This window comes from Carcharhinus amblyrhynchos, chromosome 7, assembly GCF_965287045.1.
Source record: "Carcharhinus amblyrhynchos chromosome 7, sCarAmb.v2.hapA, whole genome shotgun sequence".
NCBI lineage: Eukaryota > Metazoa > Chordata > Chondrichthyes > Carcharhiniformes > Carcharhinidae > Carcharhinus > Carcharhinus amblyrhynchos.
In genome coordinates, this window is record NC_137330.1 from 65,539,890 (window position 1) to 65,664,008 (window position 124,119).

Here is a 124,119-nt window from a genome sequence, read left to right on the forward strand (position 1 = left end):
TCCTAATAAGGCACTAGAAGTTACTTTAAGATGGCATTATTTGATGTTATTAAGTCGAATTCACGCAAGTGAAATGTGATTGCCAGATCTGATCTTGGGATATCCTTGAATTCCATTATTCTTGCATTTAATCAGAATTAGAAATCAACAGTGAAGCTCAGTGGGAAGATCCTTGCTTGTCATTTGAACTGGTGCTGGTTTAGATGCAAATTAAAAAGATTGCTGTTGCAAGATCCAAGATGGCCATCCACAGATCCAGGCAGTGTACAGTTGAAGGTGTTGCTCAGCCTGAATATCTGCCTCCCCACTCAGGTGTCGCTGAAGAGGGAGCACACATCATGTCCAACGGCACACTTGAGACCTTCATGACTGACGTGCACGAGAGGGTCTTAATGAATTGTCAGAACCCAAGACCAAATTTTAATTTTCTTTAATGTGTGTTTATAGAACTTCCACTTTCTTAGTGCCCCATGAATAGGACACTTATCCCTTTAAAATTTGTTGACATCAGTCATCCAAATTGGCAACGAACAAGAAAAAAAAAGTTTCTTTGTGCATTATCTGAATTTGTTATGCATGTTCACACTTCAGCAACCCATTAGTTTTGATCAGATTCCAAATTTTCCACTTTTGAAATAAAACATGGGCAGAACTCGTTGAAAACAAAATCTATGCTATGCATTATTTTGGCTAAAATGCAAACTCTTGCTTTGACTGTGATCCCAAAATGTTAAAGATCAGGTCTGGTTACTTTTGTTAAGTGGCAAAGTCAACTTGGGAATTAGTGTGAAATACTCCAGTCTGAGCTGAATTACAATCGCCACCTCTGCAGATATTAATTGCCAGAAAAGTTGTGAATAAAATTTCCAATTAGATATAATCTTAATGAAGTGACATGTATAGCACAGAAATATCCCTTGAGATGAGAATCTTCATTGAGAAGGGAACAGGAATATCACATAGTGCAGAGAAAAGTTTGCTTCTGTAATTGAGGTTTTAAGACAGTATTAGGACAATGCAAGGAGTGCAAACATTGCCAGAGGTCCCCATCATCCATGATTATAGCTTAGTACTGCTAACATGTGCAAAATGGAAAAACAGCCCTATCTCCAGCAGTGTTATCTTTACCCCAGATCAATTTTTTTTCTTTCTTGAGTTGTACATCACAGTGCTTAAAGCCAACTCTTTGGAAGTTATTCTGGGAATGGCGTAGTAATATGGCCAAGAAATACTTTGTAGCATCATTCCCAGTTTCATGGTTGTTCAGTATCTTGATGCTAGTTACGTGCTATTGCTTCTCACTGCAGAGCTTTGAGAGGACCTTGACACATCCGTTGTTATCAATGTAAACAAGGCGCTTTTCTTTTTTCACGTAAACATACCAGTCTGTGATCTTTTCCTCTGCTTCTTACAAATGTAATAGATAGGAAAGATAAACAAGCCTATCAAAAAAGAAAAGAAAATTGCATTAGCAAATTAATAACTAGCGAATGAAGGAGAAGCAACAAAAAATAAAAAGCAATATATTTGGAAACTAACTTCTTATAGTGAATTACAATATTATTTTTACTACACTGTGAATGGAATACACAAAATATTCTTTGATTATTGTTATACTTTGAGGAGTGAGATACATAATCTAAAATGTGGAAAAAATGTGAAAAAAATCAATGCAATAAAAATATAGGAAGAGAATTTTATTACTGTTCTCCTCCATCTAAGATACTTCCACTGTAAAACTAGAAATGGTTCAGGTCACTTTCTCTGTGGCCAGAATTTTCTGGCTCTGCCATTGTGGTATCTACCATGAGAGATGTGGCAGGCCAGCCAAAGGTCTTTTGACTTTCAATGGGATTAGACAATCCTGGTGGTGGGTGGGGCTGGAAAATCCCACCTTGCTACCAGTTAATGTACAGAAGTCACCACCTGGCAGCGCAAAATACAAAGTTGTTCTGTAAAATATTTACTTTGGATTTGTGGCATTTATTAGCTTGCTATTTGGAGTCTGGTAAACAAAATAAAAAAGGCCTTTGCGTTCATTCCTTCAAAGTCGCCAAATTCGATTTAACCCATAACAGATTTGCAGGTTATTTCTTTACAAAATAGTTTTAAAAAAGATACTCTGAAGCACAGTTCACATTCTGTGGGATTTATCACAACATCACTGGGGACATGCAAGGCCGTTTAACCTATCTAAAGAACTCCTCCAGCAAAACAGCAATGTAGCTTTTCATTATTTCAAACGATTCCAGGATTTTTGCTTTCATTATTTTACCAAGTAGCTTATTCCACACGTTGACCACTTTTTCATGAACAAGAATTTCTTAATATCGATTCAAAAAAATCCATCTTCTTCACAACCTGAAACATTTGTTCTGTTATGGCAGTTAAGAGTAACAATCACAGTTAAATTTACATATATCACTAAGATGATCTTTTAGTTATTTTCTATCCAAACTATAAAGTCCAGGTTTCTCTAGTCTCTTCTCATATAGCAGAGTTCTACAGCCCCCACTGCAGGTTTGCCAACTCCCTGAACCTGTCCTCAGCTTTTCGGGAAAGACCTGGAGTAGCCCAACTGCCCTTGCCTCCATCAGGACCCTTAAATGGCCAATTAAGACTTGTTCTCCATCTTGGCCTCAACTTTGAGACAGGTGGAAGTCAGAGACAGGGGAAGCCGGCAGATCTCCCTGCTTGGGCCTTTGGTGGGAAAAGAGGGTAGCACCAATATAACCAGCCCCCTTTCTTTATTGGGCACACTCCAGACCCCCTTTCCCTCGATGGGCTGATCTCTGGGTGCCCTCTCTTCATTCAACTTTGCCATCCGGCCACTCTCCATGAAACCCACTTACCTCCAACTTGGCCCAGGGGCTAATCTGGAGACTGCTTGGAGTCACAGCAGTGGCCACAGTTCCCAATGATGCTGCTGGGATGACAAAGCTGATAACCTACCCTTGGGGCATTAAATGGCTGCAAAATTTATTCCCTATTGACTCTCAGATGGTGCAGCAGTATAACCAATGATCCTTAAAATTTTGCCCATCATTTATCAGCCTTTTGGTGCTTCTTTGCACATCTTCCTGCACTTGAATGTTTTGGGCAATGAGAACTGGACAATTGAACACTTCACATTTTTCACATATATATGGACTCTCACAATCTGCCCATAGGCAGGAACAGATCAAGTTAGAGTCAGGTTATAATTCCACATGCACAATCTCTGAAGTCAGGGATAGCCTTATAAGAAACGCGCTTTTTTCGTCTCTCTTCCCCTCCCCCCAATTATTTTGGTCAATTCTTACAGGTTTTGGAAACCAAACTTATTTGAAAGTTTGGAAAGCTTGGGGCAAGTCCACCAAGGAGTCAGAACATTCTGACGAGTGAGTGTAAAATGTTTTAAGAACTTTAAATGTCTTTATTAGATACTGTATTATACATTAGATGCATTTTTATGATTGATCATAAGGCTTGGTCCTGTAAACATTTCATTACATTTCAGCGTTGTCTAAGTGCTGAGATGCATTAGAGTACTTTTTCCATTCAGAGTGTGTTATTACAGATTCACAACTGAAGAAAACAGTGCTTAAAAACTCTGTCATGATTTGAAATTATTTAAATATCTAAAGTACTTCAAATCTGAAAAAAGCCTGCAGCTTTTATTCAGGTAAGAAAAAGAACAAACAATCTGCTCGTGGACTGCTTTGATCGACACGATATAGGGTATAGCTTAGAAAAAAACATAGCTATCTGTTTTTCAAAAGGCTTCACTGTCTGAAGCAGTAATAGTTTGTATGAAAGCAGAGCCAAATATGAATGCTTGGTTGAATTTCAAAAGCTTATGAATCACTTATCTCAACAGACAAAAAACAGAAAATGCTGGAAAATCTCAGCAGATCTGTGGAGAGAAAGCTAAGCTATTGTTTGGATGACTCTTTGTCAGAGCATCAACAATGAGTTGTTTAAGTATTCTGATTGACAGTTTTAAGAATTATTAAAAGAAGCATCTGTCTTTAATGTGGTTATGGAATAGACGGTTTTATTTGTTGTTACAATTAAACAACTACATGAGAGGATTTAAGTATTTTCTGAATGGGTTTGGAGTTTTTTTTTCCCCCCAGAATGAACTGTTGTGTTTTCAAGTGACAGCTCTATTAAGTTGTTAAAAGTTTACCTTTTCTCATGCCCATTTCATAGACTTACCTTATTGTTACATGGCTGCTGAGGACTGTACATATTGTATACAGGATGAGTGGATATAGAGAACACATATGGTCATGGTGGGCCACAGGTACATTGGGAGTATAAGGGGCATGGAGTACAAGGTGGGATAAGAACGATGTGGAAAGCTGGGCCAATGTCCAAGCAAACTGAGGTGAGCCTGACTCAACACCTGCACTCCTTAGACAACGCCTCAGGAGTTGGGAAATCCAAGCTCTACATTGCCCAGAGATGAAAACATGGTGGATGTGGGCAAAAACAATGGGTTGAGTTTTCCAAAATCAAGAAATGGTCTGATTCACATTTCCCGAGTTTAAAATGAAAAATGAAGCACAAATCGTACAGCGTGTGTTCTGATTAAAGTACTATAAAGTAATTTTCTCTAACTCATATTCCATCATTTGGATATTAGCTTAATTGTTATTTTGTATTTGTAAGACATTTTAAAGTTGAGCCGAAGAGTCTTTTAACATCATTCATGACCTACACGTGTTGTCTATTTTTTCTTCCTATGAATAACACCTAGACTCAAATTGCTGGCTCTATTCTCTCCCCATAGATGCTGCCAGACCTGCTGAGATTTTTCAACATATTCTGTTTTTGTAACAGATTACAAAATAATTCACATTGTTTACTTTAAGATCTGCATTAAATTTCATGACATTGTTCTGTCTCGTCGCCCTCAGTAATTTTTAAAAAAATGTTTGAGATATAAAAAAATGCAACATTTGGCATGTAGCCAAAATAAATAGGACACAATAAGCACTTACATAGCATTATTTTTAAAAATTGGCATAGTTAAATATGGGCATTTGAGGTTTCCCAAAATCCTCCCATTGCAGAGGCAAAGAGAAGTGTTTTGCCCTCCAGTGCCTATTGCTCCATTCGTTACAACAACAAGACTGAAAGCCCTTACAATTGTGTATTTAAAATTACACTTTAATGATAACCCTGTTGGTGTGTTTGCACACCTACTTCACTGAAATGAGGCACATATTGCATTACATAAACATTATAATTATCTTTTCTATTTACAGTCGATTGAGAATTTATATTCCTTCCTACAAGACTTTTAATCAGTAACCATCAACATAAGGCTGGCTAGAATAATTTTAAGGGACATCAGATAATCAGGAGCATGGGACATATTTTCACTGCCTGAGAAATTATTGTTAAGCTCAAATACAATAATAATTTACAAGAATATTTCATTTTATATGTGTATGCATACACACACACACACACTAGCCAGCCAAATGCTCTTATTCCTTCCTGTGTTGTGTTGAAATTGCCTCATTTCATCACTGTCAAATTTAGCTGATGTTCGGTCATTCACTCAAAAATTATGGAACGCTCTACCAACCCAACCACAAACCCCCTCAACTTCTTTAAGTTTCCTTTCTTGCAAAAATCTATGGAGTATTAAAAAAATAGAATTGAACTACTTCTTGATTCAGCTCAATTGCTTTTGTTTACTTTAAGATCGATGTTGCGCTTTATTTTTTTAATGATTCTTGGCCCTTCACACAAACATCACAGTAAAAATCCCATTAACAAGCCTTAGAATCTACAGGCATACAATATTGTTAGTATTCACCATGTCCTGTCACCAAGGCTTTGAACAGCTTACTCACAAAATGGGCAGAATTTTCTGAAGCTCTACATCATCAGTAGATCACTTGCAGTATTTGATATTCTGCCATTGGTGCAGGGCCCTGGGAAGTTATGCTTGCTATGCAAGCCTGATATATACAATAATTCACAACAAAATCTATGGTATGGATGTGGTCTGAAAAAGAATGGCAATTTAAAGAATGGTCACAGAATTCTCAAGACTAACACACACACATTCCCCTCCCTGTTTGCGCACCCCCCCCCCCGCCATTTCGCCTAACTCACTGTTCTCTCACCCCTTTTACACACACACACACACACAAACACACACACCCACCCTCTTATGTACACAGACAGACAAACCCTCAATCCTCTCTCTCAGATGCCAGTGATTCCCATTTGTTCCACACCCCAACCCTTACCATGACCACCTTGCCCCCACTCCCAACTGCAGGAGAAGGTTACTGACACAGCCAAGTACTCGCTCAAATAACAGATCAGAGCAAAGCATGACATGCAACTGAGAACAGTGGTGGGCAGTTTAGCAAGCAACTGGAGAAGATCCCGAAACAGTCCCAGCATCATGAGTGCAAAAGGACAAATCTAATGATTGAGCACTGCACCATTGTAGATGCTTATCTTTAGCCACTTTGATTCACTTCATCCATATGACATTAAGAAACAGCTGAGTGCACTGATTATAGGTCCTGACGATATATTTGTTGCATTGAATATCTGCACACTAGATACAACCAGCTGCCTCTTTCCCTCCTGCCAAACTATTCCAGCACAGCTATGAAACTACCCATTTGACTATCAAACAGTTGGAAAATTGGCAGCATGTCATATCCACAAAAGGGGCACAAATCCAATATGTCAAATTGTCTTCCAATCAATATCCTCTCAATCATCCACAAAATAATGGAAGAGCCACCAACAGTGCCGTGAAGCAGCAGCTATTTATTAGAAACCTGCTTAGCTAAGTTCCCATCAGAGTCACTCAGCTCCATACCTCATCGCAATATTGATTTTGGCATAAATACAAAAACTGGATGTATCCTTGACATCAAGGCAAGTGTTTGACCAATATGACAACACAGAACTGAAATCAACAGGGGAATTGAAGGCTGGGAGGGGAGGAGGGTGGTTAGAGGAAAACCCTGCTGGATTTATACTACAGACAGGAAGTTGATCATAATCAACACTGCAGCCCCATGAGATCCTCAGCGCATCATTTACAGCTGAACCATCTTCATCAAACAATCAGGACCAAATGTCATCGGATTCTTAAGGAAATGACTGTGAATGAATTATTTTCAGTAGTTCACTTGGAATTGGAAGTTCACTGAGAAAAAGGAGGGAGGTGTCAGATGGCTGGGGAAAGGTGTATGTGGTGCTTTACTTACAAAAGGGATTAAAATCACAACCTAGAAACTGTAGTCCTGTTGCATTGATTGATAAATTCAGAATACTTGAGCTTGATAGGGTAGGCCCAACGTGGCTTCAGGAAGCAGAGGTCATATCTCAAAAGCTTTACGCCATTTTGTTTTGAATTAGTTACTAAGTCCTGAATGGGGGGAGTCACCTACATTTAGCTGAAGTTAAATGTAGCTGGAAGAGATGGAGATTTGTGACTGATCAATGACTATTACCTAAAGGCTCAAGGATAGCGTCAGAACTTAAGAGAATCCTGGTGGGTACAATTGAAAACTGGGGACTCATTAGAAAGATTGTACACGTGAGGCCTCATAAGGAGTACTCTGTCATTTTGATCTTTACACCTTCAGAAGCTTTAGAAGGGGCACAGGAAGGAGTAGAAAAAATGATGGCTGACAACTGTACTGCAATTACTTTCTGTAATTATATTGTCATACATACTGCTTATTAAAATGATTACTGCTTTTATGGAAGTGTTTGCTAATTTTTTTTATTTCGAGGGGAAAGTAGCCAAAGAAAGGCCATTATATCAACAGGGATTATGATCCATTTCAATACAAACTAAAATTTTATGTTGTGCATTTGGACAAAAAAAAAGAGGTTTGCTAGATATATGCAAAAAGGCAGTACCACTTTAACAAAATAGGGAAAATTATTTCTGGAAATGGCGCTTGTACAATTATCCTTAGAAAATATTTTAAAAATCAATACATAATAAAGAACTAAGTTTTGTCACTGATTATACAAGACTAGGGAAAGCACAATTTCTCTTGCAGTAGATGGCGCAATTGCAAAATTACTCTTTTTCTATTAGAACAGTAACTTGACAAACCCACTCCTGTCACAACCTCAAAACTCTGCCTGTCTCCCTTCTTTGCATAATCTTAAGATTTTTAAAACGCACATTTAATTATCATTTAATGATTTGTCTGGACTTCCCCCTAGACTTTTCAATCTCAATAGTGTCCTTTACTATAGAATCTAACATTTAACTATGGTTCCTCTTTAAAAGAGGATCTGTTCACCCAGAATTTGTAATGGGTCTGCTCTGCTGTCAACTTTTCTTCAGCTCCACTCCTGGTGCTCAGTACTCAAAACAATATATTTTAATCATTTGTTTTCACGTTCCCCATAGAATATTTCTTTCTATTCCTCTGGAAAGGGGTAATTTTACAAATTAGAGATTTTCCTGTAATTCAAGTACAATTGTCCCCAACAACATATTAAAAAAACTGAAGAAAAATATGCATCTTTACAGAGCTCTCCACCACCTCAGGTAATCCCAATGTTTACAACCCATTAAGTACTTCTGAAGTGTATTCAATTATTTAACGTAGGAAACAATAATAACATCACAACTTCCAAACATGATGAAATAAAACTTCAATTCTTTGTTTTACATGTTAGTCCAGCATTAAATATTGGCCAGGAACACTAAGAATTCATGGAATAATTCACATATACATGAAGCAGTAAGCAGAGGTTCAGCTCAACTTCTTATCAAAAAGGTCAGCATCAGTAATGCTTTGAGGTGTCAGGCTTGGTTATGTGCTCAAGTTGCTGTAGGGGGCCTTGAACACATGTCATCTGGCTCTCAACATTTTTAAAATATTCATATTCAGGAGTGTGAGCATCAATGACAGAACCAGTGTTTGTTGCCCATTCATAAGTGTCCTTAAGAAGTTGGTGGTGAGTTGAGCATTCAGCACTGAGCCAAAATGAGAAAACTATTTGCAAACCATTTATTTGACTGGGACCAACAATCTAAACTTGGTCTTACATTATGTGTTCTAGCAATGACAAAGATCATTTAAATAAAGGATGTATAGAGAATGGTACAGTACTGCTAAGATCAGAATGAGAAGGAATTACAAAGTTAGAAAAATTAAATGGTTGCACAAAGCATTCAATACAAAACTGCAGACTAGGAAACATTAAAAGATAATGATTAATGAAAATGCAGCTTAAGGAGCAATAAAAGGGTGACAATAATAATTAAGGATTCTATCTTGATGTCTGAAAGAAAGGATATTCTATGGTTGTGCTAAGACAGAATCAAGTGGACAGATTTAAGGAATAGGAATGGAGATAGCACAGTTGTTGATATGTATTATCAGTTACCAAACAGTAAAGATGAGATAGAGGGGGGGAAATGTGCAGCCAGTTCAGAGACATGGAGGATACACATTTGAAATGCCATAATTCGTCTTCCCTTTACAGATGTTGACTGACCCAGTGTGTTTCCTTGAAGTTTCCCTCTTTATTTCAGGAAAAAAAGCATTGCTTGATATAGTTCTATCAAATAAAATGGACCAAAAAATTAACATGAAACTAAAAGAACAACTGGAAAATAGGTTGGCTGCACAAACAGACAATAACAGCTTTCCTGACCAAACACATTCACAAACAGAAATACTAGGCCAGTGTTGCTCATGGACTTTTTATTACAACGTTGGCACAGTATCCTGCCAAGGACTATACACATTCATGCTCCAACATACTGCATTGTTGAATAACAATACCACTATGTGTTGTTGCCATGCAAGAATGGCTATTTTCTCAGCAACAGCAAGAAAAATAAAACTGCAGGGAAAAATCACCAAACTTGTGCTACCAGTTAGGAGAGTCAAAGAATATCGGTTGTGCTACCAAATACATTTGCAGATCTTGATACTATACCCAGCTGGCAGAAATAATAGGAAATTGTACTTTCAGGCCTCCAGTCAACATCAAAGCAAGTGTAGAGTTATTTGACCAGCTGCTAGGTCAATGCAGCTGCATCAGCCTCGTGCCAGGCAAGCTGCTGTGTCGATTAACAGTTATAAAACAGTACCAGCGTTCTTGCGACCATCTCATTAGGCATTACTTCCACTTCGGTGGCCAGGCATTCTGATATCTTGCACATTTCTGTCATGTTTTCTTCCTTTGTAAGTTTAAAATTGGTCTTAGCTTTATAATAGTGTTAAAACATAACCAGTTATGAAGTTGACCAATGTCCTGAGCTCAGAACCAAGTGGTAGGAACATGGAGTGAGGAGGATATTGGATAAAGGTTTTTAACTGAAGACCTAAATGGAACTTTTTAAGAAAACAACTGGACATGGACAGGTACGCACGCACAGTTCAGGACATACCACTGGAGTGGTGGTTTACCAGCAGATACTCCGATTATAGAAAATGACTCAGACAATGGCCTCTCGAGTACGCGTGAATGGCTTTCTTCCTGCCTTACCAAGATACAGAAATCACATCCATTTCAGGCAGGTACCTGGAAACACCCCCAAGAAATGACCACGTGCAGGGCAGAATTGATAATCCAGTCAGATGACTCAACTGAATACATCACCTTATCTGTCAAGAGACCAGATCAGAAACAGATATAAAGTAACAGCCCCAAGGGCATTGGGGCTGCAGACAGAAAATGTGACTTGGTCAGTCACTGGAAGTTGTGTGGAAGAATTTGTTCAATGGGCTGACCTCCCAGGAATGAATTCCTGCATGCAGGTCTTATTTAACTAATAAAACAAAATAAACTAGTGATGCAAGTATATATTATTGCTTAGTTGGTTAATAAAGGATTTCCACATAAAGTGAACATAAGAAATATAGAAATAAGAACATAAGAAATAGGAGCAGGAGTAGGCTATCTAGCCCTTCGAGCCTGCCCTGCCATTCAGTAAGACCATGGCTGATCTGAAGTGGATCAGTTCCATTTTCCCGCTTTCTCCCCATAACCCTTAATTCCCTTGTCTATCAGAAACCTATCTACCTGTGACTTAAATATATCCAGCGAGGTAGCCTCCACCACTCTCTGCTGGTTGGAGTCATACCTGGTACGTAGAAAGACGACTGTGGAGGGTCAGTCATCTCAGTTCCAGGACATCTCTGCAGGAGTCACTCAGGGTAGTGCTCTAGGCCAACAGTCTTCAGATGCTTCATCAATGAACTTCCCTCCATGTCAAGGTCAGAAGTGGGGATGTTCAACACTATTCATGAGTGCTCAGAAATGAAGCAGTCCCTATTCAAATGCAACAAGATCGGGACAATATCCAGGCTTGGGCTGGGAAGTGGCAACTAACGTTCACGCCACACAAATGCCAAGCAATGACCATCACCAATAAGAGACACTCTAACCAGCACCTCTTGACATTCAATGGTGTAGTCAGCACTGTATCCCCACAGTCAACATCTTGGGGTTACCATTGACCAGAAACTGGACTCACCACATAAACACAGTGGCTACAAGAGCAGGTCAGAGGCTAGGAATACCGTGGCAAGTAACTCACCTCCTGACTCCCCAAAACGTATCCACCATCTACAAGACACAAGTCAGGAGTGTGATGAAACATTCCCCACTTGCCTGGATGGGTGCAGCTCCAATAACACTCAAGAAGCTTGACAAGGACAAAGCAGCTCGCTTGATTGGCACCACATCTACAAACATTCAATCCCTCCACCACAAGATGCACTTCAGCAATTCACCGAAGATCCTTAGATAGCACCTTCCAAACCCACAACCACCTCCATCTAGAATGTCAAGGGCAGCAGATCAACGGGAACACCACCACCTGTAAGTTCCCCTCCAAGTCACGCACCATCTTGACTTGGAAATATACTGCCATTCCTTCACAGTTGCTGGGTTAAAATCCAGGAATTCCCTCCCTAATGGCATTGTGGGTCAACCCACAGAACATGGACTGCAGCGATTCAAGAAGGCAGCTCACCAGCACCTTCTTAGAGGCAACTAGAGATTGGCAACCAGCAACGCCCATATCCCAATGAATAAAACAAAGAATGTTCTGGACATGACATTTGGCTAACTCTCTACATATTCCCTGTGGATCGAGAATTGGTCTGTTCAGTCACATGAAGAGCCATAGGGAAATTCTGCAATGCTGAGTAGACATCATGCTCTGGTTGAGGGATGTCAACAATGCATATACCCAGAATTGTATGTGAAGCTTTGAACAAGTATGATTACGAACTAGCCAAACTGGAGGCTAAACATCAGATGAGATCTTCATCTGTTTCCAGCCATTCAAATCTAAACTATACCTGGACCAGAAAATCTAGTCTGAAAAGTTTTAATTATCCTGCATATTTTTTCCTGAGCAAATTGCAAAACAAAAAATCCTATTTGTTCCTGGGGAACATTTAGAGATGAACAACCAAACATATTCAATGTTCTTTACCTGAAGTCCACACAAAAGTATCTATGGTGAACAGGGTCAGAAACTGTGTTTGACTTTCTATCTGCTCCTTTGTGCCAATTATGATCAACTAAATAGATTTCCAATGCAACGTGGCAACTTCTGACTGTATGATTTAGTACTTGCTTTCTAAATTCATTGACATCCAGTGGATGATACCTGATAGCTCTTCAATCTATTATGAGATTTGATATTTGCAATCAGACAGCCAGAATCCTACTTATGGATGGCTATTGCAATTAAACGATCCCATCAGGTGAGTAAACTACTCCACCCTTCCTAGAACAATCTTGGAGCCAACTTATCGTGATTAAAACAAGACATGCTTGTGCACATTCGCAATGACTCATGGAGCTGTATCCATTCAGGAACGTGGTGAATATTCCATCAAAATACAGAATAGCAAATTACAGGTGGTGGAGGCACTTTGGGAAGTCAGGCAGCAAGTCAATCCCCACAAAATATCCGCCTTGAACCTCACATGACAAAAGCATTAATATGTTTCCAGTCAATGCTGATCTCCATTATGAAAGGCTTTGCCATGGCAAGGCCAATTAATGTTACAAAATGGTGGTGAATTCATGCACAAGTGCCATTGGATGACCATCTCCACCCAGAGTGTTTAACCACCTCCGTGTAATATTCAATTACCATTGATGAATCCCCCAAACACCAACATTAAGGTAATTGTTGACATGAAAACTTGACTGGAGCAGCCACACAAATTCTGTGACTAAAAGAGCAGGTAGGAAGTTGGATATGCTGTATCCAGTAATTTGCCTCTCAATTTCCCAAAGCTTTTCCATAAGACACAAATCAGGAGTGTGATGGAGTATTCCTTACTGGATGGTTGAATGCAGATTTAACACTCAAAAGCAAAGCAACCTATTTGATTGGCATCAGATTCATAAGTGGCACACAGTGGCAGCAACATGTACCCTCTACGAGATGCACTGCAGCAACTCGTTGAGGCATCTTTTACAACACCCCACAAATGCACAACCTCTACCTCCTAGAAGGATAAAGGCAGTGGCACCTCATTACCTCCAAGCCACACATAATCCTAACTAGGAACTGTATCACCATTCCTTCATTGTCATTGGGTTAAAACCTGGCATTCTGCCTCAAACAGCATTGTAGGCATTACCGGCACTGTATGGACTGCAATGATTCAAAAAGGTGAAATCTTCTCAACGCCAATTAGGGATGGGCAACAAATACTGACCCAGCTAGCAAAGCTCACATCCCATCAGTTTTAAAAAAGGCTCTTGTTTATTCAAATTGGTCATCGCTTGGTACATTGGAGTCATAGATGTTACTTTCCACTTAGCCCAAGCCTGAATGTTGACCAGATTTTGCTGTATGCAGGCACATACTGTTATGTTACCTGAGGAATTATAAGTGGAACTGAACACAGCAATCATCAGTGAACAGTCCCATCTCATTTTTCTGACAGAGGCATAACAAAAACCTGACACCCTTACTATCATACTTACAGCAGTACTGTAAATACAGCCGACAAAAAATATTGAAGCAGCTCAGTCATCTGCATTCCCACTAGTTTAATGGCTAGTTGTGGAGACAGTAAGCTAAAAGATAAGAGGAAGTCAGCACTACTTCATTTTGCTCTTTTAATTTCTGTCAGTTAAGCCCAGACGCTATGCCGTAGTTTACCGATACCTTTGTTCTCTGGTTTACAGATTTCCATAATTGACTACAAGTTGAGAAAACAAGCCATTCTAGTGATGTATGTCGTGAAGTCTATCGTTTAAAAAAAACTCCTTTTAAAACACGATCAGACATGAAACTTGCTGTTAATAGCAGGAAGCCACTCTTTAAACGTTAGAATTTCCTGTTTGCACTTACTCCAAAACTAGTGTTAGTTGTGAAAACATTTCAAGGAATCAATGCTGCTTCTTCCCATTTTTCTGTCTTTTTTTTTAAGAATTGGGTTTTATTGAAGCCTGGCTATACAAAGTTCCTTGCATCATAAAACAAAAGCTTGGATCCCAAATCATGCACAAATGCAAGAATTAAATCGACTCAAGTGCATCTCAATATCTGCTATGCAGTCACCTGTGGTTTAAATTGGAAATATTGTTCAAGCTTTCTCAAAATATGTAGAATAGTTTAAGAAATAAATAAGGACAGGATAAACCAATAATTGTTCTAAATAGTATCACCAACCTCCTCATCAGTATTAAGAAAACAAAAGGCAGTATGTTATCTAATGACGACTTGGCATTTTACTCAATTGAAATTACATTACTTTCAGAGCAATATATCATCCTTTAATTGTCTGAACACAAGAGGTAAAAATTTTTAAGCGCTCTGGATATTTTCTGGATGTAACAGGCATATTTCTAGGTGCCACAGACAATTTACTCATGATATGGGCCTTCTGTGCAGGTGCCAGTGGTTCAGGCCAAGAATATAGATATGGCGAAGGCCCAGATTTAGGATATCAGCCCATTTTGCCACATACTGAAATGGGCCCAGACAAAATTTCTTTCGAGTTCCCTTTGCACCTTTCAAAACTGCAGAAACGGTGCTTAATAAGCATTTGCAACAACAACTTCCACAAATGTCTTAATAAAAATAATAATCTCCAATTCAGAAACCACAAAGCTGATAATTGTCCTGAAATGAATAAATATGAGTGAGTGAAACACATTGAACTTGCACAATAATTGTTACAATAATTGTTACAAAATCTCTGATCTGAAATCAAAGTGTTTCAACTTCCAGATAATTTATAAAAATACAAATTTAATATTAACTGCATCAATAAAATTACAAAATAAAAGCTCTATGCCTTACCTACTACAAATGTTACAGCTCCTAGTACCACCACCAACACCAGCATCAAGGGAACAATAAGTAACTTTCCAACTGTAAAACAAGAACAGTCATTAGAAAAGTTTTTATACAGGCATATCCTTCCTTCCCTTGATTATTCTAGAAATATGACACAAACCTATTTAAAATTGCAAAGGACCGGTACTATTAGAACATGGGTGCACACACACAAATGCAGTGGTCTTGGCATTACATTTCAGTTCATATATCAAAGATAGTGGCAGTTAAAATATGCCTTCATAATCTCTGCAGTAAAATGATATTTCAAATATGAAAAGTGGTTTTTGCCTCTTTTAAAAAAAAGCGTCAACCTGTATTCTGTAAATTGTGCTGGAGAGGGAAGAAAATGCTTCATCTGCGGGACCTACAAGAATTAATGCAAGCATGTCCTCTTAGTCACCTACACAAAACTAAACCAGTACTGTTTTTTATTTTACCCTTTATCTCTTCTCTCCTATTCTTCTGATTGCACTATGCCATATTTGAGTCATTTTTTTTAAACAGGTTAGCCTGGGTGGTAAGTTTCTGCAGGTCATTTTGGAGAAAAGGTTGAGAGAGAGCATTGGGACTAAGTTCTTTCAATCCTCACTTATCCATTTCCCAGTGGTGGGACAACAATCAGGACTAACTACCCAATGGTACTATTATTAGTTAGCTCAGTGCCAACCAGGATTTGAACTTGGGCAATTTGTGATGTTAATGTACCTTTTAAGATTAAAAAAAATCCTGTTCACTGCAGCTATAAGCAATTTTGATTTCATTGCTGCTGGGCCATCTGCTAGAAATCCTTTTATTGCTCCTTCAGTGGTTTAAATGGGTTTTGTTTATTTATACTCCAGGATTTTTTATGACCCTGCATTGTTAAGAGAAAGACTGGTTGGCAGGTCATGTGTTTTGCATAGTTTATTTCCTTCCTAGTGAATTTAAGGTTTCATTTTCTGTTTGTATTTAACAATACTTAAAATGAAAGGAAAGAATTCTAATTTCTAAATGATCACTATTTCTGTTGCTTGCTTGGAACTGTCTCCCCACATAATCACACCTCACTGAGAAACAGTTAGCAAAATCGGGCATACTTGCTTTAAATTGTGGTAACAGCCATGAAGGTTCCAAGAAACCTTTCAGAGAAAGAGACGGAGAGAAAGCAGCTTGTCGGCTTCTATCTTTAAACAGCCTCCTTCAGTAACTGAACACAGGAAAAAAAACTATTCTCTGCTACAAAGCTACCCACTTGTATCACATGACTATATGACCCTATATACTAACTCACCTTCCATTACTTAATTAAAAAAAATCCTGGTTTCCTCACTACTTATAAACCAAAAGCAATTAGCTACATTCTAAGTAAACACATCAAGACTAAAATGAGTTACCATCCTGCTTCCCAGCATCTGCCGAGTTCCCCCAAACATGCCAACTGCTTTGAGAAAAACACCGAACTTTAACCACTCGACAGAAACAAAATATATCAATAGCACAGTATCACCACAAGACAAGTAATTTATAAAGAGACAGAATTAACTCACTAAAGTCGGAGGAGTTGCAGACAGTGAGGATGGATGTTACGGTTTGCAGAGGGACACAGATAAGCTGCAGAGCTGGGCTGAGAGCTGGCAAATGGAGTTTAATGCAGAAAAATGTGAGGTGATTCACTTTGTAAAGAGTAACAGGATCACAGAATATAGGGCTAATGGAAGGACTCTTGGTAGTGTCGATGAGCAGAGGGATCTCGTTGTACATGTGCAAAGATCCCTGAAAGTTGGCACCCAGGTTGAAAAGGTTGTTAAGAAGGCATACGGCGCGTTAGCTTTTATTGATAGAGGGATTGAATTTCAGAGCCGTGAGATCATGTTGCAACTGTACAAAACTCTGGTGTGGCCGCACTTGGAGTACTGCATACAGTTCTGGTCGCCGCATTATAAGAAAGATGTGGAAGCACTGGAAAGGGTGCAGATGAGGTTTACCTGGATGTTGCCTGGTATGGTGGGAAGGTCTTATGAGGAAAGGCTGAGGGACTTGAGGGTGTTTTCATTAGACAGAAGGTTAAAAGGTGACCTAATTGAGGCAAAGATGATCAGAGGATTAGATAGGATGGACAGTGAGAGCCTTTTTCCTCGGATGGTGATGGCTAACACGAGGGGACATAGCTTTAAATTGAGGGGTGATAATTATAGGACGGATGCCAGAGGCAGGTTCTTTACTCAGAGGGTAGTAAGGGCGTGGAATGCCCTGCCTGCAACAGTTGTGGACTCGCCAACTTTAAGGGCATTCAAATGGTCAATGGATAGGCATTTGGATAACATTGGAATAGTTTAGGTTAGAGGGTCATTAGATTTAAAAAATATAATTAATATCCAGTGAATGGAGGCATGACAAGCCACCTGAATCCGTGGAATGTTCACCATGCTCCATGTGTGTACTCCAGGACGCTTCTTGTATCCTGGCAATCACTTGCAGGAATTATCTGCTGGAAGAGTTCTAGCTGCAAGTTTTGTGTTTCGTGGATGCCATGCAACATAATGATGTGCAAGCAGAAAGGGACTAGATGATCATCAGACAATCAGGAAGGATCAAGCAGGTAGTGCCAGAGTCCTGAATGCATGTCACACTCCACCTGTGTTCAGCTCTGAATACTGTTCGGGATGGTGGTCCATCTGGGAGATGCAGCCAGAGCCAACCACATCACAACACAAATTGCCCAGCTGTACAGGTGGACAAGGAGGAAGATGGATCTGTCTCAGGTAATGATCAGCAGGCAAAATCATAACAGAACCATAGGCTGCCTTCTAAGTGAGGAAATGTTTTGGGTACAATCAATGTACATTCCCAAGGGAGAAAGATAGGACAAGCAAAACCAGAGCTTACTGGATGATGAAAGAGATAAGATGGCAAGACGACACAGAAAAAGGGGACATATGATAAATGTCAGATTGAAAACAAGGCTGAATATGGGTGGCACAGTAGCACGGTGGTTGGCGCTGCTGCTTCACAGCTCCAGGGACCTGGGTTTGATTCACAGTTCGGGTCTGTAGAATTTGCACATTCTCCTCGTGTCTGCGTGGGTTTCCTCCGGTTGCTCCAGTTTCCTCCCACAGTCCAAAGATGTGCGGGTTGGGTTGATTGGCCATGCTAAAATTGCCCCTTAGTGTCCTGAGATGTGTAGGTTATGAGGATAGGGCCTGGGTGGGATTGTGATCGGTGCAGACTCGATGGGCCAAATGGCCTCCTTCTGCACTGTGGAGTTTCTACGATTTCTATGTTCTATATTCTGTTCAATATTTGATTTACTACATCACAAGAATTGATTTACTTTATTCCCTGCCACTGAGCCCTGTTGAGATACCATCAATTAATTAGGACCCTTTGAATGCTTTTGTTTTCCACTTAAATAATTAGATTGTGTGTGTGAAATATTTCACATTTGATATGCCATTCACTGCCTAATCCTAAGCATATTCAAAATCCTGCTGTCAAGTTCTTTAGAAAGGTCATCGAACTGAAACATGAATTCTATTTTCTCTCTCGAGATGTTGCCTGACCTGAATACTTCCAGCATTTTCTGTTTATATCCCTCCTAACAACCATTTACTTATTCATTGTAACACATTTCCAATGTTTCCTGCTTTCCTTATTTTTAGTACCAGCCTTTCCAGAAGAACCATCTCAACAGCTTACTGAAATCCACGTACAGTTAGATCCAGAGATCATGGATTAAAAATAATTGGCAAAGTATCAAGAGGGGAGTTGTGGAAAACTTTCCCCTTCAGAGAGGAGGTGTCAGGATCTTGAACGCTCTCTGAAAAGGTGGCAGAAAAGGAGTCCAAAAATCATTTTCAAAGAGTTGACGAGTAATTTTAGAATGAGGAACCTACAGGGCTACAGACAAAAAAGAAGGGTCATAGCAAGGCCTTGAGACTAAGCATGGCTTGTCTTTCAAGGAGCTTGTACTTCCTTGCAATGCTGCAAGTTTCTGTATCAAAACACACCATTTCTACTAGCTTACCTCCAGCAAGCTCTTTTGTCTCACCCCCAAAATAAAACCATTAGATTGGCAAGTAATTAATTTCATCTTTTGGAAACGTCACTGTTTTCTGGAGGCATACAAGCAAAGCATGGATAACCAGTTAATCGGATTTTAGTTGTACTGCTTGAGGGGAAAGCCTGTCTTTAGAAAAATGTGCAGAGAGCTTTAACATCAAACTGGACACTGCTTCAGATTAACATTTTATCCAAAAGACAGCAACTTTAACAATTCAACGTTAATTCAGTACTGCACTGAAGCCGTTCAGACCCGTAATCTTCTGATTCAGCTACAATACTGCTATCAATAGAGTTAAGCTGATATCCATTTTTGCTGAATTAAATGGGTGTCTTACTCGTTAAATTTTGAAATCCTTCATGTAATTACACTTTAAAGCCTAGCCAGGTAAAGTATGCTGGAGCTTTGCTCAACTCCTTGAATTTGTTTTGCAATTTCTGCACTTTCAGAAAGAAATTATGGATGTAAATGTAACTGAAACTTCAGTAGCTTTTGCCTCTTGCACTTCATCTGGAAATTGCAATTATCTACACAGCATCAGCTAGCAGGAATTCTCATGACCACAGAAGAAAAACTGGAGGGTAGAAGATTCCCCGGTAATCCTAATGTACTTTTTGCCAACTTAGGTGTGAAAGCTGCAGAAGGTGCGGAAGTAGAAGCCTACTGCCAGCCCTCAAACTGTGAATGATGCAAGCTGTATGGAAACCTGACACACTGAACACAAGACAAGATTGCATATTCACCACTCTCACTCAAGAGTGGCACTCACAGGGTTACTGGTTTGGAAAACGCAAGTATCATTTTTATTAATGGAAAAACCAAGATTTCCTCTTCCAGCTCTCCCTTGCAAACAAGAGTACCTAAGTGGGAAACCCCAGTAATTTATTACAATCTCACTGCAATATCTCAAGTTTCTATATCAAAAAACACCATGTCCACTGGCTTACCTCCAGCAAGTGTTTTTGTCTCACTGTCAAAATAAAACCAATAGATTGACAAGAGTTTAATTTCATGAAAAGTGTATTGGCTATCTTTTGGAAGCGTGGTCACTGTTTTTTGGAAGCGTCCAGCAGTTAATCAGATTTTGGCTGCTCAGTGCAGGTTTTAAAGGAGGTTTTAAGGATATGAGATGAGGGAACTTTGAAGAATGATTGAATCACGTCAAAATCCCTTTTGGTTGTCTTGTTTGCTCAGTCTTTCCTATATTTCCCACCACAGTTTTGAAGAATTATTAAGCCAAAAAACATGATCCGCCAACACACATGGGACCTGTTGTCATTAGTCTTATAGGATATTATTTTCTAATTAGAATCACAGAAATACAGCATATTTCATCTCAAATTTAAAAAAACTTGTAATTGTATAGTGCTTTTCACAACATAGGACATACCAAAGTGCTTGACAACAAATTAACTACAGTACTTTTTGAAGAGTAACAACTGTTGTAATGTAGGAAAGAAAGCACTGTTGTTTGTCTAAATGTAATTATTAACTTAGTAGACCAAAATGCTATCCCAATATATTTCTGGTTAGCAATTATGATTCACGACAGATTCTTTCTTGCTGAGGAACTGAATGAAAACAGTAACCTAAGCTTATAACTCATATCACCCAGAAGCATTCCATCTTTCCAAAAAGAGAAAATGCTGATGAACTTCAGCAGGTCTGACAGCATCTCAAAGTGGAAAGAGAATAGAGCCAACCTTTCGGGACTCAAAACATTGGCTCTATTCTCTCTACACAGATGCATTTTCTGTTTTTGTTTCACAATCCAGCACCTACAGTATTTTACCTTTTATTCTATCTTTCCTCTTGAACATTGAGGGAGCTGTTAATTCCCTCAAGTTACGTGCATGGTTAGAATTCCCTGGATACTAAACATCAACTTACACATTCTTTTGTCAGCAGTCACATGCATCTGACCGTTGAGTGTGTAAGTATTTTCTGTTGATAAAAGGGAGGATACTGACAGCAGGCTCACAAACGTTCATATGAGTGCAATCATTGAGACCTTATAGTGTTTAGAATGCCAAATGACTGGTAAAACTGATCTGCCTTTCCTGTTTTTATGTATTACTGGTGAATTGGACACATGCAGATATGCAGTGGATGGCACAATAACACTCTAAAACACTGAACAGAGTGAATGAACTTGAAAGATCCGTGTCAGTGCCTGGACCAGCCAATGTGGCAAGAACTAAGAAGAAAACAGACAGACGTTTCCATGGCCGCAGGCGGAAGTCCAGGGTGATATCTTGCCTCCCTGGTCCTAGGGTCAAGGTGGTCAAACAGCTTTCAGAGTACTCAGAGGGTGCTAGCAGTCGTGATCCACATGGTAGCAATTACGTAGGTAGAAAGAGGCTCAAGATGCTGCAGTCAGAATTTAGGGAGCTAGGTAGGAAATTAGCAATCAGGACCACAAAAGTAATAATTTCTGGAGCTGGTACTATGTGAAAGTGAGTATGTAAATTGGAGGATAGAGCAGTTGAATGTGTGGCTAGGGCAAAGGTGAAGAGAGAAGAGTTTTGGATTCCTGGGGCATTAGGATCAGTTTTTCAGGGGGTGAAAATTGTACAGGTCTGTTGTTGCACCTGAACAGATCCAGGATTAATTTCCTTGCCAGTGCAACTGGGGAGGCCTTAAGCTATCTTGGCAGAGGTATGGGAACTAGAACATAATACTACACACAAAAGGTGCAACGAATATTGGGAGAGACATAATATATCAAAGTAGGAAATAGTTAGGTAAAGTATTAGGTGGGTTCAGCACAAGAAGAAAAGTAACAAAGTTGAAATGAGGGTTACAGTTCATGCATGTGAATGTGCAGTTTGTAGTAAATAAGATTGCTGAGTTCCAGGTGCAGATAGCCATGTGGAAATATGATCCTATGGACCAAAGAAGGGTAGGAAGGGATATTGGAAGGGTCCATTTTGCTCTCGAATCGGGCACGGAGGAGGGAGAAAGTGCCTCAGCTTGCTGGATTTTTGTTCCAGGCCCACCACCCCCTAGGAACAGCGTGAAGACAGTCACAGGATGGAGTGGCATAGTGATATTGTCACTGGATGAGCAATCCAAAGACTCGAGATAACATTCTGGGGACTTGGGTTCAAATCCCATTATGGCAGGATGCGAAATTTGAATTTAAAAATCTGAAATTACAGAGGCACTGGACATTATTTTTTCAATCTTTCTTAGACTCAGGGAGAATTGCAAATATTACACCTTTACTTAAAAAAGGGTGCAAGGATAAATCCAGCGATCACAGGTTACATTATCCTTGGTATGGGAGATATTTTACACCATAATTTGGAACAAAATTGATAGCAACTTGAGTAAGGAAAGCCATCATGTATTTGTTACGGGCAAATCATGTTTAACTAATTTGCCGGGATTTTTTGATGAGATGATAGAGAGGGTTGATGAGGGTAACGCTACTGATGTGGTTTACATGGACTTCCAAAAGGCATTCTGGGTCCACCACCTGGGGGTGGTGGGCCCGTAACAAAAACCCAGCAAGCCGAGGCACTTTCTCCCTCCTCTCCATGCCCGATTCAAGACCAAAACAGGCTCTTCCAATATCCCCTCCTGCCCTTCTTTGGTCCATAGGATCATATTTCCACATGGCTATCTGCACCTGGAACTCAGCAATTTTATTCACCACAAACTGCACATTCACATGCATGCACTGTAATCCTCATTTAGACTTCACTACTTTTCCTCCTGTGCTGAACCCAGCTAATACTTTACCTTACTATTTCCTACTTTGATACAATATGTCTCTCCCAACATTCGTTGCACCTTTTGTGTTTAGTATTACATTCTAGTTCCCATACCTCTGCCAAGATAGCTTAACGCCTCCCCAATTGCACTGGCAAGGAAATTGATCCTGGATCTGTTTAGGTACAGTCCTGTACAATTTTCATCTCTTGAAAAACTGATCCTAATGCCCCAGGAATCCTGTTATACTTATATGGTGAAGTGCTATATAACAAGTTTGCGAACAAAATTAGAGCTCATGAAGTAAAAGAAAAACATGGATACTAAATTGGCAGTGGCAGCCACAGGGAATAGAGTAGCTAGTGAACAGTGTTTTTTTTTGGGCACAAGAAAGGACATTTCTCTCCCTAATGTATATCATTGGCCTAGGCCTTGGTGTACAGGGCACAATTTCAAACTTTGCAGATATTTGAAGTATAGTGAACCATGAGCAGGGTAGTGTAGAACTTAGAAGGAACATAGATATGTTGGTGAAATGAGTGGCAGATGAAATTTAATGCAGAGAAGTGAGAGATATTTCACTTTGGTAGGAAGAATACAGAGAGACAATATAAAATAAAGAGTAGGGCACAATTCTAAAAAGAGGGTAGCAGAGCAGAGGTACCTGGGTGTATATGTGCATAAAATCATTGAAGATGGCAGGTTGAGAGAATGGTTAATAAAGCAAATGGTAATCTTGGCATTATCAAAGGAAGTTTGATTAAAATTGTATAAAACACTGATTCAATTTCAAATGGATTATTGTGTCTCATTCTGAGAACCATACTACGAGGACGACATGAAGATATCAGAGTCGGTGCAGAAAAGACTCACAAGAATGTATCCCTCATACCTTGAGCCAGTCAAGTGGAAAGATTGGAGAAGAGAAAGTCGAGAGGAGATTTTATGGAGGTATTCAAAATCATAAAGGGTCTGGAAAGAGTGCATAAAGATCAAGTACCAGAGAGGATAGATTTAAGCTAATAGACAAAAGGAGCAATCGCTACATGAGAAATAAATTTTCCATGCAGTGAACGGTTATTATCTATGACGCAGAGCCTTAGAGAAACAGTCAATAGAGATTTTTAAGAATGGAATTGGATCACTAGGTGAAAGAGAAAAAATTGCAGGCTTGCGAGGGAACCAAAAACAGGGAGCGGCACTAGATGAATTTCTTCTTCAGAGCGTCAACACAGAGTTAGCCAAATAGTCCCCCTCTGTGCTATAATTATTCTATGAAAACTGCAAATGCAGAGCGTTTTTTTCTGATAATGTCATCTGCATGTTGCTTTTCGGATGTACATCTGATTCCAGAAGCTGGCACTGGCCTTAGACTGTGTTGCTGCTGAGTTCCAGCCTCTTCACATATGACTGCTTGCTAAGATCAGGTTAGGTGATAAAGCTGATGGCTAAAATGGACTATGAGATGAAATCAAATCTCCAGTATCCTGGTGTTATGTAAAGTGTTTAGCTGACTTGTTGATAGTTCACTGATTTTGATCAATTTTCAGATCAGCAATTTGAGGTACAGAAGTTGGTCATGCTGCTGGCACGTTAAGGCCACACTGAAAAAACACTGGATCATATTCAGCATGTGTTTTCTTTGTGTGTTGCTGTTAACACTACACTTATACTACCTCTTTAATCCATCTGAAATCGCTTTGCAGCAAAAACAGCAGCACAGCTGGCTTATAATTGATTTCAATGACATAAAATATCTTTTGTTTACCAAAATTACATGGCTTCTACTATTAATTCCAACTCATGTGTTCACTTAGATATACAAAATACTCAAGACTAGCAGAAAAGATACAAATTATCAAATTCGCTATAATATTACACCTGCAGAATTAGCAAAAACCTTGTTTCAGTAAGTCAACGCCGAACAAGATTAGAAAGAGATCCCAGATATTTAAAATACAGACTGAATGTACGTACATTTATAGGTAGTGCAAAATTAATTGTGTTAAGGCACAGTCCAATAATTAAATATTAATGTGATTTTTTTTTGTATTCAATTACCCCACAACCAAATGGTATATTTATTTATTTTCCCTTATCAAGGGTTTAGGCAAGGCCTCAAGATAAGGTGGGGGGGGGGGGGGGTGCAGTTTAGAACAGAGTTGAGGAGGAACTTCTTCACTCAAAGGGTGGTGAATCTCTGGAATTCTCTGCCTGTTGAAGTGGTGGAGGCTTCCTCGCTAAATATATTTAAGATGCGGGTGGATATGTTTTTGGTAGGCAAGGGGATTAAGGGTTATGGGGAGAAAGCGGGAAAGTGGAACTGAGCCACTTCAGATCAGCCATGATCTTATTGAATGGCGGGGCAGGCTCGAAGGGCTAGATGGCCTACTCCTGCTCCTATTTCTTATGTTCTTATGTTTACAGGACTATACCAACAAATCCAATTAATCAACGTCCATAAACATCTGACTTTTTATAACAAGCTTGGATTTATATAGCACCTTTATCATAATAAAACAATTCATGGTGTTTTACAGAAGTATTGTAAAACAAAATTTGACACTGAGCTATATAAGTTGTTCTTAGGCCAAATGGATAAAAGCTTGATCAAGGAGGTATGTTTTAAGGAGATTCTTTAAAGGGAAGAAAGAGTGATAGGGAGAGAATTTCAGAACTTTAGAGTAAGGTAGCTTAGAAGTCATCAAAGATCGTCAGGGATGCTCAATGAGCCAGAATTAAGGAAGCCCAGATATCTTACAAGGCTGTGGACTGAAGGAGATTACAGAGATGGGGAGTCTGAGGAAGCAAAATGATTTGAAAACACAGATGATAATTTTAAAAACAATGCACTGCTTGACCAAGAGCCAATGTCAGTCAGCGAGCACTGGAGGAATGGGTGGATAGGGGTTGGTGCAAATACAAGAGTGTCTGATATGTGGATGACCTCAAGTTTACAGGGGATAGTACTTAGCAGGTCAGCCAGAGATGCATTGAAATAAATCAGTCTATCAGTAATAAGGTATAGGTGAGGGTTTCCGCACCATGAACTGAGGCAGGGTCAAGGTGGATTATGTTACAACATGGAAATTGGTAGCCTTAGGTGATAGCATGGATATGCAGATCGAAGCTCACCTCAGGATTAAACGTGACATCAAGGTTGCAAACTCCAACACAAATTACTCATAACAATATAATTTATGAACTAAGAAATAAATTTGAAGAAATTGACCGACACAATCAGATTTTGGAGCCCAATCCCATCCTACTGTCTCTCTCCTACGTCAAGCCTTTGGGCACCAAATGACAGTTCAACTGGGAAGGTTCCATTGCCTTCAGTTCTCCATTACAAACACAATTCCCTCGTCACTGATGGAGTGGCAGTTTTCCTGGCAATTGTTTGAGGCTGAACCAAACTGTTTGCATCCTTAGCGTCGTATTTCATTCAAGAAAAATCACCCCTTATAACAATATCTATCCACCAGTGGCTCATTGCTAAGTATTTACTGATTATGAGTTTCAGTGTATTGGACTGGGAGCAGTGGAGGTGACTTGCTGCCATAGTTCCTTCAGTCCTATACAAGATGAACTCCAAGTAAGTAAGTCATAGTAAATATCAGTCTGTTCTTGCATAATAATTGTTTAAGCATTCAATAATCACTATGTCCAAAGAAGAGAAAGATGGACCAGTCAAGACTCCAACAAGAAGCAAATCAATAAGATTATGTACCATAACAGATTAGTCAGATTAGCATTGTACCAATGAGCATCATATAAAATGAGCTGGCATCACAAGATGCAAACTAGGTTAACATTCTATTGATCAACTGTGCACTACAGGAGTGGGTTCTCCGTTTGCCTCAGAACAAAATCTAAACCTAAAAGATTGAGTTTACAATTTATTTTTAAAGACGTATTTAATACAGAAAGGAAATTTCCTTCCCTTTCTCTAGAGCCTAAAACAATTAAGATTTTTTGCTTACCACAGACAGAACCCCGGACTAATCTTCGTAAATGTGGCCTGTCAGGGAGGTAGCGATACTTGCATCCAAAAATACTTAGGTTTGAAGTATGGTCACCAAAGAAACGAAGCTGCCGATACATTTCCCCACAACGGTAGCAAAAGTTAGTGTTGCACTGCGAGCAGTTCATGTGATCGCAGCCTTCTGTCCTCTGGATATGAATCTTTTATTGCAAAAAAAAATTAGCAGCATGCATTAGGACACAATTTTAAACAAGAATCATAGAAACCTGTTTAAGGAGTTAGACTATATGTCTACAGCTCTCAAATCCATGTAATGTGTCAGTTTGGTCAGTTCATTAAAGCCATTAGAGATGGACAAGCAACTTTTGAATCTCTCCCTATACCACTGAAAAATTTTGGATGCATACAGCAATGTCTCCAAGAGAGATGGTTCTGTAAAAGTGTTTCATTTAGCAGCCAAAGGACCACGGGTGGTAAGCAAGCTTACTGAGGGAGTGCAGCTTTATGTAAATTAATAAGGGCACTCTAAATCATCACTCAGGAGTGTAAATGCCCAACATATTAAGGTATGAAATTTGGGGGAGGGCAAGGAGAACTTTGGCTGCAATCAATGAAAGATGCAAATTTTACTCAGAAAAGTGCTTTACTTATCCTCAATAATTTGAAGAGGAAACAAGAGTCTGAAAAAGATTCTAAACTACTTATGCGAGTGGAAAAAATGGCAGCAAATGGAATATAACATGGAGAAATTTAATGTTATCCATTTTTATAGGAGAATAGGAAATCAAAATATTTTTAAAGAATGAGAAATTATTAAATGTAGGTGTTCAGACATTTTAACATTCAGATACAGCAAATAATTAGGAAGGTATTGGGTACGTGGCCTTTCATTGAAAGGTGGTTGGAGAACAGAGTAAGGAAATCTAGCTGCAATTGTGCAGTGCTTTGGCGAGACCACACCTGTAGTATTGTTTCTTTTTAATACAAGTTCTTGGATGTCAGTGCCACTGGCAAGACCCACATTTGTTGCTCATTTCCAATTTCCCTCCAGAAGATGGTGGTGAGCCTCTTAAATGAAGCGCTGGAAATCCATGTGGTGTAGGTATACCGACAGCGCTACCAGCAAGAGAATTCCAGGATCCTGACACAGCGACAGTGAAGAAACAAAGATACAAGTTCCAAGGCAGAACAGCATGTTAATTGGAGGGGAACTTGCAGGTAGTTGTTTTTCTATGTGCCTGCTGCCCTTGTTCTGGTAGAAATCATGGGTTTGGACAGTGCTGACAAGAAGCACTGTGGGTGCCGGCGACGTAAGCAAAATGCAGACTGAGGATCTGGGGAGGGAGTATGAAAAGCTGGGAATGGAATTAAAAAGTAGAACCGACAAGGTGGTCATCTCTGGGCTACTGCCTGAACCGTGTGCAGATGGACGTAGGGTTGACAGGATTAAGGAAGTGAATGGGTGGCTCAGGGATTGGTGTGGGAGGAATGGGTTTGAATTTATGGGGCATTGGCACCAGTATTGGGGTAGGTGGGACCTGTTCGGGCGGGATGGGGTTGGTCTGAACCGTGCTGGGACCAGAGTGCTGGCGAATCGAGTAAGGAGGACTGTAGACAGGGCTTTAAACTAATTAGGGGGGGGGGAGGGTGCGAGGGTAGGTGATGGTACAAGGTCTAAAGTTAAGGAGAGTGTACATGTAAGGGAAGAGGCCGAGGATGTCCCAATAATAGAGGGATTAGGGGGCGTGAGTATAGTTGGTGGCGTTGCGGCAAATAGGGTCCAGGTGAAGGCTGGGATGAAAGCACTTTATCTGAATGCACGAAGCATTCGGAATAAAGTGGATGAGCTGGTGGCGCAGATCGACACAAATGGATACGATCTGGTGGCCATTACAGAGACGTGGCTGCAGGGTGACAGGGACTGGGAGCTGAATGTACAGGGCTATCAAGTGTTTAGGAAGGATAGGCAGGAGGGAAAAGGGGGGGGCGTAGCTCTGCTGATTAAGGATAGCATCACGGTGGTAGCAAGGGATGATATTGGAGCCAAGGAGCAGAGGGTGGAATCGTTGTGGGTGGAGATTAGGAACAGCAAAGGGAGGAAGACGCTGGTGGGTGTCGTCTATAGGCCTCCGAATAATGATCTGGAGGTGGGACGGGCTGTTAACGCGCAAATAAGTGCGGCGTGCAGGAATGGGACGGCCGTAGTTATGGGGGATTTCAATCTGCATATTGATTGGTGGACCCATGTTGGACGTGGGGGGCTCGAGGAAGAGTTCTTGGAATGCTGCTGGGATAGTTTCCTCGAACAGTGTGTGTTGGAGCCGACGAGGGAGCGAGCTATCTTGGATCTGGTGCTATGTAATGAGGCGGGTAGAATTAGGTACCTTGTGGTGAAGGATCCTCTTGGGGAGAGTGATCATTGTATGGTAAAGTTTCTGGTGCAGATGGAGGAGGAGAAAGTGGGTTCCCGGACACGCGTCCTTTGTTTGAATACAGGGAAGTACGGTAGGATGAGAGAAGAATTGGCGAATGTGGACTGGGGGTGCGCGTTGGAGGGAGGGTCTGTTAAGGAGCAGTGGAGGATCTTTAAGGAGATCTTTCTTGGTGCTCAGCGGAAATTTATTCCGATGGTCAAAAAGGATAGTAGGAGGAGAGGTAATAAGCCGTGGATAACGAAGGAGGTGAAGGAAAGTGTTAAACTAAAAGCGGAGGAATTTAGAGTAGCTAAGAGTAGTGGGCGAGAAGAGGATTGGGAGAGGTTTAAATGTCAACAAAGATTGACAAAGAAGTTGAAAAAGAAGGGTAGGAGAAACTATGAAGCTGGGCTAGCGCTTAATATAAAAAAGGATAGCAAGAGTTTTTATAAATATATAAAAAGGAAGAGGCTGGCTAGGGTGAATGTTGGTCCTTTAGAGGATGAGAAAGGGGACCTAGTGGTAGGGGATGGGGATATGGCTAAGGTATTGAATAACTTCTTTGTTTCTGACTTCACGGAGGAGGACATGAATAATTTGCTGGGTGTTAGCGATGGAAAGGTGGTAGGACTGGAGGGTCTTAATGACATTACTGTTACTAGAGAGGTGGTGCTCGACAGACTGGAGGGGCTGATTGTGGACAAGTCCCCAGGACCGGATGGAATGCATCCGAGGGTTCTGAAAGAAATGGCGGAGGTTATACTGGATGCCTTGGTGGTTATTTTCCAAACGTCGCTGGATTCCGGGGAAGTGCCGGATGATTGGAAAACGGCTAATGTTACGCCGTTGTTTAAGAAGGGTGCCAGGCAAAAGGCGGGGAATTATAGGTCGGTTAGTTTAACGTCTGTGGTAGGTAAAATGTTAGAATCTGTCATTAAGGAGGAAATTGCGAGGCATCTTGAAGGGAATTGCTTGATAGAGCAGACGCAGCACGGTTTCATTAAAGGGAAGTCGTGTCTGACAAATTTACTGGAGTTCTATGAGGATGTGTCTAGGGCGGTGGATAGAGGAGAGCCGGTGGTTGTGGTCTTTCTAGATTTTCAGAAGGCGTTTGACAAAGTGCCTCACAAGAGGTTATTGCAGAAGGTCGAGGGACATGGAGTGGGGGTAGGGTGTTAGCGTGGATAGATTGGTTGTCAAATAGGAGGCAGAGAGTGGGGGTCAACGGGTGCTATTCGGATTGGTGGATGGTGACTAGTGGAGTGCCCCAGGGGTCGGTGCTGGGGCCTCAGCTATTTACCATTTATATAGATGATCTGGAGGAGGGAACCAAGTATAGAGTGTCGAAATTTGCTGATGACACCAAGATTGGGGGAACGGCAAATTGTGCGGAGGGTGTGGAGAGTCTGCAGAAGGATCTAGATAGGCTGGGCGAATGGGCCAGGAAATGGCAAATGGAATTTAATGTTGGCAAGTGCGAGGTGGTCCACTTTGGTAGGAAGAATGGTAGGAAGGACTATTACTTACGGGGCAAAAAACTGCAGCAGGCGACGGTGCAGAGGGACCTCGGGGTCCTTGTGCATGAGTCGCAAAAACCCAGCTTGCAGGTGCAGCAGGTGGTCAGGAAGGCGAATGGGATGCTGGCCTTCATAGCAAGGGGGATTGAATATAAAAGTAGGGAGGTCTTGCTGCAGCTGTATAGGGCATTGGTGAGGCCGCAGCTGGAGTACTGTGTGCAGTTTTGGGCGCCGCACCTGCGCAAAGATATTTTGGCCTTGGAGGGAGTGCAGAGGAGGTTTACTAGGCTGATACCGGAGTTGAGGGGGTTGAGCTATGAGGAGAGGCTGAATAAACTGGGCTTGTACTCGTTAGAGTTTAGAAGAATGAGGGGAGATCTCATTGAGACGTATAAGATGATGAATGGGATGGATAGGATAGAGGTGGAAAGACTCTTCCCGCTCAAAAAAGACAGTAGGACTAGGGGGCACAGCCTCAAGATAAAAGGGGGGCAGTTTAGAACGGAGTTGAGGAGGAACTTCTTCACTCAAAGGGTGGTGAATCTCTGGAATTCTCTGCCCGTTGAAGTGGTGGAGGCTGCCTCGCTAAATATTTTTAAGACGCGGGTTGATGGGTTTTTGATAGGAGAGGGGATTAAGGGTTATGGGGAGAGGGCGGGAAAGTGGAACTGAGCAGCGACAGATCAGCCATGATCTTATTGAATGGCGGGGCAGGCTTGAAGGGCTGGATGGCCTACTCCTGCTCCTATTTCTTATGTTCTTATGTTCTAAGCATGGCGAATACCTGCAGTGTATTTTGTTTGTTCATTTATGAGACGTGGCTGCTGCCAGCTAGCCCCATCTCTAATGCCCCTTGAAGCTGGTGGCGAGCAGCCTTCTAGAACTGCTGCAATCCATGTGGTGCAGGTATACCCACATTACTGTTAGGGAGTTCCAGAATTTTGACCCAGTGAGAGTGAAGGAATGGCAATATATTTGAATTAGAAGATGATGAATGATTTGGAGGGGAACTTCATGGTGATGACGTTCCCACACATCTACTGCACTTGTTCTTCTAGATAGTAGCAGTCATGGGTTTGGAAGATGCTGACTAAGGGGCCCTGGTGAGTTGCTGCAGTTATTTTGTAGATGGTACATACTGTTGCCACTGTTTGTTAGTGGTGGAGAGCGTGAATGTTTGTGGAAGGAGTCTAATTATGTGGACTGCTTTGCCCTCAATAGTGTCAAGCTTCTTGAGTGATTCATGCAAGTGGAGATTAGTCCATCACTCTCCTGACTTGTGCCTTGTAGATGGTGGACAGATTTTGCTGAGTCAGGAAGAGTTATTTACCACAGGATTCTGAACCTCTGATCTGCTCTTGTTGCCACAGTATTTATATGGTTAGTCCAGTTCAGTTTCTGGTTAATGGTACTCCCAGGATGTTAGCATTAGGAAATTTAGCAATGCCTTTGAACGTCAGGCACACAGTTAGTGAGGGGAGACTTTGGCCCGAGTGAAACAGAGGCTAAGTGAATATATTTGAGAATTTGGTGTGGGGGGGTGAGGGGGTGAGGGGTGAGGTGGGGAAATAGGTGCTTTAGGTAGGGTTTACTACAAAAAGTAAAGTACAAGGATCGGTGAAGGGCAGAGAGGAGGTGCTTTTTCTTGTACTTATTTGCCATAGGCAGCATGTACAAGTTGGACCAAATGGCCTGTTTCCATGCTGTAAACCTCTGACTCCAGTATTTGATTCCACATTGGTGCAGACTTTTATCAGTTCTTTATTGTTTTACCACTATCATAAAGTTTACTGGCAGTGTCAAAACCTATTGAGAGGTGCAGGCCTTACTAATTATAAATTAATTAGCAATTATTAATTAATTAACACACATTATAAATGGCAAGGCAGGTGACGTGCTGCAATTGCAGGATGTGAGAGGTTCTGGATACTAGTGTGATCCAAGGCAAACAACTGTGTATTTGCAGCTGCAGGAAATTAGGCTCCAAGAGCCCAATTGAGCAGAGGCCAAGTTACAGTCACTGTTGCACATCAGTGAGAGGAAAGTTAGCTGGCCATTTTATTCCAGGAGGTGGTCACATACCTTAGAATAGGGTCTTCTGGTTTGGACAGTGATCAGGTTTAAGATTGTGAGACTGCAAGTGAGGAAAGTAAGGGGGCCCCAGAGGGCAGGGGTGCAGGAGACCCAGCCCTTGCAATTGTCCAACAGATTTGAAATTTTCAGAGCATGGTTGAATGGGTGGTATTGCAGGGTGGATGAGCTAACTGGCCACGGAATTGTGGTATAGGAAACCGTTCAAGCAGGGGAAGTTACAAATAATGTATTGGTAGTAGGGGACAGTATTGTCAGAAGGATTGACACCATTCTCTTCAGCAAAGTATGAGTGTTCAGACAGCTGTATTGCCTGACCAGTACCAGGGATTAGGACATCTACTTGGGGCTGGAAAGGAACTTGCAGTCGGAGGCGGAAGGACACATTCATCATGGTCTATACAGGTACCAATGACATAAGTAAGACCAGTATGAGGAATGAGATAACAAATTAAGAAACAGAATCTCAAATGATCATAGTCTTTGGATTATTAGCCGAGCTACTTGCAAACTTGCATTAGGCAAATCAGATTAAAAGGAGAAGATGACATGATTCAAAGATCAGTGTGGGAGAAGTTTGTAGGGCACAGATACCAATCTGTACCTCTGGAACGTCGACACCTGAACTGTGCTAAGAGTGGTGTTTTTGTGAGTCATGTAAGTTGGAAAGTACAAAAGGATTTTAAACTAGATAATGGGGACAAGGGATCAACTTTGGGAAGATGTTGTATCTCAAACGAATAGGGACACAGCAAAAGAGAAAGGTATTTTTGTGTGATGATGATAGTAGTGCAATTGATATGGATGTATATATTGCTTTTTTGTATTTAAAGGGGGATGTTTTAAAAGTTAGCTTTATTTACAGGTATGTCTGAAGGGACGGAGCTCAGATTTTGGGAGAGCAGGATAATTACTCATTTCAACCTTGCATGTGGTTAAGTAGAGTTGATGGACTTTTGTTTACTTAAGGTCCTATGCTATTTCCAATTAGAGTGATTTACAGTGTAATGTGATGATATGATTTGTGTGTGTAGAAGAAAGTCTTTTGCAGAAAGGAGTTGTGAGTTTGGCAATTCTGGTTGAAGTCAGGAGAATTTTGATGGATTTTCAAAGTTTTGTATCTCTCCGAAAACTCCAAGGCTGTCTACATTTACAATAGCAAGTATATTTGTGGTTGCTAACTATATTTAATGTGGCCTTTAAGTCTTAGAGGAATGTTGTTTATTTGGAACTGAAACAGTGATAAATTAGAAATTAAAATCGTTTCATTTTAAAATATTGTTCAATTTTTAATAGTCAAGTTGCTTTATTTGTTACAGTTATATTTAATCAGTGATCTTAAATAGAGTTTGTTTTACTATAAACAATCCCTACTTAATCAATGGATGCATTCCTGGAGCAAAGCATCTTTTCTTCATGTAATGTCAAAATAGAAAAATTGTTGGGGTTTAGTTTGGCATCATAATTTGCCTTGGGGTTCTGGTCCAGGATGCTAACAATGGGAAATGAAAAACAGACAACGACAGGAAAGGAATAAGGAGATTACAAATTTAACAGTAAATTAACAGATGAGATTAGATGTTAAAAATAGGATAAAAGGCTCTGTATTAGAATGCATAAAACATTCAAAACAAAGTAGATGAACTGAGAGCAGAAATAAGTATGAAGGATCATACACAGAATAGATACATTCCAACAGGCAAGAAAAAAGTCCAAGGGACAGATCCATGGTAAACGATTTGATAGCCATTATAGAGACATGAATGCAGGAGGACATGGGTTAAGATCTGAATATTGAAGGGTACAATATATTTAGGACAGGAAGAGAGGAAAAAGGTGGTAGCTAATTTTTGTGTCAGCCAATCCCAATAGCGGGATGATTTAAGTTCAGGAAACTAGGATATGGGACCGGTTTGGGTTGAGATGAGAACTGGTAACGGTAAGAAGTCACTAATGGGAGTTGTGTACAAGCTCTCTTTTAATAACTATATGATAACCAGCACCTCCCACAGTCCAAAGCTGTGCGGGTTAGGTTGACTGGGCATGCTAAAATTGCCCCTTAATGTTCTGAGATGTGTAGGTTAGAGGGATTAGCGGGTAAATGTGCAGGGATATGGGGGTAGGGCCTAGGTGGGATTGTGGTCAGTGCAGACTTGATGGGCCAGATGGCCTCTTTCTGCACTGTCGTTTCTATGATTCTATGATAGGAGGAATCCTAAAAGGAAGAAATAGTCAGAGCTTGTCAGAAAGGCATGGCAATAATCATGGGAGATTTTAATCTTCATATAAGTGAGAAAAGTCAGATGAGCAAAGGTAACCTAGATGAGAAGTTCATGGAATGTTTTTCAAGGATAGATTCTTAGAATAGCATGTTCCTAAACCAACTAGGGAGCCAACTATACTAGACATGATAATATGCAATGAGATCGGAATAATGATTTCATAATGAAGATTGCCACAACGACAATATTACATTTTACATTAGTTTGAGGGAGAGAGGAGCGAGTCTGAGACTAAGTTAAATAAGGGCAATTATGAAGGCAATCAAGTAGAACTGGCTAATGTGGTAAATTAAGTTAAGGGATAGGTTAATTGAGATGCAGTGACAGACATTCAAGGGGTCTTTCTGAATACAAAATAGATACATTCCAACAGGCAAGGAAAAGGTCCAAGGGACGGATCCATGGTTAACCAGCAAGGTTAAAGGTAATATCAAACTTTAAGGAAAAGCAGGGTTTTTATGAATCAAAGACAGGGTTACCTTACTCTTTTAAAAAAAAAAGGGCGGCACAATAGCACAGTGGTTAGCACTACTGCTTCACAGCGCTAGGGACTTGGGTTTGATTCCTGGCTTGGGTCACTGTCAGTGTGGAGTTTGCACATTCTCCTTGTCTGTGTGGGTTTCCTCCGGGTGCTCCAGTTTCCTCCCCCAGTCCAACGATGTGCAGGTTAAGTTGATTGGCCATGCTAAAAATTGCCTCTTAGTGTCCTGAGATACATAGATTAGAGGGATTAACAGGTAAATTTGTAGTGATATGGAGGTAGGGCCTGGCTAGGATTGTGGTTGATGCAGACTCGATAGGCCAAATGGCCTGTTTTTGCACTATAGGGTTTCTATGAATCATGTAATTGTGTAAAATTAAGTGGAAGGTCTGAAGATTGGACAGAATGTAAAGAAACAGCAAAGGATGACTAAACAATTAATAGGGGGGAGAAACAGAGTACAAGAGAAAGCTAATTAGAAATATAAAACAGATAGGGAGAGCTTCTACAACTACTTTAAAAAGAAACAAATTACCAAAGCGAGTGTTCCTTCTACAGAAAGTGAATCTGGAAGATTGATAATGCAAAGGAAGAAAATGGCAGATTAATGGAACAGATATTTAACTTCAGTTTTCACTATAGAGAAAGGATATACTTGCACTGGAGGGGGTGCAGAGGAGATTCAGTAGGTTGATTCCGGAGTTGAGAGGGTTGGCTTCTGAGGAAAGACTGAGTAGACTGGGGCTATAGTCATTGGAATTCAAAAGAATGAGGGGAGATCTTATAGAAACATGTAAGATTATGAAGGGAATAGGTAAGATAGAAGCAGGGAAGTTTTTTCCACTGGCGGGTGAAACTAGCACTAGGGGGCATGGCCTCAAAATAAGGGGAAGCAGATTTAGAACTGAGTTGAGGAGGAACTTCTTCACACAAAGGGTTGTGAATCTGTGGAATTCCCTGCCCAGTGAAGCAGTTGAGGATACCCCATTGAATGTTTTTAAGGCAAGGATAGATAAATTTTTGAACAGTAAAGGAATTAAGGGTTATGGGAGTGGGCGGGTAAGTGAAGCTGAGTCCATGAAAAGATCAGCCATGATCTTATTGAATGGCGGAGCAAGCTCGAGGGGCCAGATGGTCTACTCCCGCTCCTAGTTCTCATGTTAAGATACAAGTAACATCCTAGAAGCAGCTATAAATTGGGAAGTGGAAAGGAAGGGGGAACTCAGGAAAATTACAATTAACAGGGAAGTGGTACTGAGTAAATTGTTGGAGCTGTGGGCTAATAAGAGCTACGGTCCTGATGGACTTCATCCTAGAGTCTTAAAAGAAGAGACAAGTGAAATATTTGATGAATTAGTTTTAATTTCCCAAAATTCCTTAAATTCAGAAAAACTGGAAGATGGCAATCATAATTCCATTATTCAAAAAGGGAGCGATATAGAAACTGGAAAACAACAGGCCTGTTAGCTTAATATTTGTCATAGGAAAAATGTTAGAATCTATTATTAGAGAGGTTATAGCAAGGGACTTGGATAAGTTCAAGGAAATCAGGCAGTGTACACATAGTTTGTGAAAGGGATATCATTTTATTGGAGCTTTTTGAGGAAGTATCTGTGCAGCGGATAAAGCCGAGCTGGTGGATGTACTGTACCGAGATTTCCAGAAGATATTTGATAAGATGCCACATCGCAGGTTATTGTGGAAAATAAAAACCCATGTTACAAGGTTAACACACTGGCGACCAGGAAGCAGAGAATTGGCATAAATGGGTCTTCTTCATATTGGCAAGATGTAACGAGTGGTGTGGCACAGGAATCAGTGCTGGGATCTCAATAATTTACAAAAATGAATTGGATGAACGAATGGATGGTATGGTTGCTAAATTTGCTGATGACACTAAGATAGTATGAAAGCAAGTTGTGAAGAGGACAAAGAGGCTCCAATAAATATGTATAGGTCAAATGAATGGTCAAAGATATGGCAAATGGTATAAAAAGTGGGAAAATTGTGGAATTGTCCATTTTGGCAGGAAGAATAGGAATGGCATATTACCTAAGTAGTCAGAGTTTGCAGAGCTCTGACGTGCAAAAAGATCTGTGTCTTAGTTATTTTAAAAATTCATTTGTGGGGCATGAGCATCACTGATTAACCAGCAACTACTGCCCATTCCTATTTGCCCTTGGAGGGAAGTTGAGAGTCAACAACAGTGCTGTGGCTCTGCAGTCACATGTAGGCCAGACTAGGTAAGGACAGCAGATTTCCTTCCTTAAAGGACATTAGTGAACCAGGTGGGTTTTCATAACCATCAACAATGGTTTAATAGTCATCACGAAATCCTTAATTCCAGATTTTTTTTTTTAATTGAATTTAAATTCACCCATCCGACATGGTGTGACTCAAAACTAGGTCCCCAGAACATTAGCTGAGTTTCTAGATTAATAGGCTAACAACAAATACCACTAGGCCATCACCTCCCCTTAGGGTCATCCATTTAAAACAGAGACAAGTCAAACATTTTCTCTTAGAGGGTCGTGAGTCTTTGGAATTCTCTTCCTGAAAAAGCAACAGAAGCAAAGTCTTTGAATATATTTAAGGCAAAGGTGGATTGATTCTCAGTAAGTAAAGGATAGGGGTGATAGGTTATAGGGGGTAATTGGGGTATACGGGGCAAGTGGGAAATAGATTTGGGGTTCCTTTTGGATCTTATTAAATGGTGTAGCAGACTTGATCTTGTTTCCTTACCTAAGGAAAGATATACTTACCTCAGTTCATTAGATCGACTCTTGAGATGAATGGGGTTTTCATGGGGAGAAACTGAGTAGCATGTGCCTATACTCTCTGGAATTTGCAAGGAGATGTCAACACATTTAAATACAAAATTTTGAGGGGGCTTGATAGGGCATATGCTGAGAAGCTAGATGTCATTTGTACATAAAATTATGATCCTTTGGGTCAGTTGCACTGAAAAAAAAGCACAGAGCAGAAACTTCAGGCTAAGATATCACTCCTCACTCTACAAAACCACGGTGCACAGTTAATGAACTACAGACAATTTGAAAAATAACCCAATATTTTGTGCACAGGTCATACAACACATGGATAATTAGCCTAGTTTTAAACTCACCTTGCATTTTGGGCATTTCTGAGCATTTCTTTGCCCATGTTCAATTTCACTGGCCCAGTGACGTAACAGCTTATCCCCCTTTCTATATTCTTTACAGTTTAAGCCGTCATGCCAAGGGGCGTGGCACTTAAAGCACCAAACAAATTGGCAAACTGGACACTGAATCTGCAAGATCAAGGCACACAATATATTAGAACAATCACACTTTAAGGAAGGGAGAAGGGAAGATTTTTAAAATGTTTCCCAAGGAAGAATCAAGGCTACAAGCATGACCTTTAAAACGAACAAAAAATATGCTCTGTCTGGCATATCAAGCTCTTAGTGTCCTCTAAATCTGGTCCTGACATAATTCGGAAGGAGGGGCTTTATAGTTTAAAAAAGTCAGTCGGAACACACAAAAAAAAACAATGGGGGGAGCATTCCATCCTCATTTTCGACATGAGAATGGCAGTGGGATGAACAATTGAGGGGTGTCCCAAAACGTCTTTCACCCAAGCAGGATTTCCCCACTCGATTGCCCCCAGTGACCAAATGGGGTTCTCACTATGAAGGGTTGAGAACCCCAGTACTACATACCTACTGTGCCTCCCCAATGTGTCTTCCCTCAATGTAGGGATTCTCCCTCTCTCCCCCACACCCACATGATGTTACATTTTCTTTAAAAAGGCACCCCGATCTGTTGAAAGTTGAGGTTGCTGGTGGCACAGGCTCATTCAGAGTACCAGTGTGACATCGTGGGACCCAGCTCCAACATTTTATAAAACTAAGTTTCAAATTATATGGCAGGCAAAGCCAGCAATTGAGCCAGTGGGCAGCACACTGCATCTCCCGCCCGAGTTGATACTTAGTTAAAACATGAGAAAATTCCGCCCAATAATATTCAGATCTGGGAGCATTTTCATGAGCACCCAACTTGAGGTGCAATGCACAGAATTACCCTTTCAACCAAAAGAACTCTGCGCATTCCCAAATAGTTCACTGAAGCGCTGCTTCAAATTGACAAATTACAGCAAGACTTCATTGGGCAAACATGCTTATTTTTAATGAAAGTAGCTGTTGTGCACCATGAAAAGCTGGCTAAATCTTGGACTACACAGGCAGAAAGATAGAACATAGAACATAGAACACTACAGCACAAACAGGCCCTTCGGCCCACGAGTTGCGCCGATCACATCAACACCTACCAACCTACAGACCTATCTATAACCCTCAATCTCATTAAACCCCATATACTCATCCAGAAGTCTTTTAAAAGACCCCAGCGAGTTCGCCTCCACCACCACTGACGGCAGCCGATTCCATTCATTCACCACCCTCTGAGTGAAAAACTTACCCCTAACATCACTTCTGAACTTCCCTCCTTGCACCTTAAATCTGTGTCCTCTCGTAGCAACCATTTCAACCCGGGGAAATAGCCTCTGAGAGTCCACCCTATCTATTCCTCTCAACATTTTGTAAACTTCTATCAGGTCGCCTCTCAACCTTCGTCTCTCCAGGGAAAAGAGTCCCAGCTCCCTCAACCTAACTTCATAAGGCATGCCTCCCAGTTCAGGCAACATCCTTGTAAATCTCCTCTGTACCCTCTCAATAGCTTCTACATCTTTCCTATAGTGAGGCGACCAGAACTGCGCACAATACTCTAAATGAGGCCTGACAAGGGTCTTATAAAGTTGCAGCATTACCTCCCGACTCCTAAACTCAATCCCTCGATTAATGAAGGCCAGTACACCATACGCCTTCTTGACCACCTCCTCCACCTGCGAGGCCGATTTAAGAGTCCTGTGGACCCGGACCCCAAGATCCTTCTGCTCTTCAACACTACTCAGACTTCTACCCTTCATAGTGTACTCGTTCATCCCGTTGGTTCTGCCAAAATGGACGATAAAGTGAAATATGCCTTGGAATTTAAAGCACACAGGCAGGAAAAAAAAGAAATCAAACTAGATGGGCTCGCCTGCCAAGACTGCTTCAGTTAAGATGGTAACCTTTGATGACTGAAACGCTAGGCAAAATTCTCGTCACTGAGCTCGACAAATCCCGACAAAGTTCGGCCCTGGGGCTGAAAAATTCATTGGAAAAATTGCCGGGTCCAATTTGGTTCTCCCTCAACACCATTCGTCTATCTGCTATTTCTTATGCCAACACCCTTACTGACATCAAGACAGCCCTCGGACCACAGCGAGAGGGTCTAAATGCTGGAGTCCAAGCTGACTGTGGTAATTAAGGTGAACATGTTGCTGCAGGTCAAAGTCAGTGACTTGGAAAACCAGTCATAATGATAAAACCTACGCATTGTTTGGACTACCAGAAAAGACCGAGGGCTGAACCCCAACACAGTTTATGTCGATTTACTCAAAAGGTGGTGGTTGAGGAGATTTTCCCCAAATCCCTCAGAGCTAGACAGATCTCACTGTTTCTTTGATGAACGATGCCATTCGGCTCATCTGGTCTGCACCAACTTTGCATCAGAGCATCTGACCCAAGCCTATCTTCATAGCCCCAAATGTTTATCCCACTAATTCCCCTAACCTACACATCCTGAGACACTAATGGACAATTTAGCATGGCCAATCCATCTTTGGATTATAGGAGGGAATCGGAGCACCCAGAGGAAACCGACACAAACACAGGGAGAATGTGCAAATCTATACTGACAGTCATCCAAGGCCGAAATTGAACCCAGGTGCCTGGCACTGTGAGGCAGCAGTGCTTGCCACTGTGCTGCCTAACTGTATCAATTCTGCTCACGTATCATTCCTATTCTTACTGATATAAATTGGTTTCTTGTCCTTTAGTACCTTAAATCTCAAGTTTTCATCTTTAAATCCCCAATTCCAAAAATATGTCCTTCACTGCCTTAGTGTTTTCCCAGAATTGGAAGTTCAAATTCTTCAAACACATCAGATTTCGAAATGTAGGACTTGCTGACGAAAGGCTTTGAGCCAGAGCTTTTCAGCAGCCCTTAGCATTCGGTAGGAAAGTGTTGTATTGATGTAGAAAGGCGTACTGTAAATATACATATTTCTGTCCTTTAGGTGCTGTTTGGGTTATTAGCAGGCAGGGAAACAATACACCAGCAGAAGTGCACCTTTTAATTCACAAGAACCTCATAACACCTTGCCACTGGCTTCTAATCAGATCTGGTAAATGAATTCTTGTCATATTTCTGCAGCAGTAAGCTTGAAAGGATTATATTTAAGTAAACTTGTCAGACCACATCAACATGTGCACAAGAATTGCAGTACAGCCAAGCTTGATCATTCAATGCTTTGGTCTGTTTTCCCTGCAAATGGCAAACAGGTGATATTAGGTGGCTCTATGTACCAAAATCATTTTGCTTTGATAATAGGAATTTAATAATTATGGAAACCAGAAGACCTCCACCCTAAAGGATTCCTCACCAAATGTTCTTCAGTGACAATGTGAAGGGTTTTGGGATGCTTTACAACATTAAAAGGTGCTATGTAAATGCAAGATCTTGTACAAAATTTAATTTGTAACAAGATTAAATTGTACAACTTAACCCACTGTCCCCCCCTCCCCAATTTTAACTATGCTTTATAATATAGTAACAATTTCAGGCAGATGGAGCTCTTCAATCCATCTAGCCTATATAGTCACAATATTTCCTTAGTCTATTTGTTATAATCCTGAAAATTATCAATTACAATCCTTCTTGAAACCCACTAAGGTTGAAATACATCAGCCAACACAGTAATTCTGCTTCAGCACCTTATAAGCATTATGTGGCTCATTTATCATGTGGACTGGGATTCTCAGATCAAATCTTCCCACCAGAAAAGTATTCCTTTAGAAGTGGTCCAGCAAGATGGTAAAAGAAAAATACTAATTTTGGTGCTAATGTTCAAGAACGTGCAGGCCACCTGGATTGATGATAACAATAAAACCCTATGTTTTTGAGAAGTTCTATCCCGTATGTGCCAGCTTACCACACAGCCCTGATAAAAAGTAAAAATGTTTTCATATCTCAAGAACGTTCATATTGTTACTGCATTCCTTTAGGAGACACACCTTCATGCTATTGGTCACACCAGATTATGTAAAGCATGAGTTGACCAAGTGTTTCATTCCAACTTTAATGGTAAAGCTGGGGGGAATGACAAACTTGATTAACAAAGAATATAGCTCTCTCCTTAGAGCTGATTTCTGGAGGATATTATAAAATAGCTAGTTGCACACTTTTACAAACCCCTGTAGTGTTGGTGAATGTTTATGCTCCTAACTAGGATGACACTAAATTGGTTACATCGTTTCTATTCTCCCTTCCAAATCTAGACAGCCACATCTTATTTTTGTAGAGGATCTACACTGTGTCACAGTCCAAAGTCTTTCACCTCTTCTGGCACGTCCAGGCATCTCTCCATACTTTTGACTTAAATGGGTTATGTTGCCCCTTTGTGTTTCCTTCACCTAATCACAAGGGATTTTTCCTACTTCTCTTATTTCTACCAGGCTTACTTACACATCGACTACTTTTTCTTCAATACAGATCTTCTTCCCATAGCTAACACAGCTGACTATTCTATCATTGTTATATCAGACCACGCGCCATACTCCTTTGACCTGACATTTAGGCCAAAACTAAAGCTCAATCTCTTTGGAGATTTAACACAACTTTGCTATCTAACAAAGATTTTTGCAAATCTATATCCACCAGCATAGATGTTTTTATGAAAACAAATAAATATGATCCTTTGCTCCATCAGTACTATTGGAGACCCTCAAAGTGATCTTTTTGTGGAACATATATTGAAAGAAAATTGGAACAAGAGTTGGAAAATTGAATGTCATCCTCCTTTGACACTCTCCAAAATTCTAGATTTTGGCTTGCTACCTTGTCCTTTGATAGATATATTTAGTGTCGCATCTCTCTAAGATTAAGGCAGATGTCATCACATTTACTTCATTGATAGCCCCATAGGTGGATTATATCAACTTGGAGGTTCCCCCAAGCCACCCACCACTTCAGTCTGGTTGGAAGACTTAACGCTTTTCTTTCTTTGGAGAAGATTAAATATACCACACAAATATCCACTGTGAATTTTTTTTATATCACAAATGGAAGCCTTATGTCTGTTACTTTAAAGAGTTAATTACTGTTAATTTAAATTGTTTTTTTTGTTTGCACAGTTTTTGACTGGGAGGGGGGAGCAGCTATGTCATTGTCCTGTTCTTTGGCTGTCCACCACTCAACTGTTTTTGAAAAATCAATAAAAATATTTTTTTAAAAACTGGACATTCCTGCAAGTCAAGCAATCATTTGATCTTTTTAACATAATTGGCAGTGATATCCTCAACTAATATAGCAAACAGCATGAGGTAACACTACTGAATTTCAGCTAGTTTTCAAAAATTTACATACTCAAAATTGAACATCTTTATTGGGGATAGCTAGACAAAATTTCCACCCATTATGGAGACGTGCTCTGAAACAGACAGATTTCCTGCCTGAGAGTCATTAGAATTTTGAAAGTGGGCTTCACCACTGTTATCAAGGAGACTCCTGCCAGCAGAACCAGCATCTTTAAAATAACAGTAAATGGATGAAAGTGCACACAATTGTAAATAGGCACAGGGCAGAGATGTCTAAATCCACGGAAAATTGCTGGGAAGGCCTGAGGAAAATCTAGGCCTGTAAATCAACTATGAGAATAACTACTTCGAAAATTTAAAATACTTACTTGTTTAATGGAGCTTAATTTCCTCTGATACTCTCCTGATTAATGCATGTGTCTAGAATTCTTTTTTGCACTATTTTAGTGAAATTAACCCATTTCAATTAAATTGGGGAACAATTGTACTTGAATTTTACATCAGCATGTTAATTTCCCCCTGTACTGCATTGATTAAATCCCTAAGTGTTTCATCTATTTGGTCACCCAATCCTTTCATAAACTTTGGAACTTCCCTAATGGCTGTCAAAAAATACATTGTGAAGTACTGAGCCGTACAGATACATGCTCTGTGCTGAATCAGTTCTTACTCAGAACAGTAGTAGACTGCTATGGTCATGACTAGTACACTCAGGGTAGGATGATCCAGGAAGTTTGGGGGGTTGGAAATCAGTCAGCAATTCAACTTACCACTAGGAGCATCAGTAAATTTTTTGCGTGCACACACGTGCGTCTGCACAAATAAGAGCAAAATACTGCAGATGCTGGAAATCTAAAATAAAAACAGAAAATGCTGGATAAACTCAGCAGATATGGCAGCATCTGTGAAGAGAAACAGTTAATATTTCTGGTGGGTAGTGACCAGGATATCAGGTGCAACCATAATTGGTTCCAGACTCATTCAGGGAGAATAAACAATACTAATCCAAGTCTGTTAAGACAGAACTGTTGGGGCTCTCACACACATGTAATGACAATTTAGCGAGTCTCCAAGAGTCACCGACTCCTGCCGGCTTCACAACTTTGCTACATAACAAGGTCTAGCCAAATAAGATGGAAGCCAATCAGCAACTGGGTCCAGTGCAAGACACAATAAAGATGCACTGACCAGGGTTCACGAATCCTTAGGTGTTGAGAGACATGTGTCATCGAGAAACTGGCCCAATTGCGCAAAATCTGCAGAGTGGCTGGAGGTGTGGGGAGGGGAACAATGACTATTGTGTACCACACCACAATTACGGACCAGTTTAGGAGCACAGATGCAAGAGTTTACTACCTGTACCTTTATCCAATGCTTGCAAAAACTGCAGGCATTAGGAATCTTGAAATTTTTAAAAGCAGATCTTCAGAGTTAACCCAACTCTGAAAATCTGGCCCCAAGACTCGCAAGACTAATTTCATTTGATAGGCCTGCTACACTACACAACTTGTACTGACAAATGAAATTATCCTTGCAGCACCAACTCATTTACCTGATGAGACTCCTGGCTCTTTGGCCAAATGATCTCTACCTGCTCCTAAAATTTCTTTTTGCATTCTGGTCTAATTTATTGCCAATTTTCTTCTGTTGAAAATCACATTAGATTTTCAAATTAAACACCTGTTGAAAAAATATAATTTCCCCTGTAATAAATAAATCTGACCATAGTTCTTTTTAGCTTATTGAACTGTGTTATTGAACTTCTTTCTCAATTGCTTTAGCTGAAGCTAAACCAAAAATCCACCTCTTGGACAACTATTTTTTCATTTGCAACAATTTTTTTCTGCTAAAGTTGTACTAGAACATACTCTTCAGTCAGGAAGGCAACGTGCTGTAGCATGGATATATCAAAGAAGCTCTTGTTTGATTCAAATGAAGAAATTTCTTGATTGCCAACCAGTCTTTTCACTTATTTGCCAGACACCCTTCCAGAAACCATTAAAAATTTCTCAAGCACCGCCATTCTTTCGAAGGAAATGGTTAAGAAAGAATTTACAGTTTCAAACTCAGGGTATTACATTTAAGAATCCAGCTCTTTCCACTCTTATTTGGAAACATTCCTCGAACACACCAAATCAAGCTTCACCCATCAGTTAACTTTATTCTTAAAATGGTTTTACCAATTATTTTGGCTGAACTTACCAGCAATCTACAGCAGACCTCTTCTATTTAATGACTAAACTCTTGATTCTAATCCTACAAAGAGCTAGGGCAGAATGAGAGAATGGTGCTCACTTTGAACTTGTTCTCTGTTTTTGAAGGGGTTGGAATGTTGCTCTTCCGTCTGAAAGTAGTGAAATGCTTGCACTGTGGACATGGTTTAGTGCTGGAATCCACCCTGCTGAGCTCCAGGAAGTAACTGTACTTGACAATATCGTCATGAGGCAGATTGGAGATGACAGTGCTTTCCTCCAGGTATTTGCTGCATTCTGTAATGGGGCATTTTATCTCTGCTCTTCCCAGCTGCACCTGCACATAGATAAGACATTGGATTGAAAGGATATATTTATCAACAGAGCTCACTATTTCACTAAGAAAATAAATGGCTGAAAAGGGTAGGCCTGTTATGCTACCCAATTTGCACTGATAGCAAATGAAATTATCCTTGCAGCAGCCACTTGATGATAAAGTGACAGGTCAGTCAACTTGACTAGTGACAGGTAAAATAGTGGCAGGCAAACTGGGACATTATAGCTTGACTGTAACCAGCACAAAGCAAAGCTTGCTACAATGCACCATCTGGGAACACATTAAACAGATTTTTAATATTGAAGTTGACATTCCCATCAGATCTTGCTGGTTTTAAAATACCCTTTGATGCAGATAATGAGCTCATGCAAATACATACATAAAAGAACATGCTGAACTGTTTTTTCTAGGTTAGTAATATTAGCAAAGTTAGCAATATAGTTCTTGGTCACCGAATAGGCAATGGTCTTAAAGAGTAGTATGATCATCCCTTGGTGAGGAAAGATAGCATTAAATCAAATGTGTAAATTTTATTAAATATAAAAGCAAGTCTAATTTAGAAATTTAATTTTTTTTTCCAACGCAATTCCTTAGGTAATGAAATCGTCCATGTCCACATGCAGCAAGACCTGGCCAACATTGAGGCTTAGGCTGATGAATGCTAGATCACATTCATGCCAGGTCATGGCCAACTCCGACAATAAAGAATGTCTAATAACTGTTAAACATTGGAGAATTGACACTAAGAAGCACAGAGGGTTACAAATGATGGTGCTTTATTTAGAGGGTGGTCTTCACTTTAGCAGTTTCCCCACCCCAAGCAACCTGTGACATCATTTCTGAATACATGAATATATTAGTACGCTGACTGCAGCTGCCAAGAAACAATACTAACACATAACATTTCCTTCCCTCTTTAAACTGAACATTCTCAACAAATTCAAACAAGTACAACATGAACAATAATCATTGAACATTAAGTTATAAGTCAGAGAGCCTGGAGGTTGCTGCTTGCGGAACAGTTGACGGTGAATCTCTGGTGTCTTCTTCTTTGCACCGGGTGAAACCTCTGGCATTTTCACCTTTGGACGAATGGCATCAGTGGTTCACTGAGAAAGGCGAGAGAGGAAATTGCTGTGGCATCGACAGAAATCTTTGTATCCTCACTGGCTTCAAGGGGGTTCCCAGAGGATTGGAGAATAGCCAATGTTGTTCCTTTGTTTAAGAAAGGTAGCAAGAATAATCCAGGTTATTACAGGCCGATGAGCCTTACATCAGTGGGAAGGAAATTATTGGAGAGGATTCTTCGATACAGGATTTATTCCCACTTGGAAGTGAGTGGACATATTAGTGAAAGGCAACATGGTTTTGTGAAGGGGAGGGCATGTCTCACGAACTTGGATCAAGTTTTTTGAGGAAGTGACAAAGATGATTGATGAGGGTAGGGCAATGGATGTTGTCTACACGGACTTCAGTAAGGCCTTTGACAAGGTCTCTCATGGCAGACTGGTGCAGAAGGTGGGATCAGAGGCGAGTTGGCAAGGTGGATGCAAAACTGGCTCGGTCAAAGAAGACAGAGGGTAGCAGTGGAAAGATGCATTTCTGAATGGAAGGCTGTGACAAGTGGTGTTCCTCAGGGATCGGTGCTGGGATCTTTGCTGTTTGTTTGGAGGAAAACGTAACTGGATTGATCAGGAAGTTTGCAGTCAACACAAAGTTTGGTGGATTTGCGGATAGTGATGAGGACCATCAAAAGGATATGGTATGATATAGATCAGTTGGAGACTTGGGCGGAGAGACGGCAGTTGGAGTTTAATCCGGACGAATGTGAGGTAATGCATTTTGGAAAGGCTAATACCGATAGGAAATATACAGTGAATGACAGAACCCTTAAGAGTATTGATAGACGAAGGGATCTGGGTGTACAGGTACACAGGTCACTGGAAGAGGCAACGCAGGCGGAGAAGGTAGTCAAGGAGACATATGGCATGCTTGCCCTCATCGACCGGGGTATTGAGTTTAAAAATTGGCAAGTCATATTGTAACTTTATAGAACCTTGGTTAAGCCGCACTTGGAATACAACGTTCAATTCTGGCCGCCACACTACCAGAAGAATGTGGAGGCTTTGGAGAGGATACAGAAAAGATTTACCAGGATGTTGCCTGGTATGGAGGGCATTAGGTACGTAGAGAGGTTGGAGAAACTTGGTTTGTTCTCACTGGAGCAACAGAGGTTGAGGGGAGACCTGATAGAAGTCTACAAGATCATGACAGGCATGGACAGAGTGGACAGTCAGAAGCATTTTCCAAGGGTGGAAGAGTCAATTACTGGGAGGGGGGGGGGGGGGGGGAGGGGGGGTAAGGTTTAAGGTGTAAGGGGCAAGGTTTAAAGGAGATATATGAGGCAGATTTTTTTTTACACAGAGTGGTGGGTGCCTGGAACTCATTGCCAGAGGAGGTAGTGGAAGCAGATATGGTAGTGACTTTTAAGGGGTGTCTTGACAAGTACATGAATAAGATGGGAATAGAGGGATACGGTTCCCAGAAGGGTAGGGGGTTTTAGTTAAGTCGGGCAGCATGGTCGGTGCAGGCTTGGAGGACTGAAGGGCCTGTTCCTGTGCTGTAATTTTAGAACATGGAACATAGAACACTACAGCACAAACAGGTCCTTCAGCCCACAAGTTGCACCGATCACATCTATACCTACCAAGCCATAGAACTATCTGTAACTTCCAATGCCATTAGATCCCACATACTCATCCAGAAGTCATTTAAAAGACCCCAGCGAGTTCGCCTCTACCACCACCGACAGCAGCCGATTCCACTCACTCACCACCCTCTGAGTGAAAAACTTATCCCTAACATCTCCTCTGTACTTGCTTCCCAGCACCTCAAACCTGTGTCCTCGCGGAGCGACCATTTCAGCCCTGGGAAATAGCCTCCGAGAATCCACCCTATCTATTCCTCTCAACATTTTATAAACCTCTATCAGGTCACCTCTCAACCTTCGTCTCTCCAGGGAGAAGAGACCTAGCTCCGTCTACCTATCTTCATAAGGCATGCCTCCCAATCCAGGCAACATCCTTGTAAATCTCCTCTGCACCCTCTCAATAGCTTCCACATCCTTCCTGTAGTGAGGCGACCAGAACTGCACACAGTACTCCAAGTGGGGTCTGACAAGGGTCCTATAAAGTTGCAGCATTACCTCCCGATTCCTAAACTCAATCCCTCTATTAATGAAGGCCAGTACACCATACGCCTTCTTGACCACATCCTCCACCTGCGAGGCCAATTTAAGAGTCCTATGGACCCAGACTCCAAGATCCTTCTGCTGTTCAACCCAGCTAAGACTCCTACCCCTGATATTGTACTCCTGCATCCCGTTGGTCCTGCCACTACATATTTATCTGCGTTGAAGTCCAAATTTTCTTTGCTCTTTGGTTGGTTTGACCAACTTTGACGTTGTAACTAGAGTTTGACATTGTGTTTGGTCTACAGGTGAGATGCTGTTTTCCTCAACAAGCACCTGTCAGCGTTAAGGTTACAGGAAGGTTTTGGTCAGGACTTTATACAGTTGAACGTGGATTTTCAGCAAGTTCCACTTCCAGTGGATCAGTTCTCGTACCAATACCTGGTCCATTTACTTCCTTCAGGTGACATCATCTCTGGTCTGGACAGCATACGAGACAGAGCCAATCTGTGCAAGGATTATGGCAGGAACCCATTTCTATCCTTAGAACTATAGAAATGATACAACATTAAAAAAAAAGAGGGCCATTCAGCCTATCTTGTCCATGCCATCCCAAAGACATCTCTTGCCCTTTCTAAACGCATCTTCTTGCATGTGGCCCATTACCCTACAGCTTACAACATTAAGGTGCAGATACAGCTACTTTTTAAGTAGGTCCAGGGTCTCTGCCTCCACCACCAACTCAGACAACGAATTCCAGACACCCACCAACCTCAAAGTAAGTTTTTCCTATGAAGCAACTCTTTGCCAAAACTCCTTACTCTTGGTGGTTCTCTCTGTTCTTGTTATATGATTTCATTTTTTGAGATTTCATTAAGCCAAATTCCTACCCCCAACCTACCCTCAGAGTGCATTTGAGAATCAACCACATAGCTGTGCGCTGTGGATCTGGAGTCACATGTTGACCAGACTGGGTAAGCAGGGCAGCAGGATTTTTATGACAATGTTTTCATGTCTTCATTAGGCTTTTAATTCTACAAGTCTTTGTTATAGCCACAAATTGGACAACTGATTCTCCCTCTTCCCAATTTATTTTGTGGAAACTGAAACACTCTGCAACCACCAAAGACTTCTGCGAAAAATGTGCTTGCAAATATCTATGGATTGTCCATGATTTAGTGCCTGGCTTCTTCAATGACCTGCAAATTTGTATGAAAAACAGTTGTTTTTTGTTGCTGGTGTGCGAGTATCGCTGACCATTTTTGCCCAGTCTTAATTGTCCTCAAGAAGCCATCTTCTAGAATTGCTATAGTCTGTATAGTGAAGCTAGATCAAACATTTTTCTCCCATTACATTCAGGAAACTGGCACCCTGATATCTTCAAGTGTTTTGCTTGCCTATACAAAATACTGTCTTCTTGACGGCAATGAAGGCTGGGCAAAAATGGTCAGTAATACCCACACACCATCAACAAATAAAACAATTGTTTTTCATACAAATCTGCAGGTCAAAACATTCAGCTTTTCTTCAAATAAAAGGACAAAGGTTAGAAAGCAGAAATTATAGCAGAGAATGTGGAAGTGCAGATTAGGCAAGTCAGTATTTGAAAGAGAAAGACAGACAATCTTAACAATGTGCCTCAGAACTAGCTTCTATTTTAAACTAAATTCAGAGTCACAGGAACTGCAAGGGGAACACATTTCCAAAAACAACAAACACGGAATGTGACCTCTCTATGGAACGCAAGTACACCAAAATACTTCAAAAGATCAGTTGGTTCCTGAGTAGTTCACATCCATGGTTGGAAGTGCTTACAAACATGAAATTCCTGCCAGTAATAACACGAGGCATAAAGAAGCTAACATGGCCTGCTAAAATCTTTAAATAAAATGTTCTTTGATGGGATTCTTTCCCTGGTCTAATTTTACAGCATACTTTAAGAATCTTGACAGTGCTAGCTTAATTCTCAAAAACACAAATAAAGCAAATTCTACTCTGAGCAGACTCAATTCAAGAAAAGGCAAAGCTGAAATAAAAATCAAAATGTTACTGGAATATTTTATATGTATTTTTACTGAAAAGGGAGTCTATGGGTGGTTGGAGGGCAAACTAATGGAAAGGGAATATTTGTGAAAGTTAAAAAGTGGTGGCACAATGGTTAGCATCCTGCCACAGAGTGCCAGCGCTACAAATAACAAACATCTACATCATTGATATATACACTTGCTGGACTTTGGTGGTGAAGTACCACAAACTCAAAGTCTAAATGTAATGGGGACAAAGCAGACAGACAAAACAGCATTGCACTTTTTGCTAAGTAACCTGCCAGTAAATAAACTTTGATCAGTAAATTAGTAACAAAATCAAATTTTAAAAGTTTATAACCCCACATTCTTATACTTTCCAGTATTCATTTGTGGTTGCCTGTCAAAGATTTTACTATAGAATCAAACAAGTCAAGGAAGCACTGTAAACTTTGAAGTCATCCAAAACTCTGCTACCATATCCAAGCTCACAATAAATCCCATTTACCCATCACGCCTGTGCTTGCTGACCTATGCTGGCTCCAAATAATGCTGAGCTTCAAAAATTTTAATTCTTGTTTGCAAATCCCTCCATGGCCTCACCTTTTCCAATCTGTGTAATCCAAACCAGCTCCATAACCCTTTGAGATGTATGCACTCCTCTAATTCCAAGCATCCATGAAATTATCGCTCCATTATGGGTGGTCATGCCTTAAACTGCCTAGGCCGCTAACTGGCTGGGGAAGCATGCAAAATCCAGCAGGTGGCCTTGTTTTCGCCTATACACCCACCTCCGACTTGTCTAAAATTTTACAAGAGACGGGGAGATGGCCTGTGGCTTATTTACTCTTGGATCTGTTGAGATCAATTACCGGCCACTTAAGAGCCTCATCCCACCACACGTGGTATTTGCTACAAGAGGAGAAGGGCTTGCCATCTGGGAAACCCAGCAGCTTCAGCTACTTGGGTTGGTGCCAAGCAAACAGAGGAGAACATACATGCCCAAAGGGCCAGAGGCAGAGGCAATCATTCTCCCACCCCATCCTCCACTCCCACCAAGGTCATCCCCTCACCCACAGCAACTTTGTCGTCTCTTAGCTGCCGTCTGAAAAGGCCCAGCAAACCATCCAGTTCAAGGGCAATTAGAGATGGTTTTGCCAGCGATGCACACATTCCGTGAATAAATAACCCAACCACCCCCCTCCCATTTTGAGCAGTCCCAACGGTGAACGTATCACCATGGAAGAAATGCAGTACTGTAACTGAATTTTACAATAGCATCACTAATTTAAATGGTTCAATGAATACCTGATGAGAGGGGTTCAGCAAAACTTCCGTTCCTGTAATAGTTTATTCTTAAAACTACCAGAGTCAGGTGGTTGGCTGTGATAAAGACTGTTTCTGTGAAACTTAGTATTTTTATCCAAAATTTTGTTACAACTCAGTGAAAAAAAACTCACCTTATTTCAACTCATCCAGCTAAACATTTTGAAGACAGAAGTCACTAACTCAGCCCCTGCTAGAAACTATGCTCACTTCCACTAATTCCATCCTTCTCTTGGCACCATCTGCAAGCACAGCCTCCCGCTCAATATAAAGCCGTACCTGGCCTTTATAATTGCTTCACTGCCCACATTTCTCTCTGTTGCCAACTCCTATCCCAACCTCAATCCATCCACCACTGAAACTCCAGCATATGTTTTGCCACTACCAGCCACAAAAGGCCTGATTCTCCCAAAAATATTCTAAGTGCTGAATTTGCAGAAAACTGGTGTAAATCATGACTGTTTTTGTGAGAATTCAGACTCAAATCTTCCACACACTGTGCAATGTAGAGCTCACAATCATGAATATCATTAAAGGTTCAGGGGCAGGGCCTATTCACACCGGACTTTGACAGTTCTGGAGCTTTGTGCATGCACAGTGGCCCCGATCTGACAGCCTGCAGTTTTGCTCCCTAGCTGGCCAGCCTGGGATCTCCTCAGTGCTGCACCTCCAACCCCCCTGCCTGGTTGAGCCCCCCCCCGACCATTCCCAGGCCAGGTCCCCACTCCCCCTCTTCCCCGTGAGAGACAGACAGACAACCACTCCCCCACCTCAATCACTGGCCTCCCTTCATCCCTGACCGATCCCCATGCAGAGTAGCAGCGGGACCCTGCCCGCCCATGGAGGAGAATGGCAGCGGGACCCATCCCCCACCACCACCCCTCATGCAGAGTGGCAGCAGGACACCCCCGCCCCCCCCCATGCAGAGTGGCAGCAGGACCCTCCCCCCCCCCGCCCCCCGTCCATGGAAAACGGCAGCGGGACCCTCCCCCCCCCGTCCATGGAAAACGGCAGCGGGACCCTCCCCCCTCTCCATGGAAAACGGCAGCAGGACCCTCCCCCCCGCCCATGGAGAATGGCAGCAGGGACCCTCCCCCCCCGCCCCTGGAGAATGGCAGCGGGATCCCCCCCCCAACCCCCGCCCATGGAGAATGGCAGCGGGATTGACCCCCACCCACAGAGAATAGCAGCAGCAGGATTCCCCCCCCCACACCCGCCCATGGAGAACGGCAGCGGGACTCCCCCCCTCCACCCCACAGAGAATGGCAGCGGGTCCCCCCGCACTGATTGCCCCTAATCTCTGCCCACAATAGGCCCGTCCTTTGGCACTGCCAAGGTGCCCCCAGGCATGGGCACATTGCATCTTGGGCAGTGGCAAGGGTACAGGCTGGCACTGCCAGGGTGCCCATGCCCAGGGGGCACCATCCCTCATCTGACTCCCTGTGGGTCTCCCACCAGCTCCCCAAGTGTGGGGAGTACTCTAAATCCTGCCGGACAGAAATACTCCTGGTGGGGTGGGAGATGCTATCGGGCCCAGAGAATTCAGTCCCGGGCCTGATAATGACATTTAAATTAAAATCAGATTAAAGTAACTTACCTGGTCTTCCCACTGGTTTCTAGTGTGGTCTCGACCACATATGCTCTCTGCCAGTGGTATCTGCGCATGCGCAAATCCTGTGAAATGGCCGATACAGGTATCTCCCAACCTGACAGTCCACAACACATCTGAAACAATGTGGCATGTAGAAATTCGGACTCACTTGAACCATGCCCAGGTCTGCCTATGGAATTGAGTGGAAACCACCAGCAAACCTGGACTCCAGAACATCACAGGTAGATCTTCCAGATTCCAGAATTTGACTGAGTTTTTTGAAGGGGTAACCAAGAAGGTAGATGAGAGCAGCTGATTTTGTCTACATGGACTTTAACAAGACCTTTGACAAGGTACCACATAGTAGGTTGTTGCAGAAGGTTAAGTCTCACAGAATCCAGGGTGGGGTAGTCAAATGGATACAAAATTGGCTTGATGACAGAAGACAGAGTGGTTGTAGAGGGTTGTTTTTCAAACTGGAGACCTGTGACCAGCGGTGTGCCTCAGGGATCAGTGCTGGGTCCACTGTTATTTGTCATTTATATTAATGATCTGGATGAAAATTTAAGAGGCATGGTTAGTAAGTTTGCAGATGACACCAAGATTGATAGCTTAGTGGACAGTGAAGAAGGTTATCTAGGATTCTAATGGGATCTTGATCAATTGGGCCAGTGGACTGACAAATGGCAGTTGGAGTTTAAGTTAGGTAAATATGAGGTGATGCACGATGGTCGATGGAACCAAGGTTATTGGTAAGGTGTTGTGAAGAGTTATAGAACAGAGTGATCTAGGGGTACAAGTTCATAGCTCCTTGAAGGTGGAGTCACAGCTGGGCAGAGTGGTGAAGGCGGCATTCGGCATGCTTGGTTTCATTGGTCAAAACATTGAGGACAGGAGTTGGGACGCCTTGTTGAAGTTGTGCAAGACATTGGTACGGCCACACTTGGAATACTGTGTACAGTTCTGGTCACCCTATTATAGGAAAGATATTGAACTAGAGAGAGTACAGAAAAAAAATACTAGGCTGCTACTGGGACTTGATAGTTTGAGTTATAAGGAGAGGCTGGATAGACTGGGACTTTTTCCTCTGGACTGTAGGAGGCTTAGGGGTGATCTTATAGAGGTCTATAAAATAAATGAAGGACATTGATCAACAGCATAGTCAATTTCTTTTCCCAAAGGTAGGGACTCTAAAACTAGAGGGGATAGATTTAAGGTATAAAAGGGTCCAGACGAGCAATTTTTTCACATGAGTGTCTGGAACAAGCTGCCAGATGTAGTAGTAGAGGTGGGTACAGTTTTGTCTTTTAAAAAGCATTTAGACAGTTACAAGGGTGAGATGGATTTAGAGGGATATGGGCCAAACGCTGGCAATTGGGACTAGTTTAGGGGTTAAAAAGGGGCAGCATGGACAAGTTGGGCTGAAGGGCATGTTTCCATGCTGTAAACTTCTATGATTCTATGACTCTATTCAGTGGATATCCATTATCCAGTTTCAAAATGTTCCTGGGGTCCATCTTCTCCAGGAGGTCCATCTCCTTTCTTGATGTTGAATGCCTTTTTAATATAGCACCCTGATCTGATGGTAGGACTCATGCTATCGTGCCTTCCCCACAACAGAACAGTGTTAAATGCTCAGGTGCATAACTAGTGAGTTCAGGATTGGAAGCTATGGAGTGGTATTGTGCCAGCACTCACCTGAAAAACATTCCACATTCTAGCCCCTGCCTCAGGACTTAATTCCAAGTGGAGAATTACATCCATAGTTTGTGGTAATAATTTTTTGATTTATTGTGGAAACATAATTTATTTTCCTAAAATTACTATTTCTATGTGCCGGAGTGCAGTGTTTTGCAATTTCAATGATATATTAATACATAGAAATTTAAAGAGCAGTATGTTGCTGTATCTACTTGGAAAACTATCATGGGAATTAAAATATGGCAAGGAATTGGCTTGAAATACTGCATTTCCATAATAAATTTCTGAAGAGTAAATCCAATCATAACTGAAACATGTCTAAGTTATGTAAGTTAATTTGTTGATTCTAATTTAAGAGCACTGCTGAGGCTCTCTCAGCTTTATTGAGCAAATGATTTTTCTGGTACGATGCTGGATAAATTACTGAAGTTTTCACAGTCACAACTACATTAAATTTGAGTCAATGATTAGAAGCATAGGGCAAAACAAAATACAATTTAACCAAGTGAAGGCTTTGCAAAGCAGCATTCAAATATTTGCTTTTTAATGACGATGGTAACTGACACTGTTGAGAAAGAATACCTTAAGCTGGCCTGGTATCATGGAGACAATTTAACTCAAGGGCCTCAGGAGTTACCACAAATATATTAAATGAATACCAGGTCTGGTACATGGAGAATATGGTTTTGTTATATGCACTCAGTGTGACAAAAGGTCCAGAGGGATCAGATAAAGACCATGTGCTATCAGCCAGGCCAAGTACACACATCTTAGTTTTGCATTAATTCAACACATTTGAGAGTGTGGGTGTGGGGAATAATGTACCCTTCCAATCAAAATGAAACACTGAAGCCAACTATAATGCTATTGGAATTGGAAAATACAACTTCTCCATTTTTAATTATATAATTGGAGTATGGGCGGGGGGGAAATAAGAGAAAATAGAATGCCTAATAGTTTAAAAAAAAGATTTTGAAATATTACATTGAGCCATTTGTTTTTAGCATTGTTCAGAGTAATATAAATTCCTTGACTTACCAATTCAGTTTATATATGTAACACATACATTGGGATTTTTTGATCAATGGTAATGTGTGTGGCGTAAAATGGTGAACTTTTGAAGAAGGCTTATTTCACAAACAAAAAAAAAAGCAAACGGTGGAAATACTCAGTCGGTTTGGCAGAACGTGTGGAGTAAGAAACTGAGTTAACCTTTTAGTCGGTGGCCCTTTGACAGAAGTCAGATTTGAAACATTACTTCTGTTTTTCTCTGAATACATGCTGCCATCCAACGTGCTGACTATTTCTAGCATTTATCATGTTTTTAATTGGATTCCCAGCATCTGCAATATCTTGCTCTTGTATTGTTGTTTGTAGCGGTTTTAAGGTTTGCAACAAAAATATTCAATTAAATTTTCACACAGTTAATGCACTCAAAGCTGAGATTTGGACTGCCCTATTTTGTAAAATAATCACAGCTGTACTGATCCTGAGAACACAGGATTAGTACAACATTGAATAGTTTGCATCATACAGCACTACAAAATGAGTAATTGGATAAGTTTTTGATTAGAAAGTTGCTTGGATTACAATACAAAAAGACCAAATAGCAGTAGATGTTATATATTCTGTATTACTAATTCTTTCATTGGATGGATTTACCAACCTGATTAAAATTACATAATAGGGGTTATTTCTGCTGGTTTCCTCCCCTAGATTCCAACACAATCTGTGCGATATTGGCCAAACCAGCACAAAAGATTGAGAAATTTATGTAGGTGAGTTACACCCCAAGCTATTGATGCTTATGTTTTCTATAATCTTTTACACTGGTTGAAGATCTAATTCACCCGAATCATACCCAAATCTACAGAACTAGCCATGCCAGCCGCATCAAAATTGCAAGATTCTGCTCATTGTATTGGCTTGTGCTCATTTGATGCACAGGTTGTAACAGACAATAAAAAAAATATAATTTAAAAAGTTTTTTCATAAAGGTATAACTTACTAAGGCCTTTGTGCACACAAAAGTATAAACTGATTCGGTATAGCTTTAAAAGCCATTTTCTGAATTTTAAAACTGGTTATGCAACAATGGTGGACTGTACATTTAAAATGCTCATTTTTGGCAACAAACATTTTTAGCTGCATTAATAAAATTTTACTCCTTTTAAATCAAGGAATGGAAAAATCAAATTCCAATATGCTGCATGACTGCCTTGATTCATGAAGGAATTTAAGCTTACAGTCAAGTTTTTTCAAAAGTCACATGCACAAAGTGTAATCTAACCAGTGCTATTCCAATTTCATTTTGAGCACAAATTTCTGATTGCGCTCAAAGCTAAATGCTCATATTCATGAATTGAAATGGATCAAGAAACCCAGGTGTGTATGATACAAAATTAAATGCTTTTTGTTATTAGTTTTAATTTAATAAAAAATCTTTATTTGAAAGTGCCTCCTACTCCATTAAATTCTTTTCCAGGGCCTCTATTTTTGAAACTTTAATTCCCAAGCTTTATTTCCTATAGTCTGTGAGCCTTGAAAACTCAAGCTTGGTATCCCATAATCAATGCTCTTTGATTTACTTCCTCATCTCTACTCCTTACCAGAAATGCAATCATTTCTTTGAAATGTTCTTTAATGTAGACTGAGGAATATACTGCTTTACATAGATTAGAAACAAAGTATTGAGTGGATAATTAATTAAAATCCATCCATTAAGAGGTGCTTAACATAGAACACTACAGCACAAACAGGCCCTTCAGCCCACAAGTTGCGCCGATCACATCAATACCTACCAAGCCATAGAACTATCTGTAACTTCCAATGCCATTAGATCCCATATGCTCATCCAGAAGTCTTTTAAAAGACCCCAACGAGTTCGCCTCTACCACCACCGACGGCAGCCAATTCCACTCACTCACGACCCTGAGTGAAAAACTTCCCCCAAAAATCTCCTCTGTACTTGCTTCCCAGCACCTTAAACCTGTGTCCTCTCGTAGCGACCATTTCAGCCCTGGGAAATAGCCTCTGAGAATCCACCCTATCTATTCCTCTCAACATTTTATAAATCTCTATCAGGTCGCTTCTCAACCCTCGTCTCTCAAGGGAGAGGAGGCCAAGCTCCGTCTACCTATCTTCATAAGGCATGCCTCCCAATCCAGGCAACATCCTTGTAAATCTCCTCTGCACCCTCTCAATAGCTTCCACATCCTTCCTGTAGTGAAGTGATCAGAACTGCGCACAGTACTCCAAGTGGGGTCTGACAAGGGTACTATAAAGTTGCAGCATTACCTCCCGACTCTTAAACTCAATCCCTCGATTAATGAAGGCCAGTACACCATACGCCTTCTTGACCACATCCTCCACCTGCGAGGCCGATTTAAGAGTCCTATGGACCCAGACCCCAAGATCCTTCTGCTCTTCAACCCAGCTAAGACTCCTACCCTTGATATTGTACTCCTGCATCCCGTTGGTCCTGCCAAAATGGACCACTACACATTTACCCGCGTAGAAGTCCATCTGCCACTTCTCCGCCCAGTCTTGCATCCTATCTATGTCACGCTGCAACTTCTGACATCCCTCCAGACTATCCACAACACACCAACCTTCGTATTGTCGGCGAACTTACTAACCTATCCCTCCACTTCCTCATCTAGGTCATTTACGAAAATTACAAACAGCAAGGGCCCTAGAACAGATCCCTGGGGCACTCCACAGGTGACCGACCTCCATGCAGAAAAAGATCCATCCGCAACCAGTCTCTGCCTTCTGCAGGCAAGCCAGTTCTGGATCCACAAGGCCAAAGCCCCTTGGATCTCATGCCCTCTCACCTTCTCAAGAAGTCTTGCATGGAGGACCTTATCAAACACTTTGCTGAAGTCCACGTAAACCACGTCCACCGCTCTTCCTTCGTCAATGTATTCAGTCACATTCTCAAAGAACTCAACTAGGCTCGTAAGGCACAACCTGCCCTTAACAAAGCCGTGCTGACTATTCCTAATCATTCTAAACTTCACTAAATGCTCATAAATCTTGTCCCTCAGAGTCCTCTCCATCAACTTACCAACCACTGAGGTCAGACTCACCGGTCGGTAATTTCCTGGGCTATCCCTGTTCCCTTTCTTGAAAATAGGAACCACATCCGCAATCCTGCAATCCTCCGGAACCTCTCCTGTCTCCATCGACGATGCAAGGATCATCGCCAGGGTCTCTGCAATCACTTCCCTCACCTCCCACAATAGCCTGGGGTACATCCCATCCAGTCTCGGCGACTTATCTATCTTGATAGAGTTTAAAAGTTCCAACACATCCTCTCTCTTAATATCCACATATTCAATCTTTTCAGACTGCCGCAAACCTGTAGTACAACCTCCCAGATCACTTTCCACCGTGAATACCGAGGCAAAGTACTCATTAAGCACCTCTGCCATTTCTTCCGGTTCCACACAGACTTTTCCCCCTTCACCTTTTATTGGTCCTATCCCTTCCCTCTTCATCCTTTTACTTTTCACATATTTGTAGAAGGACTTGGGATTCTCCTTAATCTTACCTGCCAAGGCCTTCTCATGACCCCTTCTGGCTCTCCTAATTTCCTTTTTAAGCTCCTTTCTACAAGCCTTATACGCCTCTAGATCCTTAACATCTCCTTTTATACACCTTTCTTTTCTTCCTGACCAGGTTCACCACAGCCTTCGTGCACCACGGCTCCCACGACCTACTAAGACCGCCTTGTCTCATCGAAACGTTGTTGTGCAGAGCTCCAGTCAAACATTCCTTGAAAATCCGCCACCTTCCTTCAGTACTTTTCCCCAAGAACACCTCCTTCCAGTTTACTCGTCCAATTGTCCACTTGATGTCATCATATTTCCCCTTAATCCAGACAAACACCTTCCTAGCTTGCCTGATCCTATCTCTTTCCAATGCTATCATGAAGGAGATAGAATTATGATCTCCATCCCCGAGATGCTCTCCCACCAAGAGATCCGTCACCCATCCTGGTTCATTAGCCAGCACCAGGTCAAGTACGGCCTCTCCTCTCATAGGCTTATCCACGTACTGTGTCAGGAAACCCTCCTGAACACACCTAACAAACTCCTCCCCATCCAAACCCCTTACCCTAGGGATATTCCAGTCGATGTTTGGGAAATTAAAGTCTCCCATCATGACAACTCTGTTATTACTACATCTCTCTAGGATCTGTTTCCCTATCTGCACCTCAACTTCCCTGTCACTATTGGGCAGCCTATAGAAAACACCCAAAGTTATCAACCTTTTGCTGTTCCTAACTTCCACCCACAGAGACTCTGTAGACAGTCCCCCACAGCATCCACCTTCTCTGCAGCCATGACACTGTCCCTGATCAACAGTGCCACTCCGCCATCTCTTTTGCCCCCCCCTCCCTGTCCTTCCTGAAGCATCTGAATCCGGCACCTGAAGTACCCAGTCCTGTCCCTGAGACATCCAAGTCTCTGTAATGGCCACCACATCACATTCCCAAGCAGCAATCCACGCCCTAAGCGCATCTACTTTGTTCACTACACTCCTGGCGTTAAAGTAGACACACTTCAGACCCTCGGTCTGGGCACTTCCCTTCTCCATTACCCGTCTAACCTCCCTCTCATACTGTCTACAGTCCTTCTCTACCTGGGAGCTAACGTCCTCGCTCTCAGTCTCCTCATCTCTATTCCCTCCCCCCAACCTTTCTAGTTTAAAGCCTCCCCAGTAGCCCTAGCCAATCTCCCCGCCAAGGTGCTATGTAAAAAGTAGGAACTTTTTTGATATTGAACAATTCAACAAGGAGAACAACTTTTCCAATTCCTGGCTTGAGTCACTGTCCATGCAGAGATTGCATGTTGTCCCCGTGTCTGTGTGGGTTTCCTCCAACAGTCTGAAAGGTGTGATGGTTAGGTGTATTGACCATGCTAAATTCTCCGTCAGGTGCCTGAAGGGTGGCAACAAGGGGATTTTCTCAGTAACATCATTGCAGTGTTAATGTAAGCTTATTTGTGACACTAATAAAACTTATAAAGGTCCTCTTAATAGATTATTTTTAATTAATTACCCACCCAATTTTCACTTGATATATTGTTTCTATTTAGGTAATGGACAAGAACAATTTTCCAGGGTCAACAGAATATCCCCGTTGTTCAATGATATTTTGTACATTAATGCTCGAATTCTAAAAGAACTCTATTAACTCAGATCATTAGTGTAAATACTTTGTTCTAATTGTTGATGGCAACGAGACGCAAGAAGGATTATTATGGTCTCAGCTAAACTAAAATAAATATTCTCAAAATATAGCAAATTTTATGGGTCTCTTAATTGTACAAAAGAGACTTCAACTCCAGACAGCCATTTTAGAAGAATAGGCTGATGATTTGGGGCTGCTCTGGAACACAAACCAGTAAATTGCAAAGACAAAAATCGCAATTTATAGTTTTTTTTTCAAATCTAGATGATATTTCAAGGCCCAGGAATAAATTTTGCCATGAGCATCAGGGGTCCAAGAGGGATAATTTCCAGGTTGTAAAGAGGAGTCTTTGCTTTCATGCTCTCAGTAGTTTCACCATTTGACTCAGGCACAACTGATAAAGTTGGTTCTTCTTCTGCTTCTACAGGTGCTGTGGCATCAAATGGTTTCGCATCTGCGTTCAACTCAATCGTGATCGTAGGTTCAGGGCTCTTTTTGAAAATGAGGATTTGATCTGTGCGCCTTCTCCGAACTCTCTCCATCAGTTTGTATCATAAGAAATTTGAAAGTATTGTAGCAGGTACCCACTTGTCATTTGAAAATGTAGTTTCTCAGCAATTGTTCTCCTTGGTCAAAGCTTCTTAGTTTTGATGTCTGTTCATGCGAGTAACTTGGTTTTGTTGTTGATCTACTATGGCAGAAGTGGTAGATGGTAAAAGCAAATCAAATTTGGTTCTCAACTTCCTCTTTAAAAACAATTTTTCCAGCAAGTTTTGGATTCTCATATGGGCTATGTTTCCATAGAATGCGAAAAAGTTGTTTACGCTTTGGGCTATCAGTCCTTCGTCTCTGATGCTTTAATTGCATTCTTTAAATGACTATAACAACCTCTCCATCAATCCATTACTGGAAGTATGAGAGATGCAGTTCTCACATATTATATGCTGAGATAATTCATGAAGTCTGTTGACCTAAACTGAGTTCTGTCATCACTAAGTAATTGCTCTGGGCTACCAAATCATGCAAATACTTTGTTGAGTCGTTTGATTGTCTTTTCAGTAGTCATCAACTTCATCATCATGATTTCAGGCCATTTGGAATATGTATTCACTAGGAGGAGAAACATGTACACCTCAATTGGTCCTGCAATGTCAATATGAATGCTTGGCAAGGTTGTCGCAGCCAATCCCATGGGTGAAGTGATTGAAGAGGTGAGTAGCACAAGTCTGCCACTGTCCTACTTTTTCTTCAATTGAAGAGTCTAGTCCTGACCACTCAGAAAATAACTCCGAGTTCTTTCATGCATGCAACCCCTGGATGTCCTTCATATACAACTCCAGAAGTATGTAGGCATGATTACATTGATCCCCCATAACACAGTACTCAATTTTGTATCACTAACTCAAGTTCCCTTGTTTGGTAATGGCTTGGATTCCTCCTCTGTCTATACAATGCTATCCCTTTCAAGATCATGTCCATGATCTTCCACATCATCAGATCTGATCTAGTGTGTCTTGGCACTTGAGAAACTGTAATAGGTACCCTATCAACCTGGGAAAGCACGAGGTGTTCACAAAGTTCTCCTGTGATTCAGCTTTGTCTCAAATTGGTAGACAGCATACAGCATCAGCATTCGCAAGTTGCTCAGATTTTCTAACTTTTGTCTCGTAAATATGCTTGATAAAACAAGGGACCATTTCTTCAAATGACTCACAGCTAGATGGTATTCCTTTGTATGGATCAAAGATCAGCATTAAAGATCTGTGGTATGGGATACTGGTTGACACACAGTACTGGGTTTAATTGTCACCACAAATTCTTAGAGCCATCTAGTTTAATGACAGGGACGACTGAAGTTCCCAATCACTTGTGGTTACAACCTGATCACTCCATGTTTGGTTCCATTTCAATTTTTGACTTGATAGCTGAAGGCACAGTTCTTGCCTTGAAGCGTTTTGGAGAACCATCAGGTTTTATCTTAAATCGCACATCAACTTCCCCTCAATTATTTTCAAATATGTTTCCTGTAATGTGTTCTTTCCATCAACCAGTTGATTAATTGCTTGCCAATTCAGTTTGATTGGGTTCAACTACGCTCTTCCAAAACGTGCAGAAAAATTTCCTTCACACCATATAATGACAATTTTCCAGATTCCTTCACTAGAACCACCTCTTCCATGCAAGCTCTCAGGATTATATCAGACTGTTTTGATGGTACATTAAGACTTTGTTGACATACATTTTCAGAAGTAAGAGATGAATGGCTCCCGTATCTACTTCCATTTAATTTCATTCCCATTCAGTTTTGGATCGATCCAAAATCTGTGCGTTGCCTCGCGTCAAAAATACACTGGTTTTAGTTGAGTTCCACAGACATCGGATCTTTCTGGGAACCTTCAAGACAATGTCTCGATTTGGGTGCTTTCTTGCATTTACACTTCTATGAGGTTTGAGGATTCTGTTGGGTCCAATACATCTGTTGTTTGACATTTCTTGCCACAATTACGACATTTATTTTCTCAACACAATATTTCTGCGGAGAGTGCCCCACCTAGACACACCTATGGCATGCTTGCGTGTGGAGGGGTTTTCTTTTCCAAGTATTCATCATACATTTTGCTGCTAGCTCTGATTTTGGAGGCTTCTTTAGCCAATTCAATGGACACTGCAATCTCAACAGCACTTTCAGAGAGCAATTGAATTCAATTGTCTTACTGTCCACCAAGAAGTCTGTCTCACAGAACATCTTTAAGGGTTGGGCCAAACTCAGAATTCTTTACTAGTTTCTGTTGTACAGCTGCAAATTGTGGAATATTTTCACCCTCTTCTTGGCTCCATTGATGCAGTCCGAATCTCTATCCTTTGACAGAAGGTTTGGGTGCGAAACATTCATCAAGGGTTTTAGTCAATTCCTCATCAGCTTTTGTACCAAGTTTGGCAGGACTTTGTATTAGAGTGAAGCTTTTCCATCATACTACACTCAGGAAAGTTGCTACTTTAATTTCATCCAGTATTCTGTTTGCAGCAAGTGATAAATTTATTCCGATGGTCAAAAAGGACCATAGGAGGAGAGGTAATAAGCCGTGGATAATGAAGGAGGTGAAGGAAAGTGTTAAATTAAAAGCGGAGGCGTTTAGAGTAGCTAAGAGTAGTGGGCGAGAAGAGGATTGGGAGAGGTTTAAATGTCAACAAAGATTGACAAAGAAGTTGATAAAGAAGGGTAGGAGAAACTATGAAGCTGGGCTAGCGCTTAATATAAAAAAGATAGCAAGAGTTTTTATAAATATATAAAAAGGAAGAGGCTGGCTAGGGTGAACGTTGGACCCTTAGAGGATGAGAAGGGGGACTTAGTGGTAGGGGATGGGGAAATGGCTGAGGTCTTGAATAACTTTTGTGTTTCGGTCTTCACGGAGGAGGACGTGAATAATTTGCCGGGTGTTAGAGATGGAAAGGTGGTAGGACTGGAGGGTCTCAATGACATTATTGTTACTAGAGAGGCGGTGCTCGACAGACTGGAGGGACTGATTGTGGACAACTCCCCAGGACCGGATGGAATGCATCCGAGGGTTCTGAAAGAAATGGCGGAGGTGATAGTGGATGCCTTGGTGGTTATTTTCCAAACGCCGCTGGATTCCGGGGAAGTGCCGGAAGATTGGAAAACGGCTAATGTTACGCCGTTGTTTAAGAAGGGTGCCAGGCAAAAGGCAGGGAATTATAGGCCGGTTAGTTTAACGTCTGTTGTAGGTAAAATGTTAGAATCCGTCATCAAGGAGGAAATAGCGAGGCATCTTGAGGGGAATTGCTTGATAGAGCAGACACAGCATGGTTTCGTTAAGGGGAAGTCGTGTCTGACAAATTTACTGGAGGTCTATGAGGATGTGTCTAGGGCGGTGGATAGGGGAGAGCCGGTGGATGTGGTCTTCCTTGATTTTCAGAAGGCATTTGACAAGGTAGCTCACAAGAGGTTATTGCAGAAGGTCAGGGGACATGGAGTTGGGGGTAGGGTGTTAGCGTGGATAGAGAATTGGTTGTCAAATAGGAGGCAGAGAGTGGGGGTCAATGGGTGCTATTCGGATTGGCGGTTGGTGACGAGTGGAGTGCCCCAGGGGTCAGTGCTGGGGCCTCAGCTATTTACCATTTATATAGATGATCTGGAGGAGGGAACCGAGTGTATGGTGTCGAAATTTGCTGATGACACCAAGATTGGGGGAACGGCAAATTGCGCGGAGGGTGTGGAGAGTCTGCAGAAGGATCTAGATAGGCTGGGCAAATGGGCCAGGAACTGGCAAATGGAATTTAATGTTGGCAAGTGCGAGGTGGTCCACTTTGGTAGGAATAATGGTAGGAAGGATTAGAACATAAGAATATAAGAAATAGGAGCAGGAGTAGGCCATCTGGCCCCTTGAGCCTGCCCCGCCATTCACGAAAAACTGCAGCCGGCAACGGTGCAGAGGGACCTCGGGGTCCTTGTGCACGAGTCATAAAAACCCAGCTTGCAGGTGCCGCAGGTGGTCAGGAAGACGAATGGGATGCTGGCCTTCATAGCGAGGGGGATTGAATATAAAAGTAGGGAGGTCTTGCTGCGGCTGTATAGGGCACTGGTGAGGCCGCAGCTGGAGTACTGTGTGCAGTTTTGGTCCCCGTACTTACGCAAGGATATTTTGGCCTTGGAGGGAGTGCAGAGGAGGTTTACTAGGCTGATGCCGGAGTTGAGGGGGTTGAGCTATGAGGAGAGGCTGAATAAACTAGGCTTGTACTCGTTAGAGTTTAGAAGAATGAGGGGAGATCTCATTGAGACATATAAGATGATGAATGGGATGGATAGGAGAGAGGTGGAGAGACTCTTCCCGCTTAGAAAGGACAGTAGGACTAGGGGGCACAGCCTCAAAATAAAGGGGGGGGGGGTGCGGTTTAGAACGGAGTTGAGGAAGAACTTCTTCACTCAAAGGGTGGTGAATCTCTGGAATTCTCTGCCCGTTGAAGAGGTGGAGGCTGCCTCGCTAAATATTTTTAAGACGCGGGTTGATGGGTTTTTGATAAGCGAGGGGATTAAGGGTTATGGGGAGAGGGCAGGAATGTGGAACTGAGCCATGACAGATCAGCCATGATCTTATTGAATGGCAGGGCAGGCTCGAAGGTCTAGATGGCCTACTCCTGCTACTATTTATGTTCTTATATTGAAATCTCTTCATAGGTACTCCGTGATTCCACATTCTCATTGAATGATTCCTTAGTGTCACCTTTTCCCACCAGGGTAGTTACAGTGCTTTAACTTTTCTTCTCCTTCAATTAATTTTCTATTTCAATTTAATTTGTATTATCACTGTTGTTGTTCCTTTAAAACTTTTCTTCCTGGACTTAATTTTTTTTTGCAAACACCAATCTGTGCTAAAACCAGGTTTCAGCTTTAATTCTTACTAATCTTGGTTACAAATCTTATCATTCATTTTCCTTTTTGAGCACTCATTAAGCACATTTCTTGCTCTCTCTCTCAGAGTTTGAGGACATGACATTGCAGCCCCCCCCAGAGGTGAAGGCACGCAGCTGGAAAAAACTCCCCAGCCCCGGGAAGTGAAATTGTTTTTAAACAACCTACTGCCTTATTTTCACTTTCTGCCTTTGCTCATTTTCTAGGAGATTTTGAGCCCATCGATTGTTTTAATCAACTAGTAATATCGTTGACGTGTTTCCGAAAAATGTTTTCTCCCTTTGACGCCTCCAGAGGTTGCAAAGGAGTAAAGAGAATTAAGGAATGGTTTGGCGTACTTCTTATCAATTTGTAAATTAATGTGCAACTTTAGCAAGGCTAAAATTGAAAATAGACTATTTTCAGCAGTAAAATTCACCACATCCAATTGATGTTGGAGCGGGCTCCTGAAAGATTGATCCTTGACTCATGGTCTAAGTGTTCATTCTGACTATTTCTATTGGAGAACCACCTCATTGCCAGGTTTATCTTTCACTGTAGTATACCAAAGTGGACTGCTCACTTTACCAGCAAAGATAAGAGGATGTTAAAGTTGCCACATGGTGGGTTACTTAACCAGTTAGTCTAGAATGGAAGAGGACAAATCATAAGAACATAAGAAATAGGAGCAGAAGTAGGCCATCTAGCCCTTCGAGCCTGCCCTGCCATTCAATAAGATCATGGCTGATCTGAAGTGGATCAGTTCCACTTTCCTGCTCTCTCCCCATAACCCTTAATTCCCTTGTCTGTCAAAAACCTATCTACCCATGACTTAAATATATTTAGCAAGGTAGCCTCCACCACTTCAATGGGCAGAGAATTCCAGAGATTCACCACCCTTTGACTGAAGAAGTTCCTCTTTAACTCCATTCTAAACTGTGCCCTCTAGTCCTGCTATCCTTTCTAAGCAGGAAGAATCTCTCTACCTTTACCCTATCCATCCCTTTCATTATCTTATACGTCTCTATAAGATCCCCCTCAGCCTTCTAAACTCGAGTACGAACCCAGTCTATTTAGTCTCTCTTCATAGTCCAATCCCCTCATCTCCGGTATCAGCCTAGTGAACCTCCAAGGCCAAAATATCCTTGCGCAAGTGCGGCGACCAAAACTGCACACAGTACTCCAGCTGTGGCCTCACCAGTGCCCTGTACAGTTGCAGCAAGACCTCCCTGCTTTTATATTCTATCACCCTCACTATAAGGGCCAGCATCCCATTCGCCTTCTTGATCACCTGCTGCACCTGCAGACTGGGTTTTTGCGACTCATGCACAAGGACCCCCAGGTCCCTCTGCACTGTAGCATGCTGCAGCTTTTTGACCTTTAAATAGTAATCCCTCCTACTATTATTTCTGCCAAAGTGGATAATCTCCCAAATGTTTCTGGTGATGTCACTACCTAATCATATGACACACGGCACAGAGATGCTTTGGTTTACAATACATGATAATAATCTTTCTCACATGACTAGATTCATATAATCAAGCAGCAGATTTTATTGCAGCACAATTTACAATGACAGAAACATTCAGGAGTTAAAATGTAGATGGACAAGTTCTGAGAGTTTCAAAGCATTGTTATTACTCATTCTGTTCATTCAAGGAGGTTCTGATGGGAAATCAGATGTACTGAAGTTCCAGTATGCCTGAAATGAAAGAGTAGGATAGGCTCAGGAGGGTCACTAATTGGAAGAACTTGCTCAAAAAAAGTTCATTTCAAATTTAATTTCACTCTCTCTTACAACATCTGGATTTCTGGCAGTCAGCCTCTCACTGGAAATGAGCAACAGGCTGATTAATTTATTTAAATTTATGTAAATGTTGATTTCTGTATGTTTATTGAGCCCGGCGCTCAATCATCTTTTCTCACTTGCCTTAACAGTCTCACCGGGAGACGTTCTGTCCAGCCAGGAAAACACTTGTGCCCCATGAATAGGGAACAGTTGTGTTGGCCTTATTGGTGGAACCAGCAAGACCAACACAAGGCTCCCTGAGAGTGGGTGGGGTGGGTGGGGGGGGGGGGAGCAGCAGCAAGTGAAAGGTAGCAGTGCCAGTGCCAGACTGGGAGTGCCACCCTAGACCCTGGGCAATGCTCAGTGGGCAGGGCCAATAGGGACAATGCCAGGGATGGGGCCAATGGAGGACAGAAGGCCCACTGCCACTCTGCCTGCATTTGGTGGAGAGAGGTGGGGGTTGTGATCAGTCTGGATGGCAAGGGCTGCAACTCAGACCACACCACCCTCCCCACACCCTGGTGATCGGGTGGGGAGGCAGAGTTAGTTGAGGCTGCCTACAGTAGCAAGGGGCTTGACAGCTCTCTCTCCATCAGGCCCCTGCTACTGATCAGAGATCTGCGCATGTGCAATATCTCCCTCTACCCGCTATCTGGCAGACTAAGCCCCACCTTTTCAGAGACACAAAGTGCATAAGACTGGAGTGAAAACTCGCTCAAAAAAAAAGGATCTGGAACTCTCCCATTTTCAGACTAGCTAGACACTTGGAAAAAAATCTCAAAACTCCACCCAATATTTTTGACATTTTGAGAAGACAGACTATAGTTCAAAAGAGACAGTCTCCAGAAACTGCAGTTTACATCAGTCTGGAATTTCAAGATCACTTTGGAAAAAGTTTGCCTCAGCCAGTAAACTCTCTATTTTGACCTTTTATCACTGAATCTTAATTCGGTCAAAATGCTAACATTCTACAGTGGAACTAATAATTTTGCAGGTTCGTGCGCGTTTACCTTTTTCAATATCTTTATACCTCTACCTGCGGTGGGTTTTAAGAAGAAAAAATACTAACTATTTTGTATTTAAATTAAAGAAATTTATCACACACAGTTCTTTGCGATCAGCACATAAATTGTGAAGTACAGACACTGAATTAATACCTTCATCCTTATACAAGTACAAAAGAAACCAGTTATGAGTAATTAAGGAGTGGGAAAGACACTGGTAGCAACATTAACTTAAATTTTAATCAGAAGCTAAACATTTTAAATTCAAGTCTCAAAGGCTTATTCATTCTTCTACTTCCCAGTCTAGCACAAGTTTTCAAACTGGTGTTCCCAGGAGTTCATATTTCTATGTTTGTTGAGCTTCTAACATGTATAGCGACAAATATAACATGAACGACATGGTAGCTGTCATTGCCTTTGAGAAGTTAGAACCAGAGTCCCTGGAGCTGTACTGATGTTTTAAAAGTCACTTAGAACATCTCAATGTTTGCAAGATATTCCTGAGCAAAGAGATTTCACAGCCATTCTATTACAACACTCTGCTCACAGAATCTCAATATTATGGCACAGTGACAAGCTCTGGTGTTTTTCTCCAATTGAACCACCGTACCCAATTTCACCAAAGGTGTTTTTTTTTTAAACATGGCACAAGTGTGTCACTGGCTGGCTGGCAGGCAATTTATTGCCCACCCCTAGTTGCACTTGGCTAGCCCATTTCAGAGGCATTTGAAAGTAAACCATATTGCTATGGCTCTGGAGTCACATGCAAGTCAGACCGGGGAAGGACAGCTGATTTCCTTCTCTAAATGATATTAGTTATTCTCTAGACATTTAAATATTCCGTTCAAGTAACTATCTAATTAGCTTATCAAATCATTTATGCCCTCTCAACAATAGTCTGAGGCAGAAAATTGCAAATTCTAAACCACCTCCTTGCAAAGACATTTTTTCTATCTTCCTTTCTTGCAATTATGCAATAACAACTTTGAAAATAAGTATTTCAAAACTTGAAAACAGTCTAGTACCTACAGACTACTACCGATTAGAATTATATATTATGTCTACATACTTAGAAGTGACCTAAAAATATAAATAGAACAGTTTCATCAACATTAAAAAGGACACTGCTGAGAGAAAAAAAACATTCAAGTGAATCATCCGGCAATATCAGGTGAACAGGATATAACAACATATGAATTATATGTTATTACAAGACCTCACCGAGTTAGAGTAAACATTAAACCATACCAGAGAAAGTAAGACCAGCTTTTACTTACCATAGGTGGAGTCAAGTCAACTGTTAAGTGTTAATAGAAACAAGTAAAACATAAATTGGGATGCAGAGGAATAATCACAATTTTTATGGTCTGAATATCACAATAGGATCAATGCAATTATTTAAAAATTACAAATATCTAGCAATAATATAGGCAATGGCTTAGAGATATTATCGCTAGACTATTAATCCAGAAAGTCAGCTGATGTTCTGAGGACCGGGTTTGAATCCCACCACAGCAGACGGTGAAATGTGAATTCAATAAAAAAAAGTTAACTGGAATTAAGAATCTACTGACGACCATGAAACCATTGCCAAATGCCGGAAAAAAACCATCTAGTTCACTAAAGTCCTTTAGGGAAGGAAACCCTTGCCTATCTAGCCTACATATGACTCCAGATCCACAGCACTGTGGTTGACTCTCAACTACCCTCTGAACAAGGGCAACTAGGGATGGGTAATAAATACCGGGCCCAGCCAGTGACACTCATGTCCCAGGAGTGAATTAAAAAAAAAAATTGGGCACTCAATACTGAAATCTTTTCAATTCCTAACAAAAAAAAGTTAGCTCTTTTATCAAAAAAGGTCTACTTTAATTACAAAATATATTGTTGGAATCAAATGTATTATGACGAGGAAATGTTGAGGCCATGTTTAGAGGCCAAAAAGACTGGTAATGTTGAAGCAATGCTTGGGTAATCAACTGGCAAAAATTTAGCTATCCCTATTAATACCGCATACAGTTTTAATTACAGATCTTAACTGACCTATCTGGGAAGTACACAGAACAGAATAAGGTTCTTCAGAGGAGGGTGGAATATGGTGCAAAGTTTATTCACACAAGAGCTAAAAATCAGCTCAAGACAACACCAGAACTCTCAGGAACATACGCGTAGCTCAGACTGACCCAATTTGAGGGAGGGGGAGAGAGAGAGAGAGAGAGAGATAAAGTTGAGAAATAGGAAAATTGTTTTTGAAAAAGAAAATTTCAGTGAAAGCCTTTAAATTAGAACTGTTTTTCCTCATGAAGAAATGGAATCTGATAGACAAAACATGCAAAATAAACACACTGTTAGATATACTGTGGCCTTACCCATGGTGAGTCAGACGGTTGGTGATTTGTAATAACAGAGGTATTTAACCCAGAGAGGGAATAACAAAATTTGGGCTACTGATTGATAGTGAGTGAATAAACCAAATTTAATTTATTAATAAATGTAGTGAGATTTTAACAGCATTTGAGATTGAATTTAATAGCTCATCATCATATCAAAATTATAAATGAGTAGCCTTTATAAATATTCTTTACTAGTACATTTAACTTTTATCCCACTGCTTTTGGAAACCGAGAATGCATGGTAAGATGGTATGCAAGACACATCAAATGGAAATAGCTACTTGATATTTACAAGTAGTGAGAGGACAGCTGGGAGGGTGGTGAGGGGGGGGAAAGAGAGAGAGACAGAGAGAGAGAGAGAGAGAGAGAGAGAGAGAGAGAGAGAGATAACAGGTGACTTAGCTGGGGTTGGGTGGCATCATGGTAACAGCCAAAGTTGGGACATGGTACTTGAACACAAGATCTGACAACTGAAGACTGAAGGTAAATTTTGGCTTACTGGAATATGCCACATCTACACCAGCAGAGGAAGAGGAAGGGTAGCTGGCCAGACCAGGTCTGATAACGATAAGGGTAAAAGCAGAATTGCATTTGACATGGTAGAAGCGTTGAAAACTACAAAACGCTGGGACGAGGTAGATAGAACAGATTGCTTCTAGGAGTTAAGGGTTTAAAGAGTAAAAGGTCTAAGATGGATTAGGTATAAAAGATTGAGAACAGTACACAGGAGAAAATAAAACACCAATATTCAAAATTAGATTGGACAATGTATGAAGAAAAAGGGTCATGATGATACAACAGCAATGAGTAAATATCATTAGAACTATTTGCTTCCTTGGGAGGTTTGCAAACACTGAAAAAGTACTGTTTGGGCCAACTGATCTATTGCCCTACCGTAACTTCTACATATTACAAAATCTAGCAGCACTAGTATAGTGATTTTCTGAGGAATCATCTGTAAAGAGTGAATTTCAACTGATTCACAGATTTGTAAACTGGTATTGCCTTGCTAGTTCACAGTCAACTCAGTTTGCTTTATATAAAAAAAAGCCCAACAGATTAAATGAAGGAAGACTCAGCAGAGATTTTGTTGGCTTGCATGGGTTGGGATGGGTGGTCATGCCACATTAATTCCTCAATTGTATCCTGCTAGAAAATTTTAACGATAAATAGTGGGACTGGTTTTGGACAGGTTTCCTGCCACTCGGAGGTGGGTAGCAACCACAATTGTCCTGAGGGCCGTTTTACCAGGCCAGTGCATTTTGCCAATAGTACACTGACCATCCCCACTCCCTGCCAGATGGGGATGCCACTAGCCTTCAGCAGCAGCCTTGGCATTTTAAAAAGTTGTTTGTGGAATGTGGGCATTAGTGTTCAGGCCAGTATTTATTACCCATCACCAGTTGCCCTCAGAAAGGTGGTAGTGTGCCGCCTTCTTGAACTGTTGCTGCATTCGATGTCTTATAGGAACACCCACTGTGTTACTGGGAAGGGACTGCCAAAATTCTGACCTAGCAACAGTGAAGGAATGGGGATATAGCTCCAAGTCAGGATGGTGTGTGGCTTGGAGGGGAACAGGTGGTATTCCCATGCATTTACAGCTCTGATCCTTCAGGTGGTAGAGGTCATGGGTTTGCAACATGTTGGTGAAGGAGTCTTAGTGAGTTGCTGCACTGAATTTTGTATAGGAAGTACACACTGCTGCCACTGTGTGTTGGCAACAATGTCAATGCTTATTGCATTGGATGGGATGTCAATCAAATGAGCTGCTTTGTCACGAATGGTGTCAAGCTTCTTGTGTGTTGCTGGAGCTGCACTCATCCGGACAAGAGATAGTATTGATTGTGTCTTGTAGGCAGATGGAGGACAGGCTTAGCAAAGTTAGGACAAGAGTTACTCTCCACAGAATTACCACCCTCTGACCTGCTCCTGTAGCCACAATATTTACGTGGCTTGTTCAGTTCAGTTTCTGGTCAATGGTAACCCCTAGGATGTTGATATTGGGTGATTCAGCCATGCTAAATCCAAGGGGAGACTGGTTAGGTTCTTTCTTGAGCTGGTCATTGCCTGGCACTTGTGTGGTGAAAACAATATTTACTATTCATCAGTCCAACACTGGAGCAAGTTTTGAACAATTAAATTAAAATATTCCAGATGCTGGAAATCTGAAAAAAAAAGGAAATGCTGGGAAAAATTCAGGTTGGTCTGGCAGCATCCATGGAGAAAGAAGTAGACTCAAATGTTAACTAATGTTAACAGAACTTCCAGCCACCTGACGAAGGGACAGATTGTCCTGAAAACTTGCGACTTTTGCTACAAATAAAGCTGTTTGGACTTTAAACTGGTGTTGTGGGATTTCTTTCTGTTTTACCCCAGTCCAACGCCAGCATCTCCACATCTTAACTAATGTCAAGAGAGTTAACACAAAGGGGCCAACCACAGTGAAGTGGGGGAACCTTGGTGCAGGAAAAAGGCAGACATATCAGAAGCACAATTTGTGAAGGTGACATAATTGGAACAAATGTGGCAGAAGCAGATAATCTGGAAGAATGGTACCTGTAACTCATTCCAGTTGGTCTTTGTATCCACAGCACCCCATGCAGTTTCCTCTACACTGTGGAGTCTAAACGCAAACTGGGTGACTGCTCCATCTGCGAACATGACCTCAATCTTCCAGTCACTTGCCATTTCAACTCAGTGCCTTGTTGTCATGCCGACATGCTCGTCCTTGGCCTGCTGCAAAGCTGCAGTGAAGCTCAATGCAAACCAACGTAACACCACCTCATTTTCCGATTCAGCACATTACAACCATCTGGGCTCAACATTTGAGTTCAACAACTTTAGACTGTAAATGTTCCCCTCCATCTAGACCCCTCTCTTGTTTCCTTGAAATGTCCCAATACCAACAACTCCTCTCCCCAACCCCACTGGCCTTCTATCACTTGTTCTTCCATCTTGCTTTCACTGAGCACTGACCTTTAGTCTTCTATTAACACATTTTGCTATCTTACCTTTAGGTGGCTATTAGCACTTCTTTAGACCTTAATGTCACCATGAACACTCCCTTAGTCTTGTGTCCATGGCACCTTTGTCAATCACTCCTTAACTCCAACTTATCCCTGACCTTGGCCCCATATGTTTCACCTGCCTCTCCTCCTATACAATTCAGTCAATTTCTATCCATCAGTTCTCAAGAAGTCATATGGACTCAAAACATTAACAGTTTTTCTCCCCATAGGCGCTGCCAGACCTGCAGCATTTATCCAGCATTTCTCTTTTTATTTGTCTTGCTCCACATTGACATGGACTGTTTCAGTAGCAGAAGAGTAACAAATGATGAACAGCAAATAAAATAATTGGATGATTGCACAAAGGGAAGCAGGAAAGGCAGGCCCCCAACTCCAGCAATTTACTTAGGAAGGTTCTGTAAAGTTTCTGTGGCCTACTACATAAGAAATAGGAGGAGTAGGCCATCTAGCCCTTCGAGCCTGCCCCGCCATTCAATAAGATCATGGCTGATCTGAAGTGGATCAGTTCCACTTTCCCGCTTTCTCCCCATAACCCTTAATTCCCTTGTCTATCAAAAAACCTATCTACCCGTGACTTAAATATATTTAGCGAGGTAGCCTCCACCACTTCAACGGGCAGAGAATTCAGAGATTCACCACCCTTTGAGTGAAGAAGTTCCTCAACTCCAATCTAGGAGGAACTATATCAACTTGGTATATGAAAAGCTCCTTTCGTCAGCAGTGGACACAATTCCTGGTGGTGCTGCTAATTTTCTGATTGGGTCAGCAGCTCTCAGGGTCAAGCAGCCATCCTCCAACAGAATGGCAACACCAGTGGCTGCTCTCTGGAAAAATTGGGATTACCACCAGCCAGTCATGCAAGTTGTCAGCATGCATTTCCAGCTGCTGTCAGGTCTTCTGATCAAAGAAAATTCTGCCCTCTCTTTATTTGACCATTGGTAATAATTAGAATGCTTACATTTTCTGTCAACGCACGAGATCAGTAGAAGTTAATTGCTTCAAAATTTCTCACTTTTTGAAGATCACAAATAAAACCAGTGGAAAATAATTTAAGATTTGGCAATATTAGGATGGTGACAAAATTAATCAAGTTTTCCTTTCTTCTGCTAATAGTTTTTGAGAATGAACTTTCCTTTCCTTCCAGGCTCTTATCCTATCCTTCTGGATCATCCTGTCTGAAAATAAGAGGTTGGGCTGATGGCATATTCCACATCACTACCAACATTGCCCTGCAAATGGCTCACAAAATACAGTTTTAGAATTGGACTCTGTTTGACACAATTTCTTACAGAAAATGGGGCTTCTAGAAAAAGAGCAGCTTCTATTCATGTCAATAAACTGAACATATCCACAAGGGCTTTTCACCATGGCCAAAACCAATTTCAGCCTTAACTCAGAATGTTTGCATGTTGGTCACCCTTAAACCTGTTGTGCTACTGAGTAGTAGAAATGGCCACACAAGGACTTGGAGGCAACTTTGGAGATGCTCCTTCAGTAGGTCTCACCAAGAATGAAGATTCTTTTGGAAGCCAAGGTCAGTGCTCGTGTGAAGGGGGCCAAGTTGTAACCATATTTCACAAGTGCACAGAACCCAGAGACAGGTTAAAAAAAAATTCTGGTCTCAGGATTGGCCAGATTTTACTTTATTTGACAACGTGTTATCAGAATGGTGAGACAAATTTGGTGGAGCATCTTGAAAGAGTGCACATCATTCTGGCAAAACGTACTGTTCAAATGTGCAGACATACCTTTATTCACCTGACACATTGCACTGTTTTCCTGGATAATCATTTCTTTATTGCACAATAAATCTGACAGGCAACAAACACCAAGCTTGCAACACAAGGTACCTGCTTGTTCACAGACTAAATATGAATGGTCCGGGCCACTTAAGTGATTCTCCTGAAGGTTAATGTCATCAATGCAAAATGCATTGATGACATTACTAAAAGTATTAACTTGTCCTTAATGGTAAAGATTAACTGCCTATATACCCAACAAGTGATTTGAGACAATGAGAAATGTAAACTCTATCTGAACTACAAAGTCTGTGTTTATGTTTTAGTTGGTTAGTCATCCTTTAGAGGTGCAGATGATCATGCCCATCATCTGGGATGGTTTGGTAGGATTCCGATGGGTATGTAGGTGACTGTGAAGGGCGATATGTAATATTGTGGTCTGGAAAGGATAGTTTAGTTGACAATTCCCAACCATACAAGGTTGCAGTGAAATGGAAAATGATTTAGTGCAACATTAAACTTGGTGTAAATGCACCATGAAACACACTTTCTTTTAACAAAGATAGTGAATAGGCATGGTGACTTAAATCAAATGAGGCAGCAGCCACTTTTTCCCTCAAATATAAACTCCCTTGCTTGCAATTCAATAAAATAATCCAAAATATTATTTTTTATCCCTAAACCTTAATTCTGGACAAATGTTTGGAAACACTACTATGCCTCAAGTGGAGGAGCCAAAACACATGCATAGATACATGGTAGGGGGCACGGCGGCAAAGCAGTTAGCACTGCTGCCTCACAGCGCCAGGGACTCAGGTGACCATCTGTGTGAAGTTTACACATTTTTCTCCTGTCTGCGAGGGTTTCCTTTGGGTGCTCTTGTTTCCTCCAACAGTCCAAAGATGTATTGGTTAGGTGGATTAGCCATGACGAATGTGAGGGCTTATGGAGGTACGGCAAGGTAGGGAGGCTGGGTAAGACACTTTTGTCTGTTGTAGCAGTCTCAATGGGCCGAATGGCCTCCTTCTGCACTAAAGGGATTCGATTTAAAATAAAGGCAACTGCTGTAGATTTCTTCTTTGTTTACTTATGCTAATGAGTCATTCAGCAGAAGGCTCTGTGGTCACCACTCAGTACTGCACACATACTCAAGTACCAACCAGGGGATTGGTGCTTTTAACAATAAGTTAACAATCATTGAATGCTTACAGTGCAGAATGTCATCGGACCCTGCATCTATACAGTTCTTTGAAAGCATAACTCAGTTAGTCCTACTCCTGCTCCTTTCCCTCGTAGATCTACAAATCTCCTCTAGCTAGATAATGATTCATTTCCCTTATGAAAGCCATGATTGAATCTGCCTCTGTCACAATCCCAAGTAATGCACTCCAGATCAAATCCACTTATTGCATAAAAACAGGTTTTTCCTCATGTCACCTTTAGTTCATCTGCCTTTCACATTAAACTAGTGTCCTCTGGTATTCGACCCTTCCATCAGCTGAAACAGTTTTCCTTATTTACTCCACCTAGATCTTCAATGATTTTGAGCACCTCTTATCAAATCTCCCCAACCTTCTTTTCTCCAAGGACTCTGTTAGAGAGTCAGTGCAGGTTTGATGGGTCAAATGGCTTCCTTCTGCACTGCAGGGGTTCCATGACACCAGCTCTACCTTCTCCAATCTATCATTTCAATTGAAGTTCCTCATCCTGAAACCATTCAAGTCATTTGTGTTTAAACTGTACAATTTTACAATAAGGAAGTTCCTCAAACTAGTGACTGGCAGAGCCAAGAAGTTCTGACACTAGCAATGAGGAATGGTACAGGACTGAACTGTTGATTCCTGCGCTCCAATGAAACTGCTTGTTAAGTTTTTAAGGCAATGTTATTTAATTATTATAGCCCTGGATAAACAATGATGGTGACCAATATCTCATTTATAGTAACAAGTTTCTGTCCAAATTCTTCCTTTCTCAAAATATAGGGAAATAATTATAAAAAGTCTTAATAATGAATCACTAGGACTGAAAGTCTTGGTAAGCACAGTGCAAAAACAAAAGGCCATGGCTTCTAGAAAATTTGGCACCAAAATGCTCCCTGGTAAAACTACCTTCAGCAATTCAGATGTCAAAATCAGTCATGCCAGTACTAACCCAGAGACAGTCGACCACTGTTTGGTTTTACTCGAACAAAGAACAGAAAGAAAATAATGCTCAGTCAGGAAAATCAATAAGAAAATTGGCATCAGTTTTGTTGTTAAAAGGAATAACTGGTTTCTGCAGTGAAATCAAGATAACATATACAAAGACAACATGGCATTTAAAGTAATCACGTATTACTATATTGACAATACTCGAGATCAGATAGGGGCTCTGCAATATCGCAACAAGATTAATAATGAAACAGCTGAGTTATATTGACCAACATGTTGCTGGCCTATGTAGAGTTTCTGATTTCAGCTAAGGTAACAGTGGTAGCTCTACAGTTTTCCTCAGTGTCTGTGTTAGGAAGGAGAAATTAACCAGGGATCTGTTACAGATTACTGTGTACTGATGGTGCCCCTTCATCAGGTGAGTGCAGGATTTGTTTATAAACAGAGCATTCAAACTCAATTACAAGATAATGGTCAGAATGCGAATTTTAACAGGTAATCAAGTGTTAAAGATACAGACAATGTGAGTGGAGAGAGGGTTAAGCACTGGTTAAAAGAGATGTGAATTGTCTCCAGCCAGGACAGTTAGATTTTGCAAGTCCAGGCAAGTCGTGGGAGTTACAGACAGCATGACATGAACACAAGATCCCGGTTGAGGCCATCCTCATGTGTGAAACTTGGCTATTAGTTTCTGCTAAGCGGTTCTGCGTTGTGTGTCATGAAGGCCGCCTTGGAGAATGCTTACCTGAAGATCAGAGGCTGAATGCTCTTGATTGCTGAAGTGTTCCCTGTCAAAAAGGGAACACTCCTGCCTGATGACTGTCCAGCAGTGTCCATTCATTCATTATCATGGTTGGATTTCAATAACTATTCTGGTTGGAGACAATTCACACCTCTTTAACCAGTGCTTAATCCTCTCTCCAATCACATTGGCTGCACCTGAAAAGACTTGATTGCCTATTAAGACATACATTCTAACCATTATCTTGTACACAAGAACATAAGAAATAGGAGCAGGAGTAGGCCATCTAGCCCTTCGAGCCTACCCCGCCATTCAATAAGATCATGGCTGATCTGTCGTGGCTCAGTTCCACATTCCCGCCCTCTCCCCATAACCCTTAATCCCCTCGCTTATCAAAAACCCATCAACCCGCGTCTTAAAAATATTTAGCGAGGCAGCCTCCACCACCTCAATGGGCAGAGAATTCCAGAGATTCACCACCCTTTGAGTGAAGAAGTTCCTCCTCAACTCTGCTCTAAACCGCCCCCCCTTTATCTTGAGGCTGTGCCCCCTAATCCTACTGTCCTTTCTGAGCGGGAAGAGTCTCTCCACCTCTATCCTATCCATCCCATTCATCATCTTATATGTCTCAATGAGATCTCCCCTCATTCTTCTAAACTCTAACGAGTACAAGCCTAGTTTATTCAGCCTCTCCTCATAGCAATTGAGTTTGTGTCTATATATGCCCTGTTTGTGAAACAAATCCTGCACTCACATGAAGGGGCAGCGCTCCAAAGGCTCGTGTTACTAAATAAGCCTGTTGGACTTTAACCTGGTGTTGTGAGATTACTTACTCTGCCTACCCAGTCCAACTCCACAACATGTGTAATGATGCATAGCTCCAACATCACAAGTTCAACACCATCTAGGACAACGCAGCCCACTTCTTTGGCATCCCATCCACCACTTTCAACATCTGTTCCTTCCACCACTGACCCACAGTGGCAGCAGTGTGCACAAATTACAAGATGCACTGTAGCAACTCACCAAGGCTCTACCGCCAAAACTTCCAAACCTGTGACCTCAACCACCTGGAAGGATAAGGACAGCATGCAAACACCACAACCTGCCTCTCCAAGCCACACACCATCTTTCCATTCTTTCACTGTCACTCGGTTAAAATCCTGGAACTCCTTTCCTAACAGCACTGTGGGCGTATCTACACCACATGGACTGCAGTATTTCAAGAAGGCAGCTCACCACCACCTTCTTGAGAGCAATTAGGGATGGGCAATAAATGTTGGCCTAGCCATTGATGCACACATTCCATGAAAAGTAAAAAACAACTCTTAACAAAGAGGAGAAGCAGACAAGACTAAAAAAAACAAAGGTTGAAGAGCTAGAAAAGCTACTTGCAATTACATACTAGGTTACTATACAACAGAACATTTAAAGTCGTTATAAAACAAAATATGACAGAATTACACAAGATTATCTTGGGACAGATGATCAAAAACGTGGTCAAACTGAAAGGTTTTAAGGAGCATTTTAAAAGAAAGGAAGCAAATTGAAGGGGCAAAGAGGGTATTCAGGACTCAGGACTCAAGGAGCTAAAAGGCACAGCCAATAATGGTGGAGAAATTAAAAAAAAAATCGAGATTTTCAAAGGGTCAGAACTAGAGGTTACCTCAGGAGGGTTGTGAGGCTGAAGAAGATAGGGAGAGGCAGAAACATGAAGGAATTTGAGAAGAAGGGTGGGATACTAAAATAGAGGTGCGACTTAACCAGCAGCTAATTTAGATCAGTGCGCTTATGGAAGAACCTGGTGAGAGTTTGGATACAGGCAGCAAGATAATCATACTCACAGAAGGTAAACTACTGGACACCAGCCAAGGGACTGTTAGAATAGCTGGGTTAGAGACTAGAAAGACAAGAAGAGGGTTTCAACAGCAAATACGTTGAGGCAGAAATAGGCAGTATTTGTGCTGGTGCAGATACATGGTTAGAAGTTCATTGTGGGTCAAGTATGACACCAAGCTAATGAATAGTCTGGTTCAACCTTATTGGCTTTGGTCTTCACAAAATAAAGCTGGAAGAAATTATTGCTCCACCGGTACTGGACATTGGCTGAGCAGTCTGTCAATTCAGAGGTTGAGGTGGTGATGAAGTAGAGCTGAGACTGTCAGCATACACGTGAAAACTGGCATGTTCTTCAATCATGTCAGCAAGGGGCACCACACAGATGAGAAATAGGGTGGGACAAGGATAGATCCTTCAGGGACACAAGAGGTAACAGTGTGGGAACAGGAACAGAATACATAGCAGGTAAGTCTCTGGTTACATTTGGAAAAGCAAGAATGGAAACGAGTGACTGCAGTTCCACCCAACTGAATAACAATGGGGAGGTGTTGGGAGGAGGAGGATATGGTCAACTGTTAAATGGTAAAAGAATTTTTTAAAAAAAAGCTTATCTCCATAGTCAATTTATGAGCTTAAGTTCAGAACGAGGGTGCAGTATGTTTGTTTCCCTGAGCTATATTTGAATTAAAAATTATGACAGCCCTGGATAAACAACAATGGTGACCAATATCTCATTTGTATTTCAAGAATTGCTTCAGAACAGATCTGCCTTAACTGTTGGTGCTGTGAAACCTATCTTGGCTGCTGATCCTGTAGAACCTGCCCGTTTACATTTCAGGGCAGGTTCCAGGGCATTGATAGCAACACAAAAGCAATGACGCATATTTAACTGAACAATAATTTGTGTACGACAGCTGCTCATAGCTCTCAAACATTGCAAGCACTTTACATACAATTGGGCCAATTTTACTAACCCTCTGCCCTTCATGACTCGCCAATTCTGCCCATTAACCAGTTGTTAAAGAGCAATTAGAGCTCTTGTACATAACACCAAGGGTTCTGCTCCCATCACAAGGTTCAGCACCAGGATCAGTGATATACAAAATCTACCCTGTAAGCACTGGTTCTGAAGCCCCCATCGTCACTTTATACCAGGAAGATTATATTGTGCCTTTTATGACGACAAGGCATCTCAAAATGCTTTGCAGTCCATTAAGTACTGGCTATTGTTGTAATGTAATCAAATATGGCAGTCAATTTGCACACAACAAACTCCCACAAGTGCAATAATGACCAGATAATCGTTTTAGTGATGATGATTGAGGGATAAATATTACCATGACACCAGAGATAACTCTGAGATAAAAGCAAAATACTGTGGCTGCTGGAATTGGAAACAAAAGCAGAAAATAATGTCAAGTCCCAGCTGGTCAAACAGTATCTGTGGAAAGAGAATAGAGCCAACGTTTCACGTCTGGATGCCCCTTTGTCAGAGCTGACAAAGAATCATCCAGATGCGAAACTTTAGCTCTATTTTCTCTCTATGCTATCTGACCTACTGAGATTTTCCAGCATTTTCTGTTTTTGTACCAGAGATAACTCTCTCGCTCTTCTTCAAATTAGTGGCATGGGACTTTCCACTTCCAGGTAATGGGGCCTGACAGCAGCTTTGATGGATCAGCACTCCCTCAGTATTGCACCAGCTCATCAGCTGAGATTGCTGTGCTCGAGAACCTATAACCTGCTGACACAAACAAATAAAAGTGTTTCTAACTGAGCCATGACTGAAACCAGGTTGTAAATTTTGGCTTTATGGCTGTAAACATTCCCCAATATCTACAAATCAATGTTTTTTGACTGCATGATTAAAACTCCTTCACTAAGAAAGTCTATCACTTGCCTTCCATTGTGTATCAACAGCCATTCAGCATATGCTCAAAATTTTCATCCGAATTTGGTATCCTTTTACACAGAAAACAAGAGACACCAGGCAATCCACAGACCACCAATGCTAATATTACAATTGCAACAAGAGGATGTGTCATCTTAACTAATCCTTTGATTTTAAAAGCCTTCTCCAACCAGTTTTGAATAGTTGCAGGGTCATTTATGAGAAATCAGATCTCTGGTCACAATAGTCATCAGGACATGTCTGCACAACTTGCTGAACAGTCTTGATTTTGAAGGAACACTGCAGTTAATCATCAGACACCTGAACTTAATTTTAATTCCACAGTGGGAAATGCTGCCTCCTTCACTGGACTAAAACACATGAACTGCTAACTATTTTGTTTGATTTTAATACTTGTTGAAGAGTACTTTCTTCTAAACTATATCTTTCTTGGGCATTTTTGTGCCACTTATGTAGCTCTAACCCTTTCAGGGTGAATATGAGAATAACTAATAACTAAATCCATGAAATTCTGCTGCTGGTGATTTTTTAAATTGACCACACCCTGACAGGGTTTGGGAACACACATCAGCCTTGTCAAAATTAAACTGCACTGATTACAGACAGAAGGAAAAGAGAATTGAGGGTTTCAATCCATCTTTTCTCTCTGTCCAAACATTATCATGTGCTCAAGTTCCTGGAGAAGAACTTAAAGGATGTTTCTAACTCAGAGACAAGAATGGTACCGCTGAGCCAAGAACAGAGTTTACAGCATGTTAATGTCATAAATAACACATACCCAAGTTCAAATTATCTGCTGCTTTTGTGAGACCATTTACAATTAGCTCTCTGTGGGCACAGAGCTTTAACAATACTGCGACATTTTGTTGTAGAATCGTACCCATATTTGTACAAAATCAGCAATGCTTGTATACAAGGTTTAAAAAAAAGGGGGGGGGGGGGGGGGGGATGGTGGATGGTGCGTCCATTATTAAAATAACAGGGCCTGGGGGTTAGGGGAAGCCCAGGCTCAAGTCCTTCATTTCTTATATAAAAAGCTGACGCCATGCATCATCATTCCAAAATGAATTCTTATTTTGCCCACGTCCCACTCATTTGCTCAGTCAATGAAGAGTGTGAGCAGCAGAGCACCGTAGAGAATGTGGGGAGCTGCGATTGACTGACATGCTGTTTTAGTTTCAGCATTACACAGGCAATAGAGGTGTTGTGAGAGTTGGTTGAGAGAGTAGAGCTAGGCAAGTTGTTTCAACATACATGTGAAAGTTAGCATGTTGGAGAGGCTCCGAACTCAATCAAATAAATAAAACTGCGACCAAGTGAGGGAAATCTCACTGAGCTGGATGGCAGTGAAAACAAACTGGAGAAAGGATGTACTGGTGGGACCACGTCCAAAAGCTGCAGGAAGATCAAGGCTAGATGACGCCACGTGGTCACATTCACAGATGATGTCAGGAACAGTTTCAGTGTTGTGGTGGTGGCGGCGGCGGCGACGAAATCCTGACGGAGATCCAAAAACAGGCTTGAACAAAGGATGGACAAGGGAAGCAACAAGTTCAGAGAAAAAAGGACATCAGAGATAGAGGGAATTTGCGAGGACAGAAGAGCAGAGTTTTCTTTCGGGAAGGAGTTTTGAATATGGAAAGAACAGTGCACTTTTTAAACTGCTTCAGTTGGATTGGGGACCAGAAAAGGAAGTCAGGTAGTCAACAGTTTAGGAGGAGTGGGGTGAGTGGAGTGCAAAAGTCAGGAAGTCATTCTAACAATAGAAAACACCAGTTCAATCCACCTGAAGTATTGTTCGCTTCAAGACTAAAGTAAAAATTTTGGAGAGGTTACAATAGAGATTTACTAGAACGGTCCTGTAGAACCATATAAAATAGGAGTAAGCTGTTTCGCCTTTCTAGCCTACTCCATCAGTCAATGTGATAGTAACTGATCCTCTATCTCAACATCATACTCCAACTCTGTCTCGCCCCAATGACACCTAGTGATAGATAATTCCACAGGTTTCACCACCCTATATGTGAATACTTATCCCATAACCTGTGACTGTGACCCCTTGTTCTAGATTCCCCCTGCCAGAGGAAATATCACCTTCACATATAGTCTGTCCAGCCAGTCAGAAGTTTATATATTACAATGAGATCTGTTCTCATTCTTCTAAATTACAATGAATACAGGCTAAGTTGACCCAATCTCTCCTCAAATAACAATCCTACCATCCCAGATATCAATCTAATGAACCTTTGCTACACTCCCTCTATAGCAAGTATACCCTTAGTTAAGGAGACCAAAAATACATGCAATAATCCAGCTGTGGCCGCACCAACGTCCTGAAAAACCAAAGTACAGCTGCAGTAAGGCATCTTTACTCCTTCTGTCTTCTTGCAATAAAGGCCAACACACCATCTGCCTTCTTTGTGTTTGCTGCATCTGCATGCTTGCTTTCAGTGTCTGGTGTTGTACATCAACATTTCTCAATCTCTATCACCATTTAACTAATAACCAAATCATTGATTTATATTATGAATAGCTGGGGCCCAAACACTGATCTGTGGTACCCCACTGGTCACTGCCTTCCATTCCAAAAAAGGTCCATTAACTTTTCCTGTCGCTAACTAATTCTCAATCCATGCCACTGTATTATCCAGTAATATAGTACACTGTATTAGTGTACATATTACTATGTATATGGAACAAAAGGACATGGGATAATAATGGTGTTCAAGGCATCCTTTATAAGAATTCACTCAGAGTTGAGGGCATCTCAACCAATACAACATGGGAACATTCACATTCTGAAATTGATAGTCTATTAAAACCCTGGAAGCTTACCGCACAGGTGATCATTCAACTGGCCATGCCTGTATCAAACCTTTGAAAGAGCTGTCTTTAGTTTGACAGCCCAGTGCTTTTCTCAAGAACTCTCCAACTCAGTCACCTTCAAGTACACGTCCAATTGCCTTTTAAAAGTTCCTATCAAATCAGATTCCAACACCCCTTAAGAAAGTTGCCAAAAGTTGGAACACAATCTCTAAGAAAAGAAATTTCTCACTTCACTACTAGTTCTTTTGCTAATTATTAATTTCAAATTTACAACCTCTGGCTCATTTGGCAGAGGAAATAGTTTCTCCCTTCCCTGTCTCTGTCAAAGCTATTCACAATTTTGAACACCTCTTCTAGGTCTTTCATTGGTCAAACAATTGCAATCCTAGTAAACCTTCTCAGTACACTTACCAGAGCCTTAACATTTTTCCTCAAGAATGGTGCTCAGAATTATACACAATACTCCAACGGATGTCCAACCAAGATTTGTAAGATTTTAGCATGACTTCTTGTTCCTGTATTCAATGCCCCTATTTACAAAGTTCATTACGTTTTCTAACCACCATATCAACAAGGCTATATATTCAAATTGGCAGGACGCAATGACTAATGCCAACCACATACCCCTAAATACCCCCTATCAAGACCCAGCTTTTACTCTATTTATAAAGGACTCAAATGAAGATAGGTAAAGCCATATAACAAAGTTTTTTGATAAAATAGATGAAAGTGGGTAAAATTGTGATAGATGGAGTTCACTATGGGCAAACGTGAGGCGATCCATTTTGACCCACGAAAGATGAACAAGAGTTACTATTTTTCAATGGTCAGGATTTGGGAACTGTGCAGGAGCAGAGAGATTGAGGGATCCAAGTTCAGAAATCACTAAAAGCTAGGGATAGTACAAATAATTAAAAGGCTAATGAATGTTACCTTTACCTCAATGAGACTGGAGGACAAGGGGTGGAAATTAAGCTAATGGTTGTACACAGCTCTGGTTAGACTGCATCCGGAAGATTTCAAGAACAGCACAGCACAGATTTATTAGGGTGAAATTAGGGCCAAAAGGGTTAAATTGTGTGGGTAGGCTGTGTAGATTGACTTTATATTCCAATTGAATATAGAAGATTAAGTGGTTACCCAATTGAACCATTTATGATTGTTAAAGGATTTGATACAGTAGATACAGAAAATCTGCTTTCACTGGTGGGGAGTTCAGAGCAAAGGGGCATAACCTTAAAATTAGAGTTGGGCCAACAGTGCTGAATTCAAGAAGCACTTCCCCATACAAAGGTCAGTAGAAATCTGGAACTCTTCTCCACTCAAAACCTGCGGAGGCCAGGCCAATCACAAATTTCATAACTGAGACAGATAGTACCATTGCCTAACAAAAATCAAAGAATTACAGACCCAAATTGGGTAGATGGATTTAATAAATACTTTAAAACTTTAACTTATCTAAATGAAACTCACAAATCTGGTCACAGCTCTGATAGGGAATGTAAATGAAGGGAATTTGACAGTTTTATCTCAATTTGAGACGTATTTGGACTTTCAGAAGGCTTTTTGATAAAGTCTCTCACAACAGGTCAGTGGGCAAAATTAAAGCACATGGGATAGGGAGTATGCACTGGCATGGATTGAGAGTTGGTTGACAGACTGGAAACAGAGATCAAGGGGTATATCATTTTTTTTTGAGTAGCAGGCAGTGACTAATGGGGTACCATTAGGATCAGTGCTTGGGCCCCAGATGTTTACAATATACATTGATAAATAACCTGGATGAGGGAGCCAAGTGTAACATTTCCAAATTTGCTGAAAATCCAAAATTGGGGGGAATTGATTTGTGCAGAGGATGCAAGGAGACTTCAAGTTGATTTAGATAAGTTGGGTGAGTGATCAAACACATGACAGATGCAGCTAAACGCGAACTTAAACATTTCGATTTGATTTATTATTGTCACATTTATTAACATACAGTGAAAAGCATTGTTTCTTGCACGCTATACAGACAAAACATACCGTTCATAGAGAAGGAAACGAGAGTATAAACATAGTGTTACAGTCATAACTAAGATGTAGAGAAAGATCAACTTAATGCAAAGCAAGTCCATTCAAAAGTCTGACAGCATCAGGGAAGAAGCTGTTCTTGAGTCGGTTGGTACGTGACTTCAGACTTTTTAATCTTTTTCCCGAAGGAAGAAGGTGGAAGAGAGATTGTCCAGGGTGTGTGGGGTCCTTAATTATGCTGGCTGCTTTGCCAAGGCAGCAGAAAGTGCAGGCAGAGTTATGGATGGGAGGCTGGTTTCTGTGAAGGATTGGACTACATTCACAACCTTTCGTAGTTCCTTGCGGTCTTGGACAGAGCAAATGTGAAAAGCTGAAAGGATTATTTAAATGCTGATATATTGGGAAGTGTGGATGTACAAAGGGATCTGGATGTCCTTATCAATCAATGGAAGCAAACAGGCAGATGCTGCAAGCATTAGGAAGGCAAATGGCATGTTGGCCTTTCTTGCAAGATGATTCAAGTTCAGAAGTAGATGTCTTACCTCAGTTATACATGGCCTTGGTGAGACCACATCTGGAATACTGTGTGCAATTTTGGCTGCCCTATCTAGGAAATGATATACTTGCCATAGAATGCAGATGTTCACTAGCTATTAGGTTGGCGGGATTGGCCTACGAGGAATGGTTAGCGAATACAGGCCTAGTTGAACCAGAGTTTAGAAGGTTGACAGGAGATCTGATTGAAATTCTAACAGGTCTGGGCAGACTAGGATGTTTTCCCTGGTTGGGGAATCAAGAATTAGGAGAACAATCTCAGGATATGGGGTAGACCATTTAGGACCAAAGTAAGGAAATATTTCTTCACTCAAAAGGGAAGTGAACCTGTGGAATTCTCTACCACAGAAGGTTGTGGAGGCTAAGTCACTGAACGCATTCAAAAAGAGGGAGTTTTTAAAAAGATTTTAATTGCATCAAAGGGTATGGGGAGAAAGCAGGAATATGGCATTGAGATCAAGGATCAGCCATGGCCGTAACATTGACAGAGCAAGCTTGAAGGGTTGAACGGCCTACTGGTGCTCCTAGTTTCTATGGATGGCAGCAAAACAGGAGAGCATTCAGCCAGGCGAAAAACTGCAGCAGGCGACGGTGCAGAGGGACCTCGGGGTCCTTGTGCATGAGTCGCAAAAACCCAGCCTGCAGGTGCAGCAGGTGGTTAGGAAGGCGAATGGGATGCTGGCCTTCATAGCGAGGGGGATTGAATATAAAAGTAGGGAGGTCTTGCTGCAGCTGTATAGGGCATTGGTGAGGCCGCAGCTGGAGTACTGTGTGCAGTTTTGGGCGCCGCACCTGCGCAAGGATATTTTGGCCTTGGAGGGAGTGCAGAGGAGGTTTACTAGGCTGATACCGGAGTTGAGGGGGTTGAGCTATGAGGAGAGGCTGAATAAACTAGGCTTGTACTCGTTAGAGTTTAGAAGAATGAGGGGACATCTCATTGAGACGTATAAGATGATGAACGGGTTGGATAGGATAGAGGTGGAGAGACTCTTCCCGCTCAAAAAAGACAGTAGGACTAGGGGGCACAGCCTCAAGATAAAGGGGGGGCAGTTTAGAACGGAGTTGAGGAGGAACTTCTTCACTCAAAGGGTGGTGAATATCTGGAATTCTCTGCCCGTTGAAGTGGTGGAGGCTGCGTCGCTAAATATTTTTAAGAAGCGGGTTGATGGGTTTTTGATAAGAGAGGGGATTAAGGGTTATGGGGAGAGGGCGGGAAAGTGGAACTGAGCCACGACAGATCAGCCATGATCTTATTGAATGGCGGGGCAGGCTCGAAGGGCCAGATGGCCTACTCCTGCTCCTATTTCTTATGTTCTTATGTTCAGTCATGGCCATCTGTAGGAGAAATTTATCTAATGCCTCACCCTAACTTTTCCCTGTAGCCCTGCAATTTTTTTCCTTTTCAAGCAGTGATCCAATTTCCTTTTGAAAGCCTCAATTAACTTTACCTTCACCACACCCTCAAGCAATGCATTCTAGATTCTAACTACTCGTTGAGTGAAAAGTCTTGCCTCATGTCTTTTGCCAATTACCTTAAATCTGTGCCCTCTGTTTCTTGATCCTTCAAATACTGGGAACAACTTTGTCCCAACCACTCTGCCTAGACTCCTCATGATTTTGAGCACCTCTACCAAATCTCCTCTCAACCTTCTCCTTTCCAAAGAGGACAAGTTCCTCACTCTTGGAGCTATTCTAGTGAATCTATTTGCACCCTCTCTATTGCTCTTACATCCTTCCTAAAATGTAATGCCAAGAACTGGAAACAATATTCCACTTCAGGCCAAACCAGTGGTTTTTTTTTTACAGGTTTAACATAAATTTCTTGATTTGCACTCTATGCCACTACTTATAAAAGTCTAGCGTGCTACGTGCTTCATTGACCGCACTCTCAATCTTCCTATTATCTTCCATGATCTGTGCACCCAGCTTCCACTGCTCCTGCACCTCCTTTAGAATTTCATCCAAATTGTCTCACTGCATTCTTCTTACAAAAATGAAATACTTCATGCTTCTCTACCTTAAATTTCATCTGCAACTTGTCTATTCAGTTCACCAATCTGTTAACTTTTTTTTGACATTTTGCGCCATTCTCCTCATGGCTAGTTTTCCAGATTAGACTGAACAGGGCGCTCAACATAACAGTTTTTTTCCTTTTCTTAAGCTGCTGACAAAATTGTACATTTATAGTATTTTCTACCTTTATTACAATTTTTCAACTTCTGCAGTTTTTTTTTTAAAGAACCTTTCATACATCTTATCTGCACTTTCAGAAAAGTTTGATTTATCTATTACACAACAGAGTCCCAACTAAAGCAACAATTGTTGATATCCAGGGAAGAATATGGGGCTGGACAATAACTTTGTTTTTTAAAAAAATAGGAAACAAAGTTCAATAGAACGAAAATTAGTAGATTCAACACTCTACAAGCAAACCGCTATGTGACATTATCGGCTAGACAGTGATGATGAAAATAGTACATTATAATTAGTAAATCAATGCAATGCATCAGTGGTTTTCTGATCTGCCAGAAGAGCAAACTAAAGAAAAAAAATTACCTCTGAGGATTTGGCAGAGCATTTTCAATCAGTTATGCAATTAAGTACATGGGAATGTAAACACTGATATTATACAAAAAGGTAAAAAGAAAAAAAATCAGTGATTTTGAGAGTGTGTTAAAAGCATTCTGGGAATAGTAATAGTCATGCCAGTTTCAAATACCCAGACTATGTAGCAGGGCAATCAAAGCTAGAAAAGTACATTAGAGCACAAGTCTACAACAGAGGGTAGTCCTCAAAACTTTTCTGACAATAAAATAGTGACTACACTTAAAGTTCACTACACGTCGTGAGTATCTTTTAAAATGTCCTGAAGTTGTGAAATTCACTCTATAAATGAGAGTTCTCCATTTTTGCTTCTTTTTATTAGTTAGGGGACATTTAGGATACTGGATTTGGTTATGGCCACCATGCTACAAAAAGGCAAATCAGAAAGGATACAGGACAAGGGCAACAAGACTGATCCCAGACATAAAGTCAGAGATCTGGGAAAAAAGATCAGAGCTCTTTTTTCCCCCGAATTTCTGGCTGCTTGGAAAAGCATTAAAGCATAATTCCCTTCAACTATGTAAAATGTTAAATAGGGTAATTTTATAAAGTCAATGCAAGTTAATTAACTAGGATGCACACACAGAGCATGTGCTCCTGAATTCCTGATTTGCATTCCCAGTGAATGAGGCTCTCCAATGGGGCTATCGAATTGCCTGATAATGTAAAAAACAGATTTTACGTCAAGAAACAAAGTGGTTAGCCACAAATGGAAATGAGGGAAAAGTTAATGAGGGGGGAAGTGATAAACATTATGGAATGATTTAACAATGAAGGGACAAAACATCCTGGTTTTCAAACAGAACTAGGTGTCATGACAAAAGAGTTAACCTGTCACAAGAGTGCGCTTTGATAGAGAAACTGGTCTTTTCTCAGTCTGACTTGCATGTATATTTATCTCTGCAGATCAAAAAAAAACAGCACTTGTTAAGCATTAGAAAATCCAACTGGTACTGTGAGAAGTAAATAGCAACAATTAGTTTTGCCTGGCATCATCTGGTGCCAGAGCAAGGCGAGGCAGATTGATGATTTAATTTGAGCCTGGGTCTAATACCCTTCCAGAGAGCTTACAGTGTGGAGGGGGCAATTTGGGTAGCAGATGGACACGAATCATTAGAGAGAAAATACAAGGTCAATAGAGGAAAGAGAGTATAAGTAGATCAGAATAAAGAAGTCATAAATAGAATCAATTAACTAGGGTTATGGGGGGTTGGTTGGTGCAGACAAGGCAGACTAGGACAGATTTGGAGTGCACGTGCATAAAACCAGTGTGGTAAATAAAGTTGGTGTGTTGCAAGAACAAAATAACCACATGGGATGCTAATTCTGATTTAATAAATGGCAATTACCATAGATTGGTTGAAAACAAACCATGTTTACCAAATTAATTGTATTCTTTAACATACTGACAAGGACGGTAAATAAACGGACAACAACTGATTACATGTATATGGACTTCAAAGGCATTTGATAAAATATCATATTAACAGATTTAAAGCAAAATTTATGTCTGCAGGTTACAAGGGAATTGGCAACATGGATATGAACCTGGTGAAGAGACAGAAAGCGAAGTAGTGGCGAATGGGTGCATCACAATCAGGAAGGAATATACAGCGATGATCCCTGGGGTTGGTATTAGGACAGTTGCTCTTTTTGATATAAAGATCCAGGCTTGGGCTTACAAGCCATACTTTCAATTGCAGATGACATGAAAGCTGGGAATGTAGTAAACAGTGAACAAGATAATAAAAGGTATAGAGAAATGGGACAGCATGGTGGCACAGTGGTTAGCACTGCAGCCTTACAGCGCCAGGGACCTGAGTTCGATTCCCACTCGGGTCACTGTCTGTGTGGAGTTTGCAAGTTCTTCCCGTGTCTGTGTGGATTTCCTCCGGGTGCTCCCGTTTCCTTCTTTAGTTCAAAGATGTGCTGGGTAGGTGCACTGACCATGCTAAATTCTCTCTCTGTGTAGAGGTGCCAGAGTCTGGTGACTACGGGATTTCATTGCAGTGACTAATAAATAAATAAACAAACTTTAACAGCAATTCAAGGCGTTATTCTTGGAATCAACATAAAGATTGAAAGCAACACTTATGGACCTTTCATCCAGAATTAATGGACTCTTTAGTATTCTTGGCCCTCTCTTTTCACAAAGCCTTAGGAGAACCAAACATGCTAGAGGTGGGGCAGGGGGAGGTGGTGAAAAACTCTAAATATTGAGAAGCTGTAGAGAATTTATTAACTTTCTCAGCCAGAATTCTCAATTTAATCCTCTGCTGTCACAATCATATCATGCTTTCTCAGCCAATTACTACATTTCCTACATATTCTCAGTCAACAAGTTGTGTTCAGTAAAACGTGTTCTCTATTTCTACAATTTTCTTTTAGTTCTATAATTCAGGAATATTCCCTTATTCATTGCTTTCTCTATGAAAGAGTTACTTTGTTTTGTAACTTCCCTAGGTTCTCTTTCAAATTTTCTCCTCTTCTGAAGGAGGAGGTCACCCATGTTCATTGAGTATTCAGAATGAATGTTAGCAACCATTACACATTTTTGTCTTCAGATAATGTCCAAACACGCACGTTGTTGCATTGCATGAGCACAAGGCACAGACAGCAACTACTGTTAATTCAGTTTTAATTAATCATTTTACTGGGTGTAACACTACCTGAATGATGATCACTTAAGCTTCACACCTATTGCATATAACTGCACCCTTTTTTCTTACACTTAGGGTTAAAGATTATGAAGTACCAAATATTTTGCTGGACGCTTTTACCCTTCTAAAGTTTAAAAAGCTGATGATTCCCTCCTTTTTTTTGTAACATTTGAAATATCACCAGTAGTCATGGACCTGGGTGTCCTTATGCAAGAATCACAAGGAGTTGGTTTGCAGGTGCAGCAGTAATTAAGAAGGCAAATAGACTTTTGTCCTGCATTGCTAAAGGGATGGAATTTAAAGACAGCGAGGTTATGTTGCAGCTATATAAGGTCCTGATAAGGCCAAACCTGGAGTACTGTGTACAGTTTTGGTCTCCTTACTTGAGGAAGGATATACTGGCACTGGAGGGAGTGCACTGGATTGTTTCCTGAGTTGAGAGGGTTGGCTTATGAGGAAAGACTGAGTAGACAGGAGCTGTACTCGTTGGAATTCAGAAGAACGAGGGGAGATCTTATAGCAACATAAGATTGTGGAGGGAATAGATAAGATAGAAGCAGGGAAACTGTTTCCACTGGCAGGTGAAACTAGAACTAGGGGGCATGGTCTCAAAATAAGGGGCAGCAGATTTAGGACTGAGTTGAGGAGGAACTCCTTCACACAAACGGTTGTGAATCTGTGGAATTCTCTGCCCAGTGAAGCAATTGAAGCTACCTCATTTGAATGTTTTTAAGACAAGGATAGATAAATTTTTGCACAGTAAAGGAATTAAGGGTTATGGTGAGTGGGCAGGTAAGTGGAGCTGAGTCCACGAAAAAGATCAGCCATGATCTAATTGAATAGCAGAGCAGGCTCAAGGGGTCAGATGGCCTACTCCTTCCACTAATTCATTTGTTCTCATGTTTTTAAGAATACTATTTCAATGTTTAAGTAAATGTGTGCAAAGGTCTGTTTTATCTACAGCCATAGAATGATTACAACACAGAAAGAGGTCATTTGTCACATCATCTTTGTGCTTTCTTTTTATTGGAGCAATTACCTGGTGCCACATAGAACATAACAGCACAGTACAGGCCCTTCAGCTCTCGATGGTTTCACGGGTCGGTGCTACAATCTAAAGCCCTAACCTACACTATTCCAATATCATCCATATGTTTATCCAATGACCATTTAAATGCCCTTAATGTTGGCAAATCCACTACTTTTGCAGGCAGGGCATTCCACGCTCTTACTACTGAGTAAAGAACCTACCTCTGACATCTGTCCTATATCTATCACCCCTCAATTTAAAGCTATTTCCCCTCATGCTAGCCATCTCCATCCAAGGAAAAAGGTTCACACTGTCCACTATCTAATCATCTGATCGTCTTATATGCCTCTATTAAGTCACCTCTTAACCTTCTTCTCTAACGAAAACAGCCTCAAGTCCTCAGCCTTTCCTCATAAGACCTTCTCACCATACCAGGCAACATCCTGGTAAGTCTCCTCTGCACCCTTTCCAATGCTTCCACATCCTTCCTATAATGCAGCGACCAGAACTGTACGCAATACTCCAAGTGCGGCCACACCAGAGTTTTGTACAGCTGCAACATGGCCTCATGGCTCCATTACTCAATCCATCTACCAATAAAATCTAACACACTGTACTCCTTCATAACAACCTGGATGCCAACTTTCAGGGAACTATGCACATGGACACCGAGATCTCTCTGCTCAACCACACTACCAAGTGACTTACCATTAGCGCAGTACTCTGTACTCTTGTTACTCCTTCCAAAGTGCCCATTGGGCACCGCAGGGGCTGAGGTGCGTTGTAGACCCCGACGATCACATTTTGATTTAATGTGTCTTAAGTTTCCTTTGTACTTTTGTTTTTGTTTGGGCCGCTCCCCTTCCTTTTGGAGAGCTGCCCTTTTTATTTTGTCCTAATGTAATTTGAGTTTGTCTACTTGGTTTGACCCGAAAGACCTTCCAAAGTGAATCACTTCACACTTTTCCACATTAAACTTCATTTGCCACCTCTCAGCCCAGCTCTGCAGCTTATCTACATCCCTCCGTAACCTGCAACATCCTTCTGCACTGTCCACAACTCCACCAGCTTTAGCGTCATCCGCAAATTTACTAACCCGTCCTTCTACACTCTCATTCAGGTCATTTATAAAAATGAGAAACAGCAGTGGCCCCAAAACAGATCCTTGCGGTACACCACTAGCAACTGACTTCAGGATGAACATTTCCCATCAACCACCATCCTCTGTCTTCTTGCAGCTAGCCAATTTCTAATCCAAATCGCTAAATCACCTTCAATCCCATGCCTCCATATCTTCTGCAATAGCTCACCGTGGCAAACCTTATCAAACGCTTTACTGGAATCCATGTGCACCACATCAACAACTTTACCCTCATCCACGTCTTTGGTCACCTTCTCAAAGGCTTCCCTTTCTTTTCCCAATAGCTCTGCAAATTATTCTTTTTCAGATAATAATCCAATTACGTTTTGAAAACTTCAACTGAATCTGCTTCCACTGCACTCTTAAACAGTGCATTCCAGATTCTAACCTGCACAATAAAATCTCTATTCCTTTGCATCTTTTGCCACTTACCTTGAATCTGTTCCCTCTCTTTGTCTATCCTTCACCATTGGAAACAGTTTCTCTCCATCTACCCCATGCAGACCCTTCATCATTTTAACTCCCTCAAGCAAATCTCCCCTCGAATTTTCTCCTCTCCATGGCGAGCAATCCCAACCAAGTTCTGGATCCATTCTCAATTTTTTTTCCTTCACCCTTTATAGGATGAAGAAAGTATATGATCTCTGAAATTGCACCCTGTATACCAAGGTCTAAATCATTCATTTACATCAGGAAGAGCAGCTGTCCTAACCCTGATGCCTGAGGAACTCCACTATAAACCTTCATCCAGTTCAAAAAGGTGTTCACTATTATAAATAAAAACAGAAAGTGCTGGAAGAACTCAGCTGGTCTTGGAACATCTCTGAAGAGAGCTGACATTAAATCCAATATGACTCATCAGAACTAGCTGGTCATTACATCATTTCCTGTCACTTAGCTCATTTAGCATCCATGTTGCTACTGTCCCTTTTATTACATGGACTCTAACTTTGCTCAATCTGCTGAACAGCACTTCGTCAAATGCATTTTGGAAGTCCAAATATACCACATCAAGATCATCCCCCCCATCAATCCTCTCCATTAAGTCATTAAAAACCTCAGCAAATTTGGTTAACATGATTTTCTCTTAACCAATCTATGCTGGTTTTCCATAATAAATCTACTTGACTATTAATTTTATTCCACACGATTATTTCCAAAAGCTTTGCCACCGCAGATACTAAACTGACTGATCCTCAATTGCTGGACTTATGTTCACATCCTTTTCTGAGCAAATTGGAGAATATGAATGAGGCAGTACAAGTTGGTGCCACCAGATCAATATAGAAAACAAAGAGTATGGATGTTACGTTGCTAGGTTTCTGAAGTTACTTGCTACTGAATTTTAAATAAAATGTCACTGGGCTACAGGTCGCACATTCTGGAATTCTGTTGTGATCATGGCAAACAGATTGAAACTTTGACATAATTTTGCGAAAAATCAAATAAGTCCTGCTGCAAAAGACCTTGTAAACGAATTTGGGAATTTTGGAACAACACATTAGTTAATAACTTATTAGTTGGCATTCCATAGTGAGCTTTTGAGGTCATATACAACTACCAGAGCAACAGATCACTTTTCTGGAATCTAAATTATAAATTCAGCCACTTCTCCGAAGGATAAATCAAATGGAGGCAGACAGAAGAGAGAAAACTGTTCAGTCTTTTTAATTTAAATCAAGTATGAGAAATGAATAACCAATCATTTCTAACTTGAGTACTTTAATCATTAACGTTACATAAATAATAATTTATTCTCATCAAATTCCAGAGTCCTCTTTTAAAGAGGAGTACAGACAGCTGGACTGTCAGCTTCAGATCAATGCTTGTAAGCGACAGATTGCAGATGCTTGGTAGGACAGTAACAAATGGGTTGCCAATGTGGGGGCATTTGTTTTTTTCATAAAAACAATTACCATTCACTTAGAAGTTGGATAACTTATTGGACTGCAATTTTCCACTGATACAATTCTTCTACGTACTAAATACCTAGGTGCCTGGAATGGCAGTGGAAGCAGATACAAAAGTGACTTTTAAAGGGACATCTTGACAAATACATGAATAGGATGGGAAAAGAGGAATATAGCCCCCGGAAGAGTAGGGGTTTTTAGTTTGGAGCAGGCTGGGAGAGCTGAAGGGTCTGTTCGTTCCAAACAGTTTATGGGGGAGGGAGGGGGCACCTTATTGGTGCATGTTCCCCTCACCCCCTCCCCAACACAGATTGCAGCACTGGTGGCCTCCACGAGTCTCCCTGCCTGACCCCTAACATGCTCCTCCATCATTAAGTGCACCCCAAATCATAGACCTATTCCCACCCCTTTGGCACTGCCCTTGGCACACTGGCAGAGCCTGGTGGGCACTCAGCCATGTCCCTAACCGACCCAACAGCTTCAATGGCCTCTGACACCTCCAGCATGATCAACGCACTTGGTCTCCACTATGGCAGTGGTGATTCTCACCATTCTGGCACTGTACCTCAAGGCAGCACAGTGGTTAGCACAGCTGCTTCACAGCTCCACGGACCTGGGTTCAATTCCTGGCTTGGGTCACTATCTGTGTGGAGTTTGCACATTAGAACATAGAACACTACAGCACAAACAGGCCCTTTGGTCCACAAGTTGCGCCGATCATATCCATACCTACCAGGCCTATCTATAACTCTCAATCCCATTAAATCCCATGTACTCATCCAGGAGTCTCTTAAAAGACCCCAACAAATTCGCCTCTACCACCACCGACAGCAGCTGATTCCACTCACTCACCACCCTCTGAGTGAAAAACTTACCCCTGACATCTCCCCTGTAAATTCTCTTTGTGTCTGCGTGGGTTTCCTCCAGGTGCTCCAGTTTCCTCCCACAGTCCAAAGATGTCTGGGTTAGGTTATTTGGCCATGCTAAAATTGCCCTTAGTGTCTTGAGATACATAGGTTAAAGGGATTAGTGGGTACATGTGTGGAGATATGGGGGTGGGGCCTGTGTGGAATTGTGGTTGGTGCAGACTCGATGGGCCGAATGGCCTCTTTCTGTGCTGTGGGATTTCTATATCAGAAGAACTGGGGAGCTAGGAAAATCCAGTATCTTGTAGGCTAAGCATATTTAAATGCTGTTTTAAATATGTTAAATCAGACTCCTGGTCAGACGTTTGCACCATTAGAAAGGGAGTCGGATGATTGTAAACTGTTTGGTGCCAGGTGTGAAACCGATCTTTAGGCCCGCATACTATTTTCCTGGATCGGCGCGATCTGTGCAAGCCATGGCGAGGCTGGAAAATTGCCCCTCATAAAAACTAAAATTTAAAAAGGTGAATTATGTAGAACTTAAATAAAAGAAACATGGTCTGTGTCTATATTTAGTCGCCATAAAAACTTCTTTCCACTCAACTTCACCTAACCCACTCAGAATATATTTCTACTGCTTTTGTTGGCCCTTGTACTTTTGTAGCTTTTCCTTAAATACAGCACTCTTTTGTACCTATGCCGCAGCTGTCAACTCAGGGTTAAGCATCACCTGGTGCGGCTTGGTAGCCCCATACTGTCATGGTATTGTCTGCTACATTTGCCACAGGTGCATGATTTGCTGATCTTTGTTTTCTTTGGGCCTTCTCAGTCAGCTGAACTATCCTTTTTTTGCTTGTTGTTCCATCTCAAACCGAATGAATAATACTCAAAGTGACAAATGTAACTGCAAGACAAACATTATTTAATTTGCTAGGCTGGCTGGCCTACTTCTGACATGTGCTAGCTGACCGAAACCCCAGGGCAGGTGGCCCCATATGCAGTACAGTCTCTTATCCTGGTAGCATAAACTCATGTACACGCTTACGCAAACAAATACAAAATCAGTGATCAAGACATTCGCCTCACCCAAGTGATTTGATTAATTTGTTATTGTTGCATGTACTGGGACACAGTGAAAAATATTGTTTGTGAACGGCTACAGCCAAAAACATACCATTCATGTGTTATGTAGGGGAGAAGGAAAAGGATAGAATGCAGGATATAAATGTTGCAGTTACCAACAGGGTGACTAGAAAGATCAACTTAATGTGAGATTGGACCCTTCAAACGTCTGATGGCAGTATGGAAGCAGCTGTTCTTGGTATGTATTTTCAGACTTTGATATTTTTAATGCTCTTCAAAACAGTCTCCAGAGGTCATGACCCTCAGTGACTGTCTCCCAGTTGTCAGTGTTCGCTACCGTCACAGCTCAGTCTGTGTTCTTGCAGCAGAGGTATGGACAGCAGTGGTCATTTTACCATACAGAAAGTCTTTAGTATACAGTTACCATCCATCTGATGGATGTGTTTGAGCTAACGAAGATGTTGTTGGCTTAGTGATGAGTGTATGGTGACGGAATTGGAACACTCAAAAGATGTCAGAGTATGTCACCTTATCCCACCAAGATGATGCCAAAAATATATCTGAGACAACAAAGGTTGGAACTATTCAGCCTTTTCTCCTGCCTAATATGTGGTGGTAAAGTCTACTAGTGCAGGAGATGTGTGCTGAGGACGCACGGTTGGTATATTCTCAGGCTGCTATTATCCCATTCTCCTTGCACTTAATGACTGCCACTTCTGTGATGTATGTGCTGATTTCAGCATCAAGATGCATCAATAAATGCATCAATGCTATTGGTCTCAATCTCATTTCCTATTGCCTTGTGGCAATACATTCCCTATTCTTACCACACTGAATAAAAGATGTTTCATCTGAATTCTTTATTGGATTTATCTTATATTTACGAATCTTCTTTTTTATTCCCCATGAATGGTCACATCAGTTACCTGTCTATTTTACATAAGAACATAAGAAATAGGAGCAGGAGTAGGCCATCCAGCCCTTCGAGCCTGCCCCGCCATTCAATAAGATCATGGCTGATCTGTCGCTGCTCAGTTCCACTTTCCCGCCCTCTCCCCATAACCCTTAATCCCCTCTCCTATCAAAAACCCATCAACCCGCGTCTTAAAAATATTTAGCGAGGCAGCCTCCACCACTTCAACGGGCAGAGAATTCCAGAGATTCACCACCCTTTGAGTGAAGAAGTTCCTCCTTAACTCCGTTCTAAACCGCCCCCCTTTTATCTTGAGGCTGTGCCCCCTAGTCCTACTGTCTTTTTTGAGCGGGAAGAGTCTTTCCACCTCTATCCATCATTCATGAATGTAAAGACCTCTAATACGTCACCTCTCAACCTTCTCTTTTCTGGTGAAAAGATTCCCAGCCCATTCAGTCTTTCTTGACAAGCATAGCCTCTCAGTTCCAGTACCAGTTTTGGATTGAAAGGGCAAAAGACATTTCTTCCATTTCTGGCAGTTAGCTTTAACATTACTCTCTTATCAGATATAGCACGGTGACCAGAATAAAACTCTTGACAACAACGTCTCAACTCCAAACTCAGAAGAATGCCTCCTACCTTTTGAGTATGTTTGCCAGCTTAGGTTGAGTTGTGTGTTGTTAAATCTACATGTACTAGGAACTGGAATAGGTATTTTTAAACTCACTTCAATAGTATCTTCTGGCTGTAAGAATCCTAACTCATTCCACAGATATGGGCTAACCCATTGCACCATCTGGCTTGTCTAATGAATTTTCATATTTACCGACTTTTCCCAATATCACTGACTGGACAATAACCAGAATTTTGCTCGCTTCATTGCTACATCATCCTCTTCAAAATGTTACCGATTTGCAATCTGTGGAGTAGACATGAGCCTCACTGACAAGGCCAACATTCATTGCCCATCCCCAACTGCCTTTGAGAAGGTGATGGTGAGTCAACTATATCCATTTTTAAATTTATTGCCAATCAGGTGGTGACACGTAATTTTCTTGAACTGCCGCAATCCACGTGATGTAGGTACACCCACAGTGCTGGTAAGGAGGGAGTTCCAGGATCTTGGCCCAATTACAGTGAAGGAAGAGTGTTACAGTTCCAAGTCAGGAAGGTGTGTCACTGGAGAATTGCAGATGGTGGTGTTCCCAGGTATCTGTTGCCCTTGCCCTTCTTGGTAAAAGCTGTAAATTTGTAAGGTGTTGTTAAAGAAGCTTTGTTGAGTTACTACAGTACATTTTGTAGATGGTTCATATTACTGTAAAGTAATAGAGAGAATCAATGCTGAAGGTGATGGATGGGCTGCTGGTCAGGCAGGTTGCTTTGTCCTGGAGTCAAGCCTTGGGAGTGTTGTTGGAGCTGCACTCACCCAGATAAGTGGGAGAGTAGTTACTCCATCACACTCCTGACTTGGGCCTTGCACAAGGGTGGGCAGGCTTTGGGGGCTCAAGAGGCAAGTTACATCTTCAGAATTCGCAGTCCTTGGCCTGCTTTTATAGGCGCAGTATTTATATGGCTAATCCAGTTCACTTTCTGGTTAATTGTAATGCCAGAATGCCATTCACTGGGAGGTAGTTAGATTCTGCGTGGTTAGAGGTGATCATTGCCAGGCATCGGTGCATGCAACTGTTATTTGCCACTTGACAATGTTCAAGCTTGATGCAGCAAGATCTTAACAGTGAATGGTATTGCTACTGAATTTCAAAGGAAGAAGATGGTTAGATTTGTTGATGGAAAGGGTCATTGCCTGGCATCTATGTGGCACAAGGGTCATAGGGCACTGCTCAGTCAGAGCTTCAGCATCTGAGGAATCATAAATAGCCCTAATGTGTTGTGCTTCCTCATTCATTGAGGATGGGGATGATTGTAGAGCCTCCACCTCCAGTTAGTTGTTCATTTCTCCACCACATTGTAGTCCTGCCAGATTCAGTTGTCAGAGTTTTGATCTGATTGTGAGATTGTTTAACCCCATCTACAGAATGCTACTTCTGCTGTTTAGCATGCTCAAGTTTGATGTTGTGGCATCCTTAGGTGAGAATCTTAAGTATGCCTGATGAAGTTCTTAAAAAGCTCTTCTACATTCTTCATTGAACCAGGGTTGTTCCCTTGGCTTGATGCTTATGATAGAGCCTTACTGACCAAATATTTCTTACCCAAACACCATGACTTATTGAATTAGTTTCCAGTTGAGCATATTACAAAAATCACAAACAGTGAATCTGATATTTCTATATTACCAATCTAACATTTTGTGCTCGACACATCTCAAATTTACAATCAATAAAACTGAATGAAGAACAGGTTATTACTGCCAAAACATTATTTGAATAATTAGATTGACAGAATAAATACAAAGAAAATCAAATGTCCCTATTATTTTCAAAACGTAGTGGAGTCCTTTTGACACTGAGATACAGACATTAATTTGAATTGCAATTTGGAAATGTGATGCAATAGATTTTGGTAGAAGAATAAGGAAGGACAACATAATATAAAGCGTACAATTTTAAACAAGGTGCAAGAACCAAGAGACCTGGGAGCATTATGCATCAATTGTTGAAGGTGGCAGGACAGGTTGAGAAGTTTGTTAATAAAGCATTCGGAATCTTAGGTTTTATAAATAGGCATGGAATACAAAAGCAAGGAAGTGATGATAAACCTGTACAAAACTCTGGTTTGGCTTCAACTGGATTATCGCATCCTGGTCTATTCATCACACTTTTAGGAAGGATGTGATGGCACTGAACAGGTTGCAGAAAAGATTTACAAGAACAGTTCTGGGGATGATGAACTTCCGTTATATAGATAGAGATTTAAAAAATTAAAATCACTCCTTAAAGACAGGGCTGAGAGGTGATTTGATAAAAGCATTCAAAATTGTGAAGAGTCTGGACATAGTTTCTCCTTATTGACAATTTCCATTGGTGGAAGGGTTAATAACCAGAAGACACTAATTATAAACATCATTGGTAAATGGACCAGAATTGAAATGAGGAAAAACCATTTTATACAGCAAGTGGTCACGATCCAGAATGGACTGCCTTGCTCTCAAAAAGGAAATTTGAAGTGAAAACACTGCTCAGGCTAAGGGGAAAAGGCAGCAGACTGGACTTAGCCAAGTTGTTCTCAGAGCCAGCACAGACATGATGGGCCAAACAGCCACCTTTTATACTCTAACCACTCTATAATAAAGTATTTAAATCATCTTAACAAAATAAAATTTTCTGTAAGAGCTATAATTCCCATTTTTACACATCAAATCCACTTACAGTCTATGATCTGCAACCAACTGGTTTATATCCAGGCATTCAGATGATTAACATTCTTTCAACAGATATGCAATCAATTAATTACAAATGCACGGTCATTAATCTTCAGAGGACCACAGCCAATACATTAGTTTAAATGGGCTGATTATGTTTTCTGACCTTTATCTTTGAAAGTATTTTTTTGGAAAGCAAATAAATCACAGATTAATATGAAAAACAAAGATGATGAATGTGAAAGAGGATACCATCCATACAAATCAAAAGTAAACCATTGCAATTATAAGCAGACTGCTTGCTTCACTCAAGTTTCACCTTTGACTCATAGGCTAGGGTCTAGTTTCAGGATCTTAAAACATCATGATGCCTGCTTTCCATTAGAATTATGCACTTGAGTCTATCTTTTTTCACCGAACCTTTTAGTATATTTCTTCAACTATTTATCCATTTCGCTCCAAGCATAACTTTGATTGGAACTCAAATGTATTCTATATCCTAAAAAGTATCATCTCAAAAAAAGTGCGACTTCCCCTTTTCTTATCCCAAATTCAGCGTTACTTGAGGAAACAAGCTCGTTTAAGTCATCCTAACTTTATTTGAAGTTAATCTGTAGTATAACAGGAACACAAAGATTACGCTGCCCTTTTTTTTGAAGTAAATGCACTGATCCCTGACAGACCTCAGTAATTGCGTACATAAAAGACTTCCCCGATTCAATTTAAGCTGATAAACATTAACTAGTTGCAGAACGTCAGCTAACTTTTGTTGATTGTAGATGCCCTGGCTGAGTTTCATAACATTCCCAACCGTTAAAAAAAAGGAAGCACTGCTGTTTTTCGTTATTAGAGGTTCCAAACAAAAACATTTACATTGTCAGAAATCAAAAGTGCGCCCAAAGGTCAACAATCGAATGTAAATCCTGTTAACAGTGAACAAGAACATAAGATAGCCTGCATGAATTATGAATGTGAGCTGTGAAACTTCATGTAGCAATCAAGGTTTCAGTATCAGTCCCTGTCGGATTATGGTTTCTTGCATTGTCTGCGCTAAAGGGAACACGTAAAGTTACTGCTCTGCCAAGCGTGACGGATGGGAATTACCTGATTGCTAAGATATCTCTTCAAGCACTCCTCGCATACAGCCTTCTTGCAGCATGGAAGTGGTCGGATAGGTTTGTCATCTAGGCAAACTCGGCAAGTCAAAATAATAAAATGCCTGTAGTCTCCGGGGTAAGGGGTCCCCACCACCGAATTTAGGTCGATCTGCCGGGAGATGGTAAAAGGTACCCGGGTGGGGAGTTCGAAACCCGTCGGAACCGGGGACGGGGTAGCATCTCGACCCGTCTGTCCAGTCGGTGTGGCCCGGCCCGAATCAGGGGGCTCATCCACCCGTTGCCCCCCAGTCTGGTCTGGCAGCGCCGAGCGCTGGTAATTCTCGTTCTCCACACAGTAGACGGTGCAGTAGATGTGCTGCGAGCATTCCGAGCCCGGCTGCTGCTGGGCGGCTGGCGCCAGGCGGCTGGAACCTTCCCCATTGTCCTGCTGGCTGCCCGCAACATTCTCCCTCCCCGTTCCATCCGGACCACGTTCCATCGCCTGCCTGCTCCCGCCCGCCGCCTCCTCATCCTCGCTGCACGCAAGCGTATCCCCCCCATCTCTCACATTCTCATCTTCCATTCCCGACTTCAATCCCATAGGCACAGCTCCCAACAACACTAGTCCTGCATCTGCTTCCGGGTCCTACTTTTTCCTCTCTCTCTTTACACAATCCACTCACACTTCATGTGTGTGTGTTTTTCTCTCTCTCTCTCTGATTGTGTCAGAGAGGGAGGGCTGTGCTGCTATTTTGTTTTAACGTGTAACATCTCGGGAATGTCGCCTCTCCCTTTCCTGAAAACTACATGCTTTCACGGCACTTCTGTTCCACGCCCGATTTGCAAAACGGCAGTTTAAGGACAAATCTAAAAAATCCGGAGTTCCCTTCGAGTTAGCACTCAGATTATGTATCTCCCAGATTCATACTTTCACAACAAAGTCAGTTTCATTTCAGCTGTGTCGAGTTCAGCGATTACTGTATTTACCCTGATAGACAGGCAGCTTTCACTTACCGTAATGATCAGGGTAAACCTGCTCGAACAAAATCTCTGGAAGGAACGATGTGGTGGAGTTCGTTGGACGGATACAACGGGTATCCACTTTGATGTATTGCCACTAGCATTTTTTAAAAGGGGCACTACAATTATTTTGCAGCTGATGGGGATGGAATTAGAATTCTCCAAACAAATATTAATGAATACATGATAATATAGAATCTTGGAAACCTACAGTGCAGAAGGAGGCCATTTGGTCCATTGAGTCTGCACAACAACAATCCTACCTTGGTCTTACCCCACTACCCACAGATTTACCCCACTAATCCCTCTAACCTACACATCCCAGGACACTAAGGGGCAACTTAGCATGGCCAATCAATCTCACCCGCACATCTTGACTGATTGATAAACTATCTATTGATAAACTAAGTCAGAATTCTGAGGTAAGGTGAAGAGTACCCCCAGTCACTGAAGGTTAAGAACTCTAAGGTTCTTATCAATGACTTGGAAGAAGGGGCTGAAGGGTGGGTTAGTAAATTTGCTGACGACACCAAGATTGGTGGAACAGTGGATGAGGTGGAGGGCTCTTGCAGGCTGCAAAGTGACATTGATAGGATGCAGAGCTGGGCCAAAAAGTGGTAGATGGAGTTTAACCCTGATAAGTGTGAGGTGATTCATTTTGGTAGGACAAACTTGAATGCAGATTACAGGGCCAACGGCAGGGTCCTAAGGAATGTGGAGGAACAGAGAGATCTTGGGGTACATATCCACAGATCTCTGAAGGTTGCCACTCAAGTGGATAGAGCCGTGAAGCAGGCTTATAGTGTGTTAGCATTTATTAACAGGGGGTTTGAGTTTAAGAGCCGTGGGGTTATGCTGCAACTATACCTGACGTTAGTGAGACCACATTTGGAATATTGTGTTCAGTTCTGGTCACCTCATTATAAGAAGGATGTGGAAGCATTGGAGAGAGTGCAGAAGAGATTTACCAGGATGCTGCCTGGTTAGGAGGGTAGGTCATATGAGGAAAGATTGAGGGAGCTGGGGCTTTTCTCTTTGGAGCCGAGGAGGATGAGAGGCGACTTAATAGAGGTTTATAAGATGATGAGAGGGATTGATAGAGTGGACGTGCAGAGATTATTTCCTCGGCTGGATGCAGCTGTTGCTAGGGGACATAACTATAAGGTTCATGGTGGGAGTTATAGGAGGGATGTCCGAGGTAGATTCTTTACTCAGAGAGTGGTTCAGATGTGGAATAGACTGCCTGCTGTGATAGTGGAGTTGGACACTTTAGGAACTTTCAAACGGTTATCGGATTGTCACATGGAGCACTCCAGAATTATAGGGAGGGGATAGCTTGATCTTGGGATTGGACATTGAAGGCTGAAGGGCCTGTACTATGCTGTAATGTTCTATGTTTCTACAAGGCCATCAGATTTAGTGGAAATCAAAATATAGCTGAGTAGCCCAAAAGTCACTGCCCAGCCAATCCCAAAGTCATAAGACAAATCACTGCAAATTTAACCAGGCCCAGGAGCTCTTCCATGATGGTTGATATGTTGATGGCCGATATTTATGACTTCCTCTGGTTGAAACAGGCATGCAGCAAAGAAATCCACAAAATGACAAGGAACAAGTAGGTCAGTGTTGCATACAGTAGTCCTGAGCACATGTCACATTCTTCTGGGGGAAAAAATCCAGCCAGAAACCCTTTGATTGGTGATGTTGGTGTCATGAGGTTGATAACCCACAGACTGCAATCAGTAAGAATAGGCAACAACACCTCCTCCACAATCATCCTTAACACTGGTGCCCCTTACTATACTCCTATACACCTGTGACTGTGCGGCCAAATTCCTCCCCAACTCAATTTTCAAGTTTGCTGGTGACATCACCGTAGTGGGTCAGATATCAAACAATGATGAGACAGAGTACAAGAAAGAGATAGAAAATCTGGTGAACTGGTGGGACGACAATAATCTCTTCCTCAATGTCAATAAAATGAAGGGATAGTTATCAACTTCAGGAAGCATAGTGGAGGACAGGAGCCCCTATCTACATCAATGGAGACAATGTGGAAATAGTCGAGAGCTTCAGGTTTCTAGGTGAGAATGATCACCAACAATCTGTCCTGGTACCTCCATGCCAAAGCTATAGTTAAGAAAGATTACCAATGCCTCTACTCTCTCTCAGGAGGCTAAGGAAATTTGACATGTCTGCTACGACTCTCACCAACTTTTACAGAAGCACCATAAAAAGCATTCTTTCCGATTGTATCACAGCTTGGTATAGTTTCTGCTCCGTCTAAGACTGCAAAAAACTACAAAGGGTGATGAATGAAGCCCAGTCCATCACAAAAACCAGTCTCTCATCCATTGACTCTGTCTACATTTCTCACTCCCTCGGAAAAGGATCCCATGTACTCCGTACATACTCTTTTCCACATTTTTCCATCAGTAAAAAGATACAAAAGTCCAACAGCATGTACCAACTGACTCAAGAACAGCTTCTATCCTGTTGCCATCAGGTTTTTGAAAGGACCTACCTCATATTAAGTTGATCTTTCTCTATACCCTTGCAATAACTGTAACACATTCTGTACTCTCTCCTTCGCTATGTATGGTATCCTTTGTCTGTAGGCATGCAAGAAACAATACTTTTCACTGTATACCAATACAAGTGACAATAATAAATCAAATCAAATCAAAACCTACTTGAATTGTGGCAGGAAATCAGAAAGAAGAATTTTTAATTCAGGTTCAGCTGACAAAATCCAAAGAAAATCCCCAGACTCTCAGACCATGAAGGAGGAGTCAGGGTATCTGGTAGAATTTTTTGAGGAGGTGACAAAAATGGTCGACGAAGGATGAGCCGTGGATGTCGTCTACATGGATTTCAGTAAGGTGTTTGATAAAGTCCCTCATGGTAGGTTGGTGGAAAAGGTTAAGGCTCATGGGATACAAGGACAGGTGTCCAGATGAATTGAGAACTGGCTTGGAAATAGGAGTCATGATGTGGGCATGCCGGCGTTGGACTGGCGACAGGTTGGACTAACACCTGGTGTTGTCAGACTTTTTACTTGGAAATAGGAGACAGAGAGTCATCGTGGAAGGGTCCTTTTCTAGCTGGAGGTCTGTAACTAGTGGTGTGCTGCAGGGCTCAGTACTGGGACCTTTGTTATTTGTAATATACATAAATGATTTGGAAGAGGGAGTAAGTGGTGTGATCAGCAAGTTTGCAGATGATACGAAGATGGTTGGACTTGCTGATAGTGAGGAGCAGTGTCAGACGATACAGCGGGATATAGATAGGTTGGTATATTGGGCAGAGAAATGGCAGATGGAATTTAATCCAGATAAATGCAAGGTGATGCATTTTGGAAGAAATAATGTAGGAGGGAGTTACACAATAAATGGTAGGCCTATTAAGTGTATAGAAACGCAGAGGGACCTGGGGGTGCAAGTACACAAGTCCTTGAAGGTGGCAGTACAGGTGGAGAAGGTGACGAAGAAGGCCTATGGTATGCTTGCCTTTATAGGGTGGGGTATAGAGTATAAAAGCTGGCATCTAATGTTGCAGCTGTATAGAACGTTGATTCGCCCGCATTTGGGGTACTGCACCCAGTTCTGGTCGCCTTACTACCAGAAGGACATGGAGACCCTGGAGAGAGTGCAGAGGAGGTTTACCAGGATGTTGCCTGGTATAGAAGGACTGAGCTACGAGGAAAGATTGGACAAATTGGGCTGTTCTTCTTAGAAAGGCGAAGAATGAGGGGAGATCTAATAGAGGTGTATAAGATTATGAAGGGTATAGATAAAGTGAACAGTGGTAAGCTTTTTCCTAGATTGGATACAATAATTACGAGGGGCCATGGGCTTAGGGTGAGGGGGGCGAGGTATAACTCAGATGTTAGAGGGAGGTTTTTCACACAGAGGGTGGTGGGGGCCTGGAATGCACTGCCAAGTAGGGTGGTGGAGGCAGGCACGCTAGGGTTGTTTAAGGCTTACTTAGACAGGCACATGAGTGGACTACAGATGGAGGAATACAGGAGACTTTTCTAAATAAAGATCAAGAGCTTTGGGACGTCCCTGGAAATCATAAGAACATAAGAAATAGGAGCAGGAGTAGGCCAACTAGCCCTTCGAGCCTGCCCTGCATTCAATAAGATCATGGCTGATCTGTCGTGGCTCAGTTCCACTTTCCCGCCCTCTCCCCATAACCCTTAATCCCCTCTCTCATCAAAAACCCATCAACCCGCGTCTTAAAAATATTTAGCGAGGCAGCCTCCACCACTTCAACGGGCAGAGAATTCCAGAGATTCACCACCCTTTGAGTGAAGAAGTTCCTCCTCAACTCCGTTCTAAACCGCCCCCCCTTTATCTTGAGGCTATGCCCCCTAGTCCTACTATCCTTTCTGAGCGGGAAGAGTCTCTCCACCTCTATCCTATCCATCCCATTCATCATCTTATACGTCTCAATGAGATCTCCCCTCATTCTTCTAAACTCTAACGAGTACAAGCCTAATCTATTCAGCCTCTCCTCATAGCTCAACCCCCTCAACTCCGGCATCAGCCTAGTAAACCTCCTCTGCACTCCCTTCAAGGCCAAAATATCCTTGCGTAAGTACGGCGCCCAAAACTACACACAGTACTCCAGCTGCGGCCTCACCAATGCCCTATACAGCCGCAGCAAGACCTCCATACTTTTATATTCAATCCCCCTCGCGATGAAGGCCAGCATCCCATTCGCCTTCCTGACCACCTGCTGCACCTGCAAGCTGGGTTTTTGCGACTCATGCACAAGGACCCCGAGGTCCCTCTGCACCGTCGCCTGCTGCAGTTTTTCTCCACGTAAGTAATAATCCTTCCTACCATTATTCCTACCAAAGTGGATCACCTCGCACTTGCCAACATTAAATTCCATTTGCCATTTCCTGGCCCATTCGCCCAGCCTATCTAGATCCTTCTGTAGACTCTCCCCACCCTCCGCACAATTTGCCTTTCCACCAATTTTGGTGTCATCAGCAAATTTCGACACCCTACACTCGGTTCCCTCCTCCAGATCATCTATATAAATGGTAAATAGCTGAGGCCCCAGCACCGACCCCTGGGGCACTCCACTAGTCACCATCCGCTAATCCGAATAGCACCCATTGACCCCCACTCTCTGCCTCCTATTTGACAACCAGTCCTCTATCCACGCTAACACCGTACCCCCAACTCCATGCCCCCTGACCTTCTGCAATAACCTCTTGTGAGGTACCTTGTCAAACGCCTTCTGAAAATCAAGAAAATCAAGAAATCAATTGATTCCTATGGACCTTTCAACATATTTCATGGCTCACTTGCTTTATTTCTGCGCTTCTGGAGATTCCGTATATGTCTAAGTTTTGCATGCTTATTGATGTCTTTTCTTTTACTTCACAGGAGATTCAGTCCGCCTTGTTGACCAACAAGGGGCATACAAGCGATTGGTTGTGTGAGGGCTGCTCTTGGATGTTGCTTCAAGAGTTGCCTAGTGCTTCACGTCGTTAGTGTACGCTTAAACTGGACCATCTGATGGGCAACATGACAGCTCAGTGACTATCACTGTTTGCTGTGCAGGTACATGGATTTAGGCCGGTGTCTGCAGGAGTTTGTACATTCTCCCCGTGATTGCATGGGTTTTCTCCGGGTGCTCCGGTTTCCTCCCACATCCCAAAAACGTGCTCTTAGGCTGATTGATATAACAAATTGTCCCTAAGTTAGTCTTCCCTCCATCTTCCCCAATAGGTGTAGACAAAGGTCATGGGTAGAGGAGGGCACTCATAATTTTATAATGGCGGCACGGGCTCGTTGGGCTGAAGGGCCTGTTTCTCGTGCTGTGTTGTTCTTTGTTCTTTAGTGTGTGACTAACTGCCCTGCTTTCAAGACCCTTTCATTCTATACTGGAACCAAACTATGTAAGATCTAGCTTGTTTAAGTGTAGTGGTAACTAGCTGGAAGGAATCAAGGGACAGCCCTGTGAAAATGCAAATTGGAATATGAACTCATTGAAGCAATGGCATTTTATGAACTGTTACATTCCTGGAACTGATAATTCAATTAACAAAGGCCAATTGTTTTATTAAGGGCAGGACAAACCGTACTTAACTCCCACAGACTTTCAGGATTAATTTCTATGAGGATCTTTTATAAAATGTCAAATTGAAGTTAAAAACTAGGAAGGAAAGTTCTGTCTCACAGCTGCTGATGCTGATATTGCCTTGTAATGTATTCGCTATTAATATTTCCTGTATTACACTTTTTTTTGAAAGGGAAAATATAGACGATCGACAGTTGTTGAATAACGATGGATGATGTAATAGCTACGCACAACCATCCCCTCGTTCCACCACCGCGCCCCCTCCCCCCCCCCCCCCCACCTCCCCAAGCCCCTGGTCCACCACCAACCCCCAATACATTCTACCACAAGTTGATGAAAAAGATCAATGAAGCCCATTCATTGCCTTATGAGTGCCTTTGGGTCTGCTTGCAAGCTGTATTTGTGACCTCCTAGACACAGTAAATTTTTAAGGTACCAGAAAAGGAGATCACTGATATAAATGTATACTTCTGCCATGCAGAAGCCATTACACCAGATGTTGGCATTTTTACTGTTACTCCACAGAATTTCAGCCAATGCTTCTAATTTTTTTAAAAAAGTAAGCTTCATTTATTCAGCAAAATTAAAGGCAATTATAACCTATATTTGCACTGTACTTCTGTCACATGGACCTCTTCAACAAACAGACTTCCTACCTCAGATTCGTACTGTCTTTCATGATAACAAAAGCACAGAAAGCCATCATAATGATAAGTGCATCTTGAGAGCAAGACTGAGGCCCATCTATTAACAAGTGAAAATGTGGAGTGGGAACTATCTTGGATCCTGATCCGAAACCTGTACCTGTCAAAAAATAAAAGTAGCAGTTAGTTACAAAGTTGAGCATCTAACTCCATGATGTCAAGCAGCATTGTATCTTCCACTCAGTGGAAGGTTACCTCCCATGACATCTGCTTGATCACATTAGTATCACTCATGCAAAGCTCCCAATGACATTGCACACAGTCATCGCTGATCATTACTTTTTCTTATTGGTCTAAAACTATCACTTATCAAAAATACAAGGAAACCTCAATGGAAATTCAAGAAAGCAAATTAGATTTGGCTTGCAGAAATTGCTGAATGAATCATTGTTACTGCCTCTCATTAACCCACTGTCATCATAATTGACCAACTTTAGAAACTGAAGGCTTGATTTTACCATTGCACTGCACCCATTTTCGGGCACGTAAACTTGGTAAAGTCAGGTGTGAGGGGAGTAGCATGATCTGCACCCGTCTCCACGCTAGTTCCCCTTTTACCAAGACCTGAAAATGACCGCAATCGGGAGCACGGCCGAAATGGGCTGATGGCTATTTAAATATATTTGCATGCATTTAAATTGACTGAATGGGCTGCATGCCCAAACTTACTTGGCACCTCCCCTTTTACCACTGCGTTCGCCCATTCAGAATCGGCGTGCAACAGACATGCTTCACAGAAGTCTGATTTGGGTGCTCCAGTTAGTGAGGGGGTAGGTGCCTACCATCTGACAACTTTCAGCCTGAGATTGGTAAGGGTGAGGGGGGGGGGGTGCGTGATGGCGGAGGAGGCACTGTCACTTTGCCTGAGCTCAGTAAGGGGGAGGGGCCTGTGACCGATCTGGGTGGCAAGGGTGGGGGGATAAGGGGATCAGTAATGTTGGCAGAGTACAGCAATATCTATGGAGGCCAGAAAGCAATGGGATGGGGCAATGGCACTCTATCTTTTTCTCTGCGCATGCACAGTTAGAATCATAGAACCCTGCAGCGCAGAAAGAGGCCCTTCAGCCCATCGAGTCTGCACTGAACACAATCCCACCCAAGCCCTACCCCCATATCCCTACATATTATACCCACTAATCCCTCTAACCTACACATCCCAAGACACTAAGGGGCAAATTCTTAGCATGGCCAATCAACCTAACCCGCACATCTTTGGACTATGGGAGGAAACCGGAGCACCCGGAGGAAACCCACACAGACATGAGGAGAATGTGCAAACTCCACACAGACAGTGACCCGAGCCAGGAATCGAACCCAGGACCCTGGAGCTGTGAAGTAGCAGCGCTAACCACTGTGCTACCGTGCTGCCCAGGTGCTGATCGGGGCTGCAGCGTTTCGGGCATGTTAAGCACCCCACCAACCCTACAGGCATGTGCTGCGCAATTTGCAATCACTGATATTTTCTCAGGCAGTGTGCATATGGGGGGGGGGGTGCCTGAGAATGGATCTAAAAGTCGGATCTGAAACACTCCCAGTTTCAAGTCTGCCCAGCACTTAGAATCAAAATGGTAAAGTAGGGCCCATAGGGGGCAATTCTCCCATCCCGCTGCACTAATCTTTTAGCACAGCAGGCCAGGAAAATCATGCGTCAATTCATCGGCATTCGTGCTGTGCTTGCATCTCCCAGGCCTGGATTTCCAGTGGTATTTGTGCAGCACTGGAAATCAGCTGGGGGAAGGGGCTAGTATTTAAATGGTATTTTACATACTATTCAAATGCTATTAGCGGTCCCAAGACTGAATTATCCAGGCCCACTAGCATCCCCCACCCTGCCAGAGTGTTTCACTCCAGCAAGGATTACAGTAGCTCCCCATTTTTGGGGAGTTAGGGCCTGACCCCGCTGGAGTAAAGGGGTACAATTGTGGCCCCCCCAGGGAGTTGGGCAATCGGGGGATGGTGCCCCTGGGTATGGGCACATTGGTAATGACAGCTTGTGCTCCCTGGCACTGTCCAAGGAGCAAAGTGCCCATCTCCAGAGGACACCTTGGCACTGCTGGTTGGGCATGCGGGCAGTGCCATGGGGGCAGGGGCAATTAGAGGCAGGACCTAGAAGGTGGGCCTATTGGAGGAGGACTGACCAGCAAATGGATGGGGGGATGCGATTGTGCCATGGGAATGTTGGGGGAGGGGGTGCAGCACTCTGTGGGTTCTGGGCTAGCCAGCAATCGAGCTGGCCCACAGAACGAAAGGATGACACTTCAGGGCCACTGTGCATGTGCAGAGGCCAGTTGATTTTGACCTCTCCAGTGTGAATAGGCCTGGCCCATAGTCTTTAATGATCTCCCACAGAAAAAAAACAATGTGAATTACTCCAGTTTGCCCATGAATTCAACATTTAGAATTTTTTTGGGAGAGTTGCCCCCATAGTGTTCATCTTGTTTCTTGAACCTCATTTTCAACTGGTCATTCGCCTACAAAAGCCATCTGTTGAAAACTGCTGAGAACTTAGTTAACGTGATTGCTGTACATGCGCTGCTGATGGGGGGGGAATATACCTGCATTTTATATTCATCTGCCATTCCAAGCTGATGAATACTCAATTGCATGCTACTATGTAATATATATCAGGCATCTTAGGCCCTATTTTACCATTTTGATTCAAGTGCTGTGTGGACTTGAAACTGGGAGTGTTTAAGATCCGACTTTTACACCTGTCCTTCGGCACTCCCATACACACTGTGCTTGCAAAAATATCAACAATTTGGAATCATGCTGCTGAAGCCCGTGGGTGGGTTTAACGCACCAAAAATCTCGCAGTTCTGATTGGCGCCTCCAACTGTGCATGTGCAAAAAAAAAGAATGCCGCTCCCCTGTCACATGGCTCCCAGGCTGAATAATGCCTGTCCCTGGCCCCCACAGACATTGTCCCACTCCCCCCAACATTACTGACCCCCCTTATTTCCATACCCCCACCACCCAAATCAATCACAGACCCCTCCCCCCTTACCCCCAGTGATTTCAGGCAGAGTGGCAGCAGATCCTCCCTTCCTCCCCCATCAATCTCAAGCAGAGAGCTGTCGGACGCTCGGCACTTACCTCCTCACTAACTAGAGTGCCTGTATTGGATTTTTGTGCAGCATGTCTGTTTTGTGCCGATTCTGGATGGGCGAACATGATGATAAAGCGAGAAGTGTCAGTAAAGTTGGGTGTGCAGCCCATTAAGTCAACTTAAATGCATGCAAATGCATTTTCAGGCCTTGGTAAAGGGGAAACCAGCGCTGAGGTGGGCATGGATTGTACTACCCATCTTACACCCGACTGTACCAAGTTTTGCACGCAAAACGCAATGCAATGGTAAAATCAGGTCCAATGTGCCCTATGTCCTTCCAGTGATCCTCTACAACAAAACTCCTCCAAGTCGTTATTATTCAGCTGAAGTACAAAATTTGATGAATGGATTGATAAAGTTATGTTGCCAATTCACTTCGATTTGTTCTGGTTGACTTTCTGCAGGATACCAAATATGGCCCACAGATTCCTCTGATATTTCTTACCAACTTACTAATATGTTGAGTGCACAGAAGGTGCTTCTTCACATCACCACAATTGTCTTCAATCCTGCAGTCCAGCAACAAGGTTTCAACTGCCCATATTGTAGCCAAGATCTAATCAGTCATTTATGGATTGGACAACAACTGTACTCATCAAATCTTCACTGAAGGCCTTTATTGGCAATAATAAATGTCCTTGTTGTTAAATCTAAATATCTCCAAATCATGCCCAGTAATTAAAGCAGTAGTTCCCAACCTTTTCAATAACTGGGCACACTTCAATGAGACAATTCCATGACACACAACTTTTTTTCAGCTGAATTAATTACTCACAAATACCACATTTACTTACATTTACTATGGCTATGGACTTACTAGAAAGGGTTGCGACATACAATTGAAATTCAATGGATCAGAGCAAAACACAAAATTCAGTAAAAAACAACTTACTGGGTTAGTGGGAAACTTAAATTTGACAAATTTATTTTAGTGTTCTTTGAGGATGTAACTAGTAAGATAGATGAGAAAGAACCAGGAGACATGGTCTTACTGGATTTCCAAAAGGCATTCAAATAAGGTGCCACCAAGACAGAGACACATAGGATGGTGCAGGTGATGGTAAAGGGCATGGGGGACAGGGGGTGGGGGGGGTGGAGGTGGAGGTACTATAACATATTATTGGTTAATGGAGAGGAACCAGAGAATGAAATGATCCTGTATTTTTAAACTTTTTTAAAAATGCACAGTTATAAGGGCCCATTTCTCAGTGACTCTACAATTAGGGAAACCAAAGCTGACATAAGTGAACTGCATACACTGTATCATATAAACATATGTATATTGTTTCATTTGATTATCTAGTTTTAATCGAAACAAGTCTGTTTTCTAGTGAAATGGAATGGTGGGGCAGGAGGGGCGCATAATGGGGGGCAACTCCAGAGATCGGTCAGTCCCATTGCCACTTCAAATCCACCTCATCAATCTGATTTCAAGGAGAAATTAGATATAGCTCTTGGGGCTAAAGGGATATGGTGGGGAAAAGGGGCAGGGGGATGATCAGGACATTGAATTCGATGATCAGCCATGATTAAAATGAATGGAAGAGCAGGCTCGAAGGGCTGAATGGTCTATTCTTGCTTTTCGTTTCTATGTTTTTCAAGGGCAATAAATGCTGGCTAGCCAATTGTGTAGTAAGAAGTCTCACAGCACCAGGTTAAAGTCCAACAGGTTTATTTGATAGTAAACGCCACAAGCTTTCGGAACAGCGTTCTGAAAGCTTGTGGCGTTTACTGCCAAGTAAACCTGTTGGACTTTAACCAGGTGTTGTGAGACTTCTTACTGTGTTTACCCCAGTCCAACGCCGGCATCTCCACATCATAGCCAATTGTGCCCATGTTCCATGATTGAATAAAAAGAAGAGACAATATAACTGAATCTGCCAGATGGAAGGATGGGTGGGATCATGTCATATGATTCCCACCTATCCACTTTGACCTTGACAAAGTGTATGTATCCCTTTGTCTGGGTTCCTGAGATTGGTTATGTTTCAATCGTGAAGAATTTGAAAGGCAAGTTGCATAGTCCTATATATCATTTGCTGACGATCCAGGAACAGGCTGTACCACCATTCCATTCAGCAAAAGTGCATTCATTTTTATATGTTCACAAATGGACCCTGACTTCAACTAATGGCCTCCTCTATTTTGAAAATGAATGAAATGAAGTGGCCCAACCTCTACTTCAGATTTATGTCTATGGAAATTCCTTTCTTTCAGGCTTCAGTTGTCTCCATGGGGGATTTTGCTGCCTTGGCCCTGTGCCTTCACCTCCAATGCAACAACCTCGGCCCTGTCCCATCAACAACCAGGACTGCAGAGATCAAATCCAAAGGGAATTATACATATCTCCATTTCATAAGCTAATACTGGCCAACCAGAGTCAAGTCATCTGCTAGGACAAAGGACTATACAACTACATAGTAACGGCAATATATTTCCATGTCAGGATGGTGAATGGTTTGGAAGGGAACTTGCAGGTGGTGGTGTTCCCACGTATCTGCCATTGACCTTCGCGGTGGAAGTGGTCATGAGTTTGCAAGGTGCAGTTTTAAAGATTTTTAATGAATTTCTGTAGGGCATCTTGTGGATAGTATACACTGCTGCTGCTGAGCGTTGGTGGTGGTTATTTGTGGATATGATGCCAATCAAGTAGACTGCTTTATTCTGGATGGTGTCAAGCTTAAGGGTTATTAATAGAAATTGAATCACGCCAAAACTTAAGGGGTTGGGAAATATGCCACCACTTATAAAGAGGGAAATCAAAACCAAAAAATCTTTCTGTTATGGACTGGTGGTGAGAGGAGAAATCAGGGCTGTCTGAATTAATCCCCCTCCTGTCCACAACATTCTGCCTCAGGTCTTTCACAAGGTGTTTATTTATGATGTCTTGTTACCTTGACAAAGCTTATCAGGCTTCATCATGGTTGAAGTCGCACTGAGGAAGGATAATCCTGTGGGTTTAAAGGATTAGCACAACTTCAGTGGTGTTAAGGGATGTGATTATGGATGGAGAAGACATCTATTTTCCTTAACTTGCTGAACTGCTTAGAGGGTTGTGACATTAAGGCAGATGAATTCAGGAATGATGTTTGTCATGCCAGGGCACTAGGGTTGACTTGAGGGTTCCAGTGATAGGTAGCTTTACTTGGTTCATTGGGAATCAAGATGAGAAGGCCACAAGTCCATAGCAGAGCACTTGGCAAAGGAGTACATTAGGGCCATCGCTGATATCTAGATACTGATGTTGTTTCTCCCCAGCTTCTGCCTGCACTGGATGGACCATGCTGAATCCTGTCTTCGTCTGGCTGGCTATCTTCTTCAGTTCTCCACGGAAGGTTTATGTGCACTCAAATTGCAATCTGAATATATTTACAATTAACTGTGATATTTTGCACTTTTGAAGTTATTTTGGAGATTGCTTTTTTTATTTTATTGTAGAATAAACAGAAGTCTGCAACTTTTATGTTCACTTTTTAGGTGTAATGAACGTATGTATGTTAAAAATAAGTTTCAGCATTGTTTGTGACTTCTTTAAGTATGTAACATTGCCATCTAGTGGCTAATGTTTCTTTCAGCACTTTAAAGCTTCTGCGTAATGTCAATTGAGTAAGAAGTCTCACAACACCAAGTTAAAGTCCAATAGGTTTATTTAGTAGCAAAAGCCACTAGCTTTTGAGCCTCTGACCCTTTGTCAGGTGAGTGAAGAGTTCTGACACAAACAGGAGATGTAAAGGCACACACTCGGTTTAGAGAATACTGATTAGAATGCAAGTTTTACAGCTAATCAAGTCTTAAAGGTGCAGACAATGTGAGTGGAGATAGCATTAAGCATAGATTAAAGAGATGTGCATTGTCTCCAGATAGGACAGTAAGTGAGTTTTGCAAGTCCAGGCAAGTCATGGAGGTTACAGATAGTGTGACATGAACCCAAGATCCCGGTTGAGGCCGTCCTCATGTGTGCGGAACTTGGCTATCAGTTTCTGCTCAGCAATTCTGCAGTTTCGTGTGTCGTGAAGGCTGTCTTGGAGAACGCTTACCTGAAGATCAGAGGCCGAATGCCCATGACCACTGAAGTGTTCCCCAACAGGAAGAGAACACTCTTGCCTGGTGACTGTCGAGCGGTGTTTATTCATCCTTTGTCGTAATGTCTGCATGGTCTCCCCAGTGTACCATACCTTGGGACATCCTTCTAAAGGAAAGGATGTCCTGAGGCATGTTACATTGGAGAGAATATGCAGATGCTACAACAATGGATGAATGAACACCACTTGACAATCACCAGACAAGACTGTTCTCTTCCTGTTGGCAAACACTTCAGCGGTCACGGGCATTCGGCCTCTGATCTTCGGGTAAGCGTTCTCCAAGGCGGCCTTCACGACACACGACAGCGCAGAGTCACTGAGCAGAGACTGATAGCCAAGTTCCGCACACATGAGGACGGCCTCAACCGGGATCTTGGGTTCATGCCACACTATTTTGTAACCCCCATGACATGCCTGGGCTTGCAAAATCTCACTTACTGTCCTATCTGGAGACAATGCACATCTCTTTAATCTATGCTTAATGCTATCTCCACTCACATTGTCTGCACCTTTAAGACTTGATTAGATGTAAAACTTGCATTCTAATCAGTATTCTCTAAACCGAGTGTGTGCCTTTACATCTCCTGTTTGTGTCAGAACTCTCCACTCACCTGACAAAGGGTCAGAGACCTGAAAGCAAGTGACTTTTGCTACCAAGTAAACCCGTTGGACTTTAACCTGGAGTTGGGAGACTTCTTACTGTGTTTACCCTAGTCCAACACCGGCATCGCCACATAATGTTAATTGATGCAGCTTGAGAATATAAAGCAAATAAAGCAGATTGAAATTTTTTAAAAAATGCCATGAAAACACAATAGTTTCATCAGACCTGAGAAAAAATACTAGTGTTACACAGTGTAAAGCACAGAAACAGTTGTATACTGGTGCCTATGTTCCATACATGCTTCCTTTCACCCTTTTTCAACTAACACAGGCCAGCACAACAAGATCAGATCCCTAACTAACATTGAGCTGTGATGAATTGTCTCCATCCCAAATGTCAACTTGTCTCACTTCCGCCTAGACACCACAGACACATACCACATTTTGAAAATGCTTCTTTCATCACGAAAATGGCAGATATAGCTAAGGTCTAAACTCACTGAAGTCAATATTCTGACAAAACCTAATTGCAGAAAGATAAGATATTGTTCCTGAAGCTTGGGATAGCATAGGAGACCAGTGTATAAGAGATCAGAATAGGAATGGGGAAGGACGTAGGCCACATGGTGGCCAGGAAGTCACTTGCAGTCAGAGCACAGATGTTTAGTCAAGTAATTATCTAATCTCTATTTGTTTTCCCACTGTACTAGAGACTGCAATGCAAGTAACAAATGTAGACCGTAGAGATTTCAAGTGAATTGCTACCTTAAGTAGAAAAATGGCCATGGGACAATGTTGTGCCATAAACTAAATCATCTCCTGTGGTTGTAGTTCAAAGTGAAAAGAAAGGCATCTGGACATGGAGATGACAAAGAGTAAACAAAAATATCACCATCAAATTGATAGTGGAGCCTGAGGAAAACTGTGCTTGTTGTTGGGACTGTTTTGCAACTGGCAGAAATAATAATAGGTGATCCGGTGAATGGAAAGGTTAGCTGGAAGGTGAGAGCCAAGGACTATGTTCTTTATGTAACAAGAAGGTGATGAATTTAAACAATGGTCCAGAAAATGAGTTGGATATGGTCAGGGGCTTTGTTGACCATTATGGAATGGAAGCAATGACTGAGTTAATGTGTGAGTTGGTAGTGAGACATTGTGGACCATGAAGAATAACAGGATAAGTAATGGATCTCCTTAACTAATGAGATTTAAGGATTGAGATGGATTGGAATGTCAGATTTAGTAATATTAGGTAATAGGAATTAGAGTCAAATCAAATACAAAAGAAGAAGTAAAGAAAGGGAAAGAACAATTGGATTAAAAGAGAACAAGAGGCAAGGAAAATTAAAATAAAAAAGCAAAAAGTCTTTTTTTAATATAAAGAGAATTTACTACACTAGAAATAAAACTCAGAAGTTTAAATTGTTTCTCTTCTCAATCAGAGAGGATTATCGGCATTGCTAAAAAAGTACTTTCCTACTTGTTTGCTGTATCTACATGTTAACATTTTGTGTTCCTTGCATGACCCAAGTGTCTCTGAAATTTACAAGTTCCATGCCATTTAAGAAATATTCTGCTTTTCTTTTCTCATGACCAACTG

The 124,119-nt window shown here is 41.7% G+C and overlaps 1 protein-coding gene across 1 annotated transcript; it reads right to left on the minus strand.

The window, feature by feature from the left end:
* Positions 1 to 415: 415 nt before the first annotated feature.
* On the minus strand, positions 416 to 107,857 carry rnf217 (ring finger protein 217). Its single transcript, XM_080192520.1, has 6 exons — positions 106,907 to 107,857; positions 46,617 to 46,850; positions 38,988 to 39,152; positions 27,077 to 27,278; positions 15,299 to 15,370; positions 416 to 1,442 (listed from the first exon to the last, which is right to left on the minus strand). Exons 1-6 carry the CDS (start codon positions 107,498 to 107,500, stop codon positions 1,369 to 1,371), a joined length of 1,341 nt encoding a protein of 446 aa, XP_080048646.1. The 5' UTR covers positions 107,501 to 107,857; the 3' UTR covers positions 416 to 1,368.
* Positions 107,858 to 124,119: the final 16,262 nt, after the last annotated feature.

What these genes read in the sequence shown, in the direction of transcription:
- rnf217 (XM_080192520.1), bottom strand. Translation starts at nt 107,500, where the DNA reads ATGGGATTGAAGTCGGGAATGGAAGATGAGAATGTGAGAGATGGGGGG. An exon ending in AGAGATATCTTAGCAATCAG is followed by an intron (nt 46,851 to 106,906) that starts GTAATTCCCATC and finishes ATCTATGTGCAG; the next exon opens with GTGCAGCTGGGAAGAGCAGA. An exon ending in AGTCCGGGGTTCTGTCTGTG is followed by an intron (nt 15,371 to 27,076) that starts GTAAGCAAAAAA and finishes CTTGTTTTACAG; the next exon opens with TTGGAAAGTTACTTATTGTT.